We start from the raw sequence: 144179 nt of genomic DNA, 5'->3' as shown, positions 1-144179 counted from the left end.
ATTCTCAGTGATTTCAATTTACACATAGCTGATCCTTCCAAATTGCTGGTCCCTTACATCTGTGACTCTTCTTCTCTAGGAATCTCAACTCTTACCCAACCTCATACACTCACCCACATGGTCATATCTAAGACTTTGCCCCATTACCAAAATATCTAAGACTTTGCCTCTCCATATTTTAATTTCAAAAATCTCATTCTTAGCTGAAAAATTCCTGTTTTTGACAGGTGTGTACAAGAGCAAGATAGAGATTGAGAGAGCTGATATGACTATGTTTTAAACCCTGGGCCAATGTAGGCTAAAGAAACACACTTTTCACAATATTGTTTCATTATTTTATTGTTGGGAATTTGACAATCTTTACTTTTGCAGACAGTACTATTCTAGACATCTTTGTGCACATTGTTGATTGTTAATGTATAACGTACATTTCCAAGAGTTAATGGATTTAGAAAGATGAGCTCTTTTTGGTGTTCCTAGTACATTATTTGAAAGTAGTTAGCTTTGATCAAACGAGTTATGATGAGAATTGAAAAATAAAAGTATGTTATTAATACTTTCCCTCTATACTTCAATATTGTTTGAATTTTAAAATAATGACAAGCATTTGTGAGTCAGTTGTGTAACTAAAATCTTTTAATTTTAAAAATAGCAAGTAACATTAATTTGTGATTCACAAAGAAAAAATTATCAAACAATATGTAACAAAAAAGTTTCAAAGATGAAGTCTGAAGTATTACTTTATTCTTTGTAAGCAACTTAATTACTCTGCCTTGATAATTTTAGGATTTTTCTCATAACAGTTGTTTTCTGATTTACAGAATATTTAAGGTGTGGGTTTCTTCTCATTGATTTTTATCTGAAATATATTTTGTTCTTTTTCCAAGTTGGCTTTTTTTTTCACTTATGGAATATATAATCAATTTTTTTCATCCATCTTATTTTTTATTACAACGTATTCACTTTCATATCAACCTGTGCTTTTCTTGTAGTCTTCTCTCCTTATTTAATTGATATTGAAACATCTTATGTCCTGAAGAGAGTGATAAACATGCTCACCATTACACTTCTTAAAGTAAATAATTTCTGGAGTCTATTCCTTCTCTGAAATATCAGGATGATTTCTTTCCTGTTGCTTTACCATACATTTTCATATTTCCTCTTTCAGAAGTGTACTCATTCCTAAATGAGGAAAACTCTCCCAAGATGCACTGTTTACTAAATTATATGAAATGGAGAATGAGTTCATATCCATTGTGTACCAACTTGGAAGCAAATTCTATTCTTTTCTTGAATCAGAATGCTATGTCAGGAGTATGGGCTGAGTTCATGTGCTCTTTCATTACCTAGAAGGCTTTTATCTATTTGGGTTCTGCAGAAGTGATTTGAGCTCTTTCAATATTCACCATCTGGGTATTTTAACATTCAGACCAGATAATGCACATGGATCTGTAGAACCCCCTGTGTGCACCATGACAGAAAGTCTTCCTAACCCCATCCCTGTTTTTAATGCTTTCTTCATAGGCATTACATCTTGCAGAAAATAGTAAGCTACTACCACCAGTTCGCTTTTGGGTGGCTTCTGTTTCTATCCTATTTGTATGATAGAAATATTAGTCTTTAATTCAATGTAGAGAAAGTTGAGTTGGGATATAGATGTTGACACGACAAAGTAACATCTACGAAGTAGAGGAATAGTTGTCAAGTTTCCTGTTTGAAAAAGATCTTCAACTTCTGAAACAGGAAGAAGATAGCAAAGGATTGAGAGAGGATGGCTTGCTGTTTCCCACAGCTGGGCCAATTGGCCTTTTACGTCCATCAGACTGGCACTTGGTAATACATTTTTCCAGATTCAGACAAATTTACTGCCATTGCTCTTTTGAATTGTACTTTCTTCTGTTTCTACTATTGGTTATCTCAGAAGCTGAATAAGGCCAATATATTAGAATCATTTTCTAAAAAGGACAATAGGCCATTAAGTAATATTTTTTATTCATGAGTTATAAAAAGGAAACCAAAGCCAGCAGGTGGGGAAAAAAATACCACATAAAAGATTGATTTTGTTTTCACATTATCCCAAAAGAAAATTTAAACTACTAATATTTTCTGTAATCTGCATTACTTTTTACTGGAAAAAAAATTTAAATACAGCTAAAGCACAATTAATTTAAATGGAAAGGATAAACATAAAAATAACATTAGTAACATAATGGCAACCTTATATCCTTAGAGTAGATTCATCTGCTCTATCATCATAGCTTCTGAGGGTGATGTAGTACTTTTAAATCAAATAGACTTCGTATTGATTCTTCTTAACACTCACCTGAAGATATCATTATTTATTAAGATGTAATGCTTAAATCAAGTATGTAATGATAAATAAGTTGATTGTAGGAGTATATGCATTAATTTGACTATATTATTACTTAGAATATTTTCAGAAATTACCCTATGCTAGCTCTCCTAAATTTCCTATATAATAGAGCCTTTAACATTTCTTCTGGGAAACTGAATCTCTGAAATCTATATTCAATCCATATTAAATACAGAATCATAGACCAGTGAAATTTGTACAATTTCTTGGCAGAGTGGGAAACAATGATCTATCTCACATGTTAAGGTTAAAATATTAAAATATTAAGATTATCCTAGACACCTTGTAAATGCTCAGCAAGTATTTTTCCTCTGGACCACAAAAAATATGCCACATATATTTCAAGAGTTCTAGATGTAATCATGAAAGGATGCATGGAAATGGACCGACATTCTATCAGTACAAACACTTAAAAGCAAAGCTCTGTTCTCCAAGAATGAGAAAACATTCAACACAGCAGCACAATTTAACAGTTTAACAATTTAACAATTTTCAATGTTAAAGTGAGGATATGCTATAGCTATGTTCAGTTTTCCATATCTGTGCCTGTGTTTATCCATTCAACCAGATAATTGATATAATTCTCCAATTTGAGTTATCTGTGTAAAGACAAATTTTAATATATTTTAGCCTGTAGAAATATGATTATGAAAAGAGAAATAGAGCTCATTTACTCAAATTGTTTATCCCTTATCTAACTAACATGTTCAGATTGTGAGGGATATGTTGTAGCAATGTATGCCTTACAATCTGTAGGGACAGTGAAGCAGCAGGGACAATGAGTTAAAATTCTTCTTAGCAAATCCAAGGGAACTATCTTCATATCACAAAGTGCAGTGATGATAGAGGAACGTGACTCTATCACTCAAGTGTTAACAGGTCGTCTTACTTTATTCTATAGTTTTCGGTATGCAAAGACAATATTAATGTTTTGAGTCATCATCCCCTTTGCTACTATGAATATAGCAATGTAAAATACATTTCAAAATTCATTTTTGTACTGAGAAATAGAAAAGAGAAAAATATATTTTACATGTGTCTGAAATTTGTAATATTGCAATCCTGCAGCTTTCTGAGAAGACAAATGGTAGTAATGAAAATAGAATCATTATACAGAATTATCAATCCTTCTTAGCAGATTTCAAAAGAAGGCTAAGGAAATCATTCTAGTCCTAGCAACTAAAAAGATAGACTAAAACTGCTTCTAGAAAATAAGACTCCTTGTCTTGAGTTTCAACCATTGGCGCTTCCTTCGGGATGTTTGTTAAAAAACAAAACAAAACCAAAAAGCCTTAAAAACAGGGTTTGGCTATTAATGCAGCTAATTCTTGTGTAGATAATTTCTTTTGGGTCTGAATTATCAAATCCTGTGTAGAGTACCAAACAGTTAACTATGTATTAAGCAAAATCAAACTTCACTCTGACAACCTTAATTCAAGAAGCTGTAGACAATGAGTTATTCTAGTAAAAGTTGCAGAATCAAAGGCACTCTGTATGTCAAGACTGATCAATAACCCTCCTTGACCTATTTCTTGTCTCTCACTACACTTTTTTTCATAAATTTAGCCATGCTTTATTTAACAAGGGGTAATTCTGAGAAATGCATCATTAGGCGATCTATTTGTTATGCAAACATCATAGAGTGAACTTACACAAACCTAAATGTTACAGCCTACCACACACCTACACTAAATGTTAGAGCCTATTGCTCCTAGGTTACAAACCTCTACAGCATGTTACTGAACTGAATACTTCAGGGAATGTAACATAGCGATATTTTTGTATCTAAACATAGAGAAAATACATTAAAAATATGATATTATAACCTTAAAGGACCACCTTAGTATATGGAAGATGGACACATCACTGATGGAAACATTGTTATGCAGTGCATGACGGTCATCTCATTCATTACCTCTATAAATCATACCTGTGTCCTTATTCTATCCACGAGCTCAGCTTGAATACCGGCTCCTTATTCACAAGTGCCTATTATGTGCTTTTACTCCATATATATTATATGCTTGATTGTATTAGAGAACAGAAAGGAAGAAGCCAAGGCCCAAAGAACTTTACAGATGAGCAGCAAAAGTCAGTTACCATTACCATTACACAAACAAAACAAATAAAAACAACAAAAACCTCAGTACAGCTCCTTTAAACCTTCTAATTTTAATTATTACTTCTGCTACACAAAAAAGGATGAATTGCTATGAAATATGACAAGGTTAATCAACCTATTGGAAGATACTTTTATTTGATATTGTTCATTGATAGATAATTTCTTTTTAGAAAAGCCGAGTTTTTGCAACATATTTAGAAAAAAATACATAACATCATTCTAATTCCTCAAGAAAAATTAATTTCAAAATACAATTGACTGAAACCTGTGCTGAAAACTATCTTAGTCTATAATTAGTGAAGTGTTAAAATAAGAATTAATCTTAAAAGCTAACATGAATTTTCATTAGGTAGGTGTTTTTGTTTAGAAAAATATCTAGAGAGGCCACTAGAGGGCAACGATTAGCAGGAAACTATTGAAAGTAAAATGTGTCAGAACTCCATAGAAAAGAAGAGGATGAAAAACTGAGGCAAATTGAGAGAAGATAATTATCAACGTGTTGCAAGATTGGACCGTTTGTTGGCAGAAAGCACCAAGGGACAGTATTTAATATTTTATTTCAAATTATTCCTTTTGCAGCAATATCAACTTAGGTCATCTCTTCCAAACATCAGTAAAGTCAACTATGCCAGCAAAGGCCTTCTGTGAATAAGAGGTGTGTGTGTGTGTGTGTGTGTGTGTGTGTGTGTGTGTGTGTGTGTGTGTGTGTGTGTGTGTTTTGAAAATAAAGTAAGCTCTAAGTTCAGTGTTTGAGTAAACAAGGTTAGGAACAGTGCCAATATATTATTTGTACCAATTTGCAGGGTTTTGAAAATAAAGATGCATATGTCAATAATTATACTGAGTATTTCCAGAAATCTTGGGGAGGCCCTTAAATTGCTCAAAAGACATAGGCCCTTAAATTGTTCAAAAGACATAGATTTTGTACCAAAATCATAGACTTTGTACCAATCTTGCAATCTTTAAGTGGCAAGGAAAATTTACCGCAGATTTTAGATTAAATGCGTACACACTTTTCAGTTACTGAGAAAAAGATTAGCACAGGGATTTTAAGGGCGTGGTTGTTCACAATGGAAGATGAAACAATCTTAGTAGGCAAGTATCCTCCCTTAATTACTAGAAATTTAAATATTTCCCCCAAAATAAGTAACAATGAAAAATCCCAGAAGAAAGAAAAATGTAGTCCAAAACATTTACAGAACACACTGCTCCTAAAAGTGGGGACACCAATAAAAGTAGTCTAGACCCAGAGTTTGTAGATACCAGGAGCAAAAGAATGTGAAGAGGCAACTAACTGCCAGTGGGGTCTATTGGGTTATCTGCAGAAGAATCATCCAGGCCGGGTGCCCCCACCCTCCGGCCCATCCACTGTGAGCCCCTCCTGTGAGCAGCAGCTCCAGGCCCCCTACCTCCAGATGGGTCCCCAAGAAGTGTATCTCACAGACAAGAAGTGTATCTCAATGACTTTGCCAGGTATTCTTGTTTCTATTTCATTTCCATTTACATTTTTATGACAAAAAGTAAACCATACTATTAATGCATCAATGTTGGTACTAATTCTGGAGCTGTGGGCTGGACAGATGTATTTAATCAAAACAGTTTTATTTTACAGAATTTTTAATGTATCTAAAGAGTCGTTAAAAGAGTTACAAGACAGGGAAGTCAGTATATCATAAGGCACCTGGTGATACTTTGTGCCTTCCTTAGAGAACTGTTCCCTCAGAATTCTGGAGCATGTCTCTAGACTTTGGCCATCTCTCTGCCACCTTGAAACTCCCTTTTGGGTCCATTTAATTTCAGCATACTGTCTCACTTCATGGCTTCCTGGGAAGGAAATTCAAACTGTTTATTAATGGGCCTAGGAGGAAATTGAAAAGAGTAGTGTATGGTTTGGGAGAAATTGGCTTGTAAAGGTGAAAGTTGTCTGCGTTGATAGAATGCTGGTCTCCTTCTCACAAGGGCACTGTCCTGTCCCTGATTGGTGACTGATCTAATGGCTAAGCCCAGTGGGTTAAGAGAAAAAAAAAAAAAGGCCTAGGAATATTAGAGGAAAATTGGTTGTTCCCTCTGCTCATGTTTCTATTCCATGGACATCCCAAAAGTTGTTCCTCCTGGCCTCTTTTCCTAATTCTCTTAACAGAGGGGATGTGTCTCTTGTAGAGGGGATATGTCTACTGGATTAATGAAGCTTATTAGCCCACGTTTCCTAATTGTGTGGACTTGTTTATAAAAAGTTGGGAGTCCTAGGGATTCCACTTCCATCTTTGCCCTCACCTCCATCTGCCTCAAACTCATGTATTGCTACAATTCTGCAAGAGGGTGTCTGCTCCACAGACCCAAACTTTCTTCTGCTTGTCTGTGCCAAGATCTACACTTGATGAGAGGCAGTGCTCACAAATCTTTCTACTTTTCCTTAGTTCTTTTAAAGGTCTACCTAGAACCTCTTCTAGCAGTTTTCTATTGTGTTTCATAACCAGAGTTTTTTGTTTGTCTTACCTTGTAATTTTAAGCTCGTCCCTCATCTGGGGTCAAGGAATTGGAACTGGAATTTAGAATTGCAAATTCTGACTTTGCATTCCCATAATGTCCAGCCATGATAGCTAGTATGGACCATGAGAGGTGATGTAATGAAGTCAAATCACATTAAAATACTGCAACGATAACATACACAAATGCTTCAGTAATAAAAAGCCAGTATAAGATTCCCCAACTTTAATATAATCCCTTAGGATGTTTCCAGGGAGAAATTGACTAACAAAGTTAATCCCCTTGCAACCTAAAAGAGGTTAATGGAAATTAAAGTCCCACAGACTGAAATAAAATAATCTTACTTTTGTGAGTTCACAGTCCACAAACTCAATCGTGTCTATGTGAAGTTTTGAAAAAGAAATATGCATTGTAGAAGGTTTAGCAACATATAGATTCTAGCCTCTACCCATTAGATGCTAATAGCAGACTTCCACCCCACCAATCCCCTGCATTGCGATAACAAAAAGTGTCTTCAGACATTACCATGTCCTCTGGGTGGAGAAGCAAAACTTCATTTGGTGGAAAACCATTAAATTAGTACCATACCACCTTAATTTCAGTAACTTTACATTTTACTAACTAGCAAAAGTTCATTTTCATTAATCGTTATCGATGTTTTTGTTGGCTAGGCTCATCCTTTTAGGTTTCTAAATTAATTATTTTTAAATATATTATTTGTAATTTAATTTGAATTTATATATAATAAAAGTATTTTGGACATCAAATACATTATCTTGTATGTTTTATCAGAAACATGACATGTCTCCCCTTTTTATTTAATTTTTACAGTCCTGAATATTTTATATTTTTGTCATTATTTGCTAATATGTTTTTCAATTATATTTTTAAATTGGTTTTTATATTACAGAGGAAAAAATCTTGGTTTTTATATATTTATATTTTTTCCATCCACTTTATCATCTCACTCATTCTAATATATTTGTGATACAGTCTTGAGTTGTTTTAGTAGACTATCATACTGTTTGCAAATAATATCATTTGTATCCACCTTTCTTAAACATAATTAATGAGTCATGAGGACATCCTTTCTTATTTCTGACCGTATGTAAAGAATGTCTTGAACTTCAACATTAAACATAGACTTATTGTTGATTTCACAATAATAATCATTATAATAAAAGGAGTATGCTTTCTGTTGGAGACAAGGTTTTGCTATGTTGCCCAGGCTGGTCTTGAATTCCTGGGCATAAGTGATCCTCTTGCCTTAGTCTCCCAAAGTGCTGGGACTACAGGCATGGGCCACCACACCCAGTCATACTATGTTAACTTTTGAATTATAAATTAACATTTTATGAAGTGCTTTTGTGTCTGCCAAATTATAATTTTTCAATCTTTTGCTATATCTATATGACCAGTTGCACTAATAATTATCATCTTATATTCCTGAAGTAAGCATTATTGAGGTTTTGTAAGTATTTGAGTTTTCATGACTTAGAATCTGTAAATGTCTTGCATGAGACAAATCTGTACCACACTTACTATAGGAAGCAGGAGTACAGGTAACTCAAAACATGTTGTACAGGTAACTCAATGACATGTTGTCAACAGGGGAAAATAGATCTTTGCAGGTAAGACACAGCTAAGAAAAATTCTACTAAAGTGCTCTGTCTGGCCATGTTTGTGTGACATGCCTTACCTCTTGAAAATTATTGTGTTATTGTGAGAAAGAATGTGTACAGGGCGTAGAAAATAGCTACTATGTGAATGTTTTATACAATTAATTGGGAAGGTTTACAACTTTTTTAATGCTATGAATTTGCACATATAAGTTTTCTAATATGTTTTTACATTTTGATTGGGAAAATAAATTTTTGAAAATTTTTTGTATCTTGTATTGTTATTGAGCTATTCTGGCATTCTCTTTCTTCAAGTTTTAGTGCTTTTAATTGATGTTTTTCTATTCTAGAAAATTTGTTAGAAATATTTTTCTTTCTTATGGAATTAATTATTGATGCAAATAGAAATCACTTAAAATTAGAATAAATTACGTTATACTTGCCTGAATATATTTTATTCCTTTATATTTTTTGTGTCATATCTTTACAATATTAAAATTACTTTCAACTTGAAAGTTCATATGAAATTACTATACATTAACATAAAAGGCCAAAATCAATATAAAAATAAGTGGCATATATAAGACTGTAAATGCTCAATTACTAAGGTCTGAATAAATTATGTAATTGTGTAACTAAATATCACTCAAACTCCAAGATTTTAACACTTATTGTGTTGGTGTTTTAAATCCAATATGGAAAAATAGAAATGTAAAATTTTCATATAAGGTTAATGTTTTATGCGAATTAAAATATTTTTTTCCCAAAAGGAGTTTCAGGTTTTAGTATTTTATTCTTTATTTGTATTTAAGAAAGTCACCTGGGAGAAGCCAGTTGGAAATATCTCTTACAACTGAAGCCAATTTAAACAGGCAAAAGTGGCTGCCAGCATCCTTAATACAGCAATTTAACTTAGCAGAGCAGAGATTTTTTGGCTGGCCATAGAGAGCCCACTTTTTTGGCATAATTTCAGAGATTTGTGGAAGGATCTTCAGTTGGAACTTTGTGGTTCAAGGAGTGAAATTATAATCTAGCTCTCAGGTAACAGGGAAGCACTTTCTTCAAATTCCTAAAGTGTCTCTTAAAGGAAAATCTAGAAATTTTTTATGTGCCTATTTTAAGCTCATTGTAATGATGACACTATTCTCCTATTTATTCATTCAACACATGATCCCTGATATAAATTCCCATATACAAGTAAAAAGGAAGAGCTACGAAGTGGTTAATATGTGGTTAGACAACCATTGACCATATTAACAATAATAAATATGCCTTAAGAACAAAAATATATAATTTTATACATGACAAAATAACACAGAAGTTAGGAATGGAAAAAATAATTTCTTAGTTTTCTTGTATTGTTTGAGAAGAAGATAAATGTATTGATTAACTTTTGACTTTGCTTAGTTAATTATCAAGTTGTAATTTCTAAAGTACGTACTAAGAAAATAGAAACTGAGTTTATAACTTCCAGCCAAGTAAAAGGAAGGGGGATGGTTGCCAAAAGAGGTCAAGTCAGTCTAAAAGAAAGCAAGAAAGGAGAAAAAAAAGAAGCATATAACAGATGGAAAAATATGAAAGGCACAAAATAAGAAGATATATTTAAACTCAAATACATTATTAATAACATGAAATATGGAAGTTCTAGATAAATTTTCATCCTGCATTTTTTAAAAGTCCAAGTATATGCTATATACAGTAAACCAACTAATGGAAAAGGATACTGAAATGTTGAAAGTACTAGAATGGAAAATCATATACTATAAAAACATAAACCAAATAAGTAAAAAAAAACAACAAAAAACTTGTTGTACTGTTATCAGTATCAAGAAACAGACATTAAAAGCAAACATTATTACATTAGACAATGGGGGCACTCAAAAATAATATAATATTCAATTCGTAGTTTGCTATAAATTTAATGTTATAGGCACTTATCATATCCTCAAGGCATATAAGGCAAGGCAAAAAATTGCCAAAGATACAAGGAGAAACAGATTTACAATTTTAGTGAGAGGTTTTACACTGCTTTATATATAATAGAAATAACAAGCAGAAACAAATCAATAAAGAATTTAGACTAATTGCCGGGTTAAGTCACAACTAAAGGACATGGTGCCCATTGTAAAGGGAAAGGGCGTGCCTCTTACCCTCGATAGGGTTAGGCAAAGATATAAAATGTAAACAAAATATTTGTACCCTCATAATACCCTGAAATAAAAAAATTAAAAAATAAATTAAAAAATAAAACATAGTAAATACTGAGCCAAAAAAAAAGAATTTAGACTATTTGAACAATGTAATTATCAAATTTGACTATCTCTGTTTGTCTTTCTATATATCTATCTATCTACCATCACACAAATAAGAACACTGAACTGAGAGTTGAACTTATACTAGACCATAAAACAGGTTATGAAATCATGTATTTATGAGTGATCAGTAAAATATGAACCACAGTCCACCACCAGCCTGCTGCCTGTTTTTTTTAAAATAAACATTTATTATAATAATACAGTCACACTCATTCCTTTACTGTCATCTGTGGTTGTTTTCACACAACAATGGCAGAGACCTCATGGCCACCAGGATTTGGGGTTCTGCTCATTTAGTGATCTTGGTTCCCAAAGGAGTATTGCTTCCACCAGGGACTTAGTATAGTAATATGGTTCCATTTCACTGAAAGTTGAGCCCACACCTGGCCACCTGGAGCTCCCCATGCTAGTAAATCAGCAGGCAATGAAAGGGGTGAATGTGCTAGCTGGGCGATCAATTCTGATTATCTAGAGGAAATGGATTGCTACTACACAAAGGGCTTAAGTAGAAGTAAGTCTGAAAAGCAGGAATTCCCTGGAACAGCTCTTCTATTCACAAATCCTCAGTGATTTGCTTGTTATTTAATATTTCCAGTAGATGGTGCCCAAGTAACATGCATAGTTGACTTAGGGGCTCCTGCATGCTGATCCAAATGAAGATTTGTTGCTACTGCCAACCATCCTTCTTTGCCTTGGAAAGGTTAAGTCTGCATTCACAATTGCTAATGCTAGCTGGACAGCCTCTTGCCTACATATTGAGCTCAATGTTATTGCTTATTTTACTTTTGGTTTTGAAAGAATAAAGGTCAAACCATTATCTTACAGATTTTATAGACCTTTACTGATACAGTTTTTATAGAATCGTAAAATAAATATGTTCTTGAAATTAAGTCAGAAAGTATTGTGAACATGAGGGCAATAATATATAATCATATACTTTTAATTGAAAAATCAAATTTGAAAGGTGTGCAGTATTTTTAATACTGTACGTACTCTGTTTAACGTAGTGCATACAATGTTTTGTTCTAGGGTTAGCTTTTAATCCTAAATAAGAAAACTTCTCAAGCCTTGTTTGATCCTTTATAGGGAATCCTTATTAGCTTAAATGAATAGTCAAGATGGTGTAAAGGATTTCAATTTAAATTTACAAAGTTATAGATAATAAAAAACACTTGCTAAGCAAAGTTGATGAAAGATTATGATATAAAAGAATTTGTTTTTGGCAAAATGAGAACACAGACTCCAGAGACAACCAAGGTTCAAACACTTTCTCCATATGATTTGGAACAAAATTCTTAGATTTCTTTCTGAACCTTCATTTTCGCAGCTGTAAAATAGAAATAGTAATAGTTTCTCCCTCATAGGTTTGCTAAGAGATAACATGAGTACAAATAAAGTACTTAGACCATGTCTAGCATATAGGAAGTGCTAAATAAATGCTACGAATATTAATTACCATTATAATTATCTAACAAATATTAAACTGTGTGAACTCAAGTCTCAAATATTAAAATTATCCTGTATAATTGGGATCATTAATTTAGTGTAAATTTGTCCCTTTCTTCTTACTTAAATATTTATGTAAATCAACTTGTTTTACAGAATGCAACATTATCTACCATTTAAATAGTATGACAGTCAGGGTATATTTAATTAAATTTAAATGTATTTCAATTAAATGAGAATTTAATTCATTAATCACACAATGTACTCATTCTTATCTATGATGACACATTCTGGTTCCATAGACAGATATTTATATTCTTGATAATTAAAATATAGTTGCAAATTTTATATTGAAATGTAATAAAAATAAATATTTTAAAACCAATACCCTATGTATTTCAAATAAGGTATCCAACTTAAAATAGTTCAGTTGATTCTGTAGCCACAATCTGACATGTGTTTTGTTCTAGTTAAAATAGTTTGTTTAAGCGAACTCTAATGGGACCATTGAAAAGTAATCCTCTCTTCCCAACAGTCTCATTTATGGAGATTGCTGCACCTGTGCTACATTGAGAACGCATCTACAAAGCCTTAATAGTTTTACTCTGATTATATTGAAAAGATATCAGTACTCTTGAGATTAACATAATCCCGTGCTCTACACTATTTTGCAGCTCAACGAAATAATTGTAAAATTTTCTGGTAAAAATAAATCTGTAAAACTGTCAAATAAGCAAACACACAAAACCCATAAGTTTAGGAAGGAGAGTATAGTCTACCAAAGAATGAAACATAAATTGATGCAATAATCATTGAAGTATTATTAATTGTATTGGCATGAAAATACATCAATGAAAAAGAATAGAAAATTCAGAAATAGACATAATTTAGAATATAAGGAAGTACATGTAAACAGAATAATATTTAATATTTAATAATGTGATAAATGAGTGATGTAGAAAAGACTAGATGCACACAATTTAACATACTAAAATAAATTCCAGAAACATTAAAGGGTCACATATTTTAAAAAATGCAAGTGTTAAGGAAACCAATCCTCTCAAAAATCCTGCAACATTTTTAGTCCTATTTGCTTAGTATTATTGGGAAAGTTTATCTAAAAGAGGTTAAATAATATGCACAAGGTCACAGTGTTAATTAGTAGAAGAACAAGGAATCAAAACAAATTCACTTGAATATAAAACCTATAATTTTCCATTACAATTCTGTATAAATTGCTTGTAGTAGCAACCTGCATGTTTTGGACTAGATAGGTTTATTATCGTTGGTGGTGATGTCATCATCCATATCATTATCCATAGAGCAGAAGAATGTTTGTAGGATATTAGGTGAAAAAAAATCGATTTGTAAACAAATACCATTCTAAAGACAATGTAACTTAGCAGTATGCCTTTAGGTAATGTTGCCAAAAGTTAGAGTCATTAAAATGTTTAAACCTCCCGAGCTATTAATTCTTTGTAATTCATTTCAAAGTAATAAAAAGAAAAGAGTAAAATCACTTTTGCACAAAGAGGTTTATGTGAGAGTAAAAATTTGGAAATAATAAAATGTCAAAGAATACACATTATTAATTAAATTATGGTACATGAGCACAATAGGTAGTTATTTTAAAATGGTAATTATAGAGATAATGCAACAAAAGAAAACCATTTGTGAAATCTAAAGAAGAAATAAATGTATCATGGTAAAATTGTGATTAAATACAAACGGGGGCTTACAGGCAAACTGGGACATAGAAAATCACACACAGAGTCGTCATGTGGTGGGGCTAGGGATGGAGTTTAGTTGATTTTTTTTCTTTTCTTTTTTTAAAACTCATTTTTATGTTTTTAAATCCATAAAATTTGGAAAATATATATGTAGTTAATTTGCTTAATCATGAACATTAACTATTATTTCTAAATATGAATATAAATACATTTGACTATTTAAATTCAAACTAATATGGGTTTTAATTAGATTGTTTTAGCTATTATAAAGAGAGAAGTTTAACATATTAAATAGTGTGTTTCATATTCCTCTTCTTTTTCATCCAAATTTGGAAAGATCTTTTCCTCTTTAATCCTTACATTCATCCCCATTTAATAATAATTGGGGAAAGAAACCATGTTTTATTTATATATATTTTTATAGGAATCTACTATGATTAAAGCTAATCACTTTAGTAGACTTTGAAGAATCTAAAGGCTTTTCTGACTTCTCTCTGCTCATTAATGTGCCATTTTAAAAGCCAAATTAATGAAACTGTTCCTAGTGTAGCTCTTCCTTCTCGCATAAATTCATCTTAGTTAATGTTAATGGGAAGATAATGACTACATTCTTGTGTCATAACCACCATCCTTCTCTTAATAAATGAAGATTGATGGTGATTCTAAAGATAAGAATATTGGCCAAAGAGGGGGCTAAGAATGAAGTAGAAATTGTGCACCAACTTGTTATAGCCACTTTTAAAGCTTTAAAATATAAATAATTTTATCATGTCTACTTCTAGGCACTTAAAAGATATTAGCCTTATTCTGAGATGATTTTTTAAGGAGAAAACTCCTTTGTAAATCTTTATCCTTGACTGAATTCCAGCATCTGCTGTTCCTAATACTATAATTCACTGGATATAAGATGTCAATGATTGTAAGCCTTACCTTTATTTAATGGGCTACTAAGAACAAATATACTACAAATTAAACTATGAAAAAAAACTAGTTTTCTTACATACATGTTATTTTATACTTATTTAGAGTGCTTGTTTAGACTTTAGACAGAATAACACTTCTAAACAAGCACTGTTATCCTGGGTTTCTTCCAAATTGCTAACACCTGTTCTGCAAATTGTGATGCTAGGGTTTCCTCAAAAATTAGCAGATAACCACACTTCTTGCTCCCCTTCTCTCTTAGTTATTTGCTTAAAGGCCCTGAAGAAATTCAGATGATGCCACCCCAAAACATGCTGCTTTGGTATATTGATTATTTTGAGCGGAGGTCTCTAGATAAACAGCAAATGCAGGGAGAAGCTTTTGCTGAACTCCCCTTATCTGCCTAAAGACAAATACTGCATAAGAAACTCAATTATTGTCAATCCCTTCTGTGGGAGTTTCATCAACCAGAAAAGACTGACTCATCACAGAATAGAAGATTAGAAGTTGACACTACATCTAGATAAACTTTGTCATGAACTATCATATCTCCCACGTGTTCTTCTTCTGAGAGTCCATTCATCTTTCCTAAAAATCATTACTCTCCCCTAAGTTGCCTATGTCCAGCCTCCCCTTCCCTATATTCTCATCTATATTACACGCCCGTTATATGTGGTATATAAATTTCTAAGTCTCACTACTTTTTAAAAAGATATTCACATTTTTCCTGAAATGCCCCTGTATACATAATACTAAAAATTAATAAATTTGTATCGCTTTTCTCCTGTTAATCTGCCTGTTATCAGTTTATTTCATAAACCTAGCTGTTAAGCCTAAGAGAGTGCAGGGAAAGGTCTTTGCTCCCTACAACCCTTTTACAGTGAGTCCCTTCCTAACCACCATCTACAAATTGCAACATCACCCATATTCCTATCACTTTTCTCCTCATTAATTTTCTCCCTCGTACTTATTGCCATGTGACTTTAAAATATTTCATTATTTAAGTGTGTAGTTGCCTGTTCCCCAAAATACACTAGACAGTAAGTTTTATATGGAAAGGATTTTTCTTCCTGATTTTTTTCCTCAGCACTTCCCACAGTTCCTGCCCCATAATAGAAATGCAATATATACTTGATGAGCGAAGGATCCTAGATTCAAGGAAATATGATACTTTTCCCTTGCTTTTCCTCTATCTATATTGTTGGCGATCATTGAACTCTCTTGGTTGTATCTATTCCTCTGTGACATGGTAGATTTGAGATAAATCCTGAGAGCCCTACAGTCTTTTCTCCTATTGTTTTGATTTTTCATTTCTCTAGTGCAGACTTTAAACTTCTGCCATGCAGTCAAAAACAGTGCAACTGGAACTTGTTTTTAATAAATGGAGTTAGCACATGACTCTACTACTTCTGCTAACATTCTTCTAAATCCATTTTCCTATCAGCTCTCATCTTAGGAGGGATAGGGGGATAAAAAGTTGATGATTTTCCCAACACTGCCAGATCTTGAGGTCTGGACCTTACAGAGAGAAGCCTGTGCACATGAAATAGAAGGAAACCCAGAAGTTCTTACTTAAGAAACATGTTTGATTCTCCCTGTGGAAATCAATACCTGCCCTTTTGCTGCTAAATGCCATTATTATGCTGAATTTGGAAGTTCTGAAGAAATTCAGCTTATATTTACCACTGGGAAAAATTGGTAGCCATGTTCAATAGAGAATCAAACTGTCAACCCCAAATGACAGACCAGCATATGGTTTCCCATAGGACTTTTGTTATGACCAGTAAAAGAAAGCTGAGTTCGCCTTCACCATGCAGCATTCTGTTGGCGGAGACAACAGAATATTGCCAGGTCTGTCACTCTTAAGAGCATATTTGGAATTACGATCTGTTGACTGATTGTTTAAATGACACTCATAAAGGTTTATATTCCTTGAGATGATCAGTACTTTGACCTCTTGGTCTCCAGTTCCCTATCACTTTCTTAGCTTCAGCTTTATCTCTATCCAAATTAAATGAACTCATGAGCACTCTTGATTCTTGCAATGGTCCTTTTTGGACATTTTATAGATCCTCTATGTAGAGAAAATCCAATCATTCCTTTTGTTACTCCTGTTCCCATGTTTATAAGCAGACCTGGGATGACAGCCTCACAGTTATGCTCACTATCTGTGCTTTACATTTGTGGTTTCTAACCTCCACTGAAACTCAACCTTTAGACTTTTTAAGATATGGCTCTAAATGTAATAACAACTGCAGTATTTACTGATTATCTTTCTACAACATGGCAGGCTCCATGCTCTGCACTTTACATTCAATATCTAATTTAGTACTTCGGATGCCCCATGAAGTAAAAATGAGGCAGAGGAAACTGAGGATGAGATACAAGAGCTTAGGTACTTTGGTTTCACACAGACAGCAAATGCCAAATGAGATTCAGTCTCTGGTCTCGCTCTCACCCAAGCCCCTGCTTTCAACCAAGCCCTTGATCAGCAATTCTGAGAAGCTTGGCAAATTGTGGGGTGTAGAGGTGTTGGCAAAAGATTTTTAAAGCATGCGTTGAATGAAGAATTATGTATGTATTGAAAAACACAACAGCCTAATGCAGAAACCTCATTTCACATTTATTTTTGTCTGCTTTTGAATGTATGTTAGCTATAGAAAAATTTGAAATTATATAAATATAAAGAAGAAAATAAAAATTATTCATAATCTCACTACCCAATGGGGACCATAATTAACATCTGATTATTTGTAATGTTAAATAATTTAACATGTTTAACTTAATATGTTTAAACAAAAATAATTTAATTATCATCTCCATAATTAATGAAAAATGTAAAGGCTATATACTTTTAAACATTTTATCATTATACTATTAGCATTTTCAGAGGTCATTAACTTTTATCATAAATCAATTTTATGGTAACATAATATTCCATTCTACAGATGTGTATATAACTAACTTAAAGTTTTTTCTTTCATTATAATTCACTTTTTTGTTCCAATTATTAAAAATAATGATCCAACGATAGTGTTTATCAATAAAAAATGAGACTTTATTTCTGCTTATTTCCTTGGGGTAGATATTAGTGAATGGTTAATTGTTTCATTTAAAACTGAATTTTAAATTTACATGTAAATTTAATTTACACCCTCTTGAGAAGTTTCCTGGATTATGGCCTTATTACTCACACCTGATTTTCATATCTCACCTTTTTTTACTTGTTTTTCTCACTGTGTTGATATTTTCACTGACGGTGTACAAAAGTAATGATGTTTAAAACTACTGATTCCCTAGAACAAATAAATGCAGCAGCACTAGGTACTATTAATAGTAATTACTGTATTCTTCACTATTCAGCATTCACAGAAAATTAAAATGGCTGTGTGTACATGCATGAACAAGCTTACAAATATTAAGTCTTGGCCCCTAAGTCCGTCTTTTCAATGTTTTGTATTATGGGGAGCACACACAACGCCTTTCTGCTGCATAACAAAGTATGATAGTTGTCTTGAGGAAAAGCAATTATATGATTGAGTTGTGAGCCACATTTGCTGAAATTTCATGTAATACCATTGTTACATGAAACAATGACTGAAAACGAACTATGATTGTTCAGACTTGGGTATCTGGTAGACATTTGGTCAGAAGTAAGCAAGCAATTCTGTCACTTCAAGAAATACAACTGAGTCTTTGTTGTCAATGAAAAATTTTAGCTTTTAGAGAAAATTATAATTTTGGAATACTGGTGTTCATCACCATAAACTTGACAGCTTCCCAATATTGAAGGGCTTTTCTGTTAATATTGGTGGTGATATTAACAAACAATAATAAATATGAATGTTTGATATTACATAAGGATATAAACATTTAGATGTTTTTCATACTCAGGAAACCAATATTTTCCAAATAACCAATACATGATGTTACCAAATTATACATGAATAAAAGATCTATTCAAATGCAAGGTAGACAAATGGACTTTAATATAACAGAGCATGAAAGATTTACTGATACGGTTTCAGATTTCACAATGCAAATAACTTTTAAGAAACTACCAGAGTTTTAGTGTTATCTCAAAGAAAAGTATCCAGAATCACCTGAAAAATAATTAAATTAATTCACCTCCTCAGACTGCATATATATGTAAAGCCAGATTTTCTTCATCTACTTCAATCAAAACAAAATATTTCAACTGAATACAGAAGCAGGTATAGGAGTACAGCTACCTTCTACTAAATCAGACATTAAAATGTAAAACAATGCTAGTCTTCTAAAACAATTTTGATTTTGGAAAATATAGCTAATTTTTCATATATAATCTGTCATTTATGCATACATGTAATTGGTTTATCATTATGTTTAAATAAGTTGACAAATAAATATTTTTAATTTAAATTTCTAATATGATTATTATAAATAGAGATAGTCCACATAAACTAAAGTTATTTGTGTCTTCAACAATATTGAAGAATGCAATGGGGTCTTGCATCCAAAACATTTGAGGACCCTTGATTTAAAAGAAATATACAAACACACACCAGTCCTTGAAGAGAGGTGTTTCTCACAGCTCTGACTTTAAAGTTAGCCTACATGCTGATTATGAGGTGACTAGATAAGTAATAATCACATTAATTTTGCAGTGTTTACCATGTGCCCTTGCTGTTCTAAGTACTTTCCTCATTACATGATTAAGTCATGCTATCCTTACAACAAATCTGTAAGGAAGGTGCTACTATTACTTTTATTTTATAGATGAGAAAGTGAACCCTGAGTTAATGACTTGCTGGTAAATAGTGAAGCCCAAAACTTAAATCCACAATCTTACCTTAGAGTCTATGTGCTTAATCACTCTGCTAGGGAAAGCACCCTGAAGAAGTCAGGAACAATAGGTGAGGACTGTATAGTACAGCCTTGCGTAGGTAGATGTCTTACAAATAATGTTGAGTTAAAAAATATAAAAAAAGGGAGTTGATTTGCATGGTTGAAATAGGAGATCAAAGTAGGATTTCACGAATCACAAGTTTATTGCTATATGTTTGCCCTCTCCAAAGCTCAAGTTGAAACCTAATTTCCATAGTGACAGTATTAGGAGGTGGGGTCTTTAAGAGGTGATTAGGTTATGAGGGCTTGCTGCTCTGATGGATGGTCTTAATGTAGTTATAAAAACGCAAGCTCAGCCCCCTTTTGTCTCCTTGTCCTTCTACCTTCTACCATGTGAGGACACGGTGATCTTTCTCCCCTCCAGGGGACACAGGGTTCAAAGTACCATCTTGGAATCAGTGTTGCCAAACCTGCTAGTGTCTTGATATTGGTTTTCCTAGTCTCCAGAACTGTAAGCCCATAAATTTCTGTTTACAAATTACCCAGTTGGTGGGATTCTGTTATAACAGCACAAAATGGACTATGACACCATACAAGGAGAATTTATTTATTTATTTTTGCCCTTAGGTTAGGAAAGAGGGGGAGAAGAATGAGAATAAATCTCACAAGGAATTCACTTGATAGATGAGGTATATTAACAAATCAATTCCAAAATTATTAAAGTCTAGTTGCTCAATTAGGATGGAAGCAGGCCTCTGTAGAAAATAAAATCTAATCAAAGTTTGAAGTGTACTTGTATACAAACAGTCTCAGGAGAGACCATCATGACTAGCACAGCAGAGATATGAGACTACAGGTAAGGTCTCTAGAGCAGAGTGCTGATGTTGGCAGGGTTTCAGAACAGCTTGAAGGCTAACAGGGTGTGTCCCTGTCAAGGCTGAGCTCTCAGTCTGTGGTGAAGCAGCTGACGGAGCAACTCTGTTGTAGCATATGAGGAAAGGTGGCTCACAAAGTATAGCCTACCACAGCCTACAATATCAGATTGTTTGTCAGACTCTTCAGTTTACACATATTTTGAAGTCCAGTAGTTGAAATCAGTAACTCACAGGTGGCGTCTGATAAGGTGTGATGTCACATTCCCAAAGGCAGAGGAAGTTCACTCCAAGTTCTCGCATATGGGGTCTGATAAAAACGTCACATTTTCAAGGGGAGGAGGAAATATACTCCACATTCTTATCTCAGCAAAACATACAAACATAGCAAACTTACATAGCAAACTATGTGTTCGGAATAATTTCAAAGCTACATGGCAGGGGGAAATTGTATCGCAATGACTTTATAGCAAAATGCTATTTGTATAAATTTCACAAACACATAAAGCAACACTGTATATTTTTCAAGGGTAAATAAGTATCTGCATAAATGTATAGAAGTTGAATTGGAAAGATACTAGTTGCTCCAGATAAATGATTTATGGTGTAGGAAAATGTATTGGAAAATAAGTAGGTGGGGAAATATAAATAAAACAAAATAAAGTAAAAAAAAAAAAAGGCCCTACACAAAAATGATAGTATAGTATGCATTTAATACTATTGTTAACTTAAATTTTTACACCAAAGTAAACAAGATCAATGAAAATAACATCTACTCAATCTCCCACCCCCCATAAAAATATAACCTACAATTATCTTGAAGAAAGAAATTCTCCTCTCTCTGCCATGGTGGCAAATATATGCCCAACTAAATGTGGAAAATAGCTCTTCCTTTCAGCCTTACTTCTAATCAGTCTCAGAGATTCTGACCCTGTCCATGAGCCTCTCCTAGATAAGAAAGTATGACTTGCTATGCCTACAGAATTTGCAAAGCATCACAGACTCTCTGGGAGGATATCATGAATCTTCCAACAAGTTGAAACATTAACTATTGAGGCATAAAATATGCCCCACCCATTACTCAATCTATGTGCCCTTTTATTCCACCCCTCCCATGGCCCACGATTTTCCTTGTGCTGGAAAAGGAAAGTATTTACTTCACAGCCCAGCTTGCATGAGAAATCAGTGAGTCAGAGTGCTAACTTTGAGGTAAGGTTTTGTGTATGTCAGGTCCTTTTATTTTATACTTCCTATTCCCTGGGTGAATCTGAATATTTCACCCTGTTTTCCTTAAGTAAGCATTGTGAACTAAGTTTTCTTGTACAAACTTCATGCCTCCCTCCTTTTGCACAATCTTATTTTGCACCTGCTATAAAATGGAAAACTTGACATTAAAATGTAACTTTTATTATATTTTGTGGGGTTCCCAGAGATTTTCCCCCAATTCCTTTGGGTTGGATTCTATCACTCCAGGTCCCCAACATACTTAGCACCCTCTTCAACTTCTATGCAATTACCTTAGACTTTCCTTCCTCCGTCCACCAGTCAAGGAGCCAGGTATCTCTATAGAGATGAGTGACTGCAGAAACATTTCTGCGGCCAATTCTAGAACCAGACTTTCCTGAGGGGATGGATTCTGAGAGATGGAAAGAAGATGAATGTTGAGTTTAGAGCCTGAGGTATTTTCAGGCTTTTTCTTCTCCCTGGCTTCCTCCTCTAAGGCACAGGTTCAAAGTTTCTTCTTTCCTTGAAACTGTATCTGAAAATGCCAAGGCTACCACTCCAAGAAGACCTTGTCTTTTCTATTCTACATAGAGTGAACAATTTGAAAGTACAGACAGGGAGAAGGTACCTCAGGCTGAGGCTGCTGAGTGAGTGTGAGATGTTCCCAATTGGTACATGGGCTGGTAGAAAACTTTGGAAGGAAATTAGAGTTTCTAAGTCCTGAGCTGTGCTCTTAACTCATCACAGACACAAGTTAATCCTTGCATAGGGCCAAATAAATACGGTCTAAAGAGACAAAGACAAATAAGTTGTGTTCTAAACATTCTCAAGGACTTCCATTCTATGAAGTATCATTTGGTCTAAATTCTTATGTAAAAATTGTCTGATTCCTCATAGTTTGACCCATTCTATGGCCAAACCCAAACTTAACCCCCAAACCTTCCCCTCTATCATCTCTGGGCCTCCTCTTGTTCTAAACCCTCATCTACCTGTGACATCAATCCCAAGAAGCAGACAGAATGTTCCTTGGTCCTGAAACATAATACTCATCCTTCTAAAATATGACCCTGCTTTATCTTTATTCCTACTATTAGAAAATCCTAAGATTTCTCCCTTTGTGTTGCTTCAGGTTCTAAGTGAAACAAAATGCTTCATCAGACTAATGACATGTATCATGTGTCAAGTATCTGCCTCAAAGTAATTTGTTGCATACCCCTGCACTTCTTTATCCAAGACTCATGGTTTCTTAATAGTTAGTAAAAATCGAAATGTCATCCTTAGCTTTCCATATCCCATTTTATGCATCGTGTCACATTAGTTCTTTGCTAATCCTAGTTACTATGAAAATTTTCATTTATTATCATGTTTTATAATTGATTTGAAGAGTAAAATTTAGATGCAATATACTGTTATGGTTTCCTAATACTAAGGGGAGTATTTCATTTCTTTTTTTTAACATTAAGGCCATTGCAATAAATTTGCTCCCCAAAATTTCACTGGCAGGTGTCTTCAACAACTTTCTGTAACACTGTGTTTGCAAATGTCTTCCCAGAAAGGAGTGAGCTCTGTGCTTCTGTCTTAAAAGGGACACAGGTTTTCTAATAGAGCACCCTGGGAAAGGGAACTATCAAGTCAATTGGGAACTCCCCCCTAACCCCGCCCCCGACTTCCTCCAGGCAGGGATCCTCTGACTCTACAGAAAGTCCCTCCTCCTCTCCCTCCCCACTTTCCTTCCAGCCGGCTCCACCCTATTCCACCTCCACCCTGACCCAGGCACACCCTCCATTAAGGGCAGGCAGCCAACTAGGTAACAGCTGACTGGGCCAGCCCTGAGCGTAGATCCTCCCACCCACCTTCCCCATACTGAACTGTCAGATGCCAGCCAAGAGAGGTGACAGCTGCAGCACCTTCTTCTGCAGCCAGTCACAGGTCGTCCCGGACCATGTTTTCCAGCCTGCAGAGGTGGGACACCCGTGGCTCTTACAAGCAAGTCCCGGGGATGTTAGATGCACAGGTAAAGCTCCTTGGTCCTGGGGGAGAGAGGAGTGGCAAATCTTTGGGCCACTCTGGGTGGGGAGTAGAAGTAGGGAGAGCTGACTCTTTGGACTCTGAGCATGGGCTGATGTCATAGAGCCTTGCTTTACCAGTAATCACACCCAAAGATAGACAGACGGGCATGCACACTCAATCTTGAGAGCCAAGATAAGACCCCAGAATGGTGTGAAACCTGAGCCTCAGTCTTGGTAGAGCTGGTGGAGACAACGAGGCATCTTTGTATAAACAGATAAATTAAATCCAGGGTACATAGATATGAATATTTGAACTAATGAGTGGACCTGTCATCATGGCTGCAGGGATACAGGTTGGGGTGGAATTCTACAACTGGTGGGTGGTCCCATTAAAACTACAAGAGCAATTCAGGATAAAAATTACTCAGTGTGTAAACTGACCTGGGTTTTGGGACACTGAGGTCTGGGCCAAATCAGGAAACTGCAGACACTTAAGCGTGCTTTGCTCTGCCCGGTGATTACTCCTGCTTCTTCCACAATAGGAGTTATGTGCAAAGGCAGTTGTCAGAGAAATGAACCCTTCAGTTGTGTGTTAGGAGCAATTTCCCTAACAGAGGTTCCATTTGTTTCATTTATCATCACTATACAAGACAGGGGCTTAGAAATAGCCCTCAACACAAGTGATTCTGTAGTTCTAACAAAAGAAAAAGAAAAAAAAAGATTTCAGATTCAGGGGAGCTTGTTCTAATACTGGTTTTCTCAGTAACTCCAAGTGTCAAATAAATATTACAGCTATTCTTCTGATCCCATATAAAGCACAGCTATAAATTTATTTAAGAGCAAAGTAAATTATATGTAAAACACTCTTTTAAAAGTCTTTTAAATAGAGGGGCTAAATAAGTCCCTTGAAAATATGAACAAGCTCCATCAGGACAATATGTCTTTTTTTACCGTAAAATAGAGATGACAAGCTCAATCAGGCAAACTGGTTTAATATCATCAGTGTAACAACAAAGGTGACCAAAGGCAGTAAATCAGACTGGTAGGTTGTAAAAATTATAAAACTCAATTTCGTCATCCAAAATTCTAGTCAGCTTTTCCTCTACTTTTTGAACAATGTTTATTCCTTTGATAGCCATCATAGATCAGGAATCCACTTAAGTTGAAAATATTCATTTTAATTGCATTCTCTGTTATAATGTCAAATTTTTAAAAAAATTAGCACTTCAAAGTGTATCAAAAACCTTGTATGATTACATTTTATAGTTGAGACTTCATAATTTTTGATATACTCAATTGCAGGTAAAATCCCTACCTAGCGTATAAGCTAAGAACATGCCTTTCTGATTAAGTTTCTAGGGCTGGGATGCTGACCTAAGAATAGATGTTTATAAATATTTTTTGGTAGTGATTTGCATCCACCCGTCATTCATTCATTCATTTATTCATGTGAAACATTTATTATGAGCTAAGCCTTGGGCAGAAGTTGGAGATACAGAGATAAATCAAATACAGTTTCTGTCCTCTAGTTACATTAAGTTTAATAAGAGAGAAGCACCTGTCAGGAAATCATGAGATAGTTGGATAAGGTAAGTTGGATAAATTCAACATATGCACATTTGAAGGAGCACTTAAGTTACCCTGGAGGAGTTTGTTGAAATAGCAATGGTAATACAGAACCTGTATCAGACGGTGGAGGCTGAAGTGGGAAGAAAAAAATTACCAAAGGCAATAAATCCTAAATAAGATTGAAGCACCAAAACCAAAAGTGAAGTATAAGAAAGTGGATAGGAGGAAAGGTCTCTCTAAGTAGTGGAAAACAGTATCGAACAGGTATTATTACAAAGTGGAGAGTGTTGGATTATGATTGGAAGATGGAATGAACTAACTGGATTAGATCCAGTGTCTTATACTTCTTAGTTGAAAGATCTTAGGTATTTCTTTAACTCTGGGCCTTAGTTTCCATATCTGTAAAATGGGAATGACAGAAATGGTCCCACCATAAAGGTATGTTATATTTGGTGAGATACTATACATGATGCAAAGTCTGGCACATTTTAAGTGATTAGAAGACAAAAGTTCCTTTTGATTTCTAGATGTTTTCTCTTCTCCATGAGCATGTGCTTTCACTTTCCCATAACTTTCTTCACTATTCCCAGACCCATCTTATAATATTCACAAAGGGAGCTTCCAAAATTAGGAGTTGTGAGACACTAAACATAGTAATTGGCCACACAAACCATATGCCCATGAGGCCACATCTTAAGTTTGGACCCAAGGAAAATTGAAAGCAACATACTCCTCTAAGCCGTGACCCAGCTATGTTGTGGTCTGGTGGTTTAAATATTTCTTGCTCCTCTGCCATAATCCAGAAATAACAGGACCTCCATACTAGTGAAAATTGCTCTTATGTCAACAATGTTAATGTATGATTACATAATGCATACTATAAGTTTGTGGTCACCAGCCCCTGAACTGCAGACTAGCATTATTCTGTGCCCTGTTAGGAACAGGACCTCACAGCAGGAAGTGAGCAACGAGCAAGTGAAGCTTCATTTGTATTTGTAGCCTTTGCTCCCCAGCATTTGCACCACCACCTGATCTCTGCCTCCTGTCAGCTCAGTGGTAGCATTAGATTATCATAGGAGTGTGAACCCTACTATAGAACTCCCATGTGACGGATAGAGGTTGCACACTCTTTCTGAGAGTCTAGTGCCTGATTATCTGAGGTGGAGCTGAGATGGTGATGCTAGCACTGGGGAGTGGCAGCAAATCTAGATAATCGTTAGCAGAGAGGTTTGACTGCACAGAGACCATAATAAATCAATTGCTTGCAGACTCAAATCAAAACTCTATCAGTAAGTGGCAAATAACAAACTGCATCTGGTGGCAGGCTTTATAGTAGCAAATGCGTGGTGTACTTCAATTGTACAGCTGCATCTGGTGACAGACTTTAAGTTAGAATCTGACACTTATTTTAGTCTGCACATGGCCTGCCCATTATTTTATTTACTACTTCTGTCTGCACATCTTTCCCACGCTGTGCACTTGTCTCAGTCACCTAGCAAAAATGAGTAAAAAACAAATGTCACTGTAGAGCTTCTTTGATAAGGGGGGGAAATACCAAGAGTCCTACTTAAATTATAGGTTCATTGCAACAGATGATTCACATTCTTCAAGCCTGCTTTGTATAATATGTGACAATGAAGCCATGAAACCTTCAAAACGGCTTCGCCACATGGAGACCAAGCACCCTGTATTAAAAGACAAGCATTTGGAGTTTTTCAAAAGAAAAAAGGATGGACACGAAGAACAGAAGCAATCATTGAAGGCCACCACTTCATCAAATGTGTCTACACTGATAGCACTGACCATCAGAGTAACTAACACATTGCTGAAGCTAAGAAGCCCTATACTATTGGTAAAGAGTTGATTCTGTCTGCTGCTAAAGATATTTGCCATGAACTTTTAGAAGAGGCTATAGTTTAAAAGGTGGTATGTGTTCCTCTTTCAGCTAGCACCATAACTAGACTAACTGATGAAATAGCAGAGGATATTGAAGCACAATTGTTAGGATAAATGAGTCATCATGGTAGCAATCCAGGTTGACAAGTCTACCAATGTTGACAACAATGCTTGTTATTGTGCAATATATTTTTCAGGAGAATGTGCATGAGGATATGTTATGTGCCCTTTTGTTGACAACCAACACCATAGCTGCAGAACTATTCAAGTCTTTGAATGATTACACATCAGGAAAACTGAATTGGTCATTTTGTGTCAGTATATGCACGGATGGAGTGGCTGCCATGACTGGACAACTTTCTGATTTCACTACCTGAGTCAAGGAGGTTGTTTCTGAATGTGAGTCTACGCACTGTGTCATCCATAGAGAAAGGCTGGCTAGCTGAAAAATGTCACCTGAACTAAACAACATTTTGCAGGATGGGATTAAAATTATCAACCATATTCAAATACATGTCCTTCACTCCAATCTGTGCAATTCTGTGAGGAGATGGAGGCAGAGCACACACATCTTCTCTTAGGCACAGAACTGAGATGGCTTTCTAAAGGTAGATCACTGGCCTGGGTCTTTGAGTTACAAGAGCTGCTCAGATATTTCTTTCAGAAAAACAGACACCACTGGCGGCACATTTCAGGGACACTGAATGGGTCAGAAAACTTGTTTACTTTTATGACATATTCAACCTGCTCAACGAACTCAATCTGTCCCACTTCAGGGGAGAACAACAATTGTGTTCAATTCAGTAGATAAAGTGGCTGCATTCAAAAGCCAAACTGTAATTATGGAGGCCACGAGTGAACATTGGGATTTTTGAAGTGTTTCAAACATTAGCACACATTTTGAAAGAAACTGAGTCAGGGCCTTCTTTCTCCCAGCTGGTGCATGATCACTTATCTCAGCTTTCAAAAGAGTTTGAGCATTACTTCCCAATCATAAGAAACCCTCAAACTGGGAAGGAATGGATCCTCAGTCCATTTGTGAATGAATGAGCCAGGTGAATTGACTTTGTCTGTGTTAGAAGAGGATCCACTGCTTGAAAAGGCAAATGACAGTGGCCTTAAAAGTATGTTTGAGACAACTTCAAATCTCCATACTTTCTGGATTAAAGTCAAGGCAGAATGTCCTGAGATTGCCACAAAAACACTGAAAAGCCTGCTTGCATTTCCAACATCTTATCTTTGTGAAGCAGGGTTTTCTGCAGTGACAGCAACCGAAATGAGATTACAGAGTACACTGGATGTAAGCAACACACTGTGAGTGTCACTGTCTCCCATCATCCCCAGATGGGACTGTCTAGTTGCAGGAAAACAGGCTCAGGGCTCCCACTGATTCTGCATTATGGTGAGTTGTAGAATTACTTCATGATATATTCCAATGTAATGATAATAGAAATGAACTTCACAATAAATGTAATGTGCTTGAATCATCCCGAAACCATCCCCCAATTACTCCCGGAATAATTGTCTTCCGTGAAACTGGTCCCTGGTGCCAAAAAGATTGGGGACTGCTCTAAGCCCAATGGTAGAAAAGTTCAATAGATAATAAAATAGTTTGGAAAACAAGGGCTGTGGTAGATATGGGGAGACAGGGAAATGAGAGACTTATTTGGAGTCAATTAAGTCTGCAGACTAGAAGTGCTGTCAGAGCGAGAATACGTGAGTTAGAAGGATGAAAAATATTTAATGGAGAAGATGGGAGTAAATTAGAACATTGAAAGATACTGTCAGAATTGTCATGTTCTATTTTTCTATGCAGAAATTGCCATGCAGTAACATATAAATAATAATCTCAGTGAAATCCACAATATGAATTCAGTAATTATCTATTCATTGAGAAGTCATTTGTACATTCCTGGTGCTTGGCAAGGATTAATTACCTTCACCAGATTTTATTTTTTTTAACCTGGCTGCTATTCCTTCTGGGAGGGAAAATATGTTTTAACTTTATTGTAATATATTCATTATAAAATGTCTGGCCCACATCTATGGAGACTATTTCCCAGAGGATGCACAGGGCTTCATATAAGATGTTTTCAGATGGAAAATAGTCCTAGAAGGAATGTTAAATCAAATATGGAGTTCTTAGTCTACTAAATTAGCCATCTGTAATAGCTTTGCAAGACTTAAGTGCTTAAAACAACAGCCATTTTATTTAATTTATGATTCTCTGGATAAGTTGGATTGTGTCCTGGTTTGGGTCAGCTTGGCTGATACCTGCTGAGTTCTTTGATGCATCTACAATCAGCTGGCAGGTGGGCTGGTAGCTGGATGGTCTAGAACCACCTTACACAGGTGTCTAGCAGTTTTCCGGATGTTGGCCAAGGTGAAAGACTGTCAGATAAGTGTCTCAGCTCTCCTGCATGGGATCTCTCTAGCAGGCTAGTTTGGGGGATCAGTCACATGGTGCACTCAAGGTTCCAAGCACAGCAAAAAAGGAAGAGATAAGGTTTTTGAGGCTTAGAATTGGAGTTCTTTCAATGTCACTCCTGTTGCATTTCTATGATCAAAACAAGACTCAATTCCAGCCCAGTTTTCAAAGGGGAGAAATAGAGTCTACCTCTCGATGGGAAAAGCTGCAAAGAATTTGTAGCCATTTACAATCTTCCACAGAAATACATGTGTTTTGGATATGAATAAGATCCTTTCATTGATGATGAATTACCAAATTGGCAAGTCCCTGTAAAATTTGAACCTATGTAGTAAAATATACCCTTCATGTTAATTATAGAATTTTATAATATTTTCCCAAATAATTTGTGTACTTATTTTTCAAATAATATGTTTGGTAACAATAGTGATGATGACGTTATTTTTCACATATTTGAGTTGTGGTTTTGGGCTAATGGCATGATAAATTTTTTTTGAATTATTTTCATTTCAAAATATTACAGAGCTACAAATGTTTGTGGTTACATGTATTGATTTTGTTATGCTTGAGTTAGGATTATAAGTGTGCTCATCACCCAGATAGTACTCATTGTACCTGTTAAGTAGGTTTTTGTCTATGCTCTCCTCTCCCCTAGCCCCTGCTTGATTTCCACTGAGTTTTACTTCTCTCTGTGCACATATGTGCCCATTGGTTAGTCAGTTCCAGTTTCATAGCAAGAACATTTGGTGTTTGTTTTTCTGTTCTTTAGATACTTCACTTAGGAGAATGGTCTCAAATTCCCTCCGAATTGTTGCAAAAGGCATTAATTCATCCTTCTTCATGGCCAAGTAGTATTCCATAGTGTGTGTGTGTGTGTGTGTGTGTGTGTGTGTGTGTGTGTGTGTGTGTATGCATTCATGAATTGTTGGGCACTTGGGTTGATTCCACATCTTTGCAGTTGTGAATTGTGCTGCAATAAACATTTGAGTGCAGGTGTCATTCGTCATTGTGTTCTTGCAACAATCCTATAAGGATAGATTCATTTTAGTAACTTATATACATCTTAAATGATTTATATTATATCATTTGCTGTGGCACGGAGGACAGATTTGGAGTCAAGTATCTTATTTTCTCTTCTATACTTAGGACATTTTGCTGCATAGGATGGAATTTCATTTCACTCATTCCTTCTAGGTTCAGAAATTTTAAAATATGGTAAATACTTTTTATGTTTGAGTATGGACTCAGAACTGGGTTAGAGAAGACAAATGCAAAAGCTGTTAAATGTGGGACGATTTCCAAATACCAAATTTAATTTGGTCAGTTTTACTCTTCAAAATACAAAGAGAGTGATGCTGACTCTAAAAATGTAAAATGATTATATTTCAGGCCTTCCCTTTTAAAACTCTTCTTCTCGTGGTTGAACCCACCAAGTCAATAGGAAAATTTTATGGAGATGTTATAACCTCCTCCAGGATAATATGTAATTATGATGAATACATAATTGTGAAACTACATAAACACATAGAAGTACACAAAATACCTCTAATAGTCTCTTCGCTATTTTTCAGAAAAAAAGACGAAATTATCTATAATTTAGCAATTCAAATATTTTAAATTTATCTTATATGTATATTAAATGTGTATATTTATATGTGTAAGATAAATTGTATGTGTGTGTATATATATATATATATATATACATACACAGAGGAAGAAAAGGAAATAGGGATCTTAGAAATGATTTTCCTTCTCAACATGATTTATTGCTATGTGCACAGTCATAATGTTGAGAGAAATCTTAAAATTCCTCTAGTTCACCATCAAAGATATCCACTTAACTATATTTTGTAAGGATCACGATATCAACTTATCTGTAACTATTAGTAGAATAAATTATTTCATGTTTACTTTTCCACCTATTGACAAATATTTCAAATGTAAATTAAAGACACTAACTTCATATGCTACTTGCTATATGTTTTCTTTTCCAGAAATGCGGTTCAGAAAAAAGTGCTTCATTCTTCAGTAAGGTGACATATTCCTGGTTTAGCAGGTAGGAATTTTACTAATGTGTTTGTAGCATACCATGCTAAGGAAGATTTCAAGGGAAATAATTCCTGAACGATACACTTTTACTCTCACTATAAATATTTTTACAAAGTGACATTGTAAAGATTTTTTTCATATTATTTATTACATAGAAATCAAGGTAATAACATACTAAATAGTTCCACAGTAGCAGTACTAATGTTTCTCCAATATGTCTGCCGCTTTATAGGATTTGTGTCTCATTAGCACTATTGGAGGAACTGAAAAATGAGCTTCTTTTTTAGCATCAATTATATGCTACTCACTTTGCATCTATTATTTCACTTAATTCTTCCCCAAGCACTACGAGATACACATTTACATATGAGGAAATTGAGGTTGAGGGAGAAAAGAACTTGTCCATTGATACCCATACCCAGGTAGAAACAAGTATGTGTTATAAATCAGTTTCTGAGGAGTCCACACTTCATTACTTTTTTTTTTTTTTTTTTGCTATTTCATTCTACTCTTTACTAGGAGTGCTCTCATATGTATTTATGTATGCTAGTATTAAAATATATACACACACACAACTAATCATTTTTATAAAATATATATTATGGCTTATCTCATAGAATCATCTATAATGTACAATGAAAGCTCAGATGTTCTTTAGGACTGCAGTCCCCAAGCCCTGGGCTATAGCCCCTTAGGAATCAGGGCCACACAGCAGGAGGTGAGGGGCAGGCTACTGAACAAAGCTTCATCTGTATTTACAGCCACTCTCCATCGCTAGCCATGCCCCCCCTTCCCCTGGTCTGTGGAAAAATTGTATTCCATGAAACCAGTCCCTGGTTCCAAAAAAGTTGGGGATCTCTGCTTAGGAGATACCAGTGTGAACTCTGACTTTAAAATAGGAATTAAATTATATTAAATAAGAATAATATTTAATAAGATATTATTAATTAATAAGATATTAATAATATATTATTACTATTAATTAATAAGATATTATTAATATTAAATAAGAGTTGACTTTTTCTCATTTTATAAATTCAGAAGCATTCTTTAGAAATGTATTTCTTCTCTCCCATAACAGAAAGTTGGTGATAATATGAAATTAAATTTGTCTTCCTACATTTATACTCTTTGCTTTATAGTTGGCAGGAACAAAATTGCCCAATTTCATCTACAGGTATGTTCTTAAGAGTACATGAATCCTTTAAAAAAAAATGAATAGTAGATGCTCTGAACTGTAATAACATTTAAAAATGCAAAGATAAATGACTTCCTTTCTGCTATCTAGGAATTTATAGTAAAATTACAAAGATTAAAAAGTAGACCATCAATTATCAAAAAAGGCGAAAGACAACATAAGCACGATTGACAATCACAAATTTTCAGGAGTGTCACCTCACAAATTTTGCATGATTAGAGAAGATTTAACAGATACAAATGCTTTCACCCAACATTCAAAGATGTATAGGAGTGAGTCACGTGATATTTCGAGTTGGGCAAATATCATGTGTGAACCACAGAGTGAGAAGTAAGTGGGTGAAATGGCAGATTAAGCCAGAGGAAGAGATCATAAAGAGTTCTCTAGGACATCCTGAAGGCAATAAGAAGCCACTGAAGAATAGAGTGACATGATCATATTTGCATTTCAGAAAATCACCTTTGCAATTGTGTAGCTATGGTAATGGAGACAGGGAGAGTCATTAGAGGCTCTTAAAATATCCTGGGAGATTTATGGTCACAGTCCAAACTATGATAACAATAAAGATGATGAAGAGGAAGGATGTAGAAAAGCTACTTAGGAGAGAGTTGATTGAATGAGAAATTGAGGAACTAGGAAAAGTATAGTGTAAATACCAGTTTCTGCCTCAGACAACTGTGAAGTTCAGGTGTGATGCAAAATTGTGAGTTCACTTTTGGAAAGCTTTAGTAGGAGATGCCTGTGAAGCATCACATGAACAAGTGTTTGAATATGTGGTCCTCGGGCTTAGGATAAATCTTCAACCTATGGATTTGGGAATCATTGACTGTAAGTCAGTAGTCGAAGCTATGAGTATGAATGAAATTACTCAGAAGAAGAGGCCATTGAATAGGCTGAACAAATGGGCCATTCATTGTTCAACCAGTATTTAAATGGCAAAAGAAGGACTCTAAAAAGGAAGCTACATAAAGGTGTTCAGAATTTAAGAGAAATATCCAAGGACAGTGTAATTGATGGCTAAGAAAAGAGAAACTGTCAAGAAAGGAGAACAATAAAGTGGTTAATAGGGCCAAATACTGAAAAGGGGTAAATTAAGATAAGAACTAAATATTCTTTATGAAACTTGGCAACATGAAGATCATTAGTAGGTTTTATGAAAGCAATTCAAGTATAAAATTTACATACTTGTGAGCAAATACTTGGGCAGAGAGGTTGAGTTATGATAAGATTTCCAAGTTATACAAATCTAGTAATCACCTAAGGAGGGAGACAAATATTTTATATAACTATGTAATATTAAGTTGCACACTATAAAAAGGAAAGTTTAGACATAAATTATATAAATTTGGGCTGTTTACAGTTAATTATTTTTATTTTTCAAACTTGTATATGTATAAAAATGTTTGCCAAACCTGAATTTTGTTTCATCCATGAGTTGAAAAAAAGAGTGATGTCTGCTCTGGCTTTAAAAATTTCAGTGTCATTTTAAAGTCACAGGTATCATAGAATTTAAGTGATTCAAATGAAATTAATTTCAAATAAATGTAATTTTAAAGCTTTGATTATCAAACTATAAAAATAATATACATGTATATTAAATATTGCGAACATCAAACTATTAGGTATCCTAAAGTAAGACACTGAAATTAAATTTAATAGGCAAGTTAAGGCATAGCAAATTTAAAAATATGACAACCTAGTTTCTTGTAATCTGTATTTTAAGTCAATCAAACAAATCATCAAACTATAATTGTTGAATATCACGTTTATTTTCTGTTTAACTTTAATATCTCAGAACTAGATAAAAAGTATTTTCACAGCATGCTGTTATCTGGCACTGTCATTGGCATGAATCTAATTTGATTTCTTATGTGGTGATTAAACAATTGCAGTTGAAACATAACTATTGTTTAAGAGAACGTCCTATTCTCAGATCTATTTCTGGAGTTACAGAATAAAGTCAGATATTATTTCCTAGGCCAAATTCAAGCGCCCATAATTATATGAATAATTTAATTAAATGTGCTCAGATGATAGAATAATTAGAAAATTATATGCTTATGAGACTTAATTCCTAAGGTAGCACCTATCTAGATCATTTTGATGATCCAATAATTACCAAGACTTTATTGACTTTATTAGCAAATATGATCTGTCATCAGTGTGTAATAATCATGGTCATAGAATGATCCCCTTGATATACATGGAAAAATCTAGTTAATGTTTTTATAAGTCACAGTTGAATCATTATTTTAACCAGGGATATGCTGCTCAATATGTCCTAACTTTTCCTTGCACATTAATAAAATTTATCCATTAACTAACTTTGTCCCAAACTACAGTTTTTGGAGACTGATTTCTTCTTTCTACTCTCTTCACATCAGTTGGATGAGATATTTATGCACCCTTCTTAGTACTAAATATATTCAAAATTGTCTCTAAGATAATAAAATTAAGAACAGAGTGGAAGTATTCCATTTGAAGGCACTATCTGATTTTTGTTAAGTTTGCACGGGTTTATGTCATAAATTTTAAAAAAGTGACTGGTCTCTGAAGTTCTTGGTGTTTAACTGCCTGTAAAAATGAGAAAGTAATACTGCTCTGCCTGCTTTAGGGAGTTATGAGGATCAAATTAATGGAAGTGAATGTCCTTTGAAAAGAAATATCATTCTAAAAAATATGAGATGCATGTATTGTTGCTTTAGGAATAGTCTATAAGTTTATGGGACCCGGTGCATGCTGCACATTTCACTTATTGGAAGGGTCAACTGTTGGTCTTAGTTGTTTTCCAAAAATCTGCCTCAACTTTTGATTCCTTGCTTCCTCCTTTTTAAAAGCTTTTACCTGAGAAGGTAAGACCACCACATGTGATCAGAGTCTACCAGGAGAGAGCAAAAAGTGGGAGAGAAGTACACACCTGAAAAAGGGAAGTCAAGGGAGTTAAACAACCAAACCATGAGAATCACAATCAATTCAGCTTAAGTGTCATTTTTAGATGCTGCTTTATTTGGAGACTCAGCATGAAAGCCAGGGGTCACTTATCCCTGAACCAAAACCGCTGAGTTTTGCACAGTTCTAACTCAAAATGCTGAGGCAGTAAATGCTATTAAAAATGCTTTTGTGAAAATCAATGCAGTCTTATTTCGAAAATGAATATTTATTTTATGGAATGAAATGGATGGACTTAATATGACATGAAAGTAGTTTATTGCTTAATATGTTTTTAAAAGTGCACTGCAGAAAAATACCCAGCTTATCTGAGCCAACAGAAACATGATTACTAAAGGTCTTTTCTTATTACATTTAAGAGTTTTTGTTAAATCTGAATTATATAGGATATTATTTATTATAATAAAATTAAAATTGAATCCAGTGAAGACTGTGGTTACCACAGGGTTTAAAATCCATCCCAGGGTCAATCAATTGAGATTATTCAGTAACAATGACAATGAAAGTGGTCCCATTTTGGAGTAGTATAATGCTCTATTATTGTCTCTTAGGCTAATACACTTTATAATGGAAAGAACTGAGGCTATAGAGCCAGAAGACATGAGTTTAAATATGGGTTTAATATCTTACTGAACAAGTCATGGCACAGAGTATATCCAAACTCTATCACTTAGGAGTGTATTTGGCTTCAAGTAACAAAATAGCCACATAATAATAGCTTAAACAAATAGGTTTTTATTTTCTTATGTTATTGGGAAGAGGGTTGGGAATAGGACAGTGAGCTATCAGAAATGTTATAAAGGGCCCAAACTTTTTTGTTTTTCTACTTCTCATACTGATTATTTAAAGATGGCTTTTATATCTCAGAGCATCATGAGAACATATCATCAGAGCACCATGTCAAGTGCATGCAGGAAGGAGGAATGGAAAAAAGATGGAGAACTAATGTTTTCACCTTTTGAAGTTTGTGATTTCATTTGAAAAAGAAATTTCTTCTTGACAGACTTTTGTTTAGGCATAATGAGCTATAAATGAGTTATGTGGTTAATCCCATGCAGCGAGTAATGAGATTATCAGGGCTAGTTCAGACCAATTATAGTTCATAACTTTGTGCCTGACATAAGGGCTTACCCTAAGTCCAAGAGATTTTCTACTGAATAAATATCAGATTCCTGTTGGAAGATGGTAGGGCAGAGTGGTAGCTGTGGGTAAATACACTTCATTGTCTCCCACAGTAACTTTTGTGGCATACCTAGACCAGGCATCTTAGTTTGCATCTCTGTTTAGACCCATTGTTCATGCATAATTATTTACAGTGTTCCCTGGGTCAAGCTCTTTAAGGAAGAAGGGTGGAAACACTAAGAGACTGGCAGAAACTTGCTGCACTTAAGAAATCAACTCAGACATGGCACTCTCATGTTGGCTCATATTCTCTTGGTCAAATAAATCATCTGGCCAAAACCAAAGTTTGTGGAGTAAAGACAGCTACTCCACATCTAGTTGGACTGTCCCTAAAGTCAAGTGGCAAAGGGGTATATAAAGTCCTAGTGGAACAGAAGACAGTTGCAAATGCAGAATTTGGATCTATTTCTCCCCTGATACAAGCCTAACAGCAAATGTGGGTTCTTGGGTGATTGGCTGAATACATTACTGTGAAATTTTGCTATTTAAATTTCAGTAAATGAGGTGAGATAGGGAGTGGTATATTCTTCAAATATGAGATGAGTAAATGAAGTTAGCGTTTCACTGAATAATTGGATGTCTAAACAGCCTTTCTAAAAATTACAAATGACTATTGCACATTATTGAGCTCCAGATAAAGTTGTATAATTTTTTGAATGGAAAATCTAGTCATTGTATCTTGATCAATAAAATATTTTATAAATTAAGGAGTGAAATAAATGCATGAAAAATTATTTTTAATGTGATTATTTGTTTTACTGTATTGTTTACCTTATTCTCTCATTTTTAGTCTAATTACTTTAGGCTATAAAAAACCTTTGGAAAGAGAAGATCTTTTTGAAATAAATGACAGTGATTCCTCCTACGTTGTGTACCCCATCTTTGAAAAACAATGGAGGAAGGAAGTTTTAAGGAATCAAGAAAGGCAAAAAGTAAAGGTAATTAATTTTTAAATTCTAAAGTAGTTAATTACTACCTGTAACTAGATAAAACTTTTTCTAACTATAAGCTATTATTTTTATTAATATAGAAAATCCCTAAAATATGTGAAATGGCAAGCCATTTCCCCAAGTAAAATTGGTTGCTATTATAGATCTTTCTGTCCTCAAACTATTCAGCATCACTTCCTTTTAATGTTTAGAAGCAAATAATGTCAAAATGTATATGTACCTTTGGCTTTTCACTAAATGGTGACAAAGACAATTTCTGTTTCTCAAAGCATCACATCTATTGTCCAAGTAAATTTTATGGTAGCCAAGGCTAAAGTTTATGGGAACAGGGGTAGATACTCCACATCCATCATCACATATATATTTTTTACAGACTTCCCTAAAAGAAAATATAATTTGGAGATAAAAACTGCATATTAATGAAATAGTTCCAAAACTCACAAAAGGGATAAAATACAATCATTGCTCTTACCATTTTGTATGTGGTATAAATATCAGGAACTAGTCTGAATACATATCATACCAATGATATGGGTCATAATTCCAAGTTTAACTGAATTTATTCTTTTCTTGTTACCTTATTGTCTTTGGAGTACATTAGTTTTATGGTTGTTTTATTTATATATTTGTATATGTAGATATATTTCATGTGTACTAATATTCTGTCCAATTTTCTCATTGTTTCTATTTTCTTTAATTATGTAGGCATCTTTTTGTAAAGAAGCATGTACCAGAAAACCATCTCTACTTTATGCATTGTGGAACACTTTTAAGTCTGCCCTGATTCAAGTTGCTTTATTCAGAGTATTTGCTGATATTTTGTTTTTCACTAGCCCACTCATAATGAAGTAAGTTGAAATCTTGTGTGTCTGTTTTCCTTCCTACAGGTAAATGAGAAGCAAGTATTCTACTATAAAAGTTCTACTAAAAAAGATTGAAGAATGCTCTTATTGTGAATTTTATTTAGCGTATGGGTATTCTATTAGGATTGTCTATTATACAAATAGGGATTGCGGTAATGTGATCAATATTTCATGGAGCCAACTCTGCATTAAGCACTGTTCTAAAATCTTATATTAATTGTATTAAGTCATGGTTCCCTAGAGAAACAGAACCAATAGGGTATATATAGATATACAAAGGGGGATTATTATGAGCATTGGCTTATGCAATTGGCTCATGCCTTGTAGACAACATTTCACATGTGTTGCTACAACTAGTTGCTGGGGGAATTAAACATGCTCTGTGCAACTTCATAGGAAGAGGATTTGTGGACGTTTGTGCTTGTTTTCCCCCAGACTTTACCTTATCCACCTTTTCTCTTTACTGATTTGTTTTGTATCTTTTCACCATAATAAATCATAGTGATAAATATGACAATATACTGAGTTCTGTAAGTTCTTTTAATGAATCTTTGAGCTGGGAGTCGTCTTGGGGGATCTCCAACACAGCCATCTAGATAAAAAGGTTGAGTAAGCAATTGCCTATATAAGTCTGGAATTAGAAAAGATACAGGCTAAAGTGGTGAACTGGAATTATTCTAAATTGGATTGGTATGTTGTTCTGGATGAGACCACATAAGCATAAGTGAAGCATAAGTGAAGAAGCATAAGTAAATACATTCACAAACAAAACCAACAGCTATTCCAATATGTAGAGTTGGTGAGAACGGGGAAATCTGTTACACGATATTGAAGAGTAGCTAGTGCAGAAAGAAAAGAACTAAGAGAGAATGGTGTTAGGAAATCCAAGGCAAGAAGGTGTTTATTGCTGTCAGAAAACTATTCCTGCCATCTTTCTTTCTTTCTTTCTTTCTTTCTTTCTTTCTTTCTTTCTTTCTTTCTTTCTTTCTTTCTTTCTTTCTTTCTTTCTTTCTTTCTTTCTTTCTTTCTTTCTCTCTCTCTCTCTCTCTCTCTCTCTCTCTCTCTCTCTCTCTCTCTCTCTCTCTCTCTCTCTCTCTCTCTTTCTTTCTTATTTCTGACCCTGCCATTTTTCATCCCAAATTCTCTGGCTCCCATGTCTTTTAGAATTATAAGCCAAATGCCGCTTGGATTTACCCTCCCCCCAGATGAAATGTCAGATCTCTCCTTCCCCTTCCCTCTGCTCCGCCTACCTCAGTATATCCCAAGATTCACCATAGGGTTATATAATGTGTGACCAGAAATCTGTTTATCAGAGGCATTGACCAGCATCTTCTTCCTTCTTCTCCTGCCCTAGTATAGTTGTCTAATACTACAAAGTTAACCATGTCAAAATTTAGTGGCACAAAACAATTCTATTATGTTCACAATTTCAGGAGTCAGGATTTCAGGCAAAGATTGTTTTTCTCTGCTCCACAACGATTAGGACCTTAGCTGAGCATCTTGAACAGCTGGAGACAGCTGCAGCTGTAGCTATCTCATATGGTTGGTCTGAGACATATGGCTGGCGCTCTGCTTCTGGTTGTGAACTGGGTCACCTTGGTTCTTCTCCATGTGTGCTGCTGCTGGATTGTCCAACATGGGTTTTTAATTTACATGCTTGATGCCTGGGCTAAGATGACTAAAATTGGCCATTTCTCTCTCTCTAAGTCTCTTTCTGTCTTTCCTCATACCCTCTCTGAATGGTTAGCTTGAGCATAGAGGTCTCAGAATAGTTGGACTTCTTATATGGCAGCTGTATTTCCTCAGAGTGAATATTCCAAGAGGCTCAGACAAGTTGTTTTATGACCTAGGCTTGGAAATCTCAGAATGTCACTTCTGCCACATTATCTTAGCCAAGCAAGTCTCTAAGTCAGCCAAAATACAAAGAGAGGGGGGTTAGGGGAAGGAGATTCAACTTCTCAATGGGAAGAGCAGCAAGGAATTCCCAGACATTTTCGGTCATACTCTGATTCCCATTTGCGAATGATTGCTGCTCAAGAAATTCATTAGAGAATCTCACTGTGGCCACTATCATTCCTAAAACTGCATCGATAATAGCACTTGAATGTCTCTTTCTTCTCTATGTTCTCCAAAAATTTGTAGCATCTAGGCTACCAAAGAATGTCTGTGGAGTAGAGAACAGTCTTCCCAATTTTGTGATACATTTTGTAACACTTGGTCAAAAACCGGTTCGATCATACCTGCAAAACAGGAACTTCAATCTTTCATTGAAATAAGTCAGTTGACATGTCTTTCTTCCTGCCTAGTTGACGAGCTTCTCCAGGTAAAGAATCCTGTGTTATTCAATTCTTGTGCCCTTAACTCTTAACACAAAGCCTGGAACATATAACTCAAATAAATTTCCTGAATAGAATACTACATAAGTGGGTTTAGCCAAAGTTATACTTTTCGTTCTAGAGTAGCTCAATAACCTTAAAATTTCCACACTGAGTAACAAATGAGTGACCAGAAAGAATTGTATGAGTTTGTATGATCATAATTTGGGCCTTGGAGGAGCTCATTTTATCAGATAATTTTGAGACATATATATTTTGTTATGATAAGGAAAAGTCACTGGAGAGGACTATCTTTAAGGATGAATGCACATTGTCATATTATTATGACCCATATAGGTAACAAAGCATATAAAAATAATACTTTTCTTAATTTACTAGTAGAATAATACTTTCAATATTTACTAGATTGGTTTTTATTGATTTTTTTTATCTTTGCCTCCCTTTATGGATTTTATTCTAATATGAAGCAAAAAATGAGTGTTCATATTTGATACTATGAATATTATCTTATGGTCTTTCCATGCCTTGAGTACAGATTATTTTTAATAATTCTGGATTAATATGTGTAGAACCCCTATAGCACCTAGCGATAATCACTTAGTTGTTTGATTTTATGAAAAAAGAAAAGGTCTAATTGATAGATATATTCACAAAGAGAATAATTCTCCTCTTTCAGAAAATTTAATTCCAAGACCAAGAAGGCATTTAGTAAGTTGCTTTTGTAAAAAATAATTTGGTGTCCCAATAGGTAAAATCTGATAGAGATCAACTAAGAAATGCAGAACCTCCCATTGTTATTATATATATGTGGGGTATTCAAAAAATGTAATGTCATTGAGAATATACAATGTTCTAAATAATTGTTAGTAACTAGAGGTTTTACTATTAGAGACACTGGTATATATTTGATTCTAAAGTCTGATTTTAATAAAGTTAATATTTTGAAGTATTTGTTTGATAGAGCAGTTTGGGCAACACAAATTGCTTTTAATTGTTCACATATTAGCTATCTAAGTCATCAATAAAATAGATCAAACCCTAGAAATTTTATTTTCCACTTAAAAATTTAAACTTATATAATGAATGAGTTTTTGAATGCAGCATCCTTTGGGAAAAAATTTACATATAGTCACACCTAATTGCATAGGATTTCCTTCTTGTTCTAATAACCTATGGATTGACTCATAATGGCCATTTACAATGACAAAGAACATTTTTACATCTTCAGAATTCACAGTGAAAAAGGTCTATTCACAAAACCTCTAATACCAAACTAAACTTTCACTGATAAAATAGAAAGGACTATTTAAAGAAACCAAGAACTGTATGCCTGCAAAATAAATGACATATAAATTTATAGTATCTCAGAGTATCTGCCCAATTTTTTCATCATTATTCAGAGTCTATGTAGTCTTTTAAAATTATTTTCAGTCACATAGATGCAGTTTATAAAAGGGTGAGATCACATAAAAAATGTTATTAACAATGGGCATCAGGCACTCTGAGTTTTAATAGTCGAGAGACAATAAGCAACCAAGATAGTTATTTTTAGAACCATCTCCACCATTTTTCTCTACCCCAGCAGTGACCCTAATGATCATAACCATGCTGACACCAAACCTAAGAGGAAATAAGAAAAGGTAGAGAAGAGGGAAATAGTTTATGCATAAAAGTAGCAGTAAAAGATGAGATGTAAATCAAGCCTTTAACAATTGCATCAATGTGTCATTCTAAGAGATCCCCTACTTAAGTTCTGATTGTTATATTTCCCAATATTTGACAAAATGCATGATTTTGAGGGAAAAAAGTAAGCATTTTTTTTTTTTTTTTTTGAGATGTGGTCTCACTATGTTGCCCAGGCTGGAGTGCAGTGGCTATTCACAGGTATAATCAATCATGTCACATTGGAACCTCCAGCTCCTTAGCTCAAACAATCCTCCTGCCTCAGCCTCCCAAGTAGCTGAGACATTGTGCCCAGCAAAAGTTTTACATGTCCCCATGCCTCAAGTTTTCTAATGAAGTTAGACAAAAACAGTTAATTGTTTGATGAGATTACCATATAAAAACCAGAAAATAACTTCTTATTCACAAGCCTGTGAAAATAATTGCCTGTTTTATTTATTTTATCATCTAATGCTTAAGTTAAAAAGGGGTGGTGGTGGTAAGGATACCAAATTGATCAAGCAGAGAAAAAGAAGAGGTAGGGGTATATATGTGTGAGTGTGTGTGTGTGTGTGTGTGTAACATTTTGGCAATACTCAACTCTCATAAGCATTTAACTATTTCAGATGTTTAACATTTCTTTTCCTTTCTCAATTTTTGTGACATTCAGGCAAATGATCATTTTCTGTGAACACAGCTCAGATTTTGGCTGGATTGGCTATGGTTATGCAGTGGCACTTTTTGTTGTAGTCTTTTTGCAAACCCTGATCCTTCAGCAATATCAACGTTTTAACACACTCACCTCAGCAAAAATTAAAACAGCTGTAATTGGACTGATCTACAAAAAGGTAAAAAAATTCAAGGAATTCCCAATTTCTAAATGGACTGCCCCCTTATGCACTTTAAAATAAGGGGACTAGAAAAATAGGAGAGTATATTTAAAAGTTCTTAAGGTGTCCTTCATGTATGCATTTGTTTTACATTAAAAGAACTTTGACTCAATGTTGATTGCATTCTTTTCTCTATAGGGTTATTTCTCCCTATAGTCCCCACAACTTGTAGTCAGCCCTAATCCATGAAATGATTATCCTTGTCTCCTGTTATGTCACTTGCTTCACCTCCAGAAAGTGAATGGAATTGAATGTTTTACTGGTTGTCTATATTTATGCATTGATAAAATTTCCTCTTTGCACAATCATTTTCCTTCTATATACTACCTTTTTCTTCTCCCTCTGCCCAATCTACCTTATTTTTTCATACAACAAAGCCATCCTTTTCTATTCAATAATTGTTTGCTTTTCTTTTGTTCTAAGCCCTATCCCCCAAACTTGGCTGATTCTAATTCCTGGCATAACCGTAACATTTGCTTTGTCCTTTTTTCGAAAATAAAATTTTAAACACCACCTCTTTACCATCCAGAGCTTTTTATTTACGTCATAATTATTAACAATGAAAGATTTTACTTTCTCTCCTAATTATCAACCAATTATTCAATTAACAGGTGTGCTCCCCTGTAAATTGTGGATTCTTTAAGTTCTGGAATAGGAACTGATTTACCTATTATATCCTTATTGTATAAGACAGTGGCTTTTATAAATTTTTATAAAAGTTGGATGAATGAATGAATGAATGAATGAGTCCTTGTCTTCAAGAAATTGGAGGAAAGTGTCAGCATATGTAATAAATATGTGGAACTAAATGCAGATTTTATAAAAGATCAGATGTGCAGGAAATCTACAAAGATTGTAGTTAAGAAAGTTAAGAACATTTTCATATAGAAAGGAAGTCTTGAAATGGAGTGAGCTATAGAATGGGTATAAGTGAAAGGAAGTGTGACAATTTAGGCTGATCTGACAGGAAACATTTTAGGCCATTTCACCCTACTGGGCGAAAATGGGGGCATGGAGTGGTTTTAGAGATCCTAGAATGACCTGAGACCAACTGAGTCAGTAAATGGTAATTGAACTTGCAGCAGAGTAATTTATTAATAGCTCTGTAGAGCACAACCCAATACAAGGACAGGGTGGCTGACCCAGTCCTAATTCTAGAGGTAGTATATGAGAAATCCAAATAGGGAGGAAAGATAAGAGAAGATCTATGATTCAGTTTAAATACTAACACTAGTTTTTGATATACAGTCAATATGAAGCAGGATTTCATTCAGTGATAAAAGCATTGGAGTTTGGGTGTGAGATGTGGGTAGATTTACAAGCATAAAAGAGTAAACTTCCATATAAGTGTAAATGCACAAGAATGTGAACTTACAAGCATAAAAGGTGGAGCACAGGGGATTTTTAGGGCGATGAAACTACTCTGTATGGTACTGTAATAGTGAATACATGTCATTCATTATACACTAGTCCAAACCCACAGAATATACAACACCAAGAGTGGACCTGAATGTAAGCTATGGATTTTGGATGATAATGGTGTGTCAGTGTAGGTTCATCAGTTGCAGCAAATGGATCACTTTATGGGAGATGTTGATAATGAGGAAGCTATGCACATACAGTGCAGGGAATATATGGGAGCTCTCTGTACCTTTCTTTCAGTTTTGCTGTGAACATCAAACTGCTCTAAAAATACAGTCTTGTGTGGGAGCAGGAAGGTGTAATACCTTTCCTTGTCTATCATAAGGGTCACTCCTATAACAAAAGACAAGTTAACAAAAGAAGAATATAACAAATTTATTTAATCAAAGTTTCACATGATATGGGAGCCTTCAGAAAGAAAGACCCAAAGACCCTGGCAAACTGTCCATTTTTATGCTTAGGTTTGATGAAAAATGGACAGCCTTGTAGAAATGTGAGCGCTGACACACTTCTTGGTACACAAAGGAACTGAAGAATGCATTCTTATAGATGTTATGTGACCCTACCTTCAGGCCCACCATGTCTTGTGCTTCTGGTTGAAAATCATTGGGATAGGATTTTTAGGGTATTTCCAGCTCCACATTAAATGATATATATGACTTCCAGCTGGATGGTCAGAAAAGTTTCATGGTTAATATTGCATGATGTGGGTCTGAAGGATGAATTGCATGAGGTAAAGGTTCTGCTGTTGGAATACTATGGAAGAAAAAAGTACAGAAATTAGTACAAAGCTTGCTCAGATAATGGGGAGTAGATTAATTTGACTAGAAGCAATGTTTCATGTGTGGGATAGTGGGGAGAGATAGTAAAGGCAGAAGAGATTGCTTTTTAAAATCTTTTAGTAGAAGAACCTTTAAAGGTATATTGTAAAAATGTACTTTAATTTTATAGGAAATTGGGATCCGGTTAAGCCATAAAGTGGATGATGGGGACAAAAAGATTGAAAACAATTGGAGCTGGAAAGAAGGAGAGCCTTACAGCTGTGGCAGTAGCTCAGGAAACAAAGATATGAACTAGCGTCATGGCAGTGAGTCTAGAAACAAACACATAGATGTGAGGGAGAATGTGAAATTGCAAGATGAATTTTATCATCAGACGATAAAATGAAATAATAGTGTATTGAACTCAGTGATAATCAAGATATTTCCAGTAAATAGGAGGAGTTTGTAGGGCTTGGAACTATATCTGGTTCATCTGGATCTTCTTAGAGCATAATTGAATAAGTGAAACGAATTAAGTTTCGAAAATACATGAGTCACACAGTGATCCTTGTGTGAGTGTGTGTGCAAGCTAAAACTTACAGGATATGAAAATACCATAGAAAAGGAATCTAAAACTTGGATAGAAACTTTGAGTTTCTTAGAAAAAATGATTGTGATAATGATGTACCTTGGCTGATTTTTATTTTGATTGAAGAGTATGTAGAAACTCCCAAACTTCTTCCATTGTTTGAGATTTTAAAGATGGGCCTTTTCTTTTTATCTGAGTCACATTTTCTCTCTTTTATCAGATTTAAATACTTTCTATCAGACAATTCGAGAAATGTTGCACCATCCACTGTAATTGTGGTGCCTATTGCAATATTCTTTCAAATTGTTTCGTATAACAAAAGGCAGTTTAGATTGTATAATTTAGCAATAAATGGTAACTGTGTTGCCCTTCATAGCTTGTGAATTTTGTCTTTTATGAAAATGTAAAAGTTTATTTGGCAGAAAAAAATATTGAAAGAAAAATTGGTTCTCCTAATGTTAGAAATGGCATATACACAACATTCAATTATAGGATGACTTTTACCCTTCTATAATATTCTGAAAGTAACATTTTTTCTTTTAGTATTGTCAGAACACTTAACATGAGATCTATCATATTAACACATTATAAGAATAAAATACATTATTGTTTTCTATAATAAAATATACAGCAGGTCTCTACACCTTATTCATCTTATGTGGTTAATTGAAACTTTGTACTGGTTGACTAATAACTCCTCAATCTTTTCTCCCCCTCAGCCCCTGGTAACCAGCATTCCACTCATTGATTTTATAAATTTGACCATTTTAGATACATCATTTAAAATACATCATTCCAAATACTCATGCAGTGTTTGTCTTTCTGTGTCTGGCTTATTTAACATAGCATGATGCCCTTAAGGTTTATCCATGCTGTCACATATTGCAGAATTTCCTTCTTTCTTAAGGCTGAGTAGTCATTTCTTCAAAGAAGACATAACAGGGCCAACAGGTATATGAGACAATGCTCATCATCACTAATCATCATGCAAATGTAAATCAAAACCATGAGATATCATCTCACACCTGCTGGGATGGCATTATCAAAAAAAACAAAGGACAAGTCTTGGCAATAATGTGGAGAAACCAGAACCCTTGCACGCTCTTGGTAGGAATGCAAAATGGTCAGCCACTGTCGAAAACAATATTGAGGCTCCTCAAAAAATTAAACATAGAACTACTATGTCATCCAGCAATTCCACTTCTGGGTATATATACAAAAGAATTAAAATCAGGATCTGGAAGAGATATCTGCATTTCATGCTCATTGCATTCCTATTCATAAAATCCAAGATTTAAAAACAATGTAATCAATCAATAGATGAATGATAAAGAAAAGGTGATATATACATACAGTGGAATATTAATTAGCAATTAATTTTTAAAGATTATTTTCTCGTGTACATTGAAGAAAATGTGTATAATGCATAAATTTTGAAAGAGAAAATAACAACTGTCCATAATTCTAGAATCTAGAGATAAGCATTGATATATTTTCTTTCAATATTTTTTCCATACATACATACATATTTGGTACATACTGTTGTGTAATCTATTATTTACTTAGTAATATTTCATGAGAAATATATTGAGAAAGTACCTTTTGAATATAATTTTTTGTGATTTGCTTTTATATTTAATCTTTTATTTTTAAATATATTTATTCTTACATATATCCATATGTTTAAATAAATCCACAGACTTCATATATGCTATACTTTATTATTGTCATATTTTTCTTCTTTTTTCTTGCCCTCTTTCTCATTGCTTATCATCTTCACTCATAGCATATATATATATATTTTATTTTGGGTGAATTTCATTGTTTTCTAAAGTTTGGATGACATTGTAAGCACCTTTTTTTGAAATTTTCATTTTCCCTTGTGTGTTCAAAAATTGGACATCTCACCAATATATAACTCTAATTATACTTTTTAATGGTTACAAAATATTCTATCTGTGTCTGTAACCTTAATTTATTAAAATACTATGAGCAATATTTCAAAAAAAATCCTTCCCATGCAAGGATATCTGTGTTTTTGTCCTAAGAGTGGGATTTCCAAGGCTAAAGAGAGAGGGAAATAATTTTAATTTTAATGGGTTTTCCAAGTATTTTTCAAAAGGTCTTGAACAACTTATATTTCCAATGGACAGATATCAAAGTATGTTCTTCATACACTCTCATTAACCATTGCAACATTGTCATCTGACGCTAGGTATGACAAAGAGAACTGCTGCCAATCCTTCACCTCCATCCCTACCATTTTAGGATTATCTGTTTTGTTTTGATTTTTTCCCTGTCTGGTTGCTTATAAGGATTTCTTTTTAATTTCACCAAGATGATAGGAGGTGAAATTTTAACAAATTTGGTTAGTACTTCCTGGCTTTTTGGTTTAAAATATTCCATTCAGAGAAACTGTTTTCTATATTTTCTTTAATGATTTCTTCTCATTCTTTTCTTGGAAAATAACAGTATGTATATACATGTATATGTGTTTATATATTGTATATATGTATGTGTGTTTATATACATAGTGTGTGTGTGGTTTAAGTGCTATTATGTGCATAGATACACATTCAGTTGTAGAGATAGATGTAGATATAATGGTCTTATATATGATAGAAACTTAAACTCAGAGCAATTAGGTAACTCAACCAAAGCCATAAAGTTATTAAAGTGGAGGGCTAGTCTTGGAACTCATGCATTCTGCTCTAGAGACTGTGTTCTTTATTACTGTAAATAGTAAAGAAGTATAAATATAAATATATACCTTTATGTATACATTTATATTTTGTGTGTGTGTGTGTGTGTGTGTGTGTGTGTGTGTGTGTGTGTGTGATTTCCCAAACCTCTTCTCCATTCCTTAAATCTTTCCTTTCATTATTTCATTCTTTGAAATGTTTTCTCTAATTCCTGGAAAACATTTTTTAACTTATTTACCAGTTTACAAATTTCGTTTTATTGTAGCATCCATTTGGACTTTTGATAGATGCATTGTGTTTTTCAAAAATTTGACAGTTGTGCTTTCAGCTTGAAAACAAATTCTATTCATTTAGAGTAATACAATTCATTTTTGATGAATATCATATTTTTTATCTGTAAAGATGCAAGGACATATTCAGTTATTTTCTCATGTTTCTTGTAATACCTCTTTCCAAGAGGAGGGTATTTATTTGATTCCTTGGATAATTCAGTTAATTTGAAATACTCATTTTTTTAACATTCCCATAAAAACTAAATAGATATTTTTTAAAGAATAGGAGAAAAGAAGTTATATTTGTTTATAAGTTGGGAGTGGATTCTATTAGATCAATGGATTGCTCTTAAAAATTATTATAGCCTTACTAAAATGAAAAGTATAGCTCTTGGATTTCCATTGTTTTAATTCTTCTCATTAGTTGAATAGTAGCTTACTAGGGCGTAATTCAAAACCTACATTTGGAGGACATATGACATACAAATATAAGCTTAACTGTTATAGTGACTAAATATTTTTTCCTTTTTTTCCCCTCTTATGGCAGTAGTCATTCTGTTTTATCATCAGTTTAACTGTTCTCCTTACTAGTCAGTAGCAGAAATGTCTCTAATTTCTGGGCTGAAATGTAAACAATGTAGCCCTAGAGACTTGTGCTTACAGGGATGCTGATGTCTTATGAACTTACCAAGACGGGTATAGTCCCTCCACTGGACCCTATACCTCACCCCGACCTTGCATTAAATAGCCCTTCAGCCTGAAATTAGGCAATGTTACAGGTGTTCCACTGTGGGTCCTGCCTACTATATTCCAGATGAGCTTTTCCTTTGAATTATTAATTTATCAAATAATAGATTTCGAGTACCTCCTGTATCTGACTATCTTGTCTCTCTTTAAATCAATGTAGTGGAAATTCCATAAAGTTTTTGGTATGTGAATGCATATTTGCCTGGTTTCCAATAGAAATACAAATCCCCCAGTACTTTAACAGTTGTTTATATATTTCACTGGAAATTTTAAATGGGTGGATGATTAAACAAATGGATTTCTATCACCATCATTAGTAAGAAGTTACAGATACACATATTGGGATGTTGGATTCAATATGTAAATATTAAATAGCATGCACAGGTGGAAAGTACGAATTGGGCCTTTGAACAAAAGAAATATTTCCATCTGTTCCATGAAGCCTTTCCAATACTCTTATCCAAGTTCCCATGACCCTTATTAGCTGCTTCTACAGTTAGAATGGGCCTGTGTTTGTGTGTATGTAGCTCCACAGGTAGACTGTAATTACCTGGAAAATTGGAGCCATGTCTATTTTTAATTTTCCACAAATTTTAACTTAATACTATTCATCAGTATGCATTTGATATTCATTGATTCATTCATGTACTTTGTACTGGTAACATTGAGATGGTTTGGCATCCTGGAGATACAAATGGAGGGGAGCCTCAATCTATACAGAATAGATTTATTTTTGCAATTTTGTAATTAACAAGTTATAAAGAGTTATTTGCTTGGAAACCAAAATGTTACTCTCTACCAATATTCAAGGAATTCCAAAACTATGTAATTTGATCAATCATTATGTTTCTCACCTAAAAATTATCTTTTTATTTTTATGACCCCAAAACATAAATAACCTTGTATATTTTCATAAATGTATTAAAAGTAGACATTAAAACTTACCATTGTTTCATTAAAAGATGCCTCATAATCTATAGAACTCTAAAATATTTTGCTTCTTTTTTGGCAGTCCCTACTTTTGTCAAATGTTTCTCGAAAAAAGTTTTCTACTGGCCAAATTATTAACTTGATGTCAGCAGATGCCCAGCAGCTCATGGACTTCACAGCAAACCTCAATCTCCTCTGGTCAGGCCCTTTTCAAATTCTGATGGCCATATATCTCCTTTGGCAAGAGCTGGGTTCAGCAGTATTAGCAGGGGTGGCTGTCCTTGTGTTCGTTATACCAATAAATGCATTAGCTGCAACTAGAGTAAAAAAGCTGAAGGTAAGAAAATGACTGTCTCATGTTACATGTTTCAAACAGAAACTGAGTTTTCTGACTTGAGTCAACAGTGACATCAAGCTAATTCTGTATATATGGAAAATAGAGGTTATAAATGGAAGCCACCCAAATTTGCCATTCACACATTCATTTAACCAGAAATGATTGGGCAGCCAGCCTGTGCCAGGAACTGTTCTGGGCAGAGGAATACATCAGCAAGAACTGACAGGTTCCAGCTCTCATGGGACTAGTGGGGAACACAGGCAACAAGCAATTAAATATATATATAACATAATACCCTTTGGCAATCTGTATATGAAGAAAAATAAGTAAGGATAAGATGATAGATGATCAAAGAGTGCCATTTTACGTACAGGGGAAGGAGAGTCCTCAGGAAGGAAATGGCATATCAACAGGTTAAAGCAGTAATTCATGTGGATGTCTGAAGAAAAGATATATCAAGCAGAGGGAATGGTATGCATGCAGCCTGAAGGTAGGGGTATGCCTCAATCTCTGCAGAGTGGACTGCATGCAGCAAGTGCACAGTAAATGCTTCACTGATTTAATTTTAATATTTTTCCTTTACATTCAGTCAATCATTCATGTTACTATCAATATGTGCTTTGACCTCCCACCATGTATCAGACAGTGTGCACTATGATGTATTCGTAGGAATGGAGAAACAGCACAGCTTACTGTACTGCAGGAAATCACACTGAGATAAGACATACGATTTAACATGTTAAACTAACATACGCAGGCACAAATGTATTGTTTACGAAACCATATTTCATTATTTTAAATGCATCAAATATTAGCAATATATGTGTATTGATCTGGAAATGTCTTAATCATATATTAGGGGAAAAATCATATTAAAGAAATATATATGTGTATATTAATATATACATCTGTGTATGTATATCATGCACATATGTATTTATATAATTAATCCAATTTTTAAGATGTGACTATACCTCTGTACATGTGTATGATAAAGATAAATATTAATAAATGAAGATACATAGCTATAAATGTATTAGTATAAGCATAGAAGTAATCTAGAGAGAAAGCAGCAGTCTTTTATTAATAAAAATAAAAATATTAATAAAAATTGCTATGGAATGGAATTAGACAGAAGGAAGTTTTTTTATTTGATACATTTAAGTGATAAAAAACACTTTCTGTTATATTTTTCTGAAATTTTCAAAGATGATTGATATTTAAGATAAAAACTAGAAAATAGTATATAATTATGAAGGAGAAGTATTAAAGACACTAGGGTTTAGAATAACAGTTTTGCTTATAATTATAATGAATCCCTTTAATCTAGTTTTTTTAAAAAATTCTGGATTTTAAATAAGGCCACTTAAAGTCAAATTACTAGAAATGGAAATACATTTTTGAAACTTTAATCTAGAGTCTCAGAACCTTCATAGAGATTTCAATATTATGTGCAAATATATGAAATAGAAAATTCACGTTTAAATAATGCAAATAATGTTATCAGTGTTAATGTGTTCTTCATAAGACATATAAACACTTACTTTTACATATAACATTAAGTGGCAATGTTTGTGGAAGAAACCCTTAAGAAGCAATACCCAAACAATAAGTATAAATATTATGATAATTGTTAAATATTTGAATAAATATGCAACAATTAGATAGTATTTATAAAAAGAAAACAGCTGGTATTTGAAATATACATTTTAATTATTCTAATTCCCAAAGAACTAATCTAATATATAGAGAGCCTTATTATTATTCCTGTGACACTTCTGTTATAAATATATACATATATATATAAATAGCTGATAGAGTTTTTGGAAATTTATTCTATTTTAATAGAATAGGTGGGTGTTATAAGTAGGTTATAGTTACCTAGTTATAACTATTTTCCAACATTATCAATAGAATAATATTGTGTATGTATTGTAAGATGTTTTTCTCAACTAAATCTTATATAAAATAGAGAAAATAGACTATATTTAGGAAGTAGCTATAGCCATACAAGTAAAAGTATTACCAATTTTGTCAAATATGCTTTTGTTTTCTTTCCATTAAATAGAAAAGCCAAAAAAAGAACAAAGATAAACAGATAAAACTACTCAAAGAAATCTTACATGGAATTAAGGTAATATATATAAAAGGGATATGCCTTTGAATTGACTAGAGTATAGCAATAATTAGTCAATAACTATAGTTTGTACTATTCTCAATATTGCAAAATGACAATACATGTATAATTGTTGGGTGGGGGTTTCAGATTGCAGATATGTAGTAATCCTTATTGCTAAGATAGCATTTAAATGCAAAGCCAAATAAAATGCAGGCATCCCTTTTTTGTTTGCCACCCAACAACTAAATACAAATATCCTAAAAGACACAAAATGTTATTTATTTTAAGGAATAATGTGGGAAGAGATGAGATGAAGCAGGCAAGAAATGCAATAACCTTGCCATGATTATAAAGGCAGATTTATTTATATGGGGGAAGTGATGAGATGTCATTTGGCTTTTTTTATGTGGGAATACAAATGACCATATAAATTCTATTCTACAAATTATATGTTGCAAATTATTTTTTCCTTGGTAAAGCTACCTCATCCATGCCACTAATATTTTCTCTGCAGTCAAATGAGTGAAACCTCATGAACTTTTATATACATAATTTCAAATTCTATTGCACCTAGATTATGCCGCATCACATTTTTCTAAGGGGCAAAATTTACAAAGCCCACATGACAATTCTTTTTGGCTTTGTCAATGGCATTGGTAATCCCCTCTATCTGGTGCATCTGTTATTATATACACAGTATGTACCCACCATATGTACACACTGATTCACCTTACAATCAATAAAGCTTCTTCTGTATTGTGCTATGCAGAACTTTCACAAAATTGTAACTTACTAAAGTGAAAGAGATTGTTATATTGAAGAAGCCTGGAAAAGATACTGATATCCACTTATTCATATGAAATTCAGTAGCCTAAGTAGCTCTGAAATTTACCTTGAATTATTTAATAAGGTCATACACTCCAAACTAATATGATTCTAATGCAACTCTCAGTGGTTAATTGATAGACCTTGCATCCAAAAAATGTAAACCAATGTAATGCTTATAAGTTTTAAATATTGATATTCATAAAAGAAAATTTGTATTATTAATAGGACTAGTACATTGTAGTTGAAATAGCAGAATGTGTCCTTAAGATCTGAGCAAAGTCCAAGGCTTCACATAGTAGTCTCAGCAAAGAACATGCTAGAAAATTGTTAGAGGTGCAAATGGCAATGAGGGCAACTTAAAAGTGAGAGCAGTCAGTATCTGTGGGGTCTGATAACATGTGTTATAAAGCCTCTCTTGGATAATACTGAGAATTTCTACTATTTATGTGTGAAATGCTGTACTTACCACGTTATATCTATTTCTTCATATAATTCTTATAAACCCCAAGAAAAAATATTTCTCATTCCTATTTTACAAATTAGGTAACAAAGGCACTGAGCAGCTAAGCATCATGACTAAGTGTACAGAGACAGAGTATATTAAGGTTTGAGAGAGAGAGAGAGAGATTTATTTTAAGGAATTGCTTCATCTGATTGTGGGGGCTGGTGAGTCTGAACTCTGTAGAACAGGCCTGCAGACTGGAAATTCTGCAAGAGTTGATGCTGCAGTCTTCAGTCTGGAGGCAGAATTCTTTCTTCTTTAGGGGACCTCAGTCTTTTCTCTTAAGGCCTTCACTTGATTTGATGTGGCCCACCCATATGATAGCTTACAAATCTACATAGCTCAGAATTTACTGATTTAAATTTAATCACATCAAATAAATACCTTCACAGCAACATCTAGACTGACTGGTACTTGACCAAACAACTGGGCACCATAGCCCACTTAAGTAGACACATACAATTAAGCATCACAAAGAGATAGAGCTGGAATTTGAACATAGGTCTATCTCATTCTAAAATGTTTGTCAGAGCCATTATATGATCCTGCTTCCCCCTATTTTTTGTCTCAGAAAACTGTTCATGATCTCAAAATACCAATCACCTTTCAGAGGATAGTTTAAAGTCCCATGACATCTCTCTTGAAGAAATTGGGAAGCCCAGGACAAAGTTTAGCTATGAAGAAATGGGGAGTAGACAGAAATGAGGAGTTGGACCAGTAGGAAGAGTGACAGAATTGAGCTAGGCAGAAACTGCTATGGAGCTTGTGCCTGGAGCTGGAATGTTACCAGAGTCTGGCTCAGAAATAAGTTATGAGGGGTGCAAGGGACATAAGGCTGGAGGATGATGATTTCTTCCTCCTGCCCAGCACCTAGCCTCCAAAAAATCATAACTCAAGGAAATATTTTGACTTAAGTAGAAACAATTTACTTTTATTTATGAGTGTACCATCATTTTTTACCTTCACTATCGTATATATGTGAGTGTGGTATGTATTTGTATGTGTGCATTTTATTCTTCTGCGGTATCGATTACCAAATAATCACCATTTGACTCTTTTACAGATCCTCAAGCTTTATGCTTGGGAACCCTTCTATCAAAATAAGATTATTGAAATTCGAGATGAGGAATTGGAATTTCAAAAATCAGCTAGATATCTTACTGTATTTTCTAGGTTGGCGTTAACTTGCATTCCGTTTTTGGTGAGTGTATAATAATTTCCTGCTTTGATTTTCAAATTGGATTTACAGATTCACCTCCAAATTATTTAGAATTAATGTGTGGAAAGTGAATGTTCTATAGATGAATTAAAATTTTCAGGAAATACATTTATTAATTTATGTAGATTAGAGAACAAAAGATTTAAAGAAGGGGAAATATGTGTTTCATTGGTCTGTATTTTTTACATATAATAAGATTTTACTCTGTAGATTTCTCACAGATTGAAAATATCCTATATTTTGAAAAAATACTATCTACATTTCAGAGTTTCATTCCAGCTCCAAAGTTTAATTAATCCCTTTTAAGCAGAACCCCAGGCTGCTTTATATGGAGTTGGGAAGGCAAGTAACATTTATTGAATGTTTTTACTGCATACAAGGCAAGTTATCTACATAGCCTTATTTCATTCTCACAATAATAAGGTATTATTTTCCTCATTTCAAAAGAGTAAATGGGCCGGGCAAGGTGGCTCATGCCTGTAATCCTAGCACTCTGGGAGGCCGAGGCGGGCGGATTGCTCGAGGTCAGGAGTTCGAAACCAGCCTGAGCAAGAGCGAGACCCTGTCTTTACCATAAATAGAAAGAAATTAATTTGCCAACTAATATATATAGAAAAGATTAGCCGGGCATGGTGGCGCATGCCTGTAGTCCCAGCTACTCGGGAGGCTGAGGCAGTAGGATCACTCGAGCCCAGGAGTTTGAGGTTGCTGTGAGCTAGGCTGACGCCACAGCACTCACTCTAGCCTGAGCAACAAAGCGAGACTCTGTCTCAAAAAAAAAAAAAACAAAAAAAAAGGAGGAAATGGAAGTCCATAGTAGTTTGAAAATATCTTCAAAGTTAAAGAATATATATTTAGAGGTGAATTGATATGAAGTAAGCTTATTTTCTATTATACCATGTAAACATATCGAATCCCATGCTGTTTAGAGTATAAATTGCCTTAGGATATGAAGCGGTGGGCAAAAGCCAAAGGATAGGCAAGCCACATATAACTGAAGCATAATTTTTAAACAAAGTTACCAGTCCAGGAGATGATGAGGGTCAAGGAAAGTACTATATGTCTCCCTTGATAATTTAAAATATTATTTTGTTTCATTTAAACATGTATTATTGAAGTGCAAGCAATATTTACATTTGGAATACTTTGGTGAAAATGTCCAAGAAGCATTTGCTGAAGCCAGTACTGTATACATGATAGTCAATATGCTCTCATGCATGAGTGAACTTTTCTGCCTTTTGAAAATGAAACTCATAAGAGCAAATATAAGTCTTATCGGCCATGATTTATTCATATATTTTTCAGTTAATTTAATGACACAAGGAAAACATGATTATTACATACAAGTCAGAATGTATGCACACACAACTGGAAAATAAGTTTACATAAAACTTCTGCTTTTAAAGGAAAAATGAACTGATACACAATTTAAATGGGAACAACAACTCTAGTAAAAATATGACACATCTTATAACAAAGAGCTGGACCACACAGTCTCAAGGATGTCATTGTCCAAGATACACAATTTTATGATCTGTACTAAATATACATTTTATGTTCTTCAGCAAGAGTACTGAATCTCAGTAAACAAAACAATAGTATTGAGATTGTTTTGTAATTTGGAGGACTGTAACTCATAATATTGTTATCTGTAAATATTTGAAGTAAATAACATATCTCTATTTTTTTAGGTGTCCCTGGTGACCTTTCGTGTCTATTTCTTACTGGATGAAGAAAACATTTTAACAGCTACTAAAGTGTTCACATCTATGTCTTTGTTTAATATTTTAAGAATTCCTCTGTTTGAATTACCACAGGTGATCTCAACAGTGGTCCAGGTACATTCAGAGTACCTTAAACTAAGAATCGTTCCTCTATGGAAATCTATCTATGCTTTAAGTTGTTTTATTTCTTTGCCTTTTTCTTCATATTATTTCACCTTTTGTGGTTATTTAACACTGCATTCAAAATTAGTCTCCCTGAATCAATGAGTAATAAAGAGCATTATAGAATGGGAGAAATCCTGTCTTCCCTGCTTGTGCTTTTTTCCCTACCAATGTGACTTTTAACTATTTCAATACATTCTATTGCTTTGCTTGCTAAGTGTTAGTTTCTTTCACTTACCTTTTTAAAAGCTGATGTTAGCCACTATGCCATCATAGCATTCATTTTCTGTTTTCCACTAAAAATTTATAATTAGGCAATTTGTATAAAACTGCATCAAATGTTTCCCCAGAATTTAGCAGCATTTCACCTCCACTGAATGAATAATCAGGGAGAAAAAAGCATTGATAGTATCAGACTGCCAGTAAGTCACTCTGTGACATGCCTTGCTCAGCCTGCTTTTAGTCCTAAGCTCCAATCCCTGGATCCTATTTAGCCACTGTATACATTGGTCGTTGCTAAACCACAGGGAATCCAAAAAAGTTACTTTCCTGGTCCTTTTGTCCTGAGATTTTCAGTTAAATGTTTTGCATGTCAGGTTTGTGTTGTCTGGGCATCCTCCATTGAATTCTTTTCCTCAAGTCTGGATTCATAAACAAAGTGAATCTTTGTTTATTGGAATCAGCTCTAAGATCTAAGTTTGCCTTTATTTTTCATTATTATTTGAATAAAGAATAACATAATTGAATAGTAAAAGCCAAGTAAGCCATTTTTGTTACATCATACTCTTTTCATATTTTTTTTACTTATAATAACCAACAGAGGGCATAGAAGATCCATTGATATGATGCTTTTAACACTTGATTTCACAGAACACTCTCTAAAGAAAATGTCAGTTATTAGAGTAACAGTTTTGTTTTGCTTTTGAAATTCAAATCTAGATAAAGGGATGGTTTTTCAAAGTGTTATCCAACTCCTAGTGGTACACTGCTGCCTTTGCTTAATAAATAAGAAGACTAATTTTTCAAAATAAAAAAAACCCCAGTGTATGTACTAATATGAATGACACTTTTGATTAAAAACTGCAATATAATATCAGTCAATGGAAGTCTCTCAGTTCAAAGTAAATTTAAATGTACTAGAAATTTCATGTAAGTTAATTTCAGGAAAAATGTGATTATTTATCCTAATAGTAGTTAAACATTTTATAGCTATTTTACTGTAAATGAATATTATTCTTGCCAAGTCATGGTTTTGTTTATCATTAGCAGCAGAATTAATTCATCAATCTTAAAATTGCTTTTAGAACCTAATCTTTCTAAACCACAATGAAATATCACTTCGTACCTATTAGGATGGCTATTATCAAGAAGTCAAAAGGTCACAAATGTTGGCAAGGATGTGAAGAGAAGGGAATGTGGGAACTTTTATGTACTACTGGTTAAAATGTAAATTAGCACAGTTATTATGGAAAAAAGTATGGAGGTTCCACAAAAAATTCAAAATAGAAGTACCGTGGGATTCAGCGATCTTACTTCTGGGTATATACATAATGGTAATAAAATCACTATCTTGAAAAGACATATGCACTCCCATGTTCATTACAGCATAATTCAGTAGCCAAAATATAAAATCAACCTGTGTCAATTGACAGATAAATGGATAAAAAAAATGTGGTAAACACACGCACACACACAACATTTCAGCCTTCATAAAGCATATCCTGCCATTTGTGACAACATAGCAGAATATTATACTAAGTGAAATAAGCCAGACACAGAAAGACAAATACATGTGGAATCTAAAAAAGTATAACTTATAGAAGCAGAAAAAGAATAGTAGTTACCAGGGATTGAGGGTGAGGTGGGAGAAATGGGGAGATGTTGATCAAAGATGTTGATCAAATTTCAGCTACAAGATGAGTAAGTTCTGGAGACTTAAGTATATCACAGTGCCTATGGTTAGTAATAATGTATTTTATACTTAAAAATACCTAAGAAGAGTAGATGCTAAGTATTCTCGCCACACACAAGGAAAAAAGGTAACTGTGAGGTTATGGGTATGTTAATTAGCTTGATTGTGGTCACCATTTCCAAATATATATCAAAACATGTTGTACACCTTAAGTATATGCAATTTTTGTCAATTTTACCTCACTAAATCTGGAAAACACTAATCTTTCTATAATTATTGATTAAGCAATTATAGTTTTTCTAGGATAACAAGGAAGAATTTTTGTTTCTTCTCATACTTTCCAGCATAGATGACATTAGTTTTGATCTTTGACACTTGAAACTACTCTTTCTCATTAGGGATAAACTTACTTACAACATTAAAACAATTTAAACTATGTCTGCTATATTTATATCAATATCTTCAATTTGCATTGAAAAATTTTGAGCAGTCTGTCAATCACAATAAACAGGTTAAGTTCTACTTGAACCTCAAATAAATTTCATTTATGTTTACTTTGATAGACAAGAATATCATTGGATCGTTTGGAAGACTTTCTCAATGATGAGGAGCTTCTTCCTCAAAATATTGAAACAAACTACATAGGAGGTCAGCACTTTCTCTTTGCATTCAATGTTTATTTCCCTTCGGAATTGAAGGTAATTAGTTCTAAAATGCATCATTGTACTTGTTTTTCTTCCTAGATCATGCCATTGGTTTTACAAATGCTTCTTTCTCCTGGGATAAAACAGGGATTCCAGTACTAAAAGAGTAAGTTGTGATTTGGAGAAAATTTTTTTTAGATTTTAATATTGGGTTCTATAATGCTCCATATTTTTATTTCTTTGAATTTTCTAATAAGATAACTATATTTAAATTAATAAGACTTTTTAAAACTTCTCACTGCACCTTACATTTTCATGGTGATTTTACTGTCCTATTTTCATTTCTTTTGTCTGCAGCACTAGATTGTTCATTTGTCTGCATTTTGGAAGGCTAGTTATTTATAGAAGAATGTGAAAAGCAACAATTTCAGGGATGACCCTCAGTGCTGTGTAAAAGTGACTTACCTAGGAATATACATTGAAAACAACTGTTACAAGTATCTCCTATATCATCTCTCTCCTTTTCTTGTCATGCAGCTTGAACATAAAGATTCCAGAAGGAGCTTTAGTGGCTGTGGTAGGGCCAGTTGGGTCTGGAAAATCATCTGTGCTTTCTGCCATTCTGGGAGAAATGGAGAAACTTACAGGAGTTGTCCAAAGAAAGGTAAAAACAACAATATGTTCTTTCAATATTTCCTGGTGTAAAAGGCTATAACTAACTCATCATTAGTGCCCAGAAGAATTTATTAAATTAAACTGAAGATGAAAGTATTTAATGGGCATTTCTAGTTTATAAGAAACATTTCAATTTCCATAGAAATCGATTAACTATGGATGGATTAAGAACAGAATTCTGTCTGCCAAATACTTCAGCAAATCATTTATGAATGCTTATGGTAATTGTTTGATGTTATTAACTGAATTGCAACCAATTATAGAGAAATGAATGTGATTTATATTGTAATTTTGTTGGGTTTCTAATTATCATTCAGCAAGGTTCCCTAAGTAATTACAGCCATTCCATTTCTAAGAAGTCTTATAGCTGCTCAGGGGTAGGATCTTTCACCTATAAGAAACCGCAGAAAAATAATAATATAAATAACTTACATCTAAGAATCAGCCTATAGTGGACTGTGGGGAGGCCTACTCTTGGCTAATTGTTTTATTCTTAAAAATCAATAAGAATAAAAAATTCAACAAAATCTTAATTAGTTGTTTCCTAGGCTACTCAATGAGTTTTTCCTTACAGTCCAATCCACCCTTTTCACCTGTGACAAGATGGAGATGCTCTATGTATCTGCGATCAGTTTCTCTTCACACAACTTGTTTTTTCCTCTCTGGGAAAAATCAACCCTAACTCCTTTTGTGTTTCCTCGGGATATATCTTTCCTCATATCCTTATATCTTTCCTGATTCTAGTCCTTTAGTGATTAATTTTCCATTATTCTTTTTGTCTCAGCATTACTGTTACCTGGTTTAGGATCAAATATATGATTCCTATGACTTTTTCTGAGAAGATTGTACTTAATTAAAACCACTACTTTTTAATCTTAAGTATGCTATCTTCATAGCCCTAGGTTGTTCATAATGATAGCAATCAGCCATTTCTCTATGGTTCAAGATGACGTAACTTTCTCTAGGCCAGGGAGTGTCCTTTACAAATATAATGAACATCATATTAGTTTCTTTTAACTTTCACTTAGTTTTTTCAGCTATTTTCACCAAGCAATTATTGAGCACATACTATGTGCCCAGCCCTTAGTACCAGGAAAACAAACATGCATAAGGTATGTTCCTCTTCTTTCAAATTCTAGTGAGAAAAATATCAACATCAATTATGAGAAATGTTTAAATCAGATATGAAAAAATTAAAGCATAAAATAAAATTTTTACTTTGAATAGTTAGAAAAAGAATCAGAAAAGTGGTAGCCTTTCATTTGATCTTGAAAAATAATTAGGAATCAGTAAAGATAAAAATGATGTCAATTCTAGGTGTCACCTGATGCATTAATAATGGTAATGAGCTGAAGAGTCTGGGGTGAGGATTGAATAAGGTAATGTGCAAAGACCTAGCCTAGCTCCTGGCACAGAGTCAGCTAGCTCCCTATGAATATGTATGATTATCATTATCTCCATTATGATTGCTGAGGCTCTCATGGTAAGATTTAAGGATCATTTCTGATATCTTTGAATGTTTGTAATTAAGAAAGTGTTCATGTTGATGAAAGAAACCATAACAATGCCATTCCTAATGATAAAAAGCAGAGAGAACACCCTTTGTTTATATTAAATTATAGATGTCTAAGCCAGAAGATGTTATCTGTCTCTATAACTGGTCACTTTGACCTTCAGGAAGCTTTTGGTCTGGATCAATGACAGGATTTGAAGTATCACACTCTGATTTATTTCCCCAAATATTTTTTATGGGGAATTTGTGTCATCCTGATTATCTCTAGTTACATAAAATGATCATTATAATGGCATGACCAACTTAACATTTAGAGTTTTCAAAGTGCTTCTGTGTGCATCTTCCTGTTTTTCAATGTTTCAGATGATCACTTTTTTGAATTATATTTTATATCACAATGTTCACACCTTGAGACTGCTTATTCTCTCCAAGCTTTCTCTAAGGATCCCTTATTCTTCTCAGTAGGCTCACAAAGGCTTCTTTGTGAATCCCTTATTCTTCTCAGTAGGCTCATCAAAGGCTCACACCACGCACTGTTTAGGAAGACGTATTCAGTAATCAGTGTTCTTCTGTGACAGAACATCAGACATTTTGAGACCATTTTTGAACTAGCAAAACTTCTATTGTAGTTTCATTATAAGAATGCAAGAAGAACATATTTCCATTTGTATGTGAGAGGCAAATAATAATTGTAATAATAATAAAAGGAAACTTTTCGATCTCTCTATAAATTAATCAGCTCTTTTTCCCATAATACCGATATAAGGCTCTAACTATCAATGGAGTATTTAGTTTGATTTTTATCATTTTTTCCCATGTTCTTTTCCCTTTTCTCCTGTGTTCTTTATCTTCTATTCTGCTTAACTTGCTCAATATGTAGCAAGTATTCAAAATATCTATTATCTGTAGGTTGATTTAATATGCAATTCTAAGCAAAGGTTAGATTAGTCACTTCACAAGGCAATTCAAGAGCAATTACTTTTGTGTTCAACATCAGGTCAGATCAGAATTGTATTGTTTTTGATCAAAAGCCATTCTGTGTCTTACATACTCAACAAAGAAGAATTAAAAGTTAATCTTTGATCTTTAAAGTAGTCAGTAGAAATCAAAGGGCTAATAATAGTTGCATACATGTCTACGTCAGAAAGTACTTTAAATGCCTGGTATTGTTACAGAGCATGCAGTAGGTAAAATACTCCTAAATCAATATTTGGATAGAGTCCATGGGGCAGATTGAAAGGTAGGTCTCTAGTTCAAATACTATAGGTTTTTTTCAGGAAAAGAAGAGTTAGTTAAGAGGATATTTTATGTAGCAGTGCATCAAATATTTAGTAATCATTTCAAGCCATAAAATCATCAAATAATGAATTTGGGGAGCAGTGATTAATGTGGAAGACACAGAGATGCACCACTCAGATCCCCTTTCCAGGAAGGACTTGCCACCCAACCTTAGCAGTATAATCAGCCAGTCACCTTCAAGGTTGGCCTCAGTTGAAGATGGCAACTGGGGTCCCACTTTTGTTCAGCCTAACATAGGACAATTCTGATGGGCAACGTTCCTCCATGGCTTTCTGGAAGGTTGGTTAAAGCTTTGTTGGGTCTGCATCACAGTGTTACTTTTCCTTCTACCTAATCTTCTTTTCTCCTTTCCTTCCACAGTGTTGATCCCCAATAAACAACTTGCACCCCCAACTCTGTCTCTAGTACTATACATTGAATTGTGCTCCCTCAAAATTTGTATATCAAGTTCTAAACCCTAGTACTTCAGAATGTGATTGCATTTGAAGATAACATCTTTACAGAGTTAAGTTAAAATAAGTTCGTAGGGTGGGCCTCAATCCTATATGATTGATGTCCTTTAAGAAGAGGAAATTAGGACACACACATACACACACACACATACACACACACACACATGGAGGACTATGTGAAGCACAGGGAGATGACAGCCATCTACAAGCCAGGGACAGAGGCCTCAGAAGAAACCCATCCCGCTGACACCTTAATTTCAGACTTCTAGCTTACAGAATTGTAAGAAAATAAATTTCTGTTGTTTTAACTACCCACTCAAAGTTTATTGCAGCCCTAGAAAACTGATACACTCAGCATCTGCTTCCAGAGAATGCTACCGGAGGCAGATAATTTTGATAGACATTATGAGAGCAAATAAGAAGCACAACTTAACTCATTTGAAGGAAGCTCTAATAAACATATATGAAATAAAAATAGGATACCACGATCTATATATTTTTTTTTGCAAAACTAAAAATTCTATTTAAAGCCAAAGAAGGCAAGACTACACACTAAATATATTTCTTTAATATGGTATATGCAACTTCTCCTTTTCCCTTGTTAAGAATTTTTTTTTTTTACTTCTTTCTCTTTTAGGGCTCTGTGGCTTATGTTTCTCAGCAGGCCTGGATTCAGAATTGCGTTTTGCAAGAAAACATTCTTTTTGGCTCTGTCATGCAGAAGCAGTTTTATGAGCGAGTGTTGGAAGCCTGTGCTCTCCTTCCCGATTTGGAGCAGTTACCAAATGGAGATCAAACTGAGATTGGAGAAAGAGTAAGGAAAATATAATTTATCATGTGCAGGAATAAAATTCCATTCAGCTGTGCTAATAAAATGTTTCAAGTCTTTTTACTGAGGTCTTAAAGATCTACACAATTTTGTTACACTATTCCTATCAAAGAGATAGTATTATTAAAGACAAATAATTTTATGTCATTGACTATTTGTAAACCATATTAAAAATCAGTAGGAAATTCTGTTGTCAGTATCCACCTGGGAGAATAAAAGCCCATCAGTTAGATCATCAACATTTTTGTTTTGCTTATTGGCACAATGCTGTTTGCTTTCTCATCTGCAAATAATATAATAGTTTTGTTTGTTCCTGTATCTCTTGCACACAAAGTCAAGGCTAGAACATTAGCAAAATAGCACAAGTCTTTAGCGTTGGCACCCAAGTCCAGGTTCTAAGGAAGCTCTGAGACAATACAGCTATTAATGTGCCTACTTCACATTTGCTCATTCCTGCTTAAGAGGAGCTTGCTTCCCAATCATCTTACTCTTTGTTCCATTTTATTTTCATTGTGTTAATGAGTAGTCATTGCTCTGCTCAGTATTTTGGATTTAAAACAAATAAGAGGATATCATGAGCTAAAGTATGAGCCCCAAGAGATTATCCCAACCTGTGACTAAAATCTCCATTAATTAAACATGAATGCAAAAGTAGCCTCTGCTTACGATTCATGTGTGTTGAAAAGATGAATAAATAATCCTTACTAAGTGCTTTGAATTTCTGAAAAGAGAGTGAGTATAACCTTGTTAGGCATTTTTACCCCTGACTTTATGTTATCTCATAGTCTCATTATATAAATTGACAAATAAAATATATTATATAACAAAATATATTATATAAAAAAAGTATAGAAAGTAAAAATGTATAGAATCTAGGATGAGCCAAAATTTACTTTGTATCTAAACTTACTTCATGTATAGTCTATTACTTTGCAGAGGTATTTTCTCCATATTGCTATATAGATTTTTTTCCAACCCCTGGATTTTTTCTAGCATCTTCACTCTCCCTAAGCAAAATGGTGCCATAAATAAGTTGCAGAAATATGACTTCTTCAAACTTGCTAATACATACTGACCAAAATGCTGATAAATACAATCTCTAAAAATATGGATTATATGATATTACTTAACTATAAAGAATTTTAAAAGGAATAAAATCTAAACTAAGAAGTAGAGATTTAGTATAGGCATTAAATGTTATTGTTATTAACAAATTCTTTATTTTATAATTAAATTTATCGCAATTTGATCTTGAACTTTAAACATGTAATTGAATGTTTCAAAAGGAGATCTGTTTACAGCTGTTTATGAGACAACAAAGACAATGAAGGTAGAGATTTTCCTCATTTGTACTCATCTTTTCCTTTGGCCTTCTTCAACTGACCACAAACATTTATTAATTTCATATGTGCCCTTATTCTGCTATGGGGTACACAATGGTGAGTAAGAGAACTATTATCCTGCCTTCAAAAAACTTGTAGTCTAGTGGACCTCTGCCAATGATATTAATCAATTAATCTCTTTACCAATATTTGTCAATCACCTAGTTTCAGACACTAGGTGTGGGGAATACAAGGATGACCTAGAAAAGAGCTCATAGCTAGTGAGAGAGACTGACATGGAAACTGCCAATTCCAGCTATGGGATGAATAAACAAAGCACCACAAGACAGGACGGGAGGAAATGAATCACTTCACTTGGGACGTCGAGAAGGTTGCTCTCAAAGAGAAATTTTAGTGTGAATAGCCCTTAAGTTAAAAAGGGAGCATGTGGTCAAAGTGAACAGCTGCTGCCAAGTATGAAAGGGCAGCATGAAAGGTTAGTCTGGGTGGCAAACTACTGTCCCCTGAGAGCAGCATTAGGAGAGTGGTTGAAGAGGTGAGTTAATGTTAAAATATAAACATCTTAGATTTCTACTAAGAAATTTGCTGTTACTCATGAGTGATGAAAAGAAGGAGATGTGGGTAGCCAAGTTTTTTAAGCAAGATAATGACACAATTACAGGAAAAATGATGATAAGACAGAGGATAGATTGGAGAGAGGAGTGACCATGTGATAACAGCTAATATTAATTGTGCCCATACTTGGTGTTGGATTTTTCCTAAATATTTTTACCTTTGTCTTGTCAAATGCTCTTAATAAACACATGAGTTGGATGATATTATTTATATAATCACACACAAACACACACACATCACATTGCTTTATACATACACACATGCACACACATGTATGTGCCTCTGCCTTGCTAAACTGTAAACTGTGACCTCTTCATGATATAGGCTCTGTTTTACTTGTCTTTGAATCCCAAGTGCTAGCGTAGCACCCAAAATATAGTCTTACTCAGCAGATGTTTGTTGAGTAGGAAGAGGATGAAAAATGCAAAGAAGCAATGGTATTTTACAATTATAGGTCATTGGCTAAGTTCTGTGCTGCACTGCAAGCTTTTAAAGCAGATCTGTAAACACTAAATAGAAAATAAATCAAGTAAATTGGGCCTGACCCCATAATTCTCCATACATGGCTGTATATGTCAACTTTAATTCTCACATGGGGTGATGAATATTCCCTATTCTCGCTGCTTAGCGCTGTACTTTTGCCAACAAGACTTGTACTAATCTTTCTACAGGAGAAATAGGATATGTTGATTACTGCTTTGCTAATTTAGCTATTATTCTCAATTTCCTACGTGTCAATTTAAAAATAATCACTAGTGTCAGTATATGCTTGGCAGCCAAAAGTCTTGTTTAATATTCCACAGGCATGACTTTTCCGAGTTTGGGATTTGAAAATTCTTTTCTCCTTAATTGTTAGCATCTTGTTTTGATAGTAAGCAGTTAAGACAAAGTAGATATATCTGCTAATTAGCACAAGTTAGTAGTGCTAGGAAGTGGAATCAGGACAGGCCTAGGAAATTATGGATACAGAAAAGTTCCAGCATTCATTTCGGGGTGTTATCTATCCATGCTATGAAACATTATTTGGATGTAACCGTATATGCTTTGAGATTTACACACTTCTCCTCTGGTCTTGTTTTTCTCTTGGTCTATTTTCAGGGTGTGAATATAAGTGGGGGCCAGAAGCATCGAGTCAGTCTGGCTAGAGCTGTCTATAGTGGGGCTGACATCTACCTCCTGGATGATCCCTTGTCTGCTGTTGATGTTCATGTTGGAAAGCAGCTTTTTGAAAAAGTGATAGGGTCCCTGGGCCTTTTGAAAGACAAGGTAGCCAAAGTATCATTTACTGCCTTTTTAGGGGGTAGGGGAAGGATAATCCGCCTAGCGCTGTGCCTAAAAGTCCATTTTTTTTGTTTGTTTAAGCAAAGTAGTCAAATTTCACCTAAAAACTATGATGCATATTTACAAAAACTATGCATATTTACAAAAACTATGATTGCTTATTTACAAAAAATTTCAATGAATATTTTTTCAAGTTTTATTTATATGTTTACTCTGGTGACAATTTGTGTGATTGTTACCTCATCAATTGATACCATATCCCCAGGTGATTTCTGTATCATAATGAGTTGATTTAATTTAGTTGATTTTTTTTTTTGAAAAATGATATTTTGCTGCATATTACTATTTAAAAAATAGAATATTTTTATTGGTTACTTATAACTTAAAATTTGGCATCGTTAACATAGCAATAATAATGGTTCAACTGTTTTGTGAAGGGGCCAAGAAGATGGAAATTAATATTTACCAAGCTCATGTCATAGTTGACACCTTAAATTAGATCATTTAGTTCCTATAGCAAATCTCTGAGGTAAGCATCATCATTATTCAAGGACTTCAAGGCACAAATGAATTGATATATGTTTCTCAACTTAAGAATAGCAGAGATTTTTAATAGTCTAATTAAGAAGCCTTTATGTTTATGGATTTACTAATATAGAGCACTTTGGAAAAAATTAATGTATAAAATTGCAAAATATATGCCTCAGTAAATAATATACACATTTCTTAATTTATTGTGATGAATCCAAGACAAAAAGGTCTCATTCAATTATATGTACAAAATAATATGAAAGAGTTAAAAATAAAGAGTCTGAATTATAACTTAGATCAAACACTTTTGTAATGGGACCATACATTTTTAAAATGTAAGCAAGAATCACATATTATGGAACTGTTTTGAATTTTCAGTGAAACTGATTCATTTCTAATGAATAAAAAAATACCTGAAACAAAGGGTTAAAGTCACATTTGCAAACTATTTTGCCATCTACCAGCATGTCATCATCATTCATTGTGAAATATATAGACGCTGCCTTAAACTGGCACTTACCAAAAATTACACTCTGAAAGAGTAAAGGTAAAAAAAAAGTGACTGCAGCTTTCTTTAAAATAAATCATTTGTGTCATTGTTTTGTAACCTACCGAATAAAACACTTTGTTTTTCAGACTCGTATTTTAGTGACAAACAACCTCACACTACTGCCACAAATGGATCTTATTGTTGTAATGGAAAGTGGAAGAGTAGCACACATGGGAACATACCAGGAGCTCATCTCTAAAACCCAAAGCCTCACTAATTTGCTTGAGGTCTTCAGTGAACAAGAAAAAGGTAAGGACACAATGAAAAATAAACTTGGATACAATATGCCTACCCATTTTGAAAGTCCACTAATTGCCTTACTTCTTGCTATGAATTTTCATTCATCCTGCTTAAGTCAAGAGCTGGGTATTTAGTTTCCATAGGAAAGAAACAAACGTAGTGGGACACATCAGGTAAAAATCTAGCTCATTTATGATTTTTTAAAAAAAGCTTCTAATGCCCCAAATCTATTTTTTCATCTATGAAATAAGAGATTAGATGATTTATAAACTCTATTCCAGATCTAGAATATAATGGATATAAACATTCTACTTACTTTTAAATTAAGAACAGAGAGCATAAATCCATGTGAAATAATAATAAATATTTTAAACATATGAGTTAAAATATATAGAGTTTGAAGAAGAGAAACAAAGGAAAAAGTACCTGAGGAAAGGCAAAGGGGAAAATAGTTGTCCAATTTTTAAGAATTAACAATTGGTTTTATTTACGAAGTTACTATAGTCCCAAATTTTTAAATTAAGCTTCATAGACATTTTAAAATAAATGAAATGATTTGATCTTTGCCTAATGTGTAGGACACAGGGATGTTTGAAATCCAGCATTATCTTAATATTACAGAGAGATGAGTCTTTGTCTATTCTGAAAGTTGTATGATGTGCCATCATCTCTTTTCACAGATATAGATGGTTTCTCATGTAGATCATCATACCATAATCCTTTTCTTATACCTTTCCAGTAAGTTCCCCTGGGAACTTACTATAAAACTAATTAACTATTTCATAATTTCAGGGTAAAATAAGAAATACAGAGCTATGTCTCAGTACTTTCTATGTGAACTGGTAACTTACTTTACACTTTACCTGGATGTAAAGGTCATAAAAGTATGAAATTAGGCTATAAAAAGATCAGTGCAATTTATCATTTTAAGGCCATGAAATCCTAAAACAAAGTTATTTTGCTGATATGTTTCTCTTTGGGACTTAAGCTAACACACATTAGTTGTGTACTACTATTTTTCATTCCTTGTTTTCACTCCTTTCTTACATTACAAATATTCTATTTGTAGATACATTCAAAAATATACAATGCATCATCAGCTGGCAGTAACCATTCATAAAGGAAACACCTCTTTTTTTCTCAATAGCTACCAACTTTGGAAATGATTCCTTGCCTTATCAGACAGGTTAGTTAACAATTTATGCCTCCTGTATAGGAAAGAGATGCTGGGAGTGTCTCCTAGGACTAGACAGAGCATGGAGTCTGCCATTTGCTCTATCCCCTGCACTTAGGCAGCCTCGTGCTAGAATAATAACAGGTGCTCAGTAGATGTTTGTTAAACGGATGAATCTGGAAGTGTGTCTCCTCAGTAGTTAACAGGATGATTTGGAATGCTATGGACCAGTGTCTCTCTTATTTTTTTTTTTTTTGCCATTTATTTTAAAGGAAATATGAAATATATATTACTTTGGAAATACAGCTCCAAAAGCACGCAGTGTGTAAGACTTCAGTTCAATATTTAATTTGCCATAAAATATGAACAGTGTATCTTTTGAAAACTGTAGAATTTGCTGTTATTTAAATCCCCTGTTTGGGAAACAAAATCCCATCTCTCCTGCATTTGTATAACTTCTTTTGTGCAAGTGCCTTCTACTGTAACAGAATGAAAGTAATAATATTCTTAGAGTTTGGCTGACATGAATAGATGTTACCAACTCATCATCAGGAATATGCCAGAATAAGAAAAATGTAATTCAAGCTTTGTTTTCTAATGACCTCAATATTTCTGTCTTTTCCTTTAAAATTCTGAAAGGTGGAAAGTAGAGAAAATTTTTATACTAGGAATAGAATATGTTTTTGTGAAACTAAATATTTCTGTGATTTTGATTTTTAATGCTGAATTAAAAAATATATAGGCTTGTAAAAAGCAGCCATAAAATTACTTTACTCACAGTAAACATCAGATAGAGAAATAGATATATAAATAAATAGATAGATAGATAGATAGATAGAGATCTGTAAAAAGTTAGCCCTATATAGTGTAATTTCTTTAGCCACCATAGAGAAGAAGGCAAACATAGGTTTTGATGATGTAAAACACCCCAATAAACAATAACTTTAAATTGGGTTAGATTCGGTGTAATATTCCTACAGTACTGTCCTTAGATCTGGGCCAACCTAACCTGGTCCTGTACTCCATGCTTTAGAGAGTCTCCAGACTGCTTTTGTCTGCTGGGCTTTGTGGCCAAGAGAGGAAGGGATCGTGACCCACCACCCAACAGTGTCCTCCCTATCCATCACTTCTTGACCACTGCAGATACTAAAGTCCACCCCCCCAAGGGGAGACTGCTCTGCAGGCATGCACTACTACTCTTTGGTCTGAGGATTTTTTTTTTTCTTAGAGCTGGGAAAGGTGGTGGGCAGAGCATGAACATGTGAGCTGAGGTGTCTACACATGTGCAGAGCCTCCCATGGTGCAGGATGGGGCTGGGGTGGGAGAGAAGTACGGCAAAGCCTCAACTGGGACTACCTCACCAAGGACTCCATGACCCTCAGAGAAAGTCTAAGGAATCCAAACATTCTCCTCTAGACGTTGCCTTCCAGGTGGTTGGGAAGTATATTTGTCAGAGTAAGCAATAGAACTCATTTAAGAGTCTGTTCGTTCCATCTATAACTTTTTAAAATAATTAGAAATACAGCATGCTGACATTAATAGATGTTGTGCATTAACAGATGTTAGGTGCAAGCCTGTCCCTGTGGGGAATTTCTTTTTCTTATTTACATAAGTAATAGGGGAAAATTAAATTCTGTTTGAGGGCATTTTTGCTAAGATTTAGGGGAAAGGAATTACTGGCAGGGAGTGGGATTTGTGAGGTGTTGTTTCTAGTTGTAAAATAGTGCTGTGATCTACCATTTATTTATTATAATTCATCTTCTTTTGCTCTTGAGTCTATTCAAAACTTCCTTTATAAGGTACACAATCCTGCCATTTAAACATTCTTGTTAATTTATGTGACATTACAATGGAATACAGTAATTTCCCCCTTAACTGTAAGGATTACATTCCAATACTCTCTGTGGATGTCTGAAAGCACAGATAGTACCAAATTATATATATATATAATTATATATATATTATATATAATATAATATATTATATATAATATTATATATATAAATATAATATAATTATATATATAATGTTTTTTTCCTATACATACCTATAATAAAGTTCAATTTATAAATTAGGCAAAATAAGAGATTAACAACAATAACTAATTGTTGTTAATAATAACAACAATTATTAATAATAATAAATAGAACAATAATAAATATTAATTATAATTAATAATTAATTATAATAAAATAGAACAATAATAATTGTTCTAATAATAAAATAGAACAATAACTAATAATAAAATAGAACAATTATAACAATATGCCAGCATCACTACTCTAGCACTTCAGGGCCATTATGAAGTAAAATAAGGGTAATTTTAACACAAGCACCACGAAACCTCAACAGTTGATGTGATCACCCAGAGTGGAGCATCTACAATGTGAATGCACTGGAAAAAGGAATGATTCAGATCCCAGGCAGGCCAGAGCTGGATGGTACAAGATTTCTCCTGCTACTCAAAATGGTGCACAATTTAAAATGTGTTTATTTCTGGAATTTTTCCTCTAATATATTTGGACCAAGGTTGGCTACAGGTAACTGAAACCTTGGAAAGTGAAATCTCGGTTAAGGGGGCACTACAGTAAAAGTCACAACCTTGTATGAAAAACAGTGGGCCAGTTGTCAGAAGCCCAGGGATCTGGTTCTCACACTGAATAACTATGTTAGTCTTCATAGAAATGACTCAACTCCTCTAGTTCTTTCCTTTTATGAAATACAGGGCTTGGACCAGCTCTGCTTTTTTTTGGTTTTGTTTTGTTTTATTTTGTTTTTCCAGTGGCAAACATGGAAATGAAGAATGCACGTTATTTTCTCTCTCTTGGGCCCCAAACTGCTGAGTCATTACTCTTGGGAAATACTTAGCTCTTCTATGGAAGATCCAAATAAGTTAGTGCCCCTCTCTAATATCCAAAAAAGCATGTACAGGCTTTTTCATTATGTAATCATAGTTTTGCCATGACATGACGAGATGTCTTACATTAAGTGGAAATAATGGAGAAAATAAAAGTGCTCCCAATGTACCTATAGATCCAGAACTCAAAAATATCTCCAACTTGTGCAATATTCCATCATCTCTCTCTCTCTCTACTTTGTGAATTGTTTGCTGATATGGATATAAAATCACTCTCTTCCTCTGCAGCTCATGCTCCAAAGCAAGTCAGTGTAATTAACTCCAGAACTATCCTGAAAGAACAAATCCTGGAGCAAAAAGATAGGTGAGTATTAGTATAATATCAGGCTTACTGGGATTATGGACTAATTAATTACATTTTTAAGCATTTAAAATGCATCCTGTAAAAAGGACCCATACGTTATAATGGATATAAAATGTACTTAGTGGTTTCCAATTCTGAACTGTAAGTCAGATGGATGTGTCTAAATTTTTAAGTGAGATGAATGAGACTTAGTTTTTGAAACATATGCTCATTAAACTCTCAGCTATTGCTAGCCAAACTCTGGTAGTAGAAATCTAATCTGATAGTTTTTGTGCCAAAAATATCCCTATCCCATAGTGTTCATATACTCTACAGATGAGAATGTGAAAATAGGCTTTGGACATGAAAATTTCACAGTGGACTGGGATGATTGTCAAGACAGGGTATGTGACCTAGAAATATGGACTTGGTGAAGGACCTGAAGAATCTGCCTACTAAAATAAGAGGTAGAAATAAAGGAAGGAAGAAACAATTTAGAGTGGGAAGGAGGGAGGAAAGAAAGGGGGAGGAGGGAGAGAGAAATAAAAATGGTAAAATTTTGGCCTTGATTGGATTTTGTTATATTATGCTTCATTTTTTTGTAGGTGACTACATGAGTAGTAACCAAGGCAAATTAACCTAATCAGTTCTTTCCTCCAATATTTCACCCAGTAGTTGTCCAAACAAGGAGCTGAAAGACAAAAAGAAATAATAGGAATATAGATATTAGCAAATGATGGGTAGAGTTACAGGGAACAGGCATTGATCAAAATTGCTTAAAATGGAGAATTGGGATAGATTACAGTGATGCAAGCATTTCAGGATCCAATAGCTCAGAAAGTTATAGATTTGACCTTCAGTGAAAGAGTGGATCTTGAATTCATTATTTTTTAAAAGATTGGCTATGCCTATCTTTTAAAAGATAGGATATGTGGATGATGTAGATGTTGCAGGCTGGGATTTTGTGTGCATACCATGTTTAGTTGACTCAGTAGGACAACTGAATCATTTCTCATTGATCATAAAGAACTTCGACTACCTCCCTTTATCTATTATCTTGGTGTTCTATCTATGGTGTTATCATCCCATCTCATGACGTTAAGAATACCTTCTGCACACTAAGGCCTTCCAGTTAATATCTCTAGTCTGGACCTCTTCTCTAAACTCCAGGGTGGGATGGCCAGCTGATCCTGTCAGCGTCTCTCCTTTAATGTCTAAATGACACGTCCAACTTATGTGTCAAAAACAGGATTCTTGATTTTTCCCCACCACACACACACACCTGCCCTGTATGCAATCTTCTCCATTTCAGCTAACAGTAATGCCATTCTTCCAGTTGCTCAGGTAAAAATATCTTGTAGTTATCTTTGACCTTCCTTACTCTACATTCAGTCCATCATCAAATCCCATTGGCTGTACCTTCAAAATCTATCCAGTATTCCAGAATTCAGCCACTACTCATCACCTTAACAGCTGCCACCTTTGTCCAAATCACTATCATTTCCACCCGTATTCTTGTAATTGCCTTCTCACAGGACTTCCTGCTGCCATCTTTGTGCCATACAGGCTGTTTGCAACATAGCATCCAGAGTGTTTCTTTTACAAATATAAGTCAGGTCATATCACTCTTCGGCCCAAAACTTCCAAAAGATTCACATCTCAGAATAAAATCCCATGTTTTTATGATGACCTGTAAGCCTTACAGGACCTCAATCTATTTATCTTTCTGATCTCAGAATCTCCTGAAGTTCACCCCTCACTACTCTGCCTTAGCAACACTGACCCTTTGCTACCTATCCCAGGGCCTTTGTACTTCCTGATCCACTGCTTAACGTATACTTTTCCCAGATAACCATATTGCTTGATCACCCACCTATTGGTGGTTTTTATTCAAATGTCTTCTCATCAATGAATATTTGCTTAGCCACCATATTTCATATCTCAACACTTCCTACCTCTTCTCCAGCTTTTTTTTTTTCATAAGCTTTATCAATATCCAGCACACTGGAAAATTTACTTATTTACTTTTATTTTATCTTTCTCCTATCTCTAGTTTATAAGTTTTCTAAGGGCAGGATTTTTTGTCTATTTGTTCGCTATTCTATTGCCATCAACTAGAATACTGAATGGCACATAAATCAATATTCAATGAATATTTGTTGAATGGTTGAATAAATAAATAACTAGACTGAAAGAACACTCAACGTCTTCCAATCCATCATTTATTTTATTTTTTGGTCATAATAACTTAATATCTTCCATTTAAATGGGTATCATTTTGGAAGAATCTCCAAGAAAAGCTAATCCAAAACATACTCTGAAACATAGTTTGAAATTCATTTGCTGTGGGGTATACACATCTCTAGATCATAAAAAGAGTTTGTTCCAGTATTTACCCTCACCATGCACTCAGTAAGTACCTCGATAAAACCTTAAAAATTAAATCCAGTATTGCTGTAAATGTAATCATACACTTTCCTGTATAATAAATTAATTTTCCTTATTTATAAATTCACTGTTGATCCTAATATCTAAGTTAAACCCTTAAAGTTTCTGTGAGCCACTTTGTGGAAACAATCCCTCTTTTTTCTCCTTCAAAAAAGAAATCTAGTCTCTACAAAGATATGTTTATGGAATTGTTTTCTAAAAATTTCTAAGTTTGATGGGCTCAAACTGGAGCCAGAATTCTGAGACTTACTTCTTCAATGAAGAATACCTTGGGAAGATCACCTCACTTCCAATATGTCATGTTTTTATCAACACAATCCAGAAGCAAGTTCATTTTTTAACGAGTGTGGTAAAAGGTTAATTGGTACTAACCTTATTGACAGTCTATAAATCCAACCATACTTATCTTTTCTTGTTTTCTTCAAACAAGAAATTTCAAGCAAGTAAATAAATAATTTTTTATCTTATGTTTGAGGGATGTATTTTAATTTTTCCAATTGGCCACATTAGTTCATTACTTTCTATGCCATTTTCTAGTCTCATTTTCATTTTTTTATTGGCTTTACTATTTGGTAAGAATACATGGAAGGAATCTTCCTTTTCAAGCTAATTCTCTCTCTCTTAGAATTACTTATTTTCAATTAGTTCAGAATTAAGACAGGAAGATATAAGCAGGCAAGAGAGTTTGAACAATTAGAGTCTCTCCACAATGGGATGTAGCGAGACAGATAACAAGAAGTCGTCCTAATAGAAAAATTCATAAGAAAACTGGCTAACTGCCTATGAGGAGCGAGTTAAAAAAGAAGGGAGTTGGATGAAATAATTTCTGAAATTTCCTTCCTTTGAAATTTAAGATTTAGAGTTAGTTTAATGACATTTATATTATAATAAGGACTAAACTATTTTGAACTGTTTCCATATTTTGGGGTCTAAATTTATATGACACATTTAATTATTTTCTTAAATCTCTAGTACTATCTTCCCTGAATAAACTGAAAGTGTTATTTTAGTATCTAGACTGCCCCCTTCTGGCTCTCATGCCAGACATTCTTATTTTAATCCTTCCAAATACAGGTGATAGTGTATTCAGCTCAGAGATAATGGTTTCAATATGTTAATTTTATATATATTTATACAAAAATATGTAGATGAGTATTGTGCCAATTTTCCCAAGAATTTCTGAAGGACAGGACAAGACGCATTTTTAAAACTTCTCTACCTGCATAATAATTTGCTCTTTTAAGGGACTCAAATAAAACCTGTTATTCACAAGGTGCCCAGAACCAAATGCAGTATTTTTGTGAAAAAAGAATAAATAACATTTTAGTTTGAAAAAGCAATACCTTTCTGTATAGTGTCCAATAAATTATTGGTCTTTGTTAGTTATGTCTAATTAGAAAGCTTTAATTCCCTTTTAACAGTTGGATTTCACAGCATTTTATGTCCAGCTACATTAAGAATTAATTTTTGGCTTGATACCAATGCTAAATTTGCTTATCCAAACAGAAGCCACGCCAAGGGCTTGAAGGATGATGACAGTAATTAACCCAAATCATATACCAGGAGCCATTCCAAGGAAAGTGTCTGTTAACTAGTGTATCTTTCTCTGATGCTAAAGCTAATCCTAAAAAGGACATGCACTGCAACCTCTCACAGAACGTTTCTTGATGGTAATGCCAGAGACAGGAAGGGAAGAATTACCAGGCTCACCAAATAAGCCATTTCTTGTTCTGATAAATAAAATGGAAATAAAATAAAATAAAATGGAGAAAGGAGGGCTTCTAATAATCTGCTGAGGGTGTGTACATCAATCAGTTCAGTAATTTTAAAGTTCAGTTTGATAGTAGATATATCAAATGACTTACAATTTATCATACTTCATGCTCCTGTGTGCAGGAATTTATTACAAGGAGCAATGAGAAATGTGTAAAAAGAATGGCCATTACAGGAATATTTAAGGTAGGAAAAAAAAAAAAAACTATAATCAGTATAAGCATTAACTTTTTTAAAAAAATCATATTATGGTAAAATGATAAAATGTTATATTATAAAATATAATGCTATTATAGAAGAATATTTGATCATTATATATTGAGTTACAAAGACCATAAATATTTTTTAAAAATTAAAGACCAGTTTTAGAGCAACATTTGTATTATTGTACCACACATATGTAGAGAAAAGACTATAACAGTATTCACAAGCATGTTAGCACGGATTGTCTCCAAAACATAGAATTATAAGTCTTCTTTTTTCTCCTTCATTGCCTCTTCCTCCTTTATTTTTACTCTTCTTCATGCTTTTTGGTATTTTCCAAATTTTCTCCAATAATATAATTCAAGAGATATATGGAAGACAGAATTCACCATGACTTGGTGATTGGTTCGAAATGTGCCATTATTAAGACAGAGAAAGTATTATGGCTCTTTTCAAAGCCAGAGAAAAAGTGAGAGAAGGTAGGTAAATAAATAACTGGTTCAGTGTAGGATGTCAAGCAAAGAGACAAAGTAGATGTCAAGCAGGCATTTGACATGGATTTGGAGCTCAGGGAAAAGATGTGGATTAGAGATACCAATTTGAGAGTCATCCACACAGAAGAAGGTTTCTGAAACTACGGGAGTGGATGAGATTTCTCAGGAGAGTGTGAAGCATACAAGGGCAATAATAACTGGAACTGAGCACAAGGAAACATAAAATATTAAAGAGAAGACAGAGAAAGTTGCCTAAGGAAAAACTACTGGAGGGCCATAGAGATGGGAGAAAATATCAAAGTGTGGTGGTGAATGGAGGTGAAAGGAAGAGTCACTTAAACAAGTGAATGATTGGCATTGTTAAATGTCATGAAGAGTTTAAGGGAGATAATTTTCAAAATACCTACTGGATATAGCAATGTCATTTGCTAATATCCTTGATGAAAATAATTTAAACTAGGTGCCAGGACGTTTAAGGAGGTGTAAGGGCACAATGTTTTGCTACAGAAGAAAGGCAACAGGTAGGAACTGAAGGAGGACATAGAGTTGAGAGCGAGATTGTTTCCATGGGAAAGGTTGCCGAATGAGAATGTGTTGTTCTCTGTGGGCTGATGGGAAGGAGCCAGTAGAAAGGAAGAAGGTGAAGATTAGAAAGGAGAGAGAACAATCCAGTGTTTTTCAGACTTATCTTAACTTTAAAAGACATATTTCTAGAGGAGAAATCTTATAATCTATATTTGTAACTACTCATGTTTGTTAGAAGAGAGAATTGGAAAAGGCTGGGTAGAAATGCGGCTAAATGTAAGTGTTTGGTGACTTCCCTGTCTGCTTCTATTTTCTCACGAAGTATGAAGGGAGTCCCCTTCTGAGAGTGATGCAAAGATTTCTAGGCACTCTTAAGGCCCAGATGGAAGGAAGATATTAACTTAAGATATTAACTTATGGAGGAACCAATTTTCAGGTCTGCATGATTTTTGGAAGCAGCACTCCACAGGAATAGGTGTGCCCAAGATTGATATGTGAGTTCTAACAGGGAGATTTAATGGAAAGAAAACAGTGAATGGGGGTTCAGAATATTACCCCAGTTTGGATAGATGAAGTGATAATCATGGAGAATAGACTGGGTAATGAAAGGAACAGAGAGATGGTATAAGTTTGCCTGGGACTAAAGAATTCCCCAGAATGCGGGACAGTAAATGCTAAAATGGTTGAAAATATGTAAGTTTTAGAAAATGTTTGCTTTACCTAAAAAGGGAACATTTTCTTACTTTATCAGGTCCTCTTTGGATCAAGGAAAACAGTTTTCAATGAAAAAAGAAAATATTCCTACAGGTGGAGTAAGTACAGAGGAATTAATATCACTTCTTATTGCCTACCCAAACATAAAAGATTACCTTGCATTATCAATAAATACTATAGATTTTTCATTTAATTTGAGAAGGGTTGCCAAATAATAGTTTGAAGATATTAAATTAAATGGAATTGTTGGATATTGGAGTCATGTTTAGGTAGGATTACATGTTATTTAGCATGCATATGTATTCTTTACTAAATGATAATAACTAACATTTATTGAGCCAGGACTGTGCTTGACACTTTAAATGTGCTCATAATGTGGCTATTAATAATATTCCAATCTATATATGGGCAATCTGAGAGTTAAAAGAATTAGTTACTAAACCAAGATCACGAAGTTTAGGAAATGTCAGAATTGGATTTAAATCTTGCTTGTTTGACTTTAAAGTACAGCTTTGAAGTCCCATATTATATTATTTATTTAACTGATGCTGGTCAGAAACTACCAGTAATGAAACTTATTCAGAAATGGCATGTCACATTCTAATATTCTCAGTAATGTAATGTTATATTAATTTTGCCTTTAGGTGAAGTTCTCAATTATTCTGAAGTACCTCCAATCCTTCAACTGGCTGTGGGTGTGGCTGGTTCTGGTCACTTACCTCGGGCAGAATTTGACCAGCATTGGACAGAATCTATGGCTCAGTGCCTGGGCAAGAGAAGCCAAACACATGAATGAATTCACAGAATGGAAGCAAATAAGAAGCTATAAACTTAATATCTATGGATTATTAGGATTAATACAAGGTAAAAAAATAATACGAAGTCCAGCTATTTCTCTTTTCTTTTTCTGACCTTATTGATTTAAAGACAACATATGGCATCATGTTATTTCAAATAAAATCTATGCCATAATATTCAAATATTTGGGCATTCTTCAAATGCATATGTTTGTGACTTACCATATTTGAGAGAGAGTAAATGAAGAATGAATGAATGAATGAATGAATGAATGGTCAGAGAGCTGCAATGGGATTACATAAAAGGATGGCTAGGAAAGACACTGCAGTGAACATGTATATAAGAATTGTTGATTTGAGGGTAAGAAAAGGGCATCCTCAGTCATGATTTTGAGATTTGGATTGTGTAACAGGAAGAACAATGATTTAAAAAAATAAGGAAACTGGGAGGAATCCTTAACTGGTGAAGCAGAGAAATGGGGAATTCAATAAGAATGGATACATTTAATAAGAAATGTTGATGCGTTCTCCAGTAGACAGACTAAAACTCATCTGGAAGTTTGGAAAGTAGGCTTCTTTATCTATAAAATGAGGGACTTACACCAGGTAATTTCTACAATTCCTCCCAAGTTCTAACATTCTAAACTCCGTAGTTCTACTTACACCTGGAATCATTCCATAGATATAAAAAATGAGTCTGTAAGAATAGCTGTGGATCACTATGAATGTAGATTGAAAGCCATAAGGGGGAATGGAATTCTTGAGGAATATCCCCCTTAGAGCTAATTAGGAGACTGGCTTCACAGAGTTGAATAGAGATAAGCTTCTGATCAGAGAAAGAAAGGGATAAAACAGCAACCACAATAATGTGAACACTTGCTCTGTGCCTGAAAACCCAAAGTGTTTCAGTTATTGAGGTTGAACCAAAGGAAATTGCCTATACATCCTTTCCTGAACCCTGAAAATGGCAGTTTCACATAGTTTATACTAATACAGTGATTCATTTAACATATATTCTAAAGAAGGAATCCCTCCTTAAACTTGGGAATGTTACTTAAACTTTGAGCTTTATCACTTCTAAAATGTAGATATATTCCATACTCAAATATTATTCCACTGATTAAATTAGATACTAATTCCATTGATTAAATTAGATACTAAGTATAGCACATATAGAAAAGTACTGAGCATACAGCAAGTCTACAATAAATGCACTATGATTTAACAATGGAGAAGATAAGTAAAATGATCAAAGTCCTATGACTAGTAAGTTTCAAAGCCAGATTTGAATCCATGTCCACCTGACTCCCAAGCCTATGTTCTCAACAACCAAATTAGCATTTCTATTGACAGTAATGAGATGTTCCACAAACACAGCATTCCATGTCAATAGGTTTGGGAAATTAAGAATTATATTCTTCTATGAGACTGAAATCTTCTATTTTTCCTTTGTTAAAGGTTTTGAATAATTCTACAATTAATTGATCTGTTTAATCCAGTGCTTTTCAAATCTATTTGACCATGGAAATTTTTTTTCTTATGTTGCCTATTAACATTTTGAATAACTTGTATTCTACAGAATATACTTTGAGAAACTCCATACTAAGATAGACTTCTTTCTAAGTAAGATGGACAAGTACAATGTAACAAAAGAAAATTATTAAAATTCTGAAATGCTGCAAATATGTTAAGTAGAAAAAAAATTGACAAATGACCCCTGATTATAGTTGAGGAACCATCATCCAGAGAGAGGGGGAAAAAGAAGAAAATAATACAGATTGTAGGTAATTATACAACTGAGAATCACAGAGATATAATGATAGATATAAATGTCTCCATCAGAAAAGAAGCAAACATTGTGAGATTCATGTTCATTCTGTCATTGCATTAATAATCTTCATTGGGGAAAGATATGTTAATAACTAAAATAAGAAATAAGGATTATCTATTCTATGAAATAGCAGGACTTTACAATGTGTTTGGTCTTGAATCAGCTAGAATCAACTTTATTGATGTACAGTTTGCAACTCAGTGAGAAAAAAATACATAGAGGTCTAGAATTCTTAGCAGCAAAAGAAATATCCATTTATACATGAATTTCTTTATCTATATATATCACATATACCTAGGAAGGTTAAATTCATACCAATACAGTGAATCCATGTTACAGCTTTAAAGTCGATTTAATAGCCTTTGACAAACATTTTAAGTGAGCAACTATCATTTCCTATAATATATAAAGCATGCAAGTTTGTCTATAATATTACCATGTAAACTCTTAATTTTAATTGACTTTCAGTAAATATGGGAGATACTTTATAACAAAGGCAACAGATTATGTACAGTTTAGTCATAAAGATTTTTTTCTGATTAGATTTTTGTTTGGAGTGGCCTGTAATCATTAGAATATAAATTTTCTCTACTTTTTTTCTTCTTCACTTTTCATTTCTTACATATAAAAAATTAAAAATTTTATCAAGGTGTATTTAAGCAATTGTAAATTACATTTCTATAAGGTGAGCCTAAAAAATGAAAATCTATAGTTTCATTTTTTTCAGCAGAACACACCTACATCTTATGGAACCTGATCCAATCAAGAGCAGGCTGTATTCACTACATCATCATAGCTGATATTTTTTCAGAACTTTAAAGCATAAACAGCACTTTTACATGTTAGTACCAGAGGCCCACTATGAATAATATAGAAGGCTAACATTCAAACGAAACTTGAGTACTGAAGCAGAAAATGCTACATCTATATTTTATGACAACAATAAAGATCCTACCTCATTTTTTAAAAATGAAATAGCCTGGAACAGTTTTCTTCCTTGGGTCTCAGCTATTTGCTTTTGAATCTCTAGGACACTCAACACATCGTTTATCTATTGTACTTTATGTTTCACTGTTAGGAACTTCCTTTCCCTGATCCAATGTGTAAAATATGGGCACCTTATTTTCAAAGTGTAATGTTTAAGGAGGATGCTGCTGCTTCCAGTTTAAGGTGGCTGAGTAGATCATTTATTTAACTTACCTCACTGAATTCCACTGAAATGACAGTGAATAAATATAAGGGGTTCAGGGGGTTTCAGAGTAATAAGTTTCTATACATACGATTATACTGATAGAAAAGCAAGGGTAGAAGAAAACCTGTAGCTAGGTACAGATACTGGGGAAGCTGGAATGGAGGAGGGAGATGTTCAGTTGGGCCAACACTAAATGTATGGTCACAGGTACAGAGTAGAGTTGAGTTGCATGGAAGTAATCAAAGTAATTCACTAGAGCACCGTTCTGCTGGCCTGTCAGCCCCTCCTAGAGCACCCACGGCCAACACCAATGTAACAGCCGCTGACACAGTAGCAGTACAATGGAAACTAGAAAGCTGATGTTTAAAGAGAAAATTAGGGTTTCTAGCATGACATACATAAAAGAAAGCCTCCTTATTGTGGCTTTTGGAGAAGCCTCAGCCTACATGTCTTGATCCCCATATGGAGACTTCTAGGATCATACCCACCCACTTAAGTGGAACTTGAACCAAATGTTTCCATTCAGGGGAGAGAAATGATGGGGGAAATTAATGTACACAATAGCAAAAGAGAGCCACATCAGGTATCTATATTAATTAACCGCGTGTTTCTCTCATATTTTTAAACTGATATTGATGGATGATCATAAAGTTTAATAAAACCAACTACATAAATATAAGTCAACAAATACAGCAGTCTATCCCAGAGGTAAAATAATACTATTTGGACTAGAATTAGACCTTAAAAGGCTCTATTTAGATTCAAAATATTGCATTCACAAAGTTAAGTACAGAATGTGCCGAAATAAGTTCAGTCTGAGAACAAGAAAGTTCTTGAAAAAAATTAAAGAATTTAAAAAGATTATACATGTGTGAGAAGATAAATTAGAAGAAATTATCCCAAATGTACAACATCAAAAACAGAGATAAAAATGATAGATAAAAAAGAAATTAGAAGAACAGTTCAAGAAGTTCAACATTCATATAAAAGGAGCTTCAGTAAATGCAGAGGAAGAATTATTAGGAACACAGTATTTAAAAATACTTCCCATAACTGAAGAATACAAATGCTTGTTTCAGCAACTATTTTAGGATAGAGCAGAGAGACAGAGGGTTCCAAGAGGGTACTTTGTGTTTCAAAGGGGAAGGTTTAAATAGGATGAAAGAAATGATAGAATATCAATAAATCTGAATATATTCAGAAGAGATTTGCTGGTTATTGAAGTGTTTGGAAGTAAATTATTGCCAGTTACATGGAAAACTAAGCATATGGAAAAAATAGTGGCAAAAGCACTATATATTAAGTGAACTTTATGAATAATATGTGTTCAGTAATAATATAAACACTGAATATTTGAAGGAAAAAGGGTAACATATTTTGGAAGGTGAAGAGGAAAATATAGGAAAATATAGGAGAGGGACGGAGGAAAATAATTGAAAATACCTAAGACTGAGAAATCAGTTAATAGCAGTAATGTGATACTATTTAAAAATATAAAGAAACTCTGGATATTTAAAATGTAAACAATTATAATATCATTTATAATTACTATAATACTTATGTTACTAGCTATGATTTAGGGCCCAAACTATTCTGGTTTTGGATACAATTTGAAACATTGCTTATTTTATACTATTTAATTTGGAAAACTTTATTTTATGTATTATGGATAACCCAATGTAAAATATGTAAATTATTTTAATGCAAAAAAAAAAAAGAAACTCATTAATGAAATTTAAGGTGGTGAGGGTCAACTATTTTTGTTTTGTTTTGTTTTAAACTGTGATGCCTACAAAGGAAAAAGGATTATGTTGGCAAAACATTTTATTAGCAATTTTTTATATTAGTCTACAATGGAACTATTTTGTATCTGTAAAGACTTAGGAGCAAATTGGCTTAAGTAACATGGAAATCCATTGACACCCAAAACTGAAGCTCAGGCATGGATCTTTAAACACACGTGATCCAGAAGATCAAATAAAGTATCTATGACTCTTTTAATTTATCAGATCGTCTTGTTTTCCTCCTTGGTTTTATTTTCAAACTCCACATAGTGATGAAAATATATCTTTTAAAGAACTTCTGTCCATAAAAGTCTATACAATTACTCTGCTTGAAACAATTTGGGTCATGTATCCCTCCTTGCACTAATCAATGTAACAAAGCATTTCTTCTTCCAGCTCTACATTTCTCATTTTGGGGACTCTTTTTTTCCTTCCATTTCTTCTGACATACTGGATAGCTCTTTTCTGAGCTTGTCTCTTTCTTGTCATATTTTGTCAAATGCAGTTAACAATAGTCAAAGTGTGCTAATTAATTGTTTTCCAATCTCTTCCCCTAAAACTACAAGTTTATTTTATATATTATCTGCCTTGTTAGTTATTACAAGAACAATATTCCCACCAACCAAATTGTAGTACCTTAACACACCAAAAGAAGCTTATTCCTCACTCATACCATGTGTCTACTGTGGGTTGAGAAAGGGACTCTGCTTGCCCTGGGGTTCCATGTTAAAGGAGCAATCTAACCACCAATTCAAAGGTTTGTAGGCACTGTGCAAAGGGAATAGGAACTGTAGCAAGTATGACACTAGCAGTTAAATGCTTACTGACCTGAAAGTGCCATATGTCATTTCTCTCATAATTCCTTGTTTGGAACTATTCATTTGATCCTATCACCCACAATAGGGCCTGCAAATTCAGCTCTTTCATGTACTCTTCCAAATTCAATTTCCATGTACCTTGAAGTTTGGAGAACTGAAACTATTAAGCTAAAAGCTCTAGTCACAGCCACACTGTCCCACAGGACATCATAAAGTTAATAAGTTGTTAAAATTCCATGAACCAGATGGGTCTTTTATCTTCCGTGTATTTCTGTATAGAACCTATGACCATGAATGAGGAGGGCTCTGGTCTGCTAGCCTGGCAAACCATCAGAAGTGCCTATTTATTTCAGATACACATATACATTTATATTTAGTCCAGCCCATAATTACATATTTGAGGTATGGTATTTGGGTTTTCAATTTAAAAAATAAATGCTATTACCAGAAAACTTTTGAAAGTTAAAAACACAAACTTCCTTTATGATGTTAATATGACTCTGATAACAGTGTGTGTTCAGGTCTCTTTGTCTGCTCTGGAGCCTATGTGGTCACCAAAGGATCCCTGACTGCCTCGCGGACCATGTATGCTCAGCTGTTGAATAACGTGCTGCACCTCCCACTGCAGTTTTTTGAAACCACCCCCATAGGCCAGATCGTCAGTCGCTTCACCAAGGTAAGGAAAGATGTACCTTACTAAATGGTATTGCTAAAAATGATGGCCTGTATGTAGTACCTTATAATCTCACTCATACAAAATATCATGTGTTTAGTACAGATTTCATTGCTGAATACATTTCCAGACCTGTTATACATAATTGATGTATAACAGAGTCACATCTTACACATATAATTAAAAGAACTCCTAAAAATTACTGAAAGAATCCAAAAAACACATGATCTTTGATGTCTACAATTCTTTTACACATTGAGTTTGAGAATCACTGGTTCAGGCTAAGAGGGGAAGGAAAATTGAAGTCAATGTGGAGATATCTGGAGTTTGAAAACATTCTGCCTTTAAGAAAACTTAAGAAATCACTTATGGTGAATGGGGAATAGGTGGAGATTTTCAGAATGCCTCTGCTTACCTATAGGTGTTTTCCTAATGTGTTTACCATTAAGCACTTATGATTATACAGTCCAGGAGAAATATAATGCAAACCACAAGTGTAATTTTAAATTTTCTGGTAGCCACAATAAAAAGGTAAAAAGAAATAGTAAAAATAATTAATTATGATAGTATATTTTTAATAAAGTATATCCAACACATTATACCAAACTGTAGTATAGATAAAATGATTAATTAAATATAATATATTTTGTACAAAGTCTTTGAAATCTGGTTTTTATTATATACTTGTAGTACACTTCAATTTGTAGTGGCCACATTTAAAGTGCTCAATAGCTACATATTGCTAGTAGTTCCTGTATTAGACAGTGCAGTCCATAACTTTAAATATGTTAGTACGTGCATATGTCTATGTAAAGAAAATGATGTGCATATAAGCCAGTGGACATTTCCTACTATGACCCTACTGAGTAATAATCATTTTTTTAAGTAAAATTTCAAATGATTGGATCTTGAGCAGATGGAAATATGGGAAAGCAAATTCTAAAAACAGATAGAAAATTACATATGAATATGATACTGTTATACTATTTGATATAAAAGATATTCAGGAAAATTCCCAAAGCAAGATAGAATTAATAAAATTCCATCTCTACACTTTGTATCAGTTTTGTCTTGAACTGAGTAGTTTATCCATTCAAGGTTTGGTGTCTTTTTTTCTTCCTTGGGTTCTCTTAGGTCATACTTTGCACCCCAAACATAGTTTGGTTAAGTTATATGAACAAAGTGAGGATTAATACATGGCCTCACCTATGTCCTTCTCTCATTTCTATTGTCCACTTCCTTCTGTCAGTTTCTTATTTTGTTTTTCTCCCTCTTCTGATGCAGGCAGAACCCAGCTACCCAAGAAGGCTGCTGTACATGTTTTTAGTTGATAACAATGCCCCAAGGATGTTTTACAATTTTTGAGTAGAAAATATGGTAGCCCAGTGCCCCAAATACTGGATTTTGAAAACTCCTGTACTGGATTTTAGATTTCTTTTTATGATTAGGGTGTGACTTTAGTTGTATAATTAATTGCCATGTAGTTGTCATAGGGAAATATAAATTGCTTGATCACAGGCATCTTGTTACTAGAACAGTCTTTTAATTGTTACAGTTGACTACAGGGGATAAATATACAAGGGCGAGCAAAGATCATGTAGTTAGACTTATTTAATCATCAGATTGTACCTGAGAAAACATCTTTTTAATTTTTTTCACTGAATGATATATTTGTCCTTCCCCTCATTCTACAACATGAAAAATTAAAAATAAAGTGACCTGATAATCAAATTTTTCAGGACATGTTTGTAATTGACACACGTTTCCATTACTATTTCCGAATGTGGATGAATTGTACATTGGATGTTGTTGGAACAGTTTTGGTCATTGCGGGAGCTTTGCCACTCTTCATTCTGGGGATTATTCCCTTGGTTTTCTTCTATTTCTCTATACAAGTAAGTACATGGATTTTTATTTATATTAATTGCTTACCAGCCCACAGCCAAATATAGTTTCAGACCTACTTAAACTTCCTGTTAGTCTAGGTTCTCCAGGAAGCAGGGTCCAAAAAAGGATTAGATGTACTAGAGATTTACTGGGGAAAATGGCTGTAAAGGTTAAAAGAGCGTGATCAGGAGAGGGCTGGGCTGAGCAAGTCAGATCTGATCCTTGTGAGGGAGAAAAAGAAGGAAGCATTGTCTACCAAAATAGTGCAAAAAGATCTGACTCACCTCTGTATGGAGTTATTATACTGCTAGTATTATAAGCATGTTTTTAGGAGACCACAGATTTTCTCCTCAATGAGATTGTAATTTCTCTGGGGGCAGAGACTATGTCTCATATATTTTTTTCTTAAATCTAGAAACAGAAGGATGGTATTAAGGATCAATTATATCTGCTTAGAAATACCCCACTCATGTTGCAAATGCAATTTTCTATAATGGTCTCATGGTTGGTAAACTATAACAGGGTGACCAGGAGTGGAAAACAGTCTACCAACCATGTCTTGTTAGGGGGAGTTGTAGAGTGTAAGCTCTGAATTTGGATTTGAGAACCTGGAGTTCTATTCACCTTCCTGACCCCTGTGCCTTTCACATCATTTCCCTGGCTCCAGGTCTTTCTCCTGTGAAATAAGAGGTTTGATTTAGATGTGTGCTACACAAAGTGTGGCTCCTGGACCCTAGGACCATAGGCTATTGGATCAGAATCCCTCAGTGTGGGGCCCAGAAGTCTGCATTTTAACAAACCCTCCAGGTGTTTCTTACTGAAGTGAGAGAAGCATTGATCCAGATCAAAGGTTCTTAAACTAGATTTCCTACACTGTTTCATGGAAGAACTCCATGCCTTCTACAATTCACTGAAATTTTATAAAAAATCTATGAGTATGTATGCATATTTACATTTGTCTAGAGAAAAATATTTTATCCTTAATCAGCTACTCAGAGGGTCCATGACTCCAGAAACATATTCCCTGGTCTAGTAACCTCTTAAATCCCCTTGTGGCCTCAGAATGCCATAGTCCTTTGTATTCTCCAGAGCAGAGTTCATAAGCTACAAGCTAGCAGGCTGTATATAGATTGAGATATGTTTTTATTTAGCTTGCTCAGTGTTTAAACCAATTGAAAACATTTTAAAATCAGGAATGTCACATAAAATTCCAGATCTGAAAACTTTCCTGAAAATTTTTCACGATCTGATAACCCTTAATTTTCATTTTTAGTTGACAGCAATTTTCTGGGGCTAATTAATGATGGTCTCGTTCACTCAGGGCTTGCTCCCTCCAGCTTTCCCCAATCCCCACCCATCCCAGTTGTCCTCAATTTGAGGCCAAGGAGGAGCCAACTTGAAATTGTGGCTGCACTAGTGATTTTTGTAGGAAAAAAATAATTATTTTTGTCTGTAATTATGTTTAGGTACAAAAATATTATTTATATACTTGATCTGCTTTCCTCATTTATTGGATTAACTGCCCAGTCACATTTTCAACATCTGACACAGAGGTTTTTCCATGGTCGATACTCAATCATGGTCATTTGGGAGCACTGTCAAAGTGAAATTTTGCCCAATTATGCTCTAGTGATGCTGTCCAGAATTTGGGCCTTTTGCTGTTGTGTGGGGATATTAGTTTCCTAAGCCTCCTGTAACAAAGTATTGAATAACCTATTCATAATAATACAATAAACTGGGTGGCTTAAAACAACAGAAATTTACATTCTCAGTTCTGGAGGCCAGAAGTCCAAAATCTATTATGTAGGCAGGGTTGGTTGAGAGTCTGTTTCATGCTTCTCTTAGCGTCTGGTGGCCGTCAGCAACCCCTGGCATTTCCCCTGGTTTATAGCCTCATCGCTCCAGTCTCTGCCACTGTCTGCGCAGGGTGTTCTCCCTGTGTCTGTGTCTTCTTTTCTGTCTGTTATAAGGACACTCAGCATTGGATTTAGGATCCAGCCTAAATCCAGGGTGATCTCATCTTGAGATGTTAATTACATATGCGAAAATACTATTTCCAAGTGAAGTCACAATTCAATAGGTACTGAGGATTAGGAGTTGTATCTCACTTTTTGGGGTCACTCTTTAAATCACTACGCAAGAGTCTTGGAGTGTTTTAAACCGCTGAAGCAATTTCAGCTACATCTTCCTAACTACCTCTGTCTGCCCTCTAATTAGAGATATTACATGGCAAGCTCTCGGCAGATTCGGCGGTTGGCAGGAGCTTCCCGTTCTCCTATCATCTCCCACCTTAGTGAGACTCTATCAGGAGTGTCCACTATCAGAGCGTTTGGACACGAGCACAGATTCATTCAGCAAAACAAAGAGGTGGTGAATGAGAACTTGGTCTGTTTCTACAATAACGTAATTTCAAACAGGTAAGTCAGATCAAAACACCTACCTTAGGATCAGTCTCTTAGATAGCTTTTTCACTAACTTCTAAACAGAAAGTGTTTTGTGATGGCATTTCATCCAATTAAAAATATACATAACAATAAGTCCTAAATATTTTTTTAGTATTTAACATAGATTTCAATTAAATTGCATCTATTATATTCACATAAAAGGTACATATTACTTTATATGAAAACAAGGTCCCAAGTTGTTGAAGGATCTACAGGATGCTATTAGAATTACTTATTATATGATTCTACATTGTATTTTATATTTTGAGAATATATTTTCATCTGCATACACTATTTTATAAAATTGTTGAATTTGAAGTTATAATTTCCTTAAAGGAAAATAAATGAAATATTACATAGTAGTTGGACACATTTTAATTTTTAAAGAATAATTTTACCATATAAAAAGCGTATGTAATTGAAAAGATAGCTGATTTTCCAGTGCCATTTTAAAAATGCAACACATCATTTTAGCTAGTGTTCCTTTCCTTTGCTTTTAAATTCTGATCAAATTTTAAAGCAAGGTTCTGCAAGTATATTTTTATGCACAGGAATTTTTTAATCTATCATCATGTGAAAATCCTATGTTTGACTGAATTCCAAGTAAGTGGGGGAGCAAAAGGAAAGCAGCTATTGATGTTTACTTCTCGATTTCCCAGGGGAGAGTTAGTACTAAGTGTACCAAAACTTTTTCATCTCGCTTACTTAAGAATATATTCCCTTTATCACAGGTGGCTGTCTGTTAGACTTGAATTTCTTGGCAACATAATGGTATTTTTTGCTGCATTGCTTGCTGTGCTGGCTGGCAATTCTATAGATTCAGCAATAGTTGGTTTATCTATATCCTATGCCCTAAATGTAAGTAAATAATGATTTTTTGCCATACATGATATGTTTATAATCCAATTAATTAAACACTGTCCTCATTTGCCTGTCTAAATTATAGATTATATTAACTAAGTAATGAGAAACAAATCTGGATTGCCCTGGAGGCTTATTTTTGTTTGTTTGTTTGAGTAGTAGCAGGAATCTGGTTCAGCAGTTATAAGTCAGCTAATAGGAAGAACAGGCTGGTACCCAAGGCTGAGCACTGAGGGATCAGGAAATTCCTGCTGTTCCATAGTTACCCAGAAGTTTCCACTGTCTTACCCTTTAATAGAGTGTTACAGAATAGGACCCCTCTTCACTACAGCAAGTGCATCCAATTTGCCCAGCCTAAGCAAGAAAATAGTATAGGCTCTGGGGAGAGTTTGTGTGCTGCTTTTCCTGTGCTTGTAAGTTTTTCCCTAATAAGCTCTATTTTGTATTACACTGCAAATCACAAGTGGTATGAGTGTGTTCATGCCCCCTTTGTAAAAATAGTAAGTGCCCTTAACTGTTTAATATAATTCCACATTATTTAGAAGATAAGTCTAGATGATTTTGGTATACGCCCTTAGTCCCTAATTCAAAAACCTTGAGGCCTGGTGCATTTCAGAATTCAGAATTTAGGCTTCTAGAAAGGGAATATGGTACATATTTATATGCAGGACCTGGGACAGAACCCCATAATCAAACATTACTGTGTTTTGCAGTGAAATATGATAATATACTTCCTAAGTAGGTTAAATAAACATTCTGAAGAGCCCCATATGAGTTGAAGTCAGGTGGGCCACCAAATGGGTTGGCATCAAACTCAAGAGAAAAGTAGATTGTCAGTTTTTTTGACTTTTAGAATTAGGTTAGAAATAATAACCTTGCAGAACCTACATTTGGGAATAGAGTGAGAAGAAAGTATAGCTTAAAAAAAAAAAAACAAGGTTAGGAGAAAATTAGAAAGTTAGGGGGACTTACTTCTGTCAGAAGATAGTGAAGAATGCCAAAGTGTTTGTGCACTGTTTTTGTTTTTATCTCTCATTTAGGATGCACATTTTTGAGGCATATCCCACCAATCTTAGCATTCATCATTCCTTATACCAAGTATAGACTTATTTCTTTAATATATGCTGAACTGTGGTGGTTCTGTCTTCTGCCAAATAATTATATTTTTTATAATATTAGTGAGTTTAATGTACTTAAACACAGTGTGCTAGAGCTGTTAAGTAATCAAAAGAAATAAAGTATATGAAAACTATAAAAAATGAAACTTTATAAAAATAAAGTATTATTTGTATTACATAAAAGAAAAAAGAATGTGCATTAAGCTCTTTTTTCCTTCTCCACCACCTTCCCAATCACCTTCCAAGATTACTCATTCTTTGAATTTTTGGGTAAAGCAAGCATGTGAAATTGAAAGCAATGCAGTTTCCATTGAAAGAGTTTGTGAATATGAAAATATGGATAAAGAGGTAAGCACTCCTAAGTAACCAATAAATAGATGCAGGATTAAAATATTTTAATGCACCTTGAATTGACATTTAAAAAAATAAAGTTTAGACAAAACCTGCATTTCAGGAGGGGGAATATAAAGTAGGGATCGTTAATGGGTGCAAAAATGTAGTTCATAGATAGAATGAACAATATTTGATAGCATTCCAAAATGACTAAAATCAATCTAAGTCAGGGTATGCTTTAAAATAACTAAAAGAGTAGAATTGGAATGTTCCTAACATGAAAGAAATGTTAAATATCTGCGGTGATGGACATCCCAATTACCCTGATTTAATTAATTCACATTGTATGTCTGTATCAAAACATCACATTATTCTATAAACATATACAACTATTATGTACCCATAATAATTTTTAAAAACCCTGCATTTCCAAATTCATGTTGCAATATTCAACATTTCAGTGAAATTAAAACTGAAATTATTGTAAAATGGACCATTGTTTTATATATCACTAAAGTAGAAATAAAAACACTTCTAGTTAAGTTAGAACACTCCATAAATTGTAAGATATTTCTCAATTACAGTGAATTATAAAAATGAAATATGATAACCAGTTTTTAAAAGGCACAGTGATTTGTCCTCTACTGATGTATAGGGTAAAATACAGAACTTATGATTACAACTTTGTGGGGATTTAAATTGAGAAAAGTGTCTTAATATAGTCAGCTCATAATTATTTAGAGTCTGCACAATTTCTAAATGGATTGCATCCTTATTGCCTATAACTTCTGCTCCATTTACTAATCATTAACATCTCTATGAATGGGGAGGAGGAGGAGAATAAATCATTCTGTTTTGTTCTCTTTAATTAATTATAATTTGGAAGGGCAAAGAGTGAGACTATTGACAGTATAATATTTAACTTATCCATATATTTCATCTGTGTTACTTCTGTGCCCAAGTTCGGTTAATTAACAGGGAAGATGGTAAAGATAACTTGAATGTCTGTATCTTCTTCAGTCCACCTACAAAGCTATCTTTCCTTTTTTGTTCATCGCTCTTCTTCTTTTGCTCATAAGCCTGAAGAAGTGCTCCTCCTCCAAATAAAAATCTAACATTTCCAGTTGTATTTTTGGTAATATCGCTTCCTGTCTTCTCTGAGGCCTGCCCATTAACTATCTCTTCTTATTCCTACCCCTTGCTCCTCTCAGCCCATAAATATGCTAGATGTTTTCTATATCCTCCAACTCCTACCTGAACCTTGAATGTTCCTTTGGATTTTTCTCTAGGTCTCTTCTTTCCTTCTCATATAAATTTCATGAAAAATTAGTCTACTTTCACAATCCTCAGTTACCAATATTCAATTTGCTTAGTCCATTTGCCATCTGATGACTAATATATAATATTACTTTTGCCCAGGCGCGGTGGCTCAAGCCTGTAATCCCAGCATTTTGAGAGACTGAGGCAGGACAATTGCTTGAGCCCAGGAGTTCGAGAGCAGCCTGAATAACATAGTGAGACCCTGTCGCTACAAAAAATTAGCCGGGAATGGTGGCATGCACCTGTAGTCCCAGCTACTCAGGAGGCTGAGGCAGGAGAATCACTTGAGCCCCGGCGTTTGAAGTTACAGTGAGCTATGATTGCATCACTGCACTCCAGCCTGGGTAACAAAAAAAAAAAAAAAAAGAAAAAACAATATATATATATATATATTATACACACACATGTATATATATATATATACACACACATATATATATACACACACATATATAAATATAACATTTTCTATATTTTCTAAATTTTTTGCTATTAATATATCTTTCACATTGGAATAAGATGACAAAATATGTATGGAAACACACATTTAAAAAAAACAAATAAAAAATTTCTATGAAATTTAATGCAAGTTGTGACCAATACTGCTGCAAAAATTCTTGAGGTGGAAGAGGTAAATTTGTCCAAATAACCCTCTTCACCCCTCTAGAGCTCTGTTTCTCTGCTCCCTTTTACAGAAGAATTCTTTGGAAAAGTTGCCTATACTGGCTTCTCTATTTCCTTTTCTCTTAGTCTTTTTCGGAGCTAATTCAAACAGGCTTTCGATCCTACCACTCCACTAAACCTGCCCTTTTCAAAAAGGATGGACCATTCTCAGTCCTCACTTTACCTGACCTATCATTTGACATTGGCCTTCACTCCCTGTCCCATGAAACACTTCACCTCATTGCCCAGCCATCCTCACTCTCCTCTACGTTCTGCCTCATGCTTCCTCCAATATTCCAGACAGGTCTGTCTCAGAGTCCTGGGCACAAGTGATTAGTTCCAGCTAGTTATTAATCCCTTTGTCTAGAATGCTCTTCCTCTGGCATCCCTATGGCTTTTTCCCTCAGCATGGCCAGGAAAGCCTTTCCTAACCATCCTACTTAAAATAATACCTCTTCCTTCTACCAACTCTGCCTATTTCTTCTTGTCTTCCAAAGCTTTAATATCATCTAACATCCTACATATGTTATATGGTTCTTTCTGTCTGACCCCGCTAGTATGTACATTCCATGAAGGAAAGAGTTTTTATCTGTTTTCCTCACAGCTGAATCTCTACTAAACTAAATAGTTTACAGCAACTAAAACAGTGACCGGTAGAGCAACCATTCAGTATTTGGGGAATGAGTGAGTGACAAACTGTCCTCATCTCAGCTAAAATTTCAGGTTACCTTTATCCCATCATAGGATTTTAGATTTTTCTTAATAAGTTGACAGAAGGTGAAAAGTTTATTACCTGTAAAAATTTATCTCTAAGAGTTTCTTATAACTAGATGAGAGGTTTTAGAGGGGGCTGGTAATATTTAAAACTATTTTCAGAAAACCATAATATCTATAAATGTCTCATTTATCATCATTTATCCTCACTTTTGTTTGCATGCATAAGAATTTTGGGGGGGGTATATTTTATTATAATTGTAGTTTAAAGAATATTTCTTTGTTTCAAGGCACCTTGGATAATGTCTAGAAGGCCTCCATTACAATGGCCCAATAAGGGGATAGTAGAATTTATTAATTATCAGGCTCGATATCGAGATGATCTTGGTTTAGCATTACAAGATATCACTTTCAAGACTCGCGAGGAAGAGAAGGTATTGTATATATTTCATATATTTCATTTCTCCTTTTATCTGAATGCATTCCTTGTTAAGTACAATATGATATTGAATGTAAAGTAGTCTTTTCTTAAAATTTCATATAGGCCGGGCGCGGTGTCTCACGCCTATAATCCTAGCACTCTGTGAGGCTGAGGAGGGAGAGGATCGCTCAAGGTCAGGAAGGGGATTGCTCAAGGTCAGGAGTTCGAAACCAGCCTGAGCAAGAGCGAGACCCCGTTTCTACTAAAAATAGAAACAAATTAATTGGTCAACTAAAAATATATAGAAAAAAATTAGCCGGGCATGGTGGTGCGTGCCTGTAGTCCCAGCTACTCGGGAGGCTGAGGTGGGAGGATTGCTTGAGCCCAAGAGTTTGAGGTTGCTGTGAGCTAGGCTGACATTAATATGTGGTTGGTGGATAGAAAATAAATTCTCCCTCTATGAAAAAAAATTTTTTTGATTGCTAATACACTATTGTGAAGCATAATTTTAATGTACATTATTTTTACTTCCTCTATAAAGTGATTTATAACAATAAGTAAAATAGTTATCTACAAAACAGTAAATCCATATTATGAATTATGTGTATTGTCAATGACATGTTTTCCAAGACCATTAGAGAGATGGAAAACATGCTTGAAATGTAATTTAGTTAATACAAGCAACCTACAAAACTATTGATAAGTATGAATGTTAGTTTTGCATTTTAAAAAAAGCAAACAGATATACATTAACACATATATTTTGGCAATAGAAATATATGGGAAACAAAACATTCTGGAATTTTGATTATCTCAATTGATTAAATAGATTCCTAATTTTTTTCTCTCTGATGTATTTGTCAGATTTAAAATTTTATATTAGAGCAAGCCAACGACCTTAATGTTCTCTCTGCCTAATGTTCCTATTAACACTAACACATGAATCAGCAACCAAAAGAGATTGCTTTGGTTCTCATGGTCAATGGGACATGTTTAATTACTAGAATATTTGTAACAAGCCAATTATTTTGGCCAGGAGTCAAATCCTTAAACATTATACATGGTCATCCACAATAGTTTTAATGCTAAGTTGTTTGGATACACCAAGGAAATTTACAGGTATTCCTTTGAATTTTCTAGCCTATTTGGCAAAAGGTTCCAGTGTCTTATATTTGTTTGTTTGCTTGTCAGTTTAGGGGGAAGGAGGGTAGAGAAAACCTCATTTTTTGCAAGTTCCAGTAAAACCATTTCATCATCAGCGCTTCCTTTGCACTTGCCTTTATTGGCTAGTTCAGAGGTGGTTCAGGGATGTTCTGCTTCTGCTTTTCCTGGGGCTGCTGGGGTTTTCTAGTTAGATAGTAACTAAATCACTACAAATAGAGGAAAAACATATGTTAGCCAGAGCCTTTCCAGTGAGTAAAGAGTATCTGGATAAAGACACATTATATCTTCCATGCCACTCAAGGTTAGTCTAGTTGGAAAATTATATCCCAGTCACCTGACACCTCAGGTATTTTTTTGTCATTGCACAGGCCCTGTTCCCTTACAGAAAGTGTGGCATGAACTGTTTATGATCATTTCATTACAGATTGGAATTGTGGGAAGGACTGGAGCAGGCAAATCAACACTATCAAATTGCTTATTTAGAATTGTGGAGAGATCAGGAGGCAAAATTATCATTGATGGAATTGATATATCCACTATTGGACTTCATGACCTTCGTGGCAAACTTAATATTATTCCACAGGTAAAGTGTTTTGCCAGTAGTCTTTCTTAACTCACTGCAAGTGAACTTGTTTTTTCTTTTTCTTTTTAAATTTTTTTTCTTCCAAGTATATAAATTCATTTTTAGGAGCCAGATCATTTTAAATTGTGTTATGAAAAATTGTTACATGATTTAACCCTATTTAAACACTCCTATTGTGAAGCATTCTTTCTAAGACCATTTATATATTTGAAGAACCAGTGCCTCTCTTTGAAAAAGTTCTCTTCCTAACAGTAAGTACAAATAAAATTCAAATCAATAGATGAAACTCACTGGTATTTTTTGGAGGAAAAAAATTATGAAGTCTTTGCTTAGTTGGCAGTTTGAGTGTAGTTTAATTATTTTGACTTGAAGTTTAGAAATTTTAACAAAAAGAACCATAATTCAGTTAGATTTATTTTCTCAAGTCTTTTTGATTTTTTTAGTCTGTGGAATTAAAGGGAGTTGATCATTAACAAGTATGCAAATTGGCTCAAGATTATCATGCCTGTAAAGTCAAATATGATTTATTCAGTTGAGTTTGAGAAAATATATTTTCTGAGCATTTATTAAATATTTTTGTGCTATCTTCAAAAATATCTTAAAATACTAAAATCTCAGTCACATTGTTCAAACATATACTTAAGAGTATTTACTTCAAAACAAATTTGAGGCAATGCGTAGTGGCTCACATATGTAATCCCAGAATATCGGGAGGCCAAAGTAGGAGGATTGCTTGAGGATGAGAGTTTGAGACCAGCCTGAGCTACATAGCATGATCCTGTGTCTACAAAAAATAAAAAAAGTTAGCTGGGCACGGTTGTACGTGCCTATAGTCCCAGCTATCCCCAGATGGCTTGAGGCAGGAAGACCGTTTGAACCCAGGAGTTTGAGGTTGCAGTGAGCTATGATGATGCCACTACACTAGGCGAGGCAACAGAGTGAGACCTGGTCTGGGGGCCGGAGGAATGGTGGGAAATAGGGTAAAATCTAGAATTCTGGCAGGGAAAAAAATTTACTGGAAGGAAGACACATCAGTCATTCCCTTCTTATAAATAAATAAATGCAGGTATAATAAAATATACTTTCACCAGGCATCTTGTTGTAGCAAAAATAAAATGGTCTTAGTCTGCTTTGAATTCTGCTCAACAGCTTATTTTCTGTGTGGTCTTGAACAAGTGCTCTTTGGAACCTCCAATTCACTCTGTGTAAATTGGGAATATTAACCTCTATCTTTCTGAGTTGGTAGTATGCTGAGTGATAATAATATATACATACTAAATTTTTTATTTGTTATATATCATATCTCTGACTACATGGCAGCTATCATTATTATTATTGTGGCCGTTGACATTATTGTAAATAATAGGAGAAAGAGAATGATGCTTATAATGATTTAATTAGTTTATTAATATAGTTTATTATTATAATTGATTAATATTAGTTTATTAATTAGTTTATTAATATAGTTTATTATTAATTATAGTATATTTTTATTCTCTTCTATTTTTGTTTTAAATATAAAATGAATTTGATGGCTATATCAGGTTTGATCACTTTGCCTTTTCCTCATTTATTTTGAGTCTGATTTTTTAAAATTTATGTGTGTCTCAGTTGACAGTAACATTGCAAGGGACTCTTTTATTCTCTAGGACCCTGTTTTATTTTCTGGAACCCTTCAAATGAACCTGGATCCCCTGAACAACTGTTCTGATAGTGAGCTGTGGGAGGTGCTGGAATTGTGCCACTTGAAAGAGTTTGTGCAGTCCCTTCCTGAGAAGCTGCTGCATAAGATTTCAGAGGGTGGTGAGAACCTCAGGTAGGCTGCTAAGAACAGAGCTTGCCCTGGTTATTCATTCAAAGCTCTTTAGAAATTGTCCTTAATGGGAAATAGCTCTTGAGCCACCAGGGAGCTTGTTTGGTCTGTTTAAAGCACATCATTGCTGATTCTGTGTCAGGAAGAGGAACATGGAATAAAATGGTAGCCATTGGCTTGGGAACTATCGATGAAGGGAAAGAAAAGAAAGAAAACAAGGAAAAAAGAAAGAAAAGAGAAAACTATGAAATGTCACTATTTAATTGAATCTTCTTTTCTCAAGACTGCTACTCTAATAGCTTTGTTCCTTAAAAATCATATGGTTACTTTCTCTCCATCACTGTTTGTGGTCCTAAGACTGTCCCCTTTAAGTGATCAGAGACGCAAAGAAAGTGAGCTAGATCCCTTTAATGGCCCACATGGCATGACTCCCAAGGCTTCCTTGATAACTAACTTTCTCCCTTCCTCTTGATGTCACTGCCATATAGGCTGTTCACCTTGCTGCTTCATGAGTTTGCCAGGCCAGCTTATGGCTGCCTCAGGGATTTTGCATCTGTAGTTTCCTTTGCCTGAAACAAGTTTCTAACAGAAACCTGCATGGCTCACTTTCCACTTCCTTCAGGTCTTGACTTAAAAGGCAACTTCTGAGAAATTCTTTGGCAGGCTCATCTAAAATGCCCAGCCCACACCCACATGTTATACCTTCTTCTGTGTGTTTGACTTCTCTTAGCACTTTCTATACACATATTATATATGAAATTACTATATATACCGTTTCTATACACATATTATATATGAAATTACTATATATACCGTTGTATATATATGTGTGTACTATATATACTTTATGCTCTTCTTACTATGTATTTTACTCAATTATTATTATTATGTTTATTTTTTTCAGTCTTCCCCATGAAAATGTAAAATGTACACGGATTTTTATCTGTTTTGCTTATTGCTCTAGTGTCTGGCACATAGTCATCCTTCAATAAATAATTTCTTGAATAAAAGATAGAATTAATGTGCAGATTAGAAAAAAAATGAATAGCAGTATCAACAGAATTTTAGAACAGAAAGTGTGTTACCATAAAGTCCCTTGTTGAAGTTATTTTGCTTTTCTTCTCCTAGCGTGGGACAACGGCAGCTTGTGTGTCTTGCTCGCGCTTTGCTTCGAAAAACAAAAATTCTCATTTTGGATGAGGCAACAGCCTCCATTGATTTTAAGACTGATAGCTTGGTGCAGACCACGATAAGGAAGGAGTTTTCTGATTGCACCATCCTGACGATTGCTCACAGACTGCATTCTATCATTGATGCAGACAGGTATGCTTGCTTTCTTCTCAGCAAAAAAACAATTTCTATATAGCTAGATATTGGACATACAAAACACACTAATTACTTGCCACTGATAAACAATGTTATCTGTGCTGGGAGATAAAAAATTTTCATGAATGGTTTAGAAAACATTTTTCTAAAATAATTAGAAGAAAAATTTAGTGCTCAAAGAATATTAGAAAACTCAATTTATTTCCACATATTTTGTACTGAAATAACTCACACAGTAATTTAAACCTTATATTAGCAAGAGCAAAAAGCTGAGGTGGAAAAATAATTATAGGTTACCTGATTGTGTTTTTCTTTTTTTTTCACATTGCAGGGTGCTTGTTCTAGACTCTGGAAGGATTATGGAATTTGAAGCACCACAGAATTTGATAGATCAGAAAGGACTTTTCTTTGAAATGGCAACAGAAGCTGGAATAACACCAGACTCCAGGACAAAAAAATAATTTTAGTTGCATGTCTATTATACCGAATTAAAAAAACTAAAGTGCATTAGTATTTAAAAAAACAATTATAGGGGAGATATGAACAAAGGCAGGCCCCTGGGGACAAGCTGGCACATACATACCAATAAGCAGCAGTTTCCCATCCTGGGCTATCCCGAGTCTTCCCTCCTCCATTCATGCCTGCCTTCTCTGCATTGCCAAAATTACTAAATGCCACTTATCCTTTAGCTCTCTGACTTCATTCCAGAGTGACCTCCTCAATGAAGTGTCCCTTGATCTCCCTCTCTGCATTTCAGTATGATCTAGATGCCCCTTTTCTGTGTTCTTGTGAGCCCCAGGTGCATACTTTTATCATGGCCGGGACCATACTCTATTTTAATTCTTTAATGTCTGTCTCCCCCCCCCCCCCATAAAGGTCCCTGAAGACAAGGTCCCAGTTTTAATCACCTTTGTATGTCAGGGTCCTAGCATAGTGCTTTCATATAAATGAAACCCAACGAATGTTTGTAGAATAAATAACTAAACATTTTAGAGCAATGTGATATACTTATTTATTTATATATAAATACAAATGTACAGTTTATGAAATGGAGAAATCACATAAGAAATAACTTATTCATTTGCTCTTTGAAAAGTTATTATATATTAACTGAATTTTATAATCTGCTTTATTGAAAAATGTTTTATAATATTTCTATTTGCTTTATAGCAAAAAAAATATATTTTCTTTGTAATATCATTTTTTGGTTGAATCAACCTCAGTGAGATATGTATCAGATTGTATACAATCATAGGATTATTGATTTGTAGTACTAACCATATTTTGAAGGGCTTTTTCATTTAGTAGTCTTATGTAATAGAAGCAACATTATGTCTCTGAATTGCCCTTCAAAGTTAAACTGTTTAATCTTTAGAAGTATTTTTCTTTCAAGCTAATTTTAATAAGATATTTAAACATGTTCTTTATGACCCATCAACAATTTCTTTTACCCTCCTTTTCACTTCCCTATTCAATCTTGTGCAATCTTGCTTCATTTCCTAAGGGTATTTATGAAAAGTTGCCTCACTATAAAAAATTTTATTATTGAAAGTCTCCTTCCTTTAAAATGTAAGCTACTTGAAATGTTGTACTGTCTATACAATCCCTGAAGTGCTTTATGAACATTGAATAAATATGTTTAATTCCATTAAGAAAGGGATCAAGGTATTTTATTAATGTCAGCTAAAAGGTGTTTTAGCTCTCTACTCCTATAATTTCAGTAAGAGAAGCTGCATAATTTGAAAATCTAGTGGGAAATCAACAGTAGTTGGGATAAATTGTGGTATATTCACATAAAGGAATTCTATACAGCCATGAATGAATGTATACAACATTCACAAACATAATGTTGAAGGACAGGAGCCAGCCACAGAAGAATATTATTATATGAGTCTATGATTCTACTTATATAAAAGTTTTTTTTAAAGAGAAACTAATTTATAATATTAGAAATTGGAATATGGATTATCCTTGGTAGAGATGGAAAGTGCACACAGGTGGGCTTCTAGGATAACAGTATGTTCCATTCCTTGATCTGAATCTGAGTATTGGTTCAGTTTGTGAAAATTCATCAAGCTGTATACTTAGGATATGTGAAGTTTTCTGCATATATGTATTTGTAGATACAATCTTTATAATTATTATCATATATGATAGAATAAAAAGAAAGCAAAAACATGAAAATGACTAACAATAAAAAGTATTCAAAGATGATTTTATTATTTTAAGAAATTAATATTTCATTCTTATTTTAATTATGTAAATCAAGCTTGTTCAATCACTGAAGTATGCTAGAAAAAAGTGTAGGGTATTCAAAATATCTGGATTACAGAGAGGTAGCACATTTGTATTTTTAAAACACTTATTCCATGATTGAAAGATTTGTTTAGATACTGAAACTTCAAAATGGATTAAGAAAACAATAATTTTAATATGCAAAATATTTACCTTAGCTGATAGAAGGAAAATTCTAAACAACATTATGTTGTGTTCTTTGAGGATAATGAGAATATTTATTATTGAAAGCACACAATGTGCAAGGCATTTGGAACATTTGTCACTTTAAATTCTCTATTCTGTTTTATCACAAATTACACTCACATTCCAAAAGGAGTTTGGCCAGTGAGACGTAGAATCCACGTTCATATGACTACAAAATTGATGATGCTCTTTCCATTTCCCTACCAAGAAGTCCCATTCCTAGAAGAGCCCCTCTGCAGTTCAAGAATAGTTCAAGATCCTTAAAAAGAAGGATTTTAAACCAGTAACTCTGTAGGCATAATATATAAAATTAAAGCTTGTGGTGGGAGTGGGGGTCACTCCTCTTTAAATATGGTATTATTTTGAACCATATGAAATAGTCATCTTTGTAGATCAAAAAATGGTTGAATAATGGCAATTTCATATACTTATGAACACAACCTGGATATCAAACTTGGTGTTAAGATTTAATGTTATATTTTAATCTGTATAGAAGTAATAAATAGTTCTACCTGATCCAGAGTGTCTATTTACAAAAACAACAACAATAAAAAAAACTAGAGTAGGACAATATTATAGTAGTTAAGAGTTCAGCATCCCAAGACAGGATGCCTATATTAAATTCCAAGTCAACAATCTATGAGTTGTATAAACCTGGGCAAGTTAACTTACTTCTCTGTGCTTATTTGAGAGTGATAATTCTATCTACCTTGTAAGGTTGTTTTGAAAACTAAATCATATAATACACATTATCACTTAGGACAGTGTCTGGCATATAGAAAACATTCAATAACATGTTAGCTATTATTTAAATATCAACAATCATTGTTCCTTATAATTACAGTTTCATATTTACAAAATCACATCATAGGATACACTATTAACCCTTTGCACTCGGATGTCGAGTGTGACTTGACACGGTTAGCAAAAATTATAGAGATGAAAATTACTCTTTGAATGTATCAATAATTTGAAATATAAAAAAAATCCAAATAAATAAATTTGTATAAAAAGAAACTCCAGTTTTTTATTCTACTGCTGTACTTTGTAAAATCTGGGGTATTAAAAAAATTAAATCCCGAGTAGAATAAAGGAATTGAGAAAAAAGCGAGTACAAAGGGTAAATAAAAAGGGCAAAATGTTTACGAGAGTCTATTCTGTGCGCAGCAACATTGAGATAACTGGAGATTAAAATAAGACGCGATTCTTGATGATACGCAACATGATCTCAGTGAGATCAAGCAAAGGGAGGCAGTAGTTAGGTCAGCTCTCCTTCAAGTTCCGTGTAGCACCTCTTTTGGTCCCAGTTTTTCTAGATGCAAGTGCACCATTTGTAAGATCCAAGAAGGCAGGATGTCTAGCTGTATTGTGAGCCACATTTCTCGAAATCTTATGTAAAGGAAGACTATTTGTTGCTTCATGTGGCTGCTATGCTGTTGGGTTAATGAGGCCACAGTAATGGGTCCAAATCATACAAAGGCTGACTGGCTTCTCTTGATTACTACCTAGAAAACAAGGCTGCTCGCTTGTTACTTAGAGAACGACCAATCTGAGCTTAGTTATCCTTACTGCTCAAATACGGCAACCTTTCATCTATCTCAGGAATGCTGCACAAAAAGTAAAATAAAAAGGAACAGGTATACTAGTGAGATGTAAAATAGATCATAAATTGAAAAATATTTTTGGTAAATTTGCTCGACATTTAGAAGGAAAATGATACAAATGCATTTTTTGTGTGCCCAGGAAAGTAACACAGGATCAATTTTTGAATTCATGTTTATAAAACTCAGGTCATTGTTAATGCACTTGTGTATTGGTTTATGACCATTTTTAAATTCTCATATACATAGTAGAAAATGTAATGTGGTGATCAGAGAGGAAGACTAAGATGAATGATTAGAACACAAGACAGTGGAGTGCAATAGGAACTAGGCATAAATATTAAAATGACTTTAGTCCCCACTAATTCTCTCTGAACATCAGCTTCTGGCTTTCTGTTCTGAGCATCTGTGCAACAACTTCCAGCTATTGCAGAACAAGAACATACAGTAGTATGTTGAGCTGTGATGCTCAGGTCTATGATTTTACAGAGTTAATGGACAAGAATTATTATTGGCCATGATGCATAAGATCTTGAAAACTATAGTTTCATATATTTTGTCTGATTTTTTAGTTGATACAGGCAGGTGGGGAAATCAGTTCCTTTTATTCCATCTTGGCCAGAAGTAGAAGTCAACAAATGACAATTTGAATAAATGTTTAACCATATAATAAGAGTCATAAATTCAAAAAGTACGAGGAGAAAAAGAAGGAAAGCAAATAAAGAAATGTAAACAACTAAGGGGCTTATTGTTCTTATGTAGAAAGAAGTCCTAAAGTAGAGAGCACAAAGTTGGTTGGGGTGGCTCCATAACACCACTGGCTGCTCCCATCTTTTTCTCAACCATCTACAAAACATCTGTTGCATGGTAGTTGCAAACCCATTGCAACTCCATGTCCAGCATGCCTACATTCCAAGAAGGAGTAACAAATGACGAGAAACAAGATGTTTGTATAATCCAAATGTGTAAGTTAAAAAACAAACACAAAAAAGCCTGGGTTTCTATTAATAGCTAGTGATTTATGCTTATAATCTTATTGGCCAGAATTATATCACATGGCCATCCCTAGCTGTAAGGGAAGCTGGAAAATACAGAAATATAGTTTTTGAACTAGGGAATATTGCTGCTCCAAATAAAAGTGGGTTCTGAAAGAATGAATAGGATATCTTGTGATACTATTTAGTAGTAGTCTGACACAACTACTCAAAGTATTTTTCAATCATGTCAAAATTATCTTAGTTTATCAACTTGGGAGACAGAAGAAGGGTAATGATTAGAAATAACAATTGAAACCTAATTTCAGTTTCTAATATTCTCTATTAGAAAATTTAAGATCAATGGATGAACTCTTAACAGGAGAAATGTGTGTATATCATATAAACTTCATATACATATAATAAGTTATAGAGTTACAAGTATTATACCAAATAAAGTATTTTAGGACTTTTAGGTAAGCCAAATAATAGTTAATTCAATGAGGTCTAAAACAAACTATTTATTCCTGCTTTAACATTCAAATAACTTAATGTTAAGCAAACTACTTTCTATGTGCTAGGCACTAACAAAAACCTATTGAAATATGTACTATTATCTCCATCTTGTAGTTAAGAAATTGTAAATTCCAAATTTAAGAATTATATAAATTCTAAGTCCACCTGTCAAAAATGGAAAGTTTTAAATAGCAGTAAATCTTTAATTTTAACATTATCTGGTAAATAAGAGGCCTTACATGAATACTATCCAGCAGTTTAATAAATGAACAAAAAAGATACGATGGGACTGTATTATGTGATGGAAAATACAGCATGGCATTGAGGTTAAGAGCATAGACTGGATTTGAACTCTAATGCTGCCACTTACTAGCTGTATAATCCTTGGAAAATTACCTAACATACTCAAATTAACACATTAATTTCCCTATTTGAAAATGGGGATAATAATACCTTCTCATATATTTGCAGGGAGAACACTAAATTGGTGTTAGTAAAACATTTAGGACAGTGACTGGTACATAGTAAGAACTACATTATCTACCACTAGGTAACAAATGAGTCCAAATTTTAGTACTTTAAAACAACAAAAATGAATGTTCTCACATTTTCCATGGGTGAGGAATCTGGAAGTCACTTAGCTGATGAATGGTTATGGCTTAAGGACTCTCATGAGGTGGCATTCAAATTGTCAACTGTGGCTGTCTCATCTAAAGCCTTGACAAGGGCTGGGAGTTTCATTTCAAGGCAGTTCTCTCACATACCTGGGAAGTGGTGCTTCCTGTCAGCAGGGGTACCTGTTTGCCTCCATGTGGCCTCTCCTTTTCTGGGAACCTTTTTCTTCACCTGTATTTTCCAGCATAATAGCCTGGCCTTCTTTTTGTGGCAGCTGGGCTTCAAGAGAGGGAGACAGCCAGCAAGAGGGCACATGCAAGACAGAAGCTTGTGTTTTTTAAACCTAACTTTAGAAGTGACAGCCCAGCACTTCTGCCATATTCTGTTCATTAGCAGTGAGTCATTAAATCGTGGCCAAATTCAAGAGGATTATACAAGGAAGTGAATATCACAAATAGGGATCATTGAGAGCAACATTAGGAACTGTGTTATTTGTTAAATAAAATAAATATGGAAGTATCACTGTATTTCCTCACATATTCAAGTACTTGCAAGGGAGTCAAGTTCACCATCTTTATCTAAGGGTTCACCTTAAAAGACTATACTAACAAAATGTTTCTTTAAAAAACAAAAACAATTATATTGAAGTTTTTGGTCCAAAAACTAATATTTTATTAGAAAAGTATAAGGTATTAACCACCCGCTAAAGGATTACATTAGCCTGATAGGCAGGTATGCAGGATTATTTATTAACTAGCTAGATTAGCTTAGTTTAGTTTAGCTCTTGACTCCATTATGGTCAGATGCCATGAAATGGGCTTCGGAATGCTGGAGATAGTGTTCATATCATATAATAACCATCTCTTCTAAATTAGGAAAGTAAGTGGAGAGTATATAAGCAATCCCAGAGACAGGATGCAGGGAAATGTACACTTCTGGAACTAGGCTACAGCTACTGAGGTCAACTGCCATAAGCATCAAATTAGCTTTATCCTTCCTTTCCTATTTATAGATCTTAAAAATGTACTCCAGCCTAGTCCTGAATGGAAAATAAAGTACACAATTTAAAAAACAAACTGCAAAATGGTTATTTATTTACACCAAAACATGAATTACCTGCATACACACAAATATAAGAGGCACAATCTTTTATGCACAATAACCGTAATATTTAGTCCATGTTACACATAGTAGTTATCTGTTAAGTCAGTGGTTTGAGTGGAAACAGTACATCAAAACATTCCTAATACAAAATAAATTACTCACTTACATGTTCTAATCACACAAGACACTTAATATTTTAAAAGTTACTTCAAAAAACACTAGCTAAATGTACAACTAAAGTATACTGTTTGTCTTATGAAAAATGACTTCAGATTGTTATTCATAAATGATCCCTTTTAGGGTGCATTCTTATCTTTTAAATAAATGAACTACATTGATTTCAAGACTATATACAGCCCCCTAAAATGATTGAGAACAGACATTCCTTCATTTTGTTACAGGCGTAACTATACTAAAGAATACGCTAAACTATTGCCCCCAAATTCCAACACTGCCATTCTATTTCTCAGATAGAGTCAAATTATTTAAATTCCAATATGAGAAATAGCTTAGTATGAGATTAGCTGCCTGCCCTGTTTTGTAAATTGTTTCCTTAAAAAATCATTAACAGATTACTAGGTTGTCTTGAACTATCTCAAATATTTGAGAAATTCAAGCTTTGTAAAAAAAAAATTTTAAATGGTTTAGGTTAAAGCTGATACTATATGTGGAGATAAATTGAACACTTTTCTCTTAAAGACCTTCATAAAAAGAATTTTTCAGTGTTAAAATCTATTAAAGATTTATATAAAGTCCAAGAGAGTACTTGGAATATTTTCATACTGCAGTGAAGGATACATCTTTGGCATTTCTTCATTAGTTCTAAAATAAAACATATTAATGCACATTTTATATTTTTCTATTTACCTACTACACACATTTCTCTACACAAAAGTATTTGATTGAAATTTGTGTGTTAACAGCAATTTCACTGGTAAGAAACATTTTTTTCAATCAAAAAATATTAACATTCAGCCTTTTTGCTGAGAAGCTAAAAAGTTTTGATGTTGTTGAAATAAATTTGCTTAGTGATCCCCTTTTCAGTGATTGGAAATTCAACATCCTTTTAAATTCAACAATGGCAAACACCCTTTATATTAACAAAAATGTTGATCAGGATAAAATTTTTGAGTAATAATATGAAGGATTCTTCTATTAAGGAAAAAATATATATAAATATATCTTCAAATAAAATGAGTATCATAGAAATCGAACAGCTATATTTTCTTCCTTGGTCCCTGTGGCTTTTAAGAAAATAAACAAACAAAACAAAACATACAACTCAAATGTTGATTTACGGAAACCTTCCCACAGTGCCTTCCCCACATTACTTCTAGCATTCACAAACATTTTATTTTCATTGCATACTGACCTGATGGCTGAAAATGTCCAAGTATAATTATTTTAAAATAATATAAGACAATAATAGGGTTTTTACAATTGAACACATTTTCCTTATTTAAACTAAATATGAGAAAAAATTTCAGTGAAACTGAATCAAATACCATATGATAGCTCAAATGCATGCTGTATTTCCTAGCTAGGGCTTACTAAAAATATAAACAAAAAAAACAAAAAGGTAAAACAAATACAGTAGGTAATTAATGCTGTTTAGTAATGTCTGAAAAGGTCTTGGATAACAAAAAATGAGATAGTAATGATGGCTTTATTGTCACATTAAAACATTTTAAAAATGCAATTAATAATTTCCTATTGTTTTCTAACCATCAAAATCATAGAAATCCACAGAATGATACATAAGAGATGAAGGAACTAGAATGTAAATTAAGTATTTCTACTATCTGGTATTGAAACATTTAAATAAACCTGTACCTGTTTTAGAAAGAAAATAAATTGATTTAGTAAATACATAAAAAACCTAGCAAATGCAGATTATGAGAATATGACACACAACATACTGAATTTGTGGAAGTAAAATTTGTCAGATAATGTGGCAGTTATTGAATATTATGTATGCAGCTTATATTAATAACATGGCTATCTCCCAGCCAATGTAAATATCTGACACCAATACTGTCCTTCAAGTAGAGTTCAAATTAATAGTTACATGTGATAACCAAGTAAGGAAATTACCAGCTCCTGCTAATACAATTTAGTAAGAACTGGGAATCTTATAATTGGCACTATTTAATGTTTACAGAATAAAATGTTAAGCGCCTATGGTTATCTACTTCCAGAATCCAGGAAATATACTCACTTATACTCCTGTAAGAGAGTTTTATCTCAATTCTTTCATTTTAGAAGTATTTGTTGGAATGGGATCTTTCCAAAATCAAATAGGATCAATCTGGTCACATATAATCCTAAAATAAAATGCTATGTAAAATATTCCTATATCTAAATGTAGGTAAATCTGTTCTTTTTTGGAGGAAGTAGTCTGATAAAGGGGAAAAGATCATCAGACAAGATCACAAATTATCATCATTCCTCCAGGATTCAGTTGAAGTTGGTTTTTTGTAAATGCTTATTGGGAATTTCTAAAGCACTAACTTGGAGAGGCCAAGAGCCTCCATCAATCCCTGCTTGGATAGCCACTCCGGTTACCACTGCTAGGTCAGGGTCTACAGACGTGTTGGGATCCTTTCCAAAGAACTCCTGAATGACTTGGCGGATTCGAGGTATACGAGTAGAGCCCCCAACTAAAACCACTTCATCAATCTCAGTCTTTTCCAGGTGGCCTTCTTTCAATACTTGCTGAATGGGGACAAGTATCTTCTGGAAGAGATCTTCATTAAGGGTATCAAAGAGCTTCCGTGATATTTCTGTTTCAAATAAAACCTGACTTTCTCCACTTTTCTTTTCAATAAGGCCAGGTCCAAACCCACTGTTCACATGGTGGCCATCTGCTGGGGAAAGTCTGTCTTTTGGCAGTTCAGGGTCACTACTCTGAGGTTCCTTCCTGTTGTTTTCCTCCACCGTTAGTAATACTGATAACTGAGCAGACTGATGAAGAGTCAGATTTAATTTGACCATTTCCACAGCTTGTCTTAATCTGTGGATTTCCTCTTTCCTAGAGGGAATGAAGCCATATGCTTGATAGATTTGTTTATACAAGTATTGAAGCAATCTTTGATTGAAGTCCTGTCCTCCAAGTTTATTGTTTCCTAATTAAAAAAAAAGTTTATATTGTATTTATGCATATATATATGTATGTATATATACGTGTGTATGTATGCATAAAATTTATATTCTGGGAATAACAAATCCCTTGTTTAAGGTAGTATTAAGATTTTAGGAAACGGGCATGCTATCTCATGCCAGTAATCCCAGCACTTTGGGAAGCCGAGACAGGAGGACTGCTTGAGCCAGGAGTTCAAGACCAGCCTGGGAAACAGAGTGAGACTCTGCCTCTGTAAAAAATTTTAAAAATTAGCCAGGTATGATGGTATGTGCTTATAGTCCTGTCTATTCGAGAGGCTGAGGCAGAAAAACTGCTTTAGCCTAAGAGTTCGAGGCTGTAGTGAGCTATGATTGTGTCATTGTTCTTCAGCCCGGGTGATAGCATGAGACTCTATCTTAAAATAAGGAGAAAAAATTTTATATAAAGATGAATTAAAAATAACTGGGTTAAAAAATTTTAACCCAAATACATACTATTGAATAAGCAGTGCGTATATCACAGTTAAAATTTTTAAATGATATGAAATATCTCTTAATGATATAAAATAATTTTACAGAAAATAGAGACTGAGAACACAAATTGGCCTGTAAGTAGCTATTTAAAATACTAAAAGTCATTCTCAACAGAAGTGCATTCTATACTTAAAAAGTAGGCATTTCATCTTTTTATTCTTTCACCCTTTAGCTTGCATGATTAAGAACTGAAAAGTAGAATGATTTCAGGCCAGGCACAGTGCCTCACACCTATAATCCCAGCACTTTGGGAGGCTGAGGCAGGAGGATCACTTGAGGCCAGGAGTCAAGACCAGCCTAGGCAATACAGTGAGATCCCATCTCTACAAAAAACAGACATAATTAGCTGGGCATGGTGGCACATGCCTGTAGTTCCAGCTACTCTGGAGGCTGAGGAAGGCTTGAGCCCAGTTTGAGGCTGCAGTGAGCTATAATTGTGCCACTGCACTCCAGCCTGGGCAACAGAGTCAGATTCTGTCTCTAAAAAAAAAAAAAAAAAGTAAAAGAAAAAGAAAAATTACTTCAAAGGAAAAAAATAATGTAATAAAAATCCCCAGCATTTAGCTTAGTTTGAAAGCTTCTAGATAAAACAAAGCAAAATGCAGAGGTTAGGACACACTATAACTTACATCTCAACTTTTCAAACAGGTTTAATTCTGTAACCTAAAACAAAAACCTTTAAAAAAGAGTTAGAATGCAAAGCCTATCATTTCCTAGGAAACACTAAAATTAGATTTTCTAAAGACATTTACTTTACAAAACATAATATCAAACGAAATACATTGATCACTGTTCATTTTAAAGCAATTTTTCTTCTTTCTGTTTCCTTCCTTCACCATCACCAGGAAAAGTCCTATCAGCTCAGTGAGCTGTAACTGGCAATGTATTTATTTGACTTACAGGATGGCCAGTCATTTTTTGAGACTTAACTTTTTGCGGTAAATGTACAAAAGCAGTGGTATAAAATTACACACATATATACACACACACACATACACACACACATGCCAAAATGAAGTCAAAGAATTATAGAAACAAAATGTACTACATATTAAATATGTTAAGGAAAGCACTGCCTGAACCTCTTTAAACTCTCCTTGTATTTTTCTTACCAGACATTGCTCGGGTTAGAAACATTCCTCCTTGTTTATTCAGTAATGACACATCTAGAGTTCCTCCGCCCAAGTCTATCACCAAGACATGGAAGACATCAGCCTTGTGGAGACCATAGGCCATAGCTGCCGCCGTGGGTTCATTTATTACTCTCAAGATCTTCAATCCTGTAAGATTGGTTGAAGGGAAGAATAACTCTTGAGAGGATGCTATTAACAAATCCCTTTCTACTCAACCTCATAGTATATGTTTGTATCTTCTATGACATGAACTACACTGAGTAATAATGACAGCAGTCACAAACCCAAGAGAAATATGAAACAGAAACAATAAGTATAGGATCTTCTAAACGGTACCATTAAAAATATTTTGAAAGAAGATTACAATATAAAGAAATAAAAGCCCAGGTTCAGTGGAATAAGTTACTTTGTTCTTTATTAATTAATACTTAATTTTCAACCAATCTCTCAGCCTTTTCTAATAGTCACATGCTACTTCAGAATATATGAACATTAATAGATGAACATCATATTAATATAATATTAATATTATACATAATATATTAAAATATATTATGTATAATATAATATTAATATTAACATTAATATATGAACATTATATTAATCATGATATATTATAAACTAATGAGATAAGCTTATTCTGTTAAAGGCAAAATATCAGGTTTCCTGGAACAAAATTCATGTTTCAAACTAACTGCCATATACTTAATGAGTGGTCTGGGAAGTAATATAGCATTATATATCAGGAGCCATAGTAACATTCAAATTCTAAAGAATGCTTCCAAAGATCATAACACCCTTCCCTTTAGCTCTCTGACTTTATCATTCACTCTACTCTGGCCAGACTGGCCAACTTCCTATCCTCTTAGACACCAGCAAATTCCCATTTTATGGCTGCTGTACTGGCCATTTCTTCTCCCTGCAACCCACTTTCTCCATCAGTCTACATGGCTAATCACCTTACTTCCTTCAAATATGCTTAAATGTCACTTTCTCAATGAGGCCTACCTGACCATCTTATTTAAAACCTACAATCCTCAAACCCCTGACTACCACCAGCAATCCCGACCCCTTATTATGTTCTCTTTTATCATAGCATGTTACTTTCTGATATATCCTGTACCAAATGGTACTCAAGAAGAAGTGATTTTACCTTCAGGAGACATTTGGCAATATATAGAGGTATCTTTGATTGTCACCATCACAACTTGGTTACGGAGGATGCTGCGAGGACCTAATGAGTAGAGGCTAGGGATGCTCCTAAATAGTCTGTAGTGCACAGGACAGTCCCCCACAACAAAGAATTATCTAGCCCAAAATATCAGTATTACTGAGCGTGAAAAATTCTGTTTAAATTTATCTTTTCTGTTTATTCTATGTTTCCCTCCAATAGAACACAAGGTCCATGAAAATAAAAATTTATTAATTTGTTTACCAAGGCACTCAATATTTGTTGAATGGGGCTAAATGAATTCTCTTCTACCTCCAATTTTTTTTAAAACATTAGATTATCTATCTTAATATTAAAGAAAGCTTAGAAGAAAAACACCTCACTGTTAACATTTGTCCATGTTTTCTTTTAGCCTTTGCCATGTACCTATCTGACTGGTTCTGGTTATATACACATTTTACATTGTGCTACACAGCTTGCCTAATTATCATTTATAAACCTATATAAAAATAAATCCAATTTACCCACCATAAAGTTTATGTGCCTGTAGTTAGGTGGTCTAGACAGTAATAAATCTTACTACAGAAGATTTTGAACCTAACAATTTTTTTTTTTTTTAAATAAGGATCTTATGGGGGTATAAGCATTTTGGTTATGTGAAATGCGTTTGCCTCGCCCAAGCCAGAGCTACAAGTGTATCCTCCCCCTATACAGTGTACTCCATTTCCACTAACTGTTCAACTTAACAAAATTTTGAGAACAATGCAAGTTAGGCAAGGGAGCTGTTACCTGCAAGGTTAGCAGCTTCAATTGTTGAATTTCTCTGTTTCAGATCAAATTCTGCTGGCACAGAAATGACAGCATTGGCAACTGGCATTCCAAGATACTCCTCTGCCATTTCCTTTAACTTCAACAACAGTCGAGAGCCAACATATTCTGGGGAAACGGTGATGGTCTCGTTACTTGTCACAGAAAATTCAACCATTCCATTTTTGTTTAAAACCTACAAATAGGATTTGACAAAAAAAGAAAAGTGTAAAAGTTATGTACGTATATACATATTGGGCTTATTCAATAAAAATTTGCCTTTACCTTTATAAAATTAAATTTATATGTAATCTATCCAGTACATTCACCAAGATTAGAATTCATTAAATGTTACACTTCAAAGTAAAATGAATCCACACTACCATTTTCAATAACAGCAGAACAAAATTCATCACTAAGCACATAACTAGAACAGAGAAGATTCTCAATATATATTTGTTAAATGAAAGAATGAATGACAAATAACAGTTGTTCAATCATGTATGTAACTCAGGATCTTTTCTCTTTTTCCAATTTACTTGTTTCTAAAAGTAATGGATAATTGAAAGAATTTTCTAGTACACATCAACAAGAATAATTTTAGTACTTTATTATGTTCTTATCTAAGAATCAAATATCATCTACATCCTTATTTCCATGAAAACATGTGTTGTGCATTAGTTCATTATCCCTGATAATGTATGTATACATTTTAAAAAACTAGATCAACTCTTAAATATCCTTTTTACCAACAGATCGCATTAATGTCAATAGTAAAGAAAATTAATCTGTTCTAAAAAATTATAAGAATTTTTCCCCATTCTAGACCTCATAAATAGGTTTCAATCAAAAAAATATGAACTTTAAAAAAGCATTTCACCAGTCTGGAAAAAATATAAATGAGTTAGAGAGACGCTACTAACATGACATACAAACACATCAGAACCATCACAGCCCACATGAAACAGAAACAACAACAAAAAAATGAGATCACTTAGAAACTTAAAACAAAATAGCTTTTGGATCAATAAGTAATGCACCCAAAGCTGTAATTTAGAGAAAATTTATAGCTAGAGATGATTTTATCATTACATAAAGATTAGAAATCAGTAAAGAAAACCCCCCCAAAGCTAAAAAAACAAAACAACAACAACAACAACAAAAAAAAAACAAAGTAATAAACCTAAGAAACGCAGGGAGCAAATTTCTTTCTCCTTTGAAAATGTATAAAAATTTGAGAATTTTTATGGATAGGGTTATTCAGTAAGCAGCACTGATATAACTGTCTAACTATTTTTAAATTAATTCATTTAGAATCTCACTTTATATCTTACAAGAAAAACCCTACATGGAAAAAAGGTCTAAATGTTTAAAAGAAAAAAATTAGCAAAACCCAAGCCAACAATATTGACATAAAAGGAGAGAAAAAAAACAAAAACAAGTGTATAGGATGGGAAAGGTCACAGTAAACACCATAAGATTCTAAAACCAATTTAAAAAAATTATTAAGAGATCATTTTACCACATAAAAATTTAAAACCTTGATAGCTCAAAAATAAAATACGTATCAGTTAAAAAAACAGTAAGGGAAAAATAACAAAAACGTATAACAAAGGTATTTTACAGTCATTAAGAGAAAGATGCCAAAAGAAAATAGGACGAGGAATGAAAAATGCATCACTAAAGAAAAATAAAATACTCATTAATTTCTACAAAATCTGATTTCACTAGAAATCAAAGGAATGAAAATTAATACAAGATATTGCTTTTCACTAGTCTAACTGGCAAAGATTAAAAAGTAATCTAGTGAAGATATAGGCACAACTTGGCAATATAAATCAAAAGCCTTAAAAAACATATACACATTTGATCTAGCAATTCTACTTCTAGAATTCAAGTTAGGAAAATTTCTGAGATGTGTACAAAGATATATGTATAAGAATATTCCCCAAACCTCCAACATTGGTGAAAAACAGGGAAAAAAAGATATAATGATAGAGACTTGTCAATTAAATAATGGAATAGTCATTCCAGGAGATCATTAAAAATATGATGTGAAACTATTAACTAATTTTCCATGGCATATTGTTCAGTTTCAAATAAATGATAAAATAGCATACCTGGTATGATCTCTTTTATGTATACATATATGTACCCATACACACACAGAATATCTATGTATCTATATGTATAGTATATGGGGCTTCATCAACCTTCCTACCTCCTTGAAAGAGCTAACCAGACACTGTGAGGATGGGAGAGCAAAAACACAGTAAAACCTTAAGTTCTTGATAACATTGTGGAGTTGTGAATTAACTCCCAGAGCTGCTGTGAAATTTCTTGTTATGTGTGATAATTTAACTTCCATGTAGATTAAGTTAGTTGACATAGAATGTTTTGTAATATGAAGCCAAAGCATTAATTTAAACAATACACTAATATTAAAATAGATTTTAGATTAATCACTTACCTTAAATGGGTATCTACCAATTTCAGCCTCCAGCTCCTCGGGGGTAAAAATCTTGCCTATGAATCTCTTGGCATCATATATTGTGTTTTGAGGATTTGAATCTGCTAGCTCTAAGCTTTCATATCCCACATAAACATCACTGTCAGTAAAAGACACCATGCTGGGTATGCTGATATGCCCATTTTCATCTGGAATCACCTTTACTTTTCCTGTACCAGGAAAAAACACCCCTACGGAACAATAGGTGGTGCCAAGGTCAATACCAAGCACTTTAGGAGTAGGCAGGGGTAAATACTGTTGTGCCAAATAGCCAGCCAACAGGAGAGTCAAAACGGCTGATCCTGAAACACAGGAAAATTAAAAGATATATTTCAACAAACTAGTACAGTATGTTAAATTACTATAGCAGAGTTCCTTTAATCACTCTTTGAAACAAGACTAAAAACACAAATCTCAAAATGTTTTTTATAGAATAACATTTCTGACACTAAGTTTTTCATAATTAAAATTAGTTATAATACAAGTAAAAATGAAGTAATGACAAAGAAACCCCACAAAACTCTGTATGTTTGTGTAGTTCATTAATGGGTGAAAAAAGGGATAAAATGTAAAAATATTTTGATGATTGTGCTGATGCTGACAGGAAACACACCATTCATCTGGAGTAAAAGCTAGATATAATCCAATTTTATTGATCAACTGATATTTAGAACTTATGGCTTTGTAAATAGCTTAATTATCATTAATAAAAATAAACTCATTATTACTGTTTACACAACAAAAAATTTGTTATTGTAAGGCTAAAACTCTTCATTTTTGTATTGTATCTCCTTTTCCCTTTCAAAAGGATTAAACAGGTAAATTGTATAAAATAATTTTGAAAATTGCTTAGGTATTAAACTATCATTTCATAACAGAACACAATTAACTTTTTATGTATTTAAGTATGAACCAAGGACATCTTCCTTGACGAGGTAATAATTAGGGAAGAAGCAGCACAAAATATATGCGAGCTCCTTGCAGACCAGTTTTGTTCACTGTTGTATCTCCCACGCCAGGAATAGCAGATGCTCAACAAATCTTAAGAAAAAAAACGATTTGGAACAAATGACACACAAACTGTAAACACAAGTGAAGAAAGATGCCACTATGAATTTTAGAATTAATCTCCTATTTGGTTTTGGGAGGCTGTGTTATACACCTGTCTCTACTCATGTTACATATGATCCAAAATGTAAATCTGTAGAACTTTGTGTTACTAGTTGTTAGCTCAGCTTCATCAACACACAACTCAAAGATATGAAACCAAGTGCCCGTACCACTTTTCTCTTGCACCTACGGACAAAATTTCAGAAGTGCTTCATCACCTTCTAGGCAACGAAAGAGTAATTCCCAGGCCCATATGGTAGGAAGAGCATCGAGCTACACACCAAAGAGGCCTGAATCCCTCCAAATAGCATCCCGTGAGTTTACAGCTCCAGATGCTGCTGCTGCTCCACCCCCTTCCTCCACAAAGGGGTCCTGGAGATGCTCATTCTTACAGCCTTTCAAAGGCCCCAATTCACCCAGCAATTCAAATCGAGGTTCTGTACAAAGAACGCTTCCCTAAGCTCGCCGTCCCACGGATGTTCGCAACTGGTCACCGCTGGCCCTACCTTGGCCTAGTTGGGCCTAGAGGCGGCCCCAACCCCACCGGCTCCAAACAGCCAGAAATCGCCTCTAAGTCACCTTTCCAACTCCCTCCTCTGCGCCGACACGATCCAGGAAGTGAGACAACCACCCCCGCCCAAGCGGCCTCCTCAGACCGCCTCGACGCCGCCGACAATAACAAGGACCCCCGGGCACTAACCTAAGATCGTCATCTCTCCGGCCATCACAGTCCCACCGAACAGGCTTGCGATGACTGTACCAGACGTGAGGCCACGCCCCCACGCCGCCCGGCATTCCCGCCGCCCGCTGGGAAATGTAGTTCCGCTTTCTCCGATGCAGCGGGAGAAGCTACTGCTCCAACCAGAGCAAGGACTTCATCTACCACCAGGTCTCGGGGCGGAGAGTCTCCATTCAACCGCTGCCTGTGACGACCAATCCGCCCGCCCACGCACGGACTGCTGAACCAATCAGACTGAGGTGGAGGAGAGCCACGGAGAAGGAATGGCGTTTATAATCAAACCTAGCTCGAGGTAAAAAATACGCCATTTCTTTAGCCCCGCCCCACCGCTTTCCTTCTGGGAAATGTAGTTCGGGCTTGCTTTCCCCCGCGGAAGGGAATGAGAGGGAGGGTGAAAGGCGTTAGTTATTGTTCTCTTGGACAAGTCTCTAATCAGACCCAGGGTTCGAGCCTTTGTTCTTTCGTTCTTCTTCCTTTTAAAGCGTGTTTGTTTGCTGGAGATCAAGGTTCAAGATGGAGTTCCTCTGGTCCCCACCTCCCTGTCCCCCAACCTCCCACTCCTCCTGGGTGGAAGGGCCCTTCCCGCGGTGCGGGGGGCAAAGAAAGGTCGGGTCCTCTCATCCCAGTGGCAACGAACAGCCCTAAAACTACAGAAAGATCCTCACTCTTCTGTTTTTTGTTTTTGTTTGTATTTTATTTATTATTTTATTTATTTTGGTTAAATGAATTCAAGCATTCTGTGGTCAGTGCGATTTATGTAAAACAGCAGGGACCCATTTTCTCCATTGCTAACACTTAAGTGGGCCATTAAATACAAACAAAACAAAAACAAAACCCTTTCTTTTGAATTAAGTCTTAAGTGGCCAGAATTGCCCTTGCTGAGCAACTCCTATACCATGTAGTGGCCATTAGGAAACGTATGAAATGTCTTTCAGGTTCTAGTCTGTAATAGGATTTTTCTCCTATCTTGGACACTGCTAGTACTTAATGGCACCTTCTGAGAGTGGCTTTGTCATTATAGCTCTTAAAGTTCACAAGACCTAAGAGGCTGGAGAACTGAATCTATTTCCTCACCTTAGACAGAAATCCAACAATGCCTGTTGATGAGAGGTTAGCCAGCTGTGGGAGTAAATTGCTACTTTCTAGCTGATTTAAAAATATAGATGTAAATGTTGATTATTGAAACTGAATCATGGCTAATGGGGATTCATTATAATATTCTCTGTACTTTTGTGTACTTTTTAAGTCTTTCATAATGTGAGGTATAAAAGATGTGTGTCTATAATTGCTATTCAGCAAGATTCTTATGAAGAATGCATAATTCAAGCACTCATTTCTTGAATATTAGGTGTAATGGGCTGGATTATTCCAGGCAGAGGAAACAGAATACCAAGAGCATAAAAGCATAAGATTATCTGTCCCACATACTGGAAACTGCTGGATTATAAAGCATGAGGTAGAAGTCTGAGACATGAGAGTAGAGACTTAAATCAAATTAAGAGGATTAGTCATTTGTGGCAGGCACTGATTACTGCCATTCTCCCTGTTAACCACCCCTTTCTCCTTGCTCGTAGGATCCTAATATGTTCAAGAAGTAGGTAGAGATTACATGATCTCAGAGTGGAAGGCCTTTGATATAGGGGAAGAATTATAAAATTGATCTAAACAGAATGTTTTCTATTTCTGCCTTAATAAGTTACCACAAATTTATTGTCTTGAACAAACACAAATCTATTATTTTATAGTTCTGTATATTAGATATCTGGTACGTTATGATAGGACTAAAATCAAGTTGTTGGCAGAGCTGTGTTCTTTCTCGGAGGTCCTAAAGGATATTTTTTTTTACTACTAAATAGAGTTGTTGGTAGAATTTATGTCCTTGCAATGGAGGGATTGAGGTCTCCATTTTCTTGCTGGCTGTAAAACTGAGGACTGTTCCCAACTTCTGAGGCCACCCACATTCCTTAGTTCCGGGACCCACTTACTCCATCTTCAAAGCCAATAACAGTGGGTCAGGCACTTCTCAGAGGTTATCTTTTTGCATCCCTCTTCACATTCTTAGAGGTCATGTGATTAAATTGGACCTACCTGGACAATCCAGGTAATCTCTCCATTTCAAACTCTGTGATCATCTCATATCTGCAAAGTCCCTTTTGCCATGTGAGGTAACTTTCAGGAATTCTAATGTGAACTTTGAGAGGCTTTTATTATACCTACCACAGTTTTTTCTGTGGCCTTCCAAATTCACATATGCCCAACATGCAAAATGTATCATCCCCCAAAGTCTCATTCCATTACAGCATCAACTCAAAGTCGAGAAAGCTCATCTACACCTTGTAAGTTTACAAGTCTTAAATTTCATTAACTAAATTGGTTAGTAGGTGTTGTCACTTATCCCTTCTTGTTTGCTTACAATCAGAGGAACAATGAAATACTTAGATAAGAATGCTGGTGAGACTATTCCAGTTGTTTCTCAGGGTTATAGTAATGTTATAAAAAATGGCAGTGAAGGCACTGAGGTTGTGAAATATGGATGAGGGCAGGAACCTGAGAAGAAATGTGTAAATACTTATTTCTTTATTTTTCTTAGCAGGGAGTTAATATCAATAAATATTATCTATGTGGAGAATTTAAGAAACAGAATCTTAAATAGATTATTCAAGGTTAAAAGTCAGTTTTCTGTAGGACCAAAAAAATAATAAAATTTCCTGTTAAATATTTATTTATTTATTTATATGACAGCGTCTTGCTCTGTCACCCAGGCCAGATTGGCATCAGCCTAGCTCACAGCAACCTCAAACTCCAGGCTCAAGTGATCTTCTTGACTCAGCCTCCTGAGTAGCTGGGACTACAGGAGCACACCACCACACCTGGCTAATTTTTCTTTTTAGTAGAGACAGGGTCTTACCCTTGCTCAAGCTGGTGTCGAACTTCTGAGCTCAAGCGATCTTCCTGCCTCAGTCTCTTAGAATGGTAGGATTCGGCATGAGCCACTGTGCCTGGCCAAAAAAATTTATTTTAAAAAATGAATAGGTTATAATAAGGAAAAGTGGAATGCAATAAAAATATGTACATTTTTTCAGTTTTCCATAGAAGAATGCCAAAGCATATCATTTAAAGTTAAATTTTAAAAATTCGTGGAGCAAATATATCAACAAAGGAAGCATTAAAAACAATAGACAACAGATTTAGGATCAATTTTATTATCTTCATAAAGGGAATAAACTAAAAAATACCAAATTTTCCTTTAAAAATCTGTTTCTGATTAAAACAAAACATAAAACTTAAAGGCATATGAACATGTGGATACTTCCTTACATGATTAAAAAAAAATCCCAAACAACAAACCAGCAACACATGTAGAATCCTTACCAGTAAAATTGAGAATGAAATAATAATGTCCATAATATAATTATTATGTATATAATATTACTCTAGAATCAGCAGCAAGGACAAGAGAACAAAATACCAAGTATGAATTTGGGAAAGAATAAAGAGGAAAATTTATTCATTTTCTAATTATATTGTTATATACAAAGGGGAAAAATTAATAAACTAAAATTAACTGAGATGCAGTAAGAATTAAATATGGGGTTTCATCAATAATATTGTACAAAAATAATTTTCCTATATGTAAACAATAACCAATTAGAAAATGTGTGGCGGAAAAGATTCCATTTACAATAGCAAACAAAAAATAAAATCCATAGAAGTAAATTTAAAGAAAAAAAAAGAAAGCTCTAAAACTGTTCTAAGACTATAACAATATGTTTCAGTAAATTAAAGGACAAAACATTCTTGGATAGGAAACAATAAGTTTATTATAGAAAATTTTAAATATATACAAAAAATAAAATTAATTACCATATATCTCATCCAGTTTTAAAAATTATCAACTAGTGGCTATCATATTTTATTTCTACCCATTCCCCATCTTTTATTACTTTCTAGTAAATAGGAAATATATCATTTTATTCTGATATATTTCAATAAGGTATTTCTAAGACATAATGATTTTATACATACACACTAATATTACCAAACTCAAATTTTAAAAATTATTTTCTGCTATTAAGAGTCATCAGTGCTCAAATTTCTAGTTGTTTCATAAGTGTTATATTGTTTTCCATTTCTCTCCTTGGATTGAGAATTAAAACAAAATCTACAACTTGCAGTTTTTAAAAAATAAATCATTGTCCTACAAAATTTCCCATACTCTGGATTTTGCTGATTGTGTCTCAATGGTATAGTTGAGTGTATTTGTTTCTTTTGTGTATTTAGTAAATTGGTAGTTGAATATGGAAATCTGATCTCATTAGGCTCTATATTCTTTTTTGTCTTTGGTCATATGTTTTTCCATTAGGAGGCAAAAGTCTAATTGCTTTCTTTTTTTTTTAATTTCAAGGTATTACAGGGGTACAAATCCTTTTGGTTACATGGATAGCTTTTATAATACTTGAGTCATGGTTATAAGTGTGCTGTTACCCTGTCCATAGTATCCGTTCTTCCCGATACCCCCTCCTTGATTTCCGTTAAGTTTTACTTCCTTCTGTGCACATGTGCGCTCACCTAATTGCTCTCTTTTCATGATTAATTCCCAATTTATTAATTCATTAAGCATTATAAAACAATGATATTCTTATTATATTTTTTCTTCTTTATTATCTGGAATATATTTTTAAAGAGAAACTTCTCTCATTTACTATTTGATTACCCACTGGTACAGTTTATGTAGAAAAGAAAAGATGAATTCTTAATTTTTTATCTTTACTTTCTATTTTTAAAAATAATCAACTGGATTACTATCATCATCCAATGATGATCAATTAATTTGTTGTTACAGTTGTTGTTACAGCTGTTGTTGTTACAGTTGTTGTTATTGTTTGGTGTTATATGTTCCATTCCATTGCAGTTATTCTTCTTGATTATCAGATTGTCCCAACTTTGGCCAATGGCATCCTCTTTAGTATTCACTCATGAGTGCTTTTGACACAACCGTAGCAGGCTTTACTTACTTCCTTGCTACCTGTTCTGGAAAGATGCCTTAGGATTTTTTTTTTTTTTTTTTTTTTGCCTCATACTCATAATAGCCATATCTCTAAGGCACTTTACTTCCTTTTATTAGAGTGCGGTATTTGACAACCATAATTTGTGCACTAGGGGGTTATTATTTTAAAGGTGCTGTTTTCTATATGTTTAAATTCAATGAAATGTCAAATAAAATGCCAGAAGGTTATTTTACTACTTGACAAAGTGACAGTACAACTCATTTGGAATATTTAAGAATAAGAATTGAATGAGGGAATAGTCCTTTTATATATTAAAACAAATGACATATGAAAGCTGGGTGCAGTGGTACCTGTCTATAGTCCCAAGTCTCAGCTGCTCAGGAGGCTGAGATGGGAAGATCGCTTGAGCCCAAGAGTTTGATGTCAGTGTGGGCAACATAGACCCAGTTTCAAAAAAAGAAGAAGGAAAAGAAAAGAAGATGAACCAAAGAAGAAGGCATGCACTTCAAAATGAGGAGGAAGTGGAGATGTATTATTCAATAAATGTAATGGGGCGGCCGGGCGCAGGGGCTCACGCCTGCAATCCTAGCACTCTGGGAGGCCGAGACTGGCGGGTTGCTGGAGGTCAGGAGTTCAAAACCAGCCTGAGCTGGTCTTGAACCCCGTCTCTACTAAAAATAGAAAGAAATTAATTGACCAACTAAAAATATACATACAAAAAATTAGCCAGGCATGGTGGCACATGCCTGTAGTCCCAGCTACTTGGGAGGCTGAGGCAGTAGGATCGCTTGAGCCCAGGAGTTTGAGGTTGCTGTGAGCTAGGCTGACGCCACAGCACTCACTCTAGCCTGGGCAACAAAGTGAGACTCTGTCTCAAAAAATAAAAAAAATTAAAAAAAATAAATGTAATGGGGCAATTAATTATTTATAACATTAAATGTAAAAAGGGATGTTACACCTTAACCTCAAAATAAATTCCAGATGGATAAAAGATTTAATTCCAAAAGTACAGGTAGTTTTATTCATTAACTTACGTGTGGGAGAGACATTATAAATTAAGACTTAAAATCAAAGACAAAGAAATTAATCAAAACTGAAGAGATACATTTGATTATAGAAAATATGAAATTATCTAGAAGGCAAAATTACTTATTTGAATATATATGAAGTGAAATGACAAACTGAAGAAATTGCAAACATACGTGATGTACAGAGATTACCTTTCATACTTTAGAGAAGGTTTCTTCAAAGTATAAAGATTTATAACCCAACTGAAAAATCAGAAAGGGTATGAATAGTCAATTAACAAAGAATAAAATAAAAATGTCTAATAAACCTGAAAAGAAACTCTGCCTTAATCAGATCTAAATAATTGTAAATCAAAATAATAACATGTCATTTTTAGCCATCTTTATCAGTTGAATTGTGTTTCTTTCTTCCAACCCCCCACAAAAGATATGATGGAGTCCTAACCCTAGTACCTCAGAATGTGACCTTATTTGGAAATAAGGTTGTTGCACATGTAATTAGAAAATATGAGGTCACACAGGAATAGAGTGGTCTTTTAATCCAATATTATTGGTGTCCTTATGAGCCAAATGGCATGTAAAGGCACAGAAACATAAGGAGAATGCTGTGTGGTGACAAAGGCAGAGACTGAAGTTATGTAGCTGCAAGCCAAGGAACACCAAAGCTTGACAACAAACCAGCAGAAGTTAGGAAGAATCAAGAAAGGATTCTCCTACAGGTTTTAGAGAGAACATGCCCAGATGACATGTTGATTTTGGACTTCTAGTCTCCAAAACCATGCAACAATAAATTTCTGTTGTTTTAAAGACATCCAGTTTGCGGGACTTTGTTATGATAGCCTCAGGAAACTATTATCCAACTGGAAAAATATTGAAATAATGATAACTAGTGCTGGTGAGTGTGTCTGCAGTTGCTCACAGTAGATCTGTTTGTGCAGTAAATTTCGAAAGGGCAGATTAAAATGCAGAGTACATAGACTTACATTTACATCCATGATTAGAATGAATGGAATTACTCTTTTTTCCAAAAAGAGATAGAAAACAAGAGGTGAAAAAATAGATGAAACAATGGTTTGAGACCTTGGAAAATAGGCAGAGAAGGACTGTGATCCATGAAAAAAGGGAAAAAATGAGGTAAATTCTATAATATTCCTGGATTTCTATTCAGAGTCACATTCAAGACCTCAGTGTAGAGAAGGAAGTCGCAAGTAGAGTACATGGCCTTACTGTGTTGAGGAAACAGATATCAGAGTTCAGAGAGTCTGTGGTGGGAGGCTAAAATTCCAGGAAAGGGTTCTGGAGAGGTGAGATCTATGCAGAACACAAGAAAGCTCCAGAATATTTGAATAACTTTTACCTCACACCATAGACAAAAATTAATTTGAAATCAATAATAGACCTAAATGCAAAGGCTCGAACTATAAACTTTGTGAAAGAAAGCATCAGAGAAAATATTGGCCTTCTTGACAGAGCTTCTCCAGATAAGATATAGAAAGCATGAGTCATTAAAAAATGGATAAATAGAATGTCATCAACATCAAAAACTTCTATTCTTAAAACGATACCATTAAGCAATGAAAAGTCAACTCACACATTGAGAAAATAGATTGATAACGCATATATCTGATGAAAGATGCGTATAGGGTATACGAGTCACTTACAACTAAATAATAATATAACAAAAAATACCTATTTAAAAATGATTATGAAATTGTAACAGACATTTCTTAAAAGAAAATATACTGATAGCCAATAAACACATGGAAAGACACTTATCACCAGGGACATGGACATTCAAACCAGTACACATCCACTACAATGGCTAAAATTTAAAAATTGACTCACCAAGTGTTGGTATACATATGGAGCAACTGGACATCCCATGTTACTGATAGTAATGTAAAATGGTACATTGACTTTACAAAAACAATTTGACAGTTTCTTACATGGTTACACATACATTTCCCATGTGACTTAGCAATTCCGCTTGGCATTTAGCCAAGAGATATAAAAACATATCCACAAAATTATTGTGAAAGAATATATGTAGCAGTTTTTCTTATTAGGTTTCTTCCATGTGGGAACCTGAAAAGTACATATAGGACAGAACGTGGTTAATGCAAAAACTTAGGCTTGAAAAACAATAGCCACAGGAGTCTGGGGAGTCCTCGGACTTTGTAGATCTAACAGACAGCTGCAGCCAGCATTCCTCCCCGCTCCCTCCCTGATAGAGAGGAAGGCTATCCCTCTCTAGCTCTCCTGATGAAGAAATTGCCAGATATGACTGGGGATATGACGGGTAAACTGATCATAGGAGTTCATTGTTTGCAGAAAAACTTACTACAAACAGCTGTTCTGCCTACCATCTTCTGCCATATGTGAACTGTACGTAGCAGGAAGCAATTCTTCACCTCCAAGTTTGGCCCAGAAACAAAGAACTGAACAAGGCAGGTGGGAGGGGGCCAGCTATCCTGTTTATAAAAACCCTCACTAAACCCCCTTCTGTGCTGACTCTCTTTTCGGACTCAGTCCACCCGCACCTGGGTGAATAAACCAGCCTTGTTCCCACATAGCCTGTGTGTGAAATCTGTACTTTGGGTCATTCACCCTTTCACTTATAATCGTCCCAAACTAAAAACAATCATAAGTCCCTCAACAGTTGAGTGAATAAATAATTTTATGATACAGTTGTAAGAAATATTAAAAGATGTCCACACAAAGAAGTGTAAGGAATGATTTGGACAGCTGTATTCGTAGTAGCGTCCAAACAAAAACAATCCAAATTCAGCAGGTGAATGGATAGGCAAATTGTGGTATATCCATATAACAGAGTACCACTTAGCAATATAAAGAAATTTACTGATACAAACAACATTATGCTGAGCTGAGCAACATAAACCAGGCACAAAAGTGTTCACACTCTACGATTCTATTTATAGGAAAGTCTAGAAAAGAAAAATCTAATACACAGTGATAGAAAGCAGGGCAGAGATTTCTGTGATTTGGGGAGGTGACTGACTGGGAAGGGGGCACAGGGACCTTTTGCTGTGATTCCAATGTTCTATATCTTAACTGTTGTGGGTGGTAGTTACAAGGTACATATTTCCTTTAAATACATACATATATAAATATATATTCATATCTGTGTGTATATATATATATTTGTCAAACTCATCAGATTGTATGCTTAAAAGGATGCATTTTATTATATGTAAATTATACCTCAATAAAGTTATGAAAAGCAAAGCAAAATTTGCTATACATGAGAACTAGGTGGAAGAACACCAGAAATTGTAAACATTCTACTGGTAGGAATTTACAGATATTCTTATAAAAGTACATATCTTATTGCTCATGGTAAGTTTCTTTCCCCCAAAAATAAGTGAAAATTACCTCATCCACAATTTATGGCTCTCTATTAAATAGTGGAGTAATATGCAGCTATAACAAAAAGTGTAATTCATTTGTACTGTGGTATGAAGATATTTCTAAATCTTATTGTTAAGTAAAATTAATCAAGATTTAAGCTAGACATGGTGGCTTATGCCTATAGTCCTAGCTACTCAGTAGGCTAAGGCAGGAGGATCAATTAAGCCGAGGAATTTGAGACCAACCTAGGCAACATAGATCCCCATGTCAAAAATAAAAAAGATTTAGAACATATATTATTTTATTTTATTTTATTTTTTTTGAGACAGAGTCTCACTTTGTTGTCCAGGCTAGAGTGAGTGCCGTGGCGTCAGCCTAGCTCACAGCAACCTCAAACTCCTGGGCTCGAGCGATCCTACTGCCTCGGCCTCCCGAGTAGCTGGGACTACAGGCATGCGCCACCATGCCCGGCTAATTTTTTATATACATATCAGTTGGCCAATTAATTTCTTTCTATTTATAGTAGAGACGGGGTCTCGCTCTTGCTCAGGCTGGTTTTGAACTCCTGACCTTGAGCAATCCGCCCGCCTCGGCCTCCCAGAGAGCTAGGATTACAGGCGTGAGCCACCGCGCCCGGCCAGAACATATATTATTAATTAGACATAAATACCACTTTGAATGAATGGCCTAAACAATGGATTTGAAAAGCATTGTATGTCCATTTCATTTTAATTTTAACTTATTATTAGTTTTACTGTATTTTCTTATTTCCATTCTTTGTTCATCTTGGAACAATTGGTAATTTAGAAGTATTCTTCTTAATTTCCAAAAATTGGGTGACTTTCTAGTTACCTTTTTTTATGATTTCTAGTATAATTCTGCTCTGGTTGGACAACATATTCTGTATGATTTTAATCCTTTGAAATGTATTCAGACTTCCTTTATTGCCTAGAATATATTGTTTTGGTAAATATTCCATGTCTATGTAAAACTGTATATTGCAGTTGCTGGGTGTAGTATTTTGGAAATATCATTTAAATGTAGTTTAAAGCTTTGTATCTTAATTTTGTTCTTATTGTTGTTCTATCATTGAGAGTGGTGTGTTAAAATATCTATCTATCATTTTGGATTTTACCAATTGTGTGTGTGTGTGTGTGTGTGTGTGTGTTTAAGCTATGTGAAATTTTACTTTATATATTTTGAAGCTCTGTTTTTAGGCACATACAATGTTAGATTATTATCTTTTATCGTTGTGAAATATTCCTTTTTTATGTTTAATACTACATCTTGTTTTAGAGTCTACTTTGTCCCAGGGCCAGAAGAACTGCAGAGCAAAATTTAAGGAGAATCTAACTCTCTGGTACTGACTCTGCACTTGCAAGACCCTGAGAGTAAGTGCCTCATTAAACTTTGTGCCCTAGATGCCTCACCCTTTCGGAGGCACTCACTCTCCTGTCACTTGCAGTTGCTTTCCTTACCCTAGTTCCAGCCTTGCTTTGCCTGATATTAATAGAGTAGCTCCAGCTTTCTTTTGTTAGTATACACTTAGTACATTTTTTCTATCCTTTATCTTTTCACTCATTTATGTCCTTATATTTAAAGTGTCTCTTGCAAATAGTATATAGTTGGATTTATGTTTAAATGCAGTTTGATAATATTTATCTTTTATTTGAAATCTTTAGTAAATTTGCATTAAATATAGCTGTGGATATAGGCCAATACATGCATTTGCCTATGCTCTTGCTTTTTAAAAAACTTGCCTAATCTATTTTTTACATTTTTCTGCTTTCCTTTTGATCAATCAATATTTTCATCCATTTTATATTTCTCATTTTTTGCAGTTAAAACCTCTTTTCTTTTATTCTTTAGTGGCTGCCTTAGTAATTTTAACATGTACCTTTAACTTATTACAATTAGTCCTTTTATCATGTCTTGAAGAATGCAAGAATCTCAAAGTACTTTTTATTCCATTTACCACTCTTGTCCTTGAACTATTGTTGTCATATATTGTACACATAATACATTAGGAACCGTAGAAGTAAGAATTATTACTATTGCTTTAAACTGTCAATATTCTTTTAGTTCACTAATAATATCTTTATTGTGTCTAGTCAGCTATTAAACACATTCCATGGATTTTTTGACTCATATGTTTTTCAGTTCTAGAAATTATATTTGATTTTTATATTGATTCTAATTATATTTTGAGATTCTCTGTCTTTTCTTTCAATTTTTTCCCATCACTTATTCTTTATTTACATTTATTCTTGATAGTCATTTTAAAGCTTTTATCCATTTGTTCCAATGACATTGTGGAGGGAGTGGTTATATTTATCTGTTTGTTTTTCTTTTTATTTTCAGTTACATTTTCCTGCTTTATTATATGTCTCATATTTATTTTACATGCCGAAACCATAGAGAGAGATTGATGTTATTTTCCCTAAGACAGGACTTTCCCTTTCCTCTCTTTTGCAAATAGACTGAAGGCAAATCATTTCAGTACAAAGGGAATTTAGCTAGGTAGGGGCTCAATTCCAGCTTAAGATAAACTTAGTCCTTCCCTAAAGTACAAACATGCCCTGTGTTTGTTGCAGACTCCTCCCTCTAGAGGGACTATTTTAATTTCAAAATAAGGGGATACAAATGTTTTTGTTACATGGATAGCTTTTATAATGCTTGAGTCAAGGATATAAGTGTGCCCATCACACAGATAGTGTTTACTGTACCTGTTAGGTAGGTTTTTGCCCCTGTACTCGTCTCCTGTGCCCCCCCCCCCCGCTTGATTTCCAATGACTTTTACTTCCCTCTGTGCATGGATATGCCCCTTGGTTACTTCCAATTTATTAGGGAGAGCATGTGATATTTGTTTCTCCATTCTTTAGATACTTTTCTTAGGATAATGGTCCTCAGTTCCATCCAAATTGCTGTAAAAGGCATCTTTTCATCCTTCCTTATGACTGAGTAGTACTCCATGGTGTACATATACCACATTTTGTTAATCCACTCATGAACTGATGGACACTTGAGTTGTTTCCACATCTTTGCAATTGTGAATTGTGCTGCAATAATCATTCGAATTCAGGCATCTTTTTGATAAACTTACTTCTTTTCCTGTGGGTAGACACCCAGTAGTGGGATTGCTAGATCCCATTTTCCCAGCATGATTTATTGAACAGGGCTTCTTTTCCCCAGTGAATGTTGTCATCTGCTTTGTCAAAGATCAGCTGGCTATATGTAGATTGTTTTATATCTGGGTTCTCTGTTCTGTTACATTGGTTTATGTCTCTGTTTTTGTGCCAATGCCATGCTATTTTGGTTACTAGAGCCTGGTAGCATAGTTTGAAGTCTGGTAATGTGATGCCTCCAGATGTTCTTTTTGCTTAAGATTGCTAATTAGGGGTGGGAGACCTGCTGCATGTGGCCCTCTAGGCCCTTAAGTGTGACTTTTTGAGAGAATACAAATTTTACAGAACAAATCGTCTTATTAAAGGGGGTGCAGCAGAGAAAGATGAAGCTTTTCTTGCCTCCTTTGATGCTTAAACAAGAACAGTCTTGAAATCAGAATCCCCAGGTTCCCCACCCCTGCTAGGTCTTTTCAGGTTCAAAATGAAGTGTAGAATACTTTTTTGTAGATCTGTGAATTATGACATTGGTATTTTGTTGGGGGTTGCATTAAATCTGTAAATCACTTTAGGTAGTATGGGCATTTTAACAATGTTGATTCTACTGATCCAGGAGCATGATATATTGTTCCATTTGTTTCTGTCATCTTCAATTTCTTTTCTCTGTGTTTCTTAGCTGGGCAAATGCTCCCAGTGAAGGAAACTGTTGGCCTCATCTTTCCTAAGAGATATTCCATCTCTGGAAAATAGTTCATTTAATCTTCTTTGCTTCCTCACTGTTTTGATGTCTTTACAAACTTGACTTTTGGATGTATGCATATTTTTCCTATTTTTTGAAGTGGGGATGATAGCTTGTCCCCTACATTCTTTATTCTACTCTAAGTTTGAAATAGATATTTTAACTTGTTTGGTAGCTGTTATTGGATCGTGGATCATGTGAATACTGAGATAGAAGAATTTTAAGATCATAGGGGAATGAGAGCCATGATTAATTAACAATGTCTACCATGGGTTGGATTTGAGAGTGTGGCACATGTGCTATTCCTTTGTCTAATTCCACTATTTATTACTCTGTGCAAAAAAACTCTGGTAGGTGGTGGGTGTGGTGGGAAGAAAAAGAAGTAAAGAAAAGTGCAATACTGACTATGAATTGGGGCTCTATGGAAGAAGGGCCATTGTTGTTTTGTTCTTTGCTGTGTACATACTTCCTAAAACAGTGCTAACTACATTGTAGATGATTAAATATATTAACTGAATGAAAAAATAAAAAGTAAATACAGAATAGATTTGAAGTTATGTAGATGAGACCCTCCACTAAATCTTAGGGATCCAATTGTTTAAAGACTATGTCTATCTCATTTTAGTATTTTCACACCATGCCATACCTACAAATATTTCTAGTGTTGATAAAATAATTAGATTTCTCCATTAATCCCATGAGCTTTACTGATTGTACTGTATCAAATACTGTACTGAGAGCAATTTTTACTTAAACTAGTAACAAATAAGAAGGTTATATCTTGAAAAATTTTGCACCAGCTGCTGCATAAACAGTGTGTTCTACAACCTGATAAACTTGATAAAATAATTTTATAATCTATTATCTTGTTTAATGGTCATTTGTGTCTTTTGTCATGCAGCTAGTCATTGAAAGGTTAAACTACCTTGAGGTTGAAGATCAAAACAAATGTTTAGAATCATAAGAGACAAAGGACTTCTTTCTGGACTGGCAATCATTAATAATGAATTAGCATGCAAATATGTATTATAAAAGTTATAAAAGTCTAAAATTTGCTAAACACTTTATATAAATGATGAATAAAGCATAAAATAATAATAGTTGCCATGTATTTAATTCTATAATAAATTCTATAATGTAATATAAGCTTTATTTCTAAAAATGGATTTTGGAAGTGAATTAATAACTTTTTATAAACAGTAAACTGAGATTTAGAGAGTTATTTAGGGTAGAATTTAAAACTAGATCTGTCTTTAAGGAAAAAAAAACCTATATTCTTGTCTTAGTCAGTTTTGGCCACCATAAAAAATACCATACACTGGCAGATTAAGCAAGAGAAATTTATTTTCTTACAGTTCTGGTGGCTGAGAAGTCTAAGATCAAGGTGCCATCCAATTCAGTTACTTTTAAGAGTTCTCTTCCTGGCTTGCAGATGACTGCCTTCTCACTGTGTCCTTAAGTGATGTAGAGAGGGAATAGGAGAGAGAAAAAAAAAAGAAAGAGAGAGGGAAAGGGAGGAGTGAAACAAAGAGAGGGAGATCTCCTACTTATCTAATAAGACCACAGTCCTATGGGATTAATGATCCATTCTTATAACTTCATTTAATTTTAATTAACTCCTAAAGAGTTCATCTTCACATACAGTCACATTTCACATTGGTGGTTAGGGTTTCAAGATATGAATTTTGAGGATGGACACAATTCAGTCCATAGTAGTTCTCAAACACTATAATACACTATTTTGTAATTTGTACTATTATAACTTTTAAATAAGGAAGAGGATCTGTCCTGTTCTGTCACAGAGGGGTTGAAGTCCCCAGCTGTTATGGTGCTGCTGTTTATCTTTTTGTTTAGCTGAAGTAAGATTTGCATTATGATTCTGGATGCACCTGAGTTAGGTACATAAATATTTAGAATTTTTAAGGTTTTTTGTTGAATTTTTTTTGTTGAATGTTAAGTTTTTTTGTTAAATAGTGGAGGTTGCCTCCACTATTATATAATGACGACCTTTGTCTTTCAGTACTTTTGTTGATTTGAAGACTAAGTTATCTGAGATCAGAACTGCTATGCCAACTTTCTTTTTACTTTAATTTGCATAGAATATTGTTTTCCATCCCTTCACCTTGAGTATGAATGCATCCTTGTGGGTTAGATGTGTTTCTAAAGATAGCAGATACTTGACTTGCATATATTTATCCATTCAGCCAGTCTATGTCTCTTTCGTGGACAGTTCAAGCCATTTGCATTTATTGAAAGAATGATAAGTGGGGCAGATTTCTGTTTATCCTGTTGAGTTGAACTTTATTGCTTTGTTTTCTCTCTTGAGCCATTATGGTATCTGGCCTTTTCCCTTTAGTTTTGGGATGATTTTACACTGGTGAGTGTCTGTTGTGCTCATCCCTGTGTAACAGTGTTCTGAGTACTGACTGGAGGGCAGGTCTTATCTTGATGAATTCCCTCAGTCTTTGCTTGTCTGAGAAAGTTTTTATTTCTCCTTCATATAAGAAACTTAGTTTTACAGGACACAAGATTCTAGGCTGGACACTATTCTGTTTGAGAAGACTGAGAATGAGGCCCCAGTATATTCTGGCTTGTAAGGTCTAAGTTGAGAAGTCTACAATTAGTCCAATGGGTTTTCCTTTGTAGGTTACCTGCTTCTTTCATCTTACAGGTCATAGCAGGGCCTCTTTTATGTTTATTTTGTCCAGTCTGATGACTATGTGTTGTGGTGTCTTCCTTTTTGCAATGAATCTCCCCAGAGTCCTTTGACCTTTTTGTACCTGAATATCTAGATTTCTAGCAAGGCCAGGGAAATTCTTCTCCATGATATCCTCAAATAGTTTATCCAACTCTTGTGTATTTTTTCTTCACCTTTGGGGATGCCTATTATTTTCATTTTAGGCCTCTATACATAATCTCACATTTCTTGTAGGCTTTGATCTTTTCTCTTATTTATCTGCTCTACCTCTGTGACTGACTTGTTTAATTGAAAGGTTTTATCTTCAATCCTTAAGATTCTTTCTTCTGTTTGACCTACCTTATTCTTGAGGCGTTTTTACTCTGTTTTGTTATTCCTTGAACATTCTCCCCCCAGACCACTGAATATAAGTTTATCTCATGAGCTCATGGGACATTCTCTAAGATTGGCCATATCCGAGGCCACAAACATGCCTTAACAAATTTAAAAAATAGAAATTATATCATGCATCTTCTCAGACCACAATGGAATAAAATTAGAAATCAACTTCAACAGAAACATCTCTACACAAAGTCATGGAACCTAAATACTCTTCTGCTGAACAATTATTGGGTTAAGGAGGAAGTTAAGATGGAAATCAAAAGACTCTTTGAACTGAATGATAAAGGAGACATAAGTTATCAAAATCTGTGGGGCACATCTAAATCAGTCCTAAGAAGAAAATTTATATCCATAAATTCCTGCATCCAAAAGACAGAAAGATCACAAATCAATAATCTAATGAATCTTCTAAAAGAACTGGAACAGCATGAGCAAACCAATCCCAAAGCCAGCAGAAGAAAAGAAACAACCCAAATCAGAGCAGAACTAAATGAAATTGATAACAAAAAAACTACATAGAAGATTAATAAAACAAAAAGTTGGTTCTTTGAAAAAATGAACAAAACTGACTTGTTTTTGCTAGATTAATGAGAAACAGAAAAGAAGGGACTCTAATAAGCTCAATCAGAAATGAAAAATGAGAAATTACAACTGATACCATGGAAATACAAAATATCATCTGTGGGCCGGGCGCGGTGGCTCACGCCTGTAATCCTAGCTCTCTGGGAGGCCGAGGCGGGTGGATTGCTCGAGGTCGGGAGTTCAAAACCAGCCTGAGCAAGAGCGAGACCCCGTCTCTACTATAAATAGAAAGAAACTAATTGGCCAACTAATATATATAGAAAAAATTAGCCGGGCATGGTGGCGCATGCCTGTAGTCCCAGCTACTTGGGGGGCTGAGACAGAAGGATCGCTTGAGCTCAGGAGTTTGAGGTTGCTGTGAGCTAGGCTGATGCCATGGCACTCACTCTAGCCTAGGCAACAAAGCGAGACTCTGTCTCAAAAAAAAAAAAATATCATCTGTGAATACTATAAAACCTCCATGCACATAAACTTGAAAATGCAGAGTAAATGTACAAATTCTTAGAAACACATAGCCTCTCTAGACACAATCAGGAATAAATAGAATTCCTGAACAGACAAATACCAAGTACTGAAATTGAAGCAGCAATAAAAAACTTTCCTAAAAAGAAAAGTCCCAGACCAGCTGATTTCACGTCTGAATTTTACCAGACCTACAAAGAAGAACTGGTGCCTATCCTGCAGAAATTATTCCACAACATGGAGAAGGGAGGAATTCTTCCCAATACATTTTATAAAGCCAACATCACCCTGATACCAAAACCAGGAAAGGATGCAACAAAAAAAGAAAACTGCAGACCAATATCCCTTATGAATATAGATTCAAAAATTCTCAATAAAATCCTAGCAAACCAAATTCAAGTATTTATCAAAAAAATAATCCATCATGACAAAGTAGTTTATCCCAGCAATGTGGGGATAGTTCAACATACACAAATCTATAACTGTAATTCATCACATAAATAGAAGTGGAAACAAGGACCATATGATCCTCTCAATAGATGCAGACAAAGCATTCGACAAAATCCAGCACCCTTTTATGATAAGAACACTTAATTATCAAAATAGGGACTTACCTAAAAATTATTCAAGCCATATATGATAAACCTACAGTCAACATCATACTGAAAGGGAAAAACTGAATGCATTCCCACTTGGAACTGGAACCAGACAAGCTTGCTCTCTATCACCATTTCTATTGAGTATAGGGCTAGAAGTCCTAGCCAGAACAATCAGACAAGAGTAGGAAATCAAGGGCATCCAAATTGGGGCAGAAGAGGTCATACTATAGCTCTTCACTGATGATATAATCTTATATATAGAAAATCCCAAGATTCTGCCATGAGACTACTGGCATTTGATAAACAAATTTAGAAAAGTCTCAGGTTACAAAATCAATATACAGTAATCAGTAGCATTCCTATATACTAACAACAGTCAACCTGAGAATCAAATCAAAAGCTGGATACCTTTCATAATAGCAACAAAGAAAATAAAATACCTAGAAATAAATTTCACCAAAGACGTGAAGACCTCTATAGGGAGAATACAAAACACTGAGTAAAGAAACCACAGAGGATGTAAACAAATGGAAAAACATATCATGCTCATGGATCGGCAGAATCAACATTGTTAAAATGTCTATACTACCCAAAGTGATTACAGATTCAATGCAATCTCCATTAAAGTACCAATGTTATTTTTTGCAGATCTAGAAAAAATAATTCTACACTTTGTATGAAAGCAGAAAAGACCCCGTATAGTCAAAGCAACCTTAAGCAAAAAGAACAAATTGGAAGGCATCGTTCTTCCAGACTTCAAGCTATACTGCAGACTATAGTCACCAAATCAGTATGGCACTGACCCCAAAACTGAGACCTAGACCAATGAATCAGAACACAGATATAAAATGATTGCCATATTGCCATCTGATCTTTGACAAAGCAGACAGAACATACACTGGGGGAAAAGAATCCTTATTCAATAAATGGTGCTGGGAAAATTGGATACCACATATAGAAGACTGAAACAGGATCCACACTTCTTACCACTTACAAAAGTTGATTCATGATAGATAACAGACTTAAATCTATGGATCCAATTTCAACATGAGATTTGATGGGGACAGACCAAACTTATCCAAACTATTGCAACCATGTTTATTGTTCCTTAATTCATCAAACAACATTTGGCCACAGCAAGATCATTATATTTTAAATATGAGTTTTGAGTATATAAAAAGAAAATGAAAATCTCAGGGTCCCCCTCCCCAACTCCTTATGCAAAAGGGAAGATAAAGGCCTCAGGCAGCTGAGAAGAATGGGCCCCACGGATCATTCTTTAAAAAAATCCCTTGCTAACCTCTCATAGACTAGGGTGTATTGTAACTTTAGGTCTACAGCTATGTCTAGTTCCTAAAACTAAAGTCCGTATGCTTCCATACTAATGATGAATTACAAGTTTATCTTCACAGGCAGCAGAACAGAGACAAAACAGGATCAGACATTTTTCCACCTATCCAGGGACATCTACACAATTGTTGCTTCCTTTAGTCCCTTTTATCCTCTAACATTCACCTTATCTTATGTAAAATGTGCGTCTCACAAGAATATAGCCATTTTATCTCACTACCCTCTGCTTTTTTTTTTTAGTTTGTATATTATTTTAAATGCTGAAACTTCCAAATTTCTCTTCATAAAAACAGCCAGAAATGTATTCTGTGGTTTGTCTTTTTCCCAGGTGTGTCTTCAACTTTGGCTTAATAAACCTCCATTTATTTTTTGAGATTTTTGCCTCATGCAATTATTTTGGGTCAAGTACAGGGTTAAAACTATCCCATTGACTAAAAATTATTTTGCAAAGCTGGATGAGTAGGGAGTTACTATAGATATGAATTTTGGCAGCATATAACAGTTTTTGGGTGGTTTTCTCCTTCAACAAAAAAAGCCTTAAGAAAAGTGGTATTTTAAAAGTATGTATTCATTTAATTTTTTCTTTTTTTTGAGACAGTGTGTCACTCTGTTGCTTGAGCTAAAGTGCCGTGGTATCAGCCTAGCTCATAGCAACCTCAAACTCCTGGGCTCAAGCAATCCTTCTGCCTCAGCCTACCAAGTAGCTGGGACTGCAGGCATGCACCACCAGGCCCAGCTAGTTTTTTCTATATATTTTTTTAGTTGTTTGGTTATTTTCTTCCTATTTTTAATAGAGATGGGATCTCACTCTTGCTCAGGCTGGTCTCAAACTCCTGATCTCGAGCGATCCTCCCACCTTGGCCTCCCAGAGTGCTAGGATTACAGGTGTGAGCCACCACACCTGGCCTCATTTAATTTTTGATAACACAAAGTTATGGCCTCATATTTTTGCCTGACATAAAAAAGAAATTAAATAGAGGCACAGAGTAAAAGAGCTTTCTGCTCTCAACTATATACAAGCTGGAGATGAAGGAGAGAACAGAAGGAGTGTAAAAGCATTGACAATTCATTGGTCCTAAGCAAATGGTCTCATGCAGATATTTTAACAGTAACCTATTTGAGATTTTGATAATAAGTGTTGAAGTATTTGGCTAAATTTTGACCAAACATAGTGTACTATGTGCATCAAGATACTCTTTTGGTTCAAACTGTGACAAAATCAACTAACTTGAAACAGGATACGATCTGTTGCCTAATAGAACAGAAAGAATTCAGGGACAACTATTGGAAGAGTACCAGGGCCAGCTCTGTGACATTGATAACATGACTCTTACATGTAATCACTGATTACATGACATTAATTACATCTCTTTAGCAGAGAAGGCCTTGGAGATTCCTTTTTCTTCTACACTGTTGTGATTGCCTCCCTCCCTTTCTCCCTCCCTCCCTCAAATATTTATTTTACACCCACCATATCCTAGGCACTTTGAATACAGTAGAGGACCAGAGTGGAAAGATTCCTGAGCTCAGGGAGGTTACTTCCTAGTTGGAGAACCCCAAACACTTAACAATTAGTTGCTGAAACAGTGATCTAATTTTACATGTGATAACTGCTTCAAAGAAAGATTTACATTGGTGGAGAGGTGAATTTCAGTATTATTGTATGTTTTAGTTTATATACCTTCACTTCTATGTATTAAAGGGGAGTATTTCCATCTTTTTTATTATATTGAGAGAGATTTGGCTCATTTTGGTAACGAGCCAAAATTTCGATAAAGAAAACAATACTTGTAATGCAGTCCACAGCTAATATTAATCTTTTAAACATATTTTAATAAAATTAGTCAATTTTCCCCAAAAAGTTATTTTGCAGTATTCTAGGAGATAAATTTAAGCTTATTTCAGTGCCGTGTACTTTAAGAATTTCAAATGTTAGCAATGAGTTGTTTTATTCATGAAGATGATGAACTCAGAGGAGTAGGTAAAATATACTTGTGCCCTAGATTTCTCCTTTTTTAATGTGACTTTTTCCCCTAAATTTTAGGCCAGCTAAAAACATTTTCTTTATATAACTTATTGTAAAAAAAAAATTAAACACAGTAGTATGTAAAGTTAGAAAGAAAACTTCCTTTCAAACAATTCAACTGCCCCATGAGATATGTTTTCTTGAATTTTTTTCTACATAGACATACATAAAATATCTATACATTTTTATTTTAAAAATGTGCTTGTATCATATATATTGTTCTGCAATTTGCTTATCTCTCAACAATATATCATGAATATCTTTCCATGTTGTTATACATAATTCTGTTTCAGTCTAATACCTACATAATTTTCCATGACACTAATGTACTGTAATTTATTTAAACAATCTCTGTTGGAGAGATTGGGTTGGATTCTTGGGTTATTTCTAGTTTCTTGCTATTATACTGCTACAATGAAATCTTTCTGTGTCTGTCTGTCTTTTTTTCTGCAGAAAAAGATTTCCCCTTCAAAACGTTGTAGCAATTTGTACTCCTGTATATAAATGTGTATGTGCCCCCACCCTTTCTTGCCTTCTTTCCAGTGCTGTGTATTATCAACATCTGTCAATCTGATTGGGGGGGGATTATATTATAATTGCTTTATTTTTGCATTTGTATTTTATCAGTGATGTTGTTAATCTTTGTAACATAATCTTTGTAACATCTTTGTTAATGTTTCTAGTTCATTTATACCTATTTTGATTGAGCTGTTTGTTCATATCCTTTACCCATTTTTTTTATTTTGTTGGTATCTATTATCAATATTCATATCACATCAAAACACTCTCAATTATATGTCATGGTAGTAGTTTTCCCAATATATAATTTTTTAAACATTTTGTTTATGCCATCTTTTGTCATGTTGAAGTTTTAAATTTTTATATAGTCTTTTCTTTTATGGCTTCTAAGGTTGATACTGTGCATTAAAAAAACTGTCATTAAAAGAGATTTAAACAATGCTCTCACATTTATTCTTACATATTTCATTTTTTAATATTCAAATTATAAATTTAATAGAAATCTATTATAGTGTATATTGTGAGATTGATTTCTAAATTTATCCCTTAATATACAGGCAGTTGTTAAAACAGCATTTTACTCAATAAGCTATTGTTTCTTTACTGGTTTTAAATGCTACATATACCATAAACAAAATGTCCATATGCATACAGACATTTCCATATGCACGGTCTTTTGCTTTATTCATGTGTTTCATTAATTTGATTATCAGGATCAGAAATATACTATTTTAGCCACTGAAGCTTTATCATAATATTTTCATCTGGTTGGACAAATATTCTTCATTTTGACAATTTCTTGACTATTTTCACTGACTTATTTTTCCACATGGATTTAAGAATCAACTTAGTTCCCTTTCCTCCAAAAAAATTTCATTTAGATTTCAATTAAAACTTGAACTTTATGTAGTTATTTGAGGAGAATGGACATCTTTACAACAATGAAATTTCCATCTATGAACAAGTTGTATTTCCATGTTTAATGAAGACTTTGTTATCTATGGTACATATAATTTTATAGTTTTTTTCAAATGGGTGTTAATATATTCTGTTAAATTTATTCCAAGATATTCTATAGTTTTTGTTGATATTGTGATACATTATTTGTTAAAATTACACTGTCAATTAAAAACTCTTATACTACTTTAACACATTTAGTCTGTTTGATTCTTACTTGATCTATCTTTGATTTTCTAAATAACTATGATCTCCATAATTGGTTTCTCTTTTGAAATGAAAAAATAATTAAGGAAATGCAACTGCAAATATATAGAAGAATTTTCTTTCCATTTGTACTGTGGTGGAGCAGAGGACCATGAGGACACTATACCATGGTCTCTCTGGCTATGAGAACCATGTTGGAAACCTGCTATAACTTTATCTGAAATGGAGTCCTCACTAGTTGCAACCTTAGCACGTAGGACAGGCAAGCTGATCTGTACCCCAGGCACTATAAGGGCATGCTTCACTCCTATAATAAATTATTGTAAT

General features: G+C 34.2%; 2 protein-coding genes across 2 annotated transcripts; one reads left to right on the top strand and one right to left on the bottom strand.

Moving 5' to 3' along the window:
* The first annotated feature begins 23803 nt into the window (after positions 1–23803).
* On the top strand, positions 23804–102980 carry LOC105883091 (multidrug resistance-associated protein 1-like). Its single transcript, XM_020284744.2, has 28 exons — positions 23804–23951; positions 31834–31895; positions 38008–38155; positions 38873–39015; positions 43699–43876; positions 51424–51678; positions 53747–53812; positions 56191–56328; positions 58038–58184; positions 60708–60792; positions 60888–60954; positions 61326–61452; positions 65365–65541; positions 68613–68780; positions 69963–70125; positions 74436–74511; positions 80686–80746; positions 81293–81512; positions 87592–87746; positions 89483–89638; positions 91848–92047; positions 92806–92932; positions 94300–94401; positions 97374–97517; positions 99093–99251; positions 100901–101067; positions 102193–102387; positions 102722–102980. The coding sequence occupies exons 1-28, from the start codon at positions 23880–23882 to the stop codon at positions 102849–102851; spliced, it is 3888 nt and encodes a 1295-aa protein (XP_020140333.2). The 5' UTR covers positions 23804–23879; the 3' UTR covers positions 102852–102980.
* A 6660-nt stretch (positions 102981–109640) lies between these two features.
* HSPA13 (heat shock protein family A (Hsp70) member 13) lies at positions 109641–120930 on the bottom strand. Its single transcript, XM_012786023.2, has 5 exons — positions 120766–120930; positions 118917–119257; positions 116429–116642; positions 114448–114615; positions 109641–112806 (listed from the first exon to the last, which is right to left on the bottom strand). Exons 1-5 carry the CDS (start codon positions 120788–120790, stop codon positions 112139–112141), a joined length of 1416 nt encoding a protein of 471 aa, XP_012641477.1. The 5' UTR covers positions 120791–120930; the 3' UTR covers positions 109641–112138.
* Between the last annotated feature and the right edge of the window lie 23249 nt (positions 120931–144179).

This window comes from Microcebus murinus, chromosome 1, assembly GCF_040939455.1.
Source record: "Microcebus murinus isolate Inina chromosome 1, M.murinus_Inina_mat1.0, whole genome shotgun sequence".
Taxonomy (NCBI): Eukaryota; Metazoa; Chordata; class Mammalia; order Primates; family Cheirogaleidae; genus Microcebus; species Microcebus murinus.
The sequence above is the reverse complement of the archived record's forward strand: the minus strand, read 5'-3'. Positions and strand labels throughout refer to the sequence as shown.

Bases quoted from the DNA above. Each gene is read 5' to 3' on its own strand.
- LOC105883091 (XM_020284744.2), top strand. From the start codon at position 23,880: ATGTTTTCCAGCCTGCAGAGGTGGGACACCCGTGGCTCTTACAAGCAA. The intron at 23,952-31,833 runs GTAAAGCTCCTT...TTTCTTTTCCAG, and splicing joins CGGGGATGTTAGATGCACAG to AAATGCGGTTCAGAAAAAAG. The intron at 87,747-89,482 runs GTAAGGAAAGAT...CAAATTTTTCAG, and splicing joins TCGTCAGTCGCTTCACCAAG to GACATGTTTGTAATTGACAC.
- HSPA13 (XM_012786023.2), bottom strand. From the start codon at position 120,790: ATGGCCGGAGAGATGACGATCTTAG. The intron at 119,258-120,765 runs GTTAGTGCCCGG...CCTGTGTTTCAG, and splicing joins CGGAGAGATGACGATCTTAG to GATCAGCCGTTTTGACTCTC. The intron at 116,643-118,916 runs GTAAGTGATTAA...TCCTATTTGTAG, and splicing joins TTGGTAGATACCCATTTAAG to GTTTTAAACAAAAATGGAAT.